The sequence below is a fragment of the Alexandromys fortis genome, unplaced genomic scaffold, assembly GCF_014885135.2.
Source record: "Alexandromys fortis isolate MF-2015 unplaced genomic scaffold, M_Fortis_MF-2015_v1.1 scaffold_28, whole genome shotgun sequence".
In the NCBI taxonomy this organism is placed as follows: Eukaryota; Metazoa; Chordata; class Mammalia; order Rodentia; family Cricetidae; genus Alexandromys; species Alexandromys fortis.
In genome coordinates this window covers 428301-544608 of record NW_026067901.1, presented here as the reverse complement: position 1 = coordinate 544608, position 116308 = coordinate 428301, and the positions used below count along the sequence as shown (strand labels likewise).

Sequence of the window (116308 nt, the reverse complement as noted above, 5' to 3'; positions counted from 1 at the left end):
ACATACTGGCTTACAACTGTCTGTAACTGTTTCAGGGGATTAGACTCCTTCTTCTGGCCTCTGAAGGCACTGTACACACATGGTACATACATGCCAAACATTCATACGTGTAAAATATAAACATTTAAAAAGCCAGCTGGGCACAGTGGCATGCATTTACAGTTCAGCAGTAGGGAGGCAGAGACAAGAGGATCCCTGGGACTCACTGGCCAGCCAGCCTGGCCTAACCAGCCCCAAGTCCTAGTAAGAGACTGTCTCAAAATGACACACCCAAGTTGGCTCTTGCCTCTACACACATGTCCACCCCATACACATGTATACACATATACCATCATGTGTACATACACATGAATACATACACACCTGCAGACAGGGTTTCTCTGTATAGCCTTGGCTATCCTAGAATTCATGCTATAGACCAAGCTGACCTTGAACTCACAGAGATCCACCTGCCTCTGCCTCCTGAGTGCTGGGATTAAAGGCGTGCGCCACCACCGCCCCGCTGAATCAGACCTTTTTAAAACAGTTTCTTGTATTCACCCCCCATCCTTTTAAAACTTTATAGTCTTGGCTCTGATCTGCTTCTTGCTCAGATTTATTCACAGCCTAGGGGACAGACAGTGGGCTCTTAAATGAAGCCTATGAGGCAAGTGAGGGTCCCTCGCATTAAGGACCTTGGCTAGGAGGTCAGGTGGGGAGAGCCAGCTACATGACAACATCTGGTAGAGTTTCACCTGCTCCATCTGCGATCAAAAGGAAGGCCAGCTGTGGTCGGTCTTACACCATCACAGCTGCCCATTATTCCCGTCTGCTCCGTACCTGGAAGAGCCCCCATCCTGGCACTAACAAATCGGTATCTTATCCCAGTGCACCCTTCCTCTTCAACCACAAGCATTTGCCTTGTACACATCCTCGGCTCCATTCCTTTTCCCTAACCATCCCAACAACAGAGCCTTCCCTTTCCCGTCCACCCAAACTGTTATGAGGGAGCACTAGCTGCTCCATGTGCCTTTCATCTAACTGACCCAGAGCTCATGCGAAGCCCCATGAGGTTACTGCTTTTATCTCTAGTGTAAAGATGGGTAGACTAAGACCCAGCAGCATTAAATATCCTGAGGTTAGGGACTGGAGGAATGGCTCAGGGGTTAAGAGCACTTACTGCTCTCGCAGAGAACCAAGGTTTGGTTCCCAGCACCCACACTGCAGCTCACCACTGTCTGTAACACCAGTTCCAGGGGATCCCATGCCTCTTCTGACCTCCACGGGTTCCTGTACTCACACTGTGCACATACATACACTCAGGCACATTTTGTGTGTGAAAAACACCTGAGGACACATAGCGTGATGACTCTAGAATCCTGCACTCAACACATGCCTTTCAGCTGGCCAGCGCAGGGCAAACATAAGGCAAAGAAAGCTCTCCAGGATGTGCCAGAGGCAATCCCAGCCCTGCGCAGGCCAGAGGCCAGAGGCTGTCTCATTTACCTGTGGGTACCCATGAAGACAGTTCCAAAGAGTCACCTGCAGGAACTGAACTTGGCAGAAGCAATAACAGGACTGTTAGCCACAGGTTTGGGGGCTCAGGGGGAACCCTATCCCATCACATCTCTTCTCTAGAACCATGATTCTCAACCCTCCTAATGCTGCGATCCTCCTCATGTTGTGGTGACCCCCAACCATAAAATAATTTTCATTATTACTTCACAATTGTGATTTTGTTACTGTTGCGAATCATAATGCAGATATCTGTGTCTTCCAATGGTCTTAGGTGACCCCTGTGAAAGGGTCATTCAGACCCCCAGGGGTCGTGACCCATAGGTTGAGAACCACTGCTTTAGGGGCTCCTAAGCCCTCCTATAGCTTCTTACGGGAGGCCCCAAACAAACCTCACAGATCCTTTGAGGACACAGGCTCAGCTGGCAGAGGGGCAGCTTGGGATGGGTGCCTACCCAGATGTAGGTCTGGGGGTAGCTGCAAGGGGACAGGGAGATGGCGATGGCAGAGATCAAGAGGGGCTTGAAATGCAGGGTTCAGGCTGCCTCTGCCCCCGCAGTGCACAGGCCCCTTCCCCTCCATCTCTGGGTGGCTGGGGCTCTAGGGCAGTTATTTTTAGCTCTTGACACCTGGGTATTTTGCAGCCACAGGATGTCCGGTTTGGAGTCTCTTTCTGGGAATCCCACATGAGGCTGTTGTAAACAGCCCCACACAGTGGTAGCCTGAGCCAGGAGCCAGTCGCCCGCCTCCCCCCCACCCCCACCAGCCCCGTTTGAAAATAATCAAATAGGAAGTAGATGTAACCATGTCATTGGCAGCTCAAGCATCCCAGGAGTGGCAGTATCCTTCCCTCCCCCACCCCCACCCCCCCAGCTCTAGGTCATCTACCCAGCTCTTCATCCCAACTCTGGTGGCCTCTCTCACAAATCCTGAGGCAGCGGTCCAGGGTCATTTCTGTGAAGGATGGCTCTCTTTAGAGCCTTGCTGCTCCCTGCTAATGAAGAGGAAGATCCTGCAGCCTCTGCCACCTCCCAGGGCCCCCTGGACCACTCCTTAGCCTTCCTGAACTCCCTCTGTGGAGCAAGAGCACACACCTCCGCAGGGTGGCTCTCCAGCCTTGCCACCACTCCCTATTTTCAGGGCCTGTCTTGCAGCCTGGCCTGCTCTGAAATGACCTGTCCACCTAGGGAATTCCTGAGCAGACAGGTTGCCCAGTCCAGACTGCCTTGCCATTTCTAGGCACTGAAAGCCCTTAGGCATGTAAGTTCTATGTTCACCCACAACTCCCTTGATCCAGTAGCTCTAATCTTATTGGCAGTTCACCATAAAGTCTATCACTACTTATTTTTTTCTATCTAAGCAGGCAAGACCTGAGGCCCTGTCTGTGGGGCTCCACGTTTAGGATTTGTCAACCTCTGCCTTGCCCTCCCCCAACACCCCCACCCTGTGCCCACTTCACCCAGCAGCCAGTCCCAGCCAACCTTTCTCAACTGCTTGCCCCAACAGGAAGCACAGTCACCACCCCAGTGCTGCCTCTGGGGGCGGTGACTTTTCCCCCTTGAGGGTTGCTGTTGGGTTGGGTCTATCTGTGCACCGCACTCCTGTTTGCTCCTAAGTCCTGCTTTTCCTTGCTGTTCCTGTGCCTGGAGAAGTATTTCCTTAGAACCCCCACCTGTGCCACCCAAAGGTCTCCCAGCCTCATCTGAGAGGGCAGGGGAAAAGTCCAAGCTATTTGATATATTATTCTAACCATTAATATTAATCATTTTAACCACTGATATTAGTAATGGTCAGCAGGCTCCTACTACAATTAATGCTGACAATGCATTTCCTACCACAGCCTTATAAAGTCGGCGCTATTACAAAAGAAACAGAGGCTTCCAGAAGTGAAGAGACATGCAAAGGGCAGTGTGGCTTAGCCATAGAGAGCTTGTCTACCAGGGAAGAGGCCCTGGACTTATCTCCAACTCCACAAAAGACAGAAGAGAAAGGAGAGAGAGCAAAAGAGAGGGGAAGGGGAGAAGGGGAGGGAAGGAAGAGGGGAGAAAAGAAACTCGCCTGCGCTTGCAAAACCTAAGCTCATGATCAGCACACAGGCATGGACACCTCCTAATAGGTGGTGAAGGGAGGCCACCAAGGGACACACAGGACAGTAGAGCGGCTCCTAGCATTGGCATGCTTCCACAAAGCATGAGATGCTTTATCCAAAACATACCAAATAACAAACACCATCTCTGCCAAGTCCCTCCCGCGCCTTGTCTCTAGGAGGCTCATCTTCACTTCCTTGTTCATCTGCTATTTCCCCAGTTCCTTGAATGTGCATTTTACCATTGTATTGGCTTCCTGTAAGCGGCCTCCAGCGGGGTATAACTCAACAAGCAGACCTCTCAGGGTGCCCTGGAGGATCACATGCCGTGAGAGCACTCTGGAAACTGTCAAGTCCTGTAGAAAATTCCAGTTGCATAACCAGAGCAAGTCATCCTAAGACTGGTACTCAGAAGAAATTCTTTTGGAAGGATACAGCCTCTTCCGCAATCCCAAGCCTCTGCCCTGGGGAGACCTCGGCAGGTGGAAGGGTGGAGGCACCCACTAGTGCAGAGAGGAGCACCCTCACACAGGACAGCCAGATTAACCCCAGCTTTGGGCAAGGTGGAGGACACTGGTCACCGACCCTGTCCTCCCACTGGCCTGGGGGTGGGCTCTTAGTACAAACCAAGCAAATGGGAGGCATCTGGAGTCTGTGAATAGCAACAAGCTATGAATGCTGGCACTCACTGAGATGCCACATTAATATTAATGACTGTAAATACCCCAGACATCCCCAAATCCAGTCATGTCGTAGTAGTCTCTTTTTGCCTGTTATTTTTAGAAAATGGCAGAAGTCTATCAGGCAGATTCTCCTGGTGATTCCCATTCCCTTCTGTGGTCAGGACTGCCCTTGACACTTATCAAAGATCTTTCCGGACCACAAATCCAGCTAGGGTGCTTACACAGCCTTCACAGAGTTCAGCAGCCAGCTGTACGGTCCTGAGCACCTGCTGTGAACAAAGTCACTTCAAGGGCAACTTCTAGCTAAATGGGGACTGGATGAGATGAGGATAGCTCACAGGGAGGTAGAGATGGCTGGCCGAAAAATCCAGCATGCACAGTGCCATGTCGTGTTAGAAAAAAAAAAAAAAAAGACAGGGCTGGAAAGATGGCTCAGTGGTTAAGAACATTGCCTGCTCTCCCAAAGGTCCTGAGTTCAATTCCCAGCAACCACATGGTGGCTCACAACCATCTGTAATGAGATCTGGTGCCCTCTTCTGGCCTGCAGACATACACACAGACAGAATATTGTATATATAACAAATAAATATTTTTTTAAAAAAAATGACAGCTTTAAGGGGCACACGAGAAAGAGAGAAGGCATGTGCTGAGGGCCCAGGGCCACCTCATGTAGAGCTTACACCATGTGCTACTGTCCTTTAATGCCGCCGTCCTGTATCGTGTTTCTGCAGAAGTACCTTTGTGGTAACAATGCATGCATACACACATACAAGTGCACACCCTGGAAGCAAAGTCTACACATGACCCAGGGCCCCCTGGGAACTAGGCTACAGGGTTTTCAAGAATACCACATATTCTCGGGCCCCATATCCTCAGGGAATCCATGGGATCTACACGCTCTGGGCATCTGCCTCTTGTGAATCACGCCGAGGGCCTAGCCCAGGCTAGGCAAAGTCAGGCCTTGCTTAACAAATGCCTGTTGGCTGAATAATGATATTTCCTGAAAGCAATGCCTCATGTCTCCTCCAGGCCCAGCGCGCTGGGAATACTGCTGATGTCACTGACCTGCCCACCCCTCCTCTGCTTCACCCTCCTCCTAAGGGCTGCCAGGGAGGAGCTAAAGGAAAGGTCACCAACAGCAGATGTTGGCAAGGTACTCACAGAGGAGGTGATTAAAGGGCCATGCTATGGCTATGAAGCCTGGGGTCCCTTCTCACCCTGCTTCTCTGGGAAGGGAGTGAAGAGAGAAGCCGGGGTCCACCCTATGACTGTTGGCTATAGACGCCTGCTGTTCCAGGCCCACAAGGGTGGGGGAATCTAGAGCAGGGAATTTGGCCTGGTTTTTCATGTGAATTGGGGCCGGGCCCCGCTCTGTCATGTCTCCAACATTCTCTATTTCTGACCTTCAAAAATATGAACAATATCAACAATAAGGATGAGTATTCAGCGTGCACTGGTTTCCTACCAGACATGGCATAAGTCACGTACACTATCTCCTTTAATCTCTATAGCAACTCTGTGAGACTGAAAACATAATTATCTTCACATAGCAATAAAGAAACTGAGTCTCAGAGAAGGAGGTGCCGGAGAAAGAGTCAGCCCAGATCAGCCGTTCTTTCCTCTTGTCCCTCCTGGAAGCACCTCTTGCTGGGTTTTGCCACTGACACAGGGCGGTAGGAACTGACATCTGGGGGATGCTTTAGACTCGGAGAGTTTACACCCCAGGTGAGGACGACTCCGGAACAGACAGGAGGAAACCGACTTGGTCACATTAGCCCTCACAGCTACCCTATTAGCACTCAAACCCAGATCTTGGGCCTCAGTTTTTCTCCATTTCATACAACCCTCTGGCCCAGAGCCTTATCTCCTCTGAGCTCTGGGCTCCCTGCGTGCAACCCTGTGCTGAGCGCCGGGTGAGGGTGCTCAGTCTGCTGCCTCACCAGCTCTGAGCGGTGACTCACTTCGGGACCCAGGGGAAGCACAGCCCGGTTTGCCGCGCCTCCAGTTCCCCGCCTCCACATTTGCTAACCGAAACCCGACTGCTGCTATTTTTAACCCTCCAGCTCCCCCTTGCCTGGGGCTCCCCCCGTTACCCCCACCCCTTTGCCCCAACCCGGTGGCACCAGTCTGTCATTCTGAGAGCACTTCTACAACCTGAAGGCCCCGGAGGGCGCAGCGGATGCCCCGGACGTGCAGGTTTGTGGGGCCAGCAAAACAAGTCGGTTACAGCCCAGTCTCCGAATTCCCCCACCCCGACTCTTTCCGAACCTGTACCTCCCAGCCTGCCCTACTCCTCCCTACCATCCATCCAGAGGGCTGCAGAAGGGGAACCGGACTTCTGGGTTGAGGGTTACTGTAGGAAAAAGGATGGGATCCAGCTCGGCAGGGAGCAGAGCTGAAGGCAAGAGCAATGGGAGTTCTTTGGTTAGTCCCGGCTTTTGAAGCTGAGGGTTTCGGACCGCCAGAGTTTCCCATCTCAGTGTGGCAATGTAAGGACAAGGAAAGTGGCCTGGGGATAGGGTAGGGACACTGAGTCCAATCTGCCTCCTCCACTCCCCCACCCCCAACAGGAGCCTGCTGCCGGGGCAGGCAACGGCTGGAAGGCAAGGGCCAAGGAACGAAGGCACTTGAGGCGCCTGAAGAGAGGACTAAGCCAAAGGGGGAGGGAAGCAGACCTCTTCTCTTTCTTCTAGGCTCCTCCAATCCCTCGGGGGCTGCACTTTCTTGTGCCAGCTGCCAGTGGGAAGCTCTGGGTCTCTCAGGGAAAACCCTCTACTGAGGAGACAGAAGAGATCGGAAGGCTACCAGCCGACAGCAGGAAGGTGAAAACGAACCTCCTGAGATGGGTGCAGGGGCCCGCCTGCAGGTGGACCCAAGAGGGTACTTCCTTCTGGCGGAAGTAGAGCAGGTGGCTTGAACCAGACCCCTCTGCCCCTCTGGTCCGAAGAGTCATCCAGCTTAGGGTGCAGATGTGAGGGCACAGGTCTTCCTACACACTCTTCTGGACTGAGTGTTGCTGGGCAGCTTTTTCCTGAGTGTCTCCTAAGTGTCTTCCCCGCACATGCCCCCTCCCCTTATCCCCTCCCCTTATTTCTAGTTCTGTTATCTCCCAGGACCCAGGTTGCCTCTGAGCGTTGACCGCCCCCCCCCCCTTGGTGACCCTGAACTAGATAAATAAATCCCAGTGGCCACAGAGGCAGCCAGCTACACCCCGAGGGGAGGGACCTGGCACAGTGGTTCCCCAGGTTGGGGAGGTAGGAAGAGAAGGAGGTGGGAGGAAAGTGAAGCAGGAGGGTCAGGAATGGACCGTGCTGGGGAGCTCCTGACAGTCTGCCAGGTTTCTTAACCTTAACCTGAGCCCTATTTGGCTGCTCCTGCTTCTCTGCCCCTCCGTCAGCCTATGGGGGGCTGCATGAAGAAAGAGTCCGTTAGTCCGGTTCCAGCCCTCAGCGAGAGCTCAGGCCAGATGCCTCGCCTGGCTCCAGGGAGCTTCCATGTATGGTTTAGCAGTCGGTGGACTCACTTCTAGTCTGGGGAGAAAGGTGTCAATGTCCGCTCAGGGCTCCCAAGGCCACCTTGTCTGAGGAAGTCCCACCTTGTTGTTTGTTATGGCTTCACCCAGTTCATTTCCTTCACAGGACTTATCGGCACAAGCATTTTCGCTCTCCAGCGGAGTGGCGGTGCCCTGAGGTCAGACGTGCTCACCTTTGTGCACACTCACCGCACATCTGTGTCCAGTGCATGTCCCAGAGCTCTGCAAGTCTGTGACAAATGGATGCACTGTTGAGTGACCGACCGGCTTGGCCAATGAGCGTCCCTGGCTGTCAGTGTGATTCTTGAGGGTTTCATGGTAACAAGAACAAGGCCAGAAAGGCTGGAACCCCAAAAGAAAATCCAGTGCCCCTCTGAGGCAGCATCGACACCAGACGGCACTGCCTGGTTCCCTTCACCATGCCAGGCATGAGTGTATGCTCAGGTACCCACATTAAACCATGGACCAGTCTTAGGAGGCTTGCACTGTGTCTGAGTTCTTCCTCTAAATATCCCCGTGACCTCAGACATGCCACACACCTGCACGTCTGTCTCCTCCACAGAAATAACTGAAGAGAGCACAGCTTGGCACCTGAATCACCCAGCACATAAACAGAAATGCAGGTTCCTCACCCCACTCCTGCAGACTCTGACAGATGGTGGGAATGGGCCAGAGGATGTTCCTAACATATTCATCACATGATCCTGACGCACCTGGTCCAGTAACCAGCACGTAATGACCGACCATGGATGGACGGGAGACCAGACATGGTGGCTCATGCCTTTAATCCCAGCACTCAGGAAGCAGAGGCAGGCGGATCTCTGTGGGTTCGAGGCGAGCCTGGTTTACAAGAGCTAGCTCCTCCAGGAATGCCAGGGTTAAAGAGAACAACCCTGTCTGGAAGGAAGGAAGGAAGGAAGGAAGGAAGGAAGGAAGGAAGGAAAGAAGGAAGGAAGGAAGGAAAAGACACAGAGAGAAAAGAGAAAAACCATGGACAGTGCTTTATAGGCTAACATCTGGACACCTGTGGAAAAGCAGCTCCTACATAGGTCCTCATCCCCTAAAACCTGCCCATAGGCCCCATATACCCCACACAGTGCCATAACTCACAAAGGTGCACAAAACACAGAAGACACACATCTGTGCCACATGTGTGCATACCCCCAAACAGCCAGCGGAGCCAGCACATGGATCACAGATTGCTACAGAACCACCACATCGACATCTACAGCCCTTGGGCAAACACAGACACCCACCACACACCCAGTGCATACACACATATCACATGGAGACTCACACTAAACAGATGCCATCCTGAACTTATTTTGCCTCTGGGAACAAGTCCAGAACCAAAGGAGCTATGCTCTGCTGATGAAAACATCCCCCCTGCCTCTGCCACCCCCACCCCTTGCCCCAGGCAGCTTGCTGTCCACCACCCCTTGAATGACTGGAGGTGGACATGGAGAGAAAGAGCCCCATGAGAGGAGGCAGCCACTGAAGTCAGTGTTTTCAAACTGCTTGGAGCCCTCCCCAAGTCCACCCTACTTCTCTTTCCTTGCCTGCCGATAGATACTGTGGGACCTCTACTCAGCCCCCCAGTTAGCACTTGGTCAGGCCCCTTGTCTGAATTCCCAGGCCCTGGTCCTACAAAGCCAAAAGGATTAGGGAGTAACTAGACCAGGGGACTCCCAGTACTTGGGCCACTAAGGAAAAGGGCTGTCTTGAGCGCCTTCCTGAAGCCCTAAGGCCTAAGGCCCTCATGGAACGTTACCACAGAAACAGGGAAAATATTATAAGGAACACAATACCCGGCAGGGTCACCTGCTGACCATGCTTCCTGCTGGGCTGCCCACCCCCATCTCATGGCACTCAGAGCCTTCTCCAGCCTCAGTCTGGGCCTCCTAGCCAGACCTCTCCTTCCTGCTGCCCCTGGATGAGGGAAACAGCCTCAAGCAAAAGCTCTGCTGTCCTGTGCTTCCAAACAACATCAGGGATGGTTCGGTGGGCCCCCCACTCCTAGTCCCTACTCCCCCAACACAGGAAATCAAGGCTTCCTGCCCCAGAGGAAGTGCCCCATCTAGTGAACAAATCCAACATATACAAATTTGCAGTCCTGGAGCTGGTGCCTCCAGGGGACATGCCCTGGAGCCTTGCAATACCCCATACTCCTCTGGAGGCTCCAGACCACATCTGACTAAGGAAGAGCTTGGGCAAGAATAGTCACTAGCAGGGGCAGAAGGTCTGGTTTGTGCCATTCCTTGGCTGGGTGACCCTGGGTCTTGCTCATCTTTCTCTCAGACCTCTGCCAGCTTCAAACTACTGGTTCTCAAAGAAAGGCCACAGGGAAGGAGGCAGAAGGGATGATGGGTTTCAGAGGGTTCGTCTCCCCAGTCCTGGGATGTATGCCTATAAAAGGTTCCTCATTCTCTGTCCCATTGGAACCAAGCCACCAGTCACTATAGGTGACAACCATTATTCCTGAGGCAAGGACATAATACTCCCCACCTGTCCCCCTACTCCCTAAAGGACACTGACTGGTTATATGGGGTTTGTCCCTCTGGTTCTGAGCTCTGGAAAGGGGACTCAGGATTCTCTCCACCCCCATGATGTGAATTGTGGGGGACAGTGAGCTTAAGTGGGGTGACCAGCTTAGGTGCAAAACCTTCTTCAGTTCAAAACCTCAGCTTATCCCGATATGTAGACAGTGCCCATCCAAGCCTGAATGAGCGACAGAGGGTGCAGGTACACAGTTCCCAACCTTTCCAAAGCACAGCTCTGAGCTCCTAGCTTGGGAGGGACATCAGAGAACTAAAGGCAGGGAGACAAGCCCCAGTGGGTCCAATACTTGGTCCAATCTCACTTATCTGGGTACCACACAGTGGAAAAGCTCTGAGCCTCAGTTTCCCTCAGAAGTGAGCGTAAAGAAAATGAGTTACAGAGGGGAGTGGGCAGGGGGATGAGAGAGCAAGGGGTACGAGTGAAGGCATGATTTGCAAGCAGTTGAAGAAGCTGGGAAGGTGTGAGAGGGTTGCCATAAAGGGGGGGCATGGATGGCATTCTACTGGGGTCCTCTTGGGAAGAAATGGGTCACTTAAATACAAGTTAGAGGGTAGGAACCAACCAGAGTTATAGTCTCCGATGGTTGGGCAAGGAATTTGAGCAAAGTCCCATAAGTCTACGTAAAAGTCTGGGGGACTAGCTCCTGATTCCAGATGTTGTGCTCCCATCAGGGCCACGGAGGGCCAATGTCCTATTATCACCCTAAAATTTGGCAGGCAGAGCTGGGCCTCAAGCAGATGCTGAGCTGGGATATGGGAAGGGATAGTTAGCAGCAAGCCAGCCAATTCCAGATGCAGGAGGCTTTTGGGAATGTTGGACAGCCAGCAAGAACAGTTAAGGGCCACAGTGGCCGGCCCGGGGTCGATCCTAAACTGGCAGCCATTGGGAAGGAAGTGGGACACAGTAGGTGACCTGTAGGACCCAGGTTTTCTTCCAACTTACTGGCTGAGAAATTGTGGCAGTGGAAAGACAGCTCAGATTTGCCCGAGTTCTCATACTTCTGGGCACTAACAGACCTGGGGGGGAGGGGGGCACACACATTCAACTTCCCACCTCCCTACGGCTCAGTACACAGCCTGCAGCCCCCATTTTCCCACACCTTAAGGGCACTTTCCTCACAGCTCAGTTGGGCACAGGTGTCTCTTCACTCCAATGGGTGATCAAGGATAAGGGTTGATGCTCAGAGAAATCTCCCAGCCCAATACCCCTTCAGGGGTCATTTTCTCTGGTCACTGGATCTGAGGAGAGCCCTGACCGGCTATGCGAGATGGGAGCGATGATGTCCAGCCTCACAAACACGGCCCAAGTTCAGTGGGTCCTACCATTTGCCCTCCCGCTTCCAAACCTTCCGCCACGGAGCACCGCCTCCTGTCCGGGCCTCGGCGGCCGTCCGTGCCTCCCGGATCCCCGGGAGGAGGGTTACGGGACGCCCGGCCCATGCACAGGCGGCCCCAGGCCTCCCACTGCCTCCCCAAGGCCTGTCGCTGCCCCGAAGCAGGCGGATGTGGGCACCCCGCAGGAGGCCGGAGTTCTGTGGCCCCGGAACCAGCTCGGGGCTCCCGAGCGGGCCAGAGCCCCGCCGAGCGGACGCGGTGGAGCGCGCACGGAGGACCCGGGCAACCGGACCAGCCGGAGACCCAGCCGTAGCCGCTGCCGGAGCTAGGGCAGGCGGTGCAGGGTGCCGCGCGCAGGGCGGGGCGGGCGGGGCGGGGGCGGCCGCCCGATACTCACCCGCGCCGGGGCTGTGCATCCAGGGGCCGGGGCCCTCAGAGCCGGGGGCTCATGGCGGGCGGGGGGCCGGGGCGCCAGCCTCACATCCCCCCGGTCGCCGGAGGCTGCAGAGCGACTGTGAGACGGCGAGAGGAAGGGAGGGGGCCGGGAGGGGGAGGGCCCTGGCAGCCAGGCCGGCCGGGTAGGATGACAATGGAAGGAAATGCTTTATCTGAGTCTGAGAGCGGGCCAAGGGGGAGGGGAGGGAGGGGGCCGGCGCTCGCGGCCCTGGGACACACCACCCCGGCAGGCTTTGCTCAGCGGCACATAGGCTGGCTGCAGACACCGATCGCGGTGGGGCGCGGCACACCGCCCCGGGAGGCAGCGCCGAACCCGGAACGCGGGACGCTGCCGGACCCGCGCGCGGCCGCCGAGCCCCAGCCACCGCGCGGCGCTGCGCCCAGCGCACAATTCCCGGAAACCCAGATACCTGAGTGCACGCACCCGTGCATACACAGCGTACACGAGCGTGCATCCATGTTTACACAGGCCAGGGTGATTTACACTTCAGGGAAGGACTCCTGTGCACACATCTACACAATAAGAAGTCCTCGAGAAGAGAGCTACACATAGAAGAACAGGACACGCTTAGAGTCCCAAGCAAGGAATCCCAGACGACCCCCCCCCCCCTGCGCCCCGCGCCGCCTCATTCCACCCCTCACACACACACACACAAGCAGGACTCGCCTCAGGAAAGCTTCAGGATCTGATTTGAATCACTGCCCAGTCCAACCCCAGTGGCACCCCCCCCCAATGCCTGCTGAGGGGAGCAGAAGGGTCCAGCCTGTTCCTATTAAAAGAAAAAAGGGGGTGGGGTGGTGCAATTTTTGAAAGTTTTCTTTTTTCGAAGACATTTCTCAAGGGATTTCCTTCCTTCCTCTCCTCTTCCTCTCTTCCATTCCTCTTCCTCCACAATAACTCCCCTTGCTCCCCCCCCCCCCGTCCCTATGAGTCAAACTTCAGCAATGTGCCCAGTGTCCCCCAGTGCATTACAGTGGATCACAGAAATGTTCCAGTCTGTGAGTCGGAATGCAGACGCCTCCAGCCCTCCCTCAGCTAATAAACTTGGCTGAGGACTGGCTTTGCAGCCCTCCCTGCATCTCCCCCAATCTCTTAGACGAAGACGATGATGGAGGTCAGATTCAAGGGTCAGGGGCTGAGGACCTTCCCCCCTGGGCTGCCTGCCTTGACCTATCAGTTCGTTGCCTCCAGCAATCTGTTGGGTCAGAACACTGGGGCGGTAGAGGTCATCCACCAGGAACACTGGGCTCCCCTTCCTCTGAGGTACCCAGCCTTTGACAAGCAGCTTCCTTCTGATCACATTCTACTCACCGAGTCCTAGGAACTTGCAGAATCTTTAGAAACAGAGACAGCGCTAGAGCTGTTTTGTCATGGAAGACAGAATCGTGAGTGGTCTAGAGGGTCTTCTTTCACCACGCTGCTGCTAAACACCCTCAGTGACAGGTCAGGTCTCACTACCTGTCGCTCCCTTGATTTCAGCCGCTGACTTTAGCCGCTTTATACCTGTTAATGTGTATCACAAACGCTTTCTCTAGCATCGATGGCCTTTTGCGTGGTACCACATGCATCCCTGCCCGGTGCTTCCCACTATTTTCCTCCCCAGCAGTTACTATTAGTACTGCTTCAGCCAGTTCTGGCTGCTGGCTGTTCCCCATCATGTCCTCCGACTTACCCACTTCCTAGCCTTGGCCTAAGATGCTCCCTACAGAGCAAATGCCCTCAGCACCCTTTCTCCCGTGCTGAGAATCCCTACGAGAAACGTTTCGTGGTTCCCATAGCCAGAAAGATTTTGCTATTCCTTGAAGGACCCCAACACTGTAGGTTTTTCTCTACACACTGATCTTCACCCATCTAGTCTACTAGTCATGACCTCATCTTCCTTACAAAGCACTCAAGCTAGAAAGCACTACCTCAGCCACGGCTGCATTTCTCATAGCACTTTGCACAGAATTCAAACTCAGTGTGTGCTTTGTTGAATTATGACAGATATTCATGGACTTCAAGGATCCTTCTCCTGCTGGACATCTCGAATACACCCTTCAGTCCATTACCCATGTGGGCTCTGAAAGACATTCTTGCCCTTCTACGGAGCCCTCTTTCCAAAGCAGATCTCCCTCCTTCCATATCCTGCCTTGAGGCCTGTAGCCCTTCAGAAAAGCCACGGGTGGTCACAGCAGACCACTAGGCTCCTTGTTGTACCCATACATCGACCCATGTGCCTGTTTTCCTTTCCTGTAGCTGTGGCAATGCTGAATTTGAGCCCTAGTTTGATGATTTCTACAGATGCAGCATTCGTGTATTTGTTTGTGAATCTGCCTTTTTCTTTTTAATCTAACCACTCATTATTTCTGGGTGATTGGAATAAAGATGTGTGGCTGCCTGGCAATGCACACACCAGGACTCGCTGCCTTCTGCCTGTAGGCAGAGAAGAAAACAACATGTACAGCATGTGTCCGGGATGCTGAACTGAGCCCCTCCTTCTGCTGCCAGATTTACCTGCGGCACCAACAGCCCCTGCCCCACGTGGATTCCCAAGCCAGTTTCTAAGTTCCAGGTTCCCTACTGGTGTATGTTAGCCTCCAGGATCCCTAGAAATATAAGGCAGAAGAATGCAGGCTACCTCCTTCTTGCTGTGCTGGGTGGTTCCCATGGGAGGTTTCTAAAGAACTTGAGTTTAGACTTCTCACAACCTGCTCAATTGGACACCTGACATAAGAGACTGGCCCCATAGGATCTGCCCTGAGTTCTCCCAAGCTCCCCTAGGTCTCTGGACAACATAAAGCCTGCAGGTGCCCATTTCTGCTTTCCCGTGATTTAGGGCCTACTTTATCCCTTCCTTTTCTTCTAGCCTTGGTGAACTATCTTTTACCAAGTGTTTACCAAATATCAGCCCTATTCTAGCCTTTGGACAAATATCAGATCCCTGATTTTTTTTTTTTTTTTTTTTGAGAGAGGGTTTCTCTGTAGCTTTGGTGCCTGTCCTGGAACTAGCTCTTGTAGACCAGGCTGGCCTCGAACTCACAGAGATATGCCTGCCTCTGCCTCTGAGTGCTGGGATTAAAGGCGTGCGCCACCACCGCCCGGCTGATCCCTGATTTTTTTAAGGTTTATTTTATCTTATGTGTATGAGTATTTTGGTGTCCACAGAGGCCAGTAGAGGTTGTCACCTCTCCTGGAGCCATGTGACTTTTCCAGATAACTGGAGTTAACCTACCAATGGTTGTAAACTGCCACGTGTGTACTGGGAACTGAACCCAGGTCCTCTGCAAGAACAGCAAGTGCTCTTAACTACTGAGCCATCTCTCTAGCCTCTAGATCTCTGATTCTTAATAACCTTTGTTATACTCATGAAGGGAGTATGGGCCATAAACCTCAAGAAACCTGACTAAATTTTCTCAACAAGTTCTGGGCTATTTGCCCTTTTAACAAATGCTGCTGGGAGCCTGCTTAAGACAAGGGTTCAAGTATGCAGAAAGGCTACGAGTCTAAGTGTCAGGGCCCACACTATGGACCACAGTGGTCCCAGCCGTCTACACGTGCTGACTGCAGCTGCGTGTCTTCCCCCAGACTGCACTGACTTTCACATGTCTCATAAAGTCAACCAGAGTGTGCTCATTCCCCCAAACTCCCATGAGACCTCGGGACAGCACTGTGTGGAATTGGGATTGAGCCTAGGATCAAATGCCAACTATTTTTGGGCTTTCAGATTAGCAGAGGAGGTTAAGCCCTCAACTCCAAATAAAGGGTTTCCTGAAACTAAAAATAAGAAATAGAAAGAACAGGAAGAGCAATTAAGAAAGACATTTGTGCCAACCTCAGGCCTCCACACGCACCTGCACATGTGTATACCGGCACCTGCATACATATGCACCCAAACAACAAGCACACGTACACACACGTGCCCAAAACAAAATACAAAGAATTAGGGGCCGGCTCACAGCTACCAGGCCCAGGGGCTCAGATGCCTTCCTTTGGCCTCTGAGGGTACTCTACACTTACATAGACACAAATAAAAATAAATCTCAAAGGGAAGGAGCAAAGGAGAGGGAAGGAAAGTGATTTAGGCTTTGTGGAGAACCTTCTGTGTTTCCTGTACTCTTCAGGGCCTTTTCTCTTGCATTTCACTATCACACCATTGTTTAGCGAGCAAACTGAGTTCAGAGAAAGGAAACGATTTTCCTAAATCCATAGAAACAGCAAGTGGCTTATCCTAGTGTACCCGATTTGGAGCTGACGTAATTTCTCCGGTAGAGGAGTTACGCCAGGGTCTTACACTCTGGTCTAGGTTTCTGCTGATCTCTGTATACCACTCCAGATGACCAGTTCCCGGCCTCACCGGACTCAGCCATACGGACTCATCTCTGACCTCCTCTTTTCACATTGCACAGGCAGGATCAGCAGGTGTCTGAGTGTTCTAGGTAAAATTGGGAGTGGCTTTGGGGTGCAAGCACACAGGCAGATTCCACTCTAGGAGTTCAAGAAGTCTGAAACAAGAAATGTTACGTGTTTCTAGACTGGAGTTGAGTGAATGAATTAGGAAGACACGACAGTCATGGCCACCAGTCCAGACAGCCCAGGCTGGGAGGGCTGGTGGTGGTGGGGAATAGGCAGGTTGAGAACTACCCAAGTCTCTTCCCTCATCCCCTTCACCTCCCTCCAGAGTCAACAAAGGTGATGTGGTTTCTCTTGTGGTCTGTTGCCCTAGACACCTGCAGTTCTGACTATACATGTGTGTCTGCGTGCCGGTGGTGTGGTGGGGAGACACAAGGAGAAAGTACTGGGGCAGGATGGGGAGGGGCAGGAAGCCAGGGACAGAGTCTCCTCAACCCAAGATGAAGGTGAACGGAATACCACTGTTGGCAGAGGCCACCCCTTGATTACCCCAACAAAGAGCATAGGAACCTTTATTCCAAGCATCCGGGAGAGAGAGGCAGGTGGACCTCTTTGAGTTCAAGGCCAGTCTGGTCTAAAAATCGAGTTCCAGGACAGCCAGGGCTACACAGAGAAATCATGTCTCAAAAAAACGAAATAAAGACATAAAACTAAAAGTGGAAAGAGCACTGGGGGGAAGCAGTGTAGGTATTGGGATTCTGGGCTGAGAGCAGGGTAACATGTCTAAAACCTAAAGTGAGTTCAGTCACGGACTTCTTAGATGCTGCCTGGGTCTCAGTGTTTCTGCTCTGTAAAACAGAAAAATCTTGGCTACCTGCTTCATACAGATTGTCGGAAATCACAGGAATAAAAGGTTCACACCACCATCTTGCAGTTTATGTCTTGGGTGGCTTGAACAGTACCAGCGTAAGCTTTAGAGTCTTTGTCACCGTAGACCCCATAGTGTATGAGCGACTATGATTGTTTACTGTAGTTCCTGGATAAATCACACACACACACACACACACGCACACTGGAATGTAGAGATAACATTAAAAATAAAACCATCCCTGCGCTTATATTGATTACAACATGTTGCGGAAACCAAACGAACCCGGCGTACTTGAAAGCCTCTTACTTTCAACTATTTGAAATATCTCTTGGTCTGCACGATCTTGGGTCAATCATGGCCTCTTTGGCCTCAGTTTCCTCCTGTATCACACGAGTGGGTTGCTTGGGATCATCGCTCCTGTTCTCTGAGTCTAAGGTTGTTTTCCAATTCTGTTATTCCAAGTGTAAATGAGTACGTGGCAGAGAGGAGAGGCTTGAGGAGGTCAGAGTTAAAAGCAGCGTGGAAAAAAAGAAAGCAGTCCCGAGCTGAGTTGGGTTATGATGGAGGCCAGAAGAGTGAATCAGTGCAGGAGAGCGGGCGGGGTGGAGGGTGGGAGATGTTGGGGGGGTGACATTCCAGGTAGGGAGGATGGCATGTGCAAGGGCGAGGCTAGGAGGCTGAGGGGTGGCAAACAGATTAGCAAGGCTCAAGAATGAGGTTGGCAAGAGCAGGAGGGAGCCTGGGGAGGAAGTCAGGAAGGGGCAGTCCCCAAGTTGAACAGCTAAGCTGGGAAAGTGGAGGAGGAAGGTGGGTGGGGGAAGAGGCTCTCTCAGCCCAGAAATTGGTGCCAAAGCTCATCTAGCCAAACTCCAGTCACCCCTGCCAAGAGGACCCACCCACCAGGGAAGGCCCTTCCCACCCCTCCCTTCTCTGCTCTCGCAGCCCCACCTCCAACCCTGAGGTGAGCCAGGACCCCTGAGGCCAGGGCCGCCTTCACCAAGAAGCAGATGGGGCACCACCCCATCCTCAAGGCAATAACGCAGCAATAAAATAGTAATCGTGGGTAAGAATAATGACGGAATAAATTATCTCCTACCCACCCTCTGATAAAGTTGCTCCCAGAGCAGCAAAACCTCATACTGTGACTCTTGTGTTTACTAGGATCCGCTTCTCTGAGTTACAGGAGATTTATAAGGTCATCTAACCTACAAAGCCCCCTGATTGGACACGACCTTAAAGCTGTGAAATACCCCTAGGCCCCCCTGTATGATCTGAAACTCTCAGGTCACTGTAAGTATGGCTCAGTTTGGGGCTCCCTGAACTAATCCATGACACTTCGTGCAGATGAAGAAACTGAGGTTCAGGGGGAAGAGAGCTTGCCAGTAGTGACCTGCATGCGTGGTTAACTAGTGATGGGGCAGGCCGAGGAATCTTGCTTCTGTCTTCTAGGTCAGTACTCCAGCCCCAGCCACCAGTGCCAGCAGCGATTACGGTCAGAGAGGCAGTCACTGGGCCATACTCTAATCATGAGAAGAAATTTATCTGAGTTGCAAAATGCCTTTCTGCATCCAGTTTGCAATTACTCGCTCCAGTGGCCCCTACAGGGACACTGTGGTCCACCCACTGGCCTGCTTGACATTGGCCTTGCCATATCTCCCAGTGTGACCTCCTGTTGCTAGTGGATGCATCGGCTGGAGATGGGGCCCATCCTGTACAGATCTCTTCTTTGGGGGCCATGGATTTCAAGGCTCAGAAAGTTAGCAGAGAGGAAAGAAGATCCTGACCCAGGCTCCATTCTCTTTTTCCCCTAGGAGAGTCTTCTAAAATGAATTTGAGTTGTGTTCGTGTACGTCAGTGGAGTGGAGACAGCAAAGAGAGCATGAAGTTAAAGTCATGGGTAAATGGGTTGATGATGACCAAGCTAGGATGGAAATAAGGGTGTCCATGCTAAGTTCTTACGATACCTCACCCAAGTAGACACCTCCTGTCTCTCCTCTCACAGGAGCACCCAGTGTGGCACACCCCTCCAGGCTCTTCCACGCAGAGGCAGGATGACTGCCATCCACCATGGAGGAAGCCATCCTCACCAGAGGAGAGTGCAGTACTGACTAGGAAAAGGGACACCAACAACATGGGTGACTTATAGAGACCCCAGAGTTCCCTGTTGGAAAGGGCTCTACCAGGTTATTATGCTATTATGGGCTGGATCAGGGAGGGGTTTCTGTTTCCACCAAGCTCCTGGGCCTGGTTATTGGAGGGAGGCTTTAATAATGAAGCTAGCAGTCTCTGCCCTGCTAGATCTCTCTCTCCTGCTGGGCCTAGGGGGTCAGGGTAAGAGGGCTTGGGAAGGCTGGGTATAGACAACACCTCTTCCCTTCAGGGGCCCGTAGTCAGGACTCTAGAGTCACCCCCCAACTAGAGTGTTTTAAGACATAGAGGGCTAGAAAGACCTGGAGGTGTTGCCCTGTGGCTAAGAGTAAAAGATCTGGAGTCCTGGGCTAGAGCCAGTCTCTTCCCTAGTATGTAAGCCATATTGTTTAACTGGAGGAGGCTTAGCTCCCTCTCTGAAGCCCAGGGCCAGTGGTGCTGCCATATTAGGGCTGCTGGGAGGCTGCGAGATCAGGACGTGCAGTGCTCACTCAGCACAGTGCCTGACGCAGGCCCTGCTCTGCTAGGGCTGGAGCATGGAACAGAAGAGAGCCTCTTGTCCCCTCATCTCCCTCAGCTGTGTTTCCCTGCAGACCCAGTCTCCGACGGGTACTGACCTAAGTTTTGCAAGTGAATCCAGTTGGGTATGTAGGGTCTGTGCTCCCAACACCCTCCTGGGGGACACAGGGTAGCCTAGCAAGGCTAGGGGAACAGAAAAAAAAGGTAAAGCACTTTTCACCTCCCTGAGATACACAGGGCTTTGCTTGGCCTTTAGGGGAGCCTGGTCCAGACTCAGGGGACACCACATGAACTGCAGAAGGGGCCTGGCCTCTTCTCCAAAATGTGGTACTGCACATCTGCAGTGATCTTCCCATTTGGCTGCATCCCTGGGGCGACGGCCACAGCTGCTGACATTTGAGGGAGGAGAGAGCCAGTTCCTCAGTGGGGCCTGGGGGGGCTATAAATAACCAGCTAAGAGGGCCAAGGGAACCAGGTTGACCTTTGGGGGGCAGGAGCTACAGGCCATGTCCCCCTCCCCCTTGGGTCCAGAGCCAGAGTTTTAGCAAAACAGGAAGAGGCAGTGGCAGTTGCTGGGAAAGTAGGAGTGGCTCCCCTTCCCCCCACTTGCCTGGAGCCTTAGGATCCCAGCCAGGACCTGAGAAAGGTGGAGTCAGCTAGGCTGGAGAGGGGCAGGCAGGGCAGGCAGAAGGGCCTAGTCTCTGCCCTCCTGTGGCTCAGCTGGGCACAGGCAAAGGGAGAGCTGACCGAGAAGGGCAGCCTGGTGGGGTGCGCCCATGAACTTCCCTGCCTCCTCCTCCTCCCTTTCTATTCCCCATCAGAGGATGAGAAGGTTAGGCGTGGAGCACACAATGTGCTTAAGAAGTAAGTAGTGTATTTGGAGGCTGAAGGTCAAGGTGAGACCACCTCCATCTCTCATCCTCAAGCAGCCTGTAGGTAGGCTGAGACTAGAGAACAGAGACAGGAGGAAAGACGCCGCCTGCCTTCTGGAGAGGAGGCTAGAGGAGAGCCAGGACCTGGCCCAAGAGGAATGGCAGAGAACTGACCTGTGAGCTGTGAGGAGGCCAGAAGCCGGGTGGACCTTAGAGCTGTGCACAGGACAGACTCCTGTGCCAACTCTGAAGCAAGTCAGGCTTGGAGGAATTCTCCAGCAAATATGGTGCTCTGCCTGTAGGAGGCTGGCCACGGAGAGCCTACAGACATCTATCTACAGGTGCTTCGGCCCCTAGTTCCAGGGAGCTTGGTATCCATATCCACTGGGTCATCACTAGCTCCTCAGCCTACAGCTTGGGTGTTGTGGAATATTTAACCACATAAAGATGTGTTACGTTTGTTTATGTTGCAGAATGTTACTTAAACTGGGTGAAGGTGTGTTACATTTGTTTATGCGGCATGTGTTTAGTTATGAAAAGATATCTTGCTATTTCACCTTGCCTGCCTAAGGCACTTGATTGGTCTAATAAAAAGCTTAATGGCCAACAGCTAGGCAGGAGAGGGATAGGCAGGGCTGTTGGGCAGAGAGAATAATAGAGAAGACGAACTAGACGAGGGAGAAAGAGAAGATGCCCAGGACCAGCTAGCTAGACAGACATGGAAGAGGAAGGAAAAGTAGGTCATACAGAAAGAAAAGACAGATAAACAGGTTAATTTAAGTTAGAAGAGTTAACCAGAAACAAGCCCAAGCTAAGCCAAGCATTCAAAACTAAGAAGTCTCCATGTCATGATTTGGGAGTTGGTTGGTGGCCCAAAAGAAAAAGCCTGCTGTACCTGTGTTTCCCTGCTGGACAGTCTAGACCAGAACAGTCCAGTAGACACAGAGTGAGGGCAGCACTTTCAACCTTACATATTCTGGTTGCCATAACCGACAACTTCAGAAAATAGATGATTAAATAGTATATTAGTATCTTGAAAATATTTCATATGTAATCAAAATATAAAATTATTGTCTTTCTTTTTCATATCAAGTCCTTGGAATCCAAGGTGTATGTTCCACCTACAGGATATTTCAGTTCTGCCTGGCTGCTATGGCTGGGGTTATGTCTGCTATGGCTGGGGTTATGTCTGCTATGGCTGAGGCTATGGCGCTGTGGCTGAGGCTATGGTGCTGTGGCTGAGGCTATGGTGCTGTGGCTGAGGCTATGGCGCTGTGGCTGAGGCTATGGCACTATGGTTGGGGCTCTGGTGCTATGGCTGGGGTTATGTCTGCTATGGTTGGAGCTATGGTGCTATGGTTGGGGCCATGGTGCCATGTTTGGGGCTATGACGCTGTGGCTGAAGCTATGGCGCTATGACTGAGGCTATGTCTGCCATGGCTGGGGCTCCTGTGGGGACAGCAACAGGTTTATAATTTTGATCTTAAGCCCTTTGTCTCTTCTTAGTAAGAACCCAGGAGGAAGCCAGCAAGGTCAGCGTCATGGGGTGGGTTTACTTTAGGGTAATGGTTGCTCATCTGGAGTTCAAGCATGTCTTCTCTCTAGACCTGAAATCAGTTCTAATACACATGTAAGCCAGGAAACTGAGTCAGTCAGCAGTGGAGATTCCCATTCCCTTCCTAGGCCTCTTCCTGGGCTGAAGGTAGGTAGGATCTTACTTCCTCTTTAAGAACACCAGCCTGGGGTTGGAGAGAAGACTCATTGGTTAAGAACTCTTGCAGCTTTTCCAGAGGACCCTCGCTTGGCTCCCAGCACCCACAGGGCAGCTAACAAACACCTATAAAACTCCGGTTCCAGGGCATGCAACATCCTCAACATTCCCCCCCACCCCCCCACCGCCCCGGTGTGTTTCTCAAGACAGGGATTCTGTGTAGCCCTGGCTGTCCTGGATTTCATTGTGTAGATCAGGCTGGCCTCGAACTCACAGAGATACGCCTGCTTCTGCCTCCTGAGTGCTGGGACCAAAGGTGTGTGCCACCACTGCCCAGCCGAATGTCCTCATCATAACCTCACAGGTGCCAGGCATACATATGTTGCACTTACACAGGCAAGCTAATACAAAACAAAACAAATCTTTAAAGAACAATACTATCCTCTCCTTCCTCTTTATCTCCTCCAAACAATCTAAAACCAAGGGCACTCAGGTGGAGTTAGAAACTTTGGGGATGGGGAGACACATTTGCAGAGAAATCAAGCCAGGTACAGGTACTAGGAAGACAACCAGAAGACATGGAGAGGACAGTTGTTCTGGAACTCAGAAGAGGAGGGGAGACTAAACCAACGGTCAAAGAATGGAAGCAGGAGGAGGTTGAGAGGAGTGGGCAGAAACTGAAAGAGAGCAAGTAGTACTGGGTCAGCATCTTGGGAGGGATGCAAAGGAGAGATTCTCAGGTCAGTATCTGAGGGGGGTGTATAGGAGAGATTCTCAGGTCAGCATGGGGGGTGCACAGGAGAGATTCACAGGTCAGCATCTGGGGGGGATGCACAGGAGAGATCCACAGGTCAGTATCTGAGAGGGGTACATAGGAGAGATTCACAGGTCAGCATCGGGAGGGGGTGCACAGGAGACATTTGCAGGTCGGTATTGGAGGGGTGCACAGGAGAGATTCTCAGGTCAGCATGGGGGGTGCACAAGAGAGATTTGCAGGTCAGCATCTGGGGGGGGGGATGCACAGGAGAGATCGCAGCTCAGCTGACATCTCTTAAAGCCTTTCCCACAGCGAGAGCACACAAACTGACAGGCAGCCCCAAAGCATCAGTAGAGTGAAGTTCAAAGCATAGAAAAAGACTCTCCAGGGAAAGAGGAAACACAAAGTTAGGGGGATGCTCAGCCTGAAGGCTCTCTCTCTCTCACACACACACACACAGAAAAAAAAAAAAAAAACAAATGCCAATCAAACAAAGAGAAGACAGGTGCCATTTCAAACAGCAGGGAGAATGGTGACAAGTGCATGCTGCTGGCGGTGGCAGACCGCTTTTGAAGTCAGCTTGGCAGTAGAAGGTGAGAGCTCTGAATGTTTTCCCCCACTGCTGTTACCCCACCCAGTGTACTCTGATGCAAACAGCTATGGTCAGAAGTCAGGCATGGAGGTAAAATATGTGTATAATGGTGTTCACCATCAAGCCACTCGTAATACGGAAAATTAGACATAATTTGAATACCTACAATTGGAAAATGATGAGGTAGAGTATGGTCTTTCCACTTAGTAGAAAACGATCAAGCAGTTAAAAAGATGTTTATGAATGTAATACAGCATCATGGGAGAAGACAGTTCGAGTCCAGCCTGGTCTACAGAGCAAGTTCCAGGACAGACTCCAAAGCTACAGAGAAACCCTGTCTTAAAAAATAAAATAAAATAAAGCAACAACAAAAAGAGGTTATGAAATCATCCATCCAGAAAATCTATTTCTTTAGCTCAGTTCTCATGTCCTAGCACATGGATATGAGCTTCACCCTTTCTTTCTTTCTTTCTTTCTTTCTTTCTTTCTTTCTTTCTTTCTTTTCCTTCCTTCTTTCTCCTTCCTTCCTTCCTTTCTTTCTTTCTTTCTTTCTTTCTTTCTTTCTTTCTTTCTTTCTTTCTTTCTTTCTTTCTTTCTTTCTTTCTTTCTTGAGACAGGGTTTCTCTGTGTATAACCCTGGCTCTCCTGAAACTCTCTCTATAAACCAGATTGGCCTTGAACTCACAGAGATCCACCTGCCTCTGCCTCCTGAGTGCTGGGATTAAAGGTGTGCACCACCTCCGCCTGGCTGAACTTCACTCTCTTGATGGCAGAAAGCCCACAAGCAGGGGAATGGCCTAGACTCACCTAGACTCCCTGCCTGGTGCTAGGATGCTCTGATCATAGGCAGGAAATGGAACTTCATTGTCCCTTCTGCCACTGCTGAGGACAATGCCATGGCCTGAGCTTCGAGGGACAGGGCAGAGGATTCTCTAGAGGAGGTACTGAGGACCGGTGTCTCGTGTCTGTAGTCATGGCCACAGCAAGACCAGGGAAGGACTGGGGGACTCACCGAGGAGCTGAGTGGCTAGGAGGGCTACGGTGCTCTGGGGGAAGGGTGGATGGTTGTGGTTGACCACCTGCTGTTTCACATCGCCCTGAAGGTGACAAGAGATGTGTATGAACCATCACCTCACTGTTCCCCACAGGAACTCTACCTGGGCCCCCACCTACAGACGCCATCCGGCCTGAGAAGCCTCGGGTTCCTCCCTGCTCACCCGCCTCCTTATGACAGAGAGATGGGGCCTTGAAATAACACATCTTTATTTTCACCATCATTTCCACATCATTTGCCTATGATTCATTTGTTGTTAAGAGGCATTAAAACCTCCAACCCCCAGCTCCCGGGCACCCACTAGTCCCTGTCCCTTTTTCCTGTGCCCAGCACTCTCCTTCCCATAATGCCTTGCAAACGCCAACACACCTTAGAGAAGAGAAGCCCCTCTTCTTACAGATATGGCCTCCACTGGGAGTTAGGGGGAGGGGGCTGAGGCTACTCCAGGTTGCCTTCACCTACTTCCCTGACCAAAATTCTGGCCTTAACCTTGGTCTCAGGTAGCTCTGATGGGAAGTTTGGGCTCGAGACTAGTCATGAATGCAAATAGCCCTGGGAAAGATAGAAACAAATTGTCTACCTCATGTAGACACCCCCCCCACCTCCCCAGCTCCAGAGACAGTGCTTTTCCGAGAGTCCCCACCCCCTCACTTTATCTGACTGGGTTTCCTTCATACCTTAAGGCTTGGGCTGGGGTCCCTTCCCCATCATTGTTTCCAACTGGCCCAGAGTACATTTCCACCCTCGCTGCGCCGCCTGCACATGCTGAGGAGGACCAAGGTTGACTCTCACACTGCCCCTTCCCATTTGGGGCTTTAGTCTCCTGGACCTTCTCTAGGAGCTATCTAGGTGCACCAGAAGGTAGAAGAGCCAGGGGAGGAAGAGGGTGAGGGGTGAGGAGAGGGTGGGAGTAGGTCGGGTGAGGGGAGCTACTGTGGTTGGGTTATCTGATGTGGGAGCCAGGTGTGCAGCTTCAGGGCTACAGGGTGGGGGAAGAGCAGTCTGAGACAGGCGACATTGCAGAAGCAACAGCAGCAGTAGCAGCAGCAAGGCAGAGCAGAGAAGACTGGGGGGAATGAGAGCAAGACACCCTCCTGTCAGACCCCCTGCCATTCTGGTCCTCGGTCTCCAAGACACTGGGGTGTCCCCTTCCTTCCTGTCTTCCTCAGTCCCAGAGAGACAGTTAGCACATTCTCAGTACATGTGGCAGAGGGAGGGGTGGCCATGAAATGTGTGGCAGTGGGGCCAGGGTCTAACCTTATCCTGAATCAGAGCAGTTGGAGACAGTTGCTGGGCTGTCAGCTCGGTTGGGGGTTATGGGTGGAGAGGCCTTTGCAGGAGGAGATAATGACTCTGAGATAATAGTGCCCAGGGCTAGATACCCCTCAGCAAGTTCCCTGCTGCCAGGTCCTCCAGCCTCTGCAGGGGCTGCCCTGGCTTCACCCTGATTCCGGGACACATGGCGTGGCACTGGGTGTGCCCAGCTTCCAGGCCTGGTTGAGTATCCACTTAGCCCTTGACAGGAGTGTCCTGGAGAGTGGACCTTGTGAGTGGCAGCTCCTGCCCCCTCTAACCCTGGTTTGGGGAGGAGCTTGTGAGAGGTGGTTGGAAGGAAGACATTACTGGTAGAGGAGAACATCCCTGGAGGATGAGGCAAGCATCACAATAAAGGCCGACATTTCTCAGGCGCTTGTGACGGATCAGGCGTGATCTTAGAGCTCTAGTTTTGCCGTCGCAGCGCCTTCCTTCAGAGAACAATGACGCTCTTTACAGAAGTCAGGGAACATGTCCTGAGTGCAGGTGGGGCTGGGTCCCATCCTGCCCCTGGATGCTGTTTCTGCTGCCTTAGACAAAGCCCTACCAGGCACCATGCCACAATCCTTCCTTACGCTGTCTTTCTATTTTTAGAAAGACTCTGTGTTGCCATTCATAGGTAAGGAAAATTAGGCTCAGACAGCCTAAGCCATTTCCCCTGAGGTTACTTGGACACTACCAAGATGACCCACCTCTTTTCATCATCATCACCACCACCACCACCACCACCACCATCATCATCATCATCATCATCATCATCATCATCTAGTTTTTATGAACCGGTCTCACTGTAGCCTTGGCTGGCCTAGAGCTCCATATATAGACAGTTTGATCTGGAACTCACAATGATCCCGCTGCCTGACAAGTGCTGGGATTTATTTGTGTGGGGGTGGAAGGGGGTTGTGTGTGTGTGTTTGTGGTGGTCGCGGTGGGGTAACAGGCAAACATGCTACAATGCAGGGTGTGGCAGAGAACAACCTTTGAGAGTCTGTTCTCGCCTTCTTCCATGTAGGTCCCAGGGACTGACCTCGTCAGGCTTGATGGCCATCTCACAAGTCTAGAAGACCAGCCCTTGAAGCCCATGCCCTGCTTCACTAATTGTTTTTTCTGCCAAAGACAAGAGGAGGAGGGGGTGAGAAGAGCCCAGAGCTCATCTGCCTAAGTGGTCCTCATGGCCTGGTGCCATATTCAGTCTCCTGTAGGAAGAGCTATAGTGAGCATTTACCAAGTAAACCAGCAAATAGCCATGTGACCAATGACCGGTGGTTTCCAGGAAAGAACTCTGCAGGTGTTACCTATCAATCTCCTCTAAGATGAGAACATTCCAGCCTGAAGGCGAGCAAGGGCTTTAAGCAGAGAGGTAAACAACAACAACCGAATAGTTTCAGCAAGTCCCTGAAACTGACCAGCTTCACTATGCCCCGCCCTGCCAGAGCAAACAGAACCCAGCTACAAAGAGTAGTCTCAGCAAGAAAGGCTTCCAGGAAGAGGCCCAAGCACAGAACTGCTTGCAGGAGATTGAGACCATTTGAGGCACCTGGCAAGGACACTCCTTTGACCTGTTGAGCTGCCTGCAGGCTGCACAGTGTACACCAGGTTCCTGGCTTTGTGAGCTGTCACCTATACCGGGGTGGGCTTACATGATGCAGCTGTAAGTGATCCCTCACCCACACCCCTATAAACTAACTCCAATCCAGTTGGACTTTGGTGTACTTTGGTGTACTTTGGTCTGTCGTGGGTTCCCTATCTGGGGTGTGGGTGCGTGTATTGCATCTCCCCAGGAGAAGATTTGTCTCACATAAGCAAGTGCCACCGATATCCCATCTTCCACCCCTTTGTTCTCTGCTCCAGCACCTCAAGCCCTTTCTGTAAACACAGCAGAAAGCAAGGAGTCCCTGAGGGTGGGGTTTCTATCAGAGAGGAAATGGAGTTGGCTTCCCCCTCTCTCTCTCTCTCTCTCTCTCTCTCTCTCTCTCTCTCTCTCTCTCTCTCTCTTATCGTTTCCCCCCATCCCCTTTCTATCACCCAGGGCTGATTCAGAATCCACTCCCTTGTGCCTCCACAGCTCCTGGGTGGGAGAAAGCTCCGCACTGAAGTCAGCTCGACTGGGCAGGACCAGCTTCTCATGCCTGGCCCAGTTGCTGTCAGTTCTTAGACCTCATTAGGACAGGCTTGCCCGGGGTCCACTCTCAGGATCGCTGGATCTATCGGGTCATGTGAGAAGGCAGTGGGGGAAATGGTGGTCAGGAGCTGACTGAGGGGACCACTTGCCCTGTCAGCTGCCCAGTTGCCACAGGTGTTCACAGATGGCTGCAAGGATTTTAATTAAACGGGTTTGCATGAGGGTGGGGTGGGCCTTTGCAGAGTCCCGGGACTGAATACCAGTGGAAAAGGAAGAAGGGAGAACTCTCTCCTCTTCCAAAGCAAAATATGAACTGTCAAGTTGGTCACTCCCCCTCCAGGTTCTGGAGTACTAAAAAGAGCTCTGCCAGGAGCCTCAGGGCTGCTTGGGATTCCCTCCAGCATCCTTTGATCGGCAGTGAGGACCTCGCAGGCTGTTCCTTTCTTTCTAGACCTGCTCCAAGGAGATTTGCAGCTTGGGATTTGATAGTTGATTTTTCCCTTCTTGAGTGTCTTACATCTCAGATTTGATCTAGTTAGGTATCTGTATAGACTTGGGGTATCATGGCTCGGCCCCGAGAGCATGAACAAGCTCCCCACATTCCTGTAGAGGATCTAATCTTTCCAAACATTCTCTTTACCTGAGAAGCCACCTCTCTTTACCCACTCTTCCATCACCAGCGCTGTCTTCAGCACTGAACCGAAGAGTTTCCAACTAATGCACAAAGGCTGGCTTTCAGCCTTCAACACTGACCTAAGTTTTGGAAGATTCAAGGCCCAGAGAAGTGTCACGAGCTTTAGATGGGGCTAGAGAAATAGATTAGTGGTTAAGAGCACTTTTTGTTGCAGAGGACCCATGTTTGATTTCTAGGACCCACATGGTGGCTTCAGAGTAATTTGTAACTCCAGTCGCAGAGGATCTAATGCCCACATCTGATTTCCCTGGGCACTAGGCAAGCACATGGTACACATGGGTACATGCAGATAAAATACATATACACACAAAAATAAGAAAAAAAACAACAGAGATGGCAAAAGGAGGAGTCAGGAGATTCAAGCAGCCTAACATGGGATACATTGTCAGACTGATATGAATATCTGAATGCTGAGTCCTCAGTTGGTACTAAACCCAATCAGGCCAAATAGGTAAGGAGAGAGAAACAATGGGGTTTTATAGTGAGGTAGCTGGCGTATGGGTTTTGAAGCCACATGGACTTAACCGTTCAGTTTCCCAAGTTCAAGGGAAGGGTTTGCATTTGCATAAGCATTTCCATTTCATTTTTTTTTTCAGGGACCCCAGCAAAATGGTTGGTTGGTTGTTTTGAAAAAGTTTCCTGATACAAAGCTCCGGTTGGCCTGGTCCTTGAAATCCTCCTGTCCCTGCCTCTGGAGCACTGGAATTACCAGACCTGTGACACTCTGGCTTTCAGAAGAACTCTTTAAACATGATGATTATTGTGAAAAACAGATCTTTCCAAGGCTCATGGAAGCGGGTGGCACATTGTGTTATGCTCATCCATCCGCATGCTCAGCTGGCTCTATGGAAGCTTCACTTTGTTCCAGTCTGGTAAACATGCTGGAAATACATGCCACACTTCCTTCTATGGCACAGCGAAAGTGTGATTTTGCACAAATGGGGCAACCGGGATGGGAGTATGGATGGCGAGGGGCAGGGATGGGGGTATGGATGGTGAGGGGCAGGGATGGGAGTATGGATGGTGAGGGGCAGGGATGATCTGGGGAAGCCATGAAGTCTGAGCTGGAGATTTAAGGAGCACAAGGAACTTGTCTTATTGGGGAACTATGAGGGTAAACACAAGGGGATTCTGTGGGGGGCAGCGTGCAGAAGGCATATTGCAGGGGCCTCAAAGTGTAGTCTGGGGTCTCTGTGAGTCTTGGAGACCCTGCAAAAGCAAATGTTGCAACGCTTTTCATAAGAGCACTACCAAGGCACTATTTACCTTTTTTTATTCCTGTTCCCAAATTTTCAGTGCCTCCCTTTTCCCCAAAGTGGCTGCCATGATGATGATACCACACCAGGCTGAACGCAGAACCCGATAAAGAACGAAGCTGGCTTCTGTTAAGGCCAGCATTAAAGAACTTTGAGAAACAGTGTCTTTGCTATTAAAATAGTGCTGCTCAGAAGAAGGCCATCTTAAATAATAATTGCTTAATATTAATGTCTAAGATTCAATTACTATATTTAAAACTTAATAAATATGTACTTTAAATTTCTCAGTTTTGATTTCTAACATCATAAATATTGCCAGATTTTTTATTTATTTATTTATTTATTTATTTATTTATTTATTTATTTATTATAAAACAGCATCTCATGCAGTTCTCCTTGGTCTCAAACTCTCACTGTAGCTTAGGTTAGACTTAAACTCTTGATCCTTTTGCTTCCTTCTTACAAGTGCCCTGATTACAGCTATATACCATCATACCTAGCAGCTAGGTATAATTTACATAAGTAAAAGTTCCCAGGGTTCCTTGTTTTTAAGAGGCAAGGGAGTGCTGAGAACAGCCATGAGCTTCTGGACTGGCAGGCTCTGAGACCACATGTTGGATACAGCAGTGGCTCAAGTTCCAGCATCTGGCGCAGGGACCCAAGGACCCCGGAGAGGTAGAGGTGGGGGTTGCACTGCACCCTGGGATACGTGAGTGAGAGAAAATGGCATAAGTAAAGACGACAGATCAAATCTGATTCCTGACCCTTGTGCAGTCTTCTCTAAGCACGTGTCCCTGTTCCCCTGGGGTTATGGGTGTAATCCACACTTCACAAAATCAGGAGATAAGGGTACTGGTTTTGGTTTTGATTCTCCTTCGTTTGTTGGTTTGTGGGGATGAAGTTGTAAAAGAAAGGATATAACTGAAAGAAGTTGGCGGTGGCAGTAACCATAATTCTTTGTATCCCAATTTAGATTCCACCCCTCCAGCCCCGACAATCCCCTCCAGCCCCGACAATCTGGTTCGGTTGGGTCCAATTTGGCTCATTAAATGACTCGCTGCCCCCTGGTGGTCAGATGGCCTAATGACACCTTTTTTAGATGCTGATAATCAGGGGACAGAAGCCCCTAGCAAGAGGCTGAAGAAGAGGCTATAGACAGAAGGCTAGGGACAATCAAGCGGCCCAGAAAGAATCAGTGGACAGAACATGGCAACAGTATCACCTTCTTAGTACACATTTATTTGACCACCCTGCAGCCCAACTATGATGCTGGCAGGCCTTTCTGATTGATGGCTATGTGCCAGATACTGTGACGAATTCTTTACACAGGGTGACCTATAGCAACAGTAACCTATCAAGGTGGCTACTGTTACAGCCGCCATTTTATAGAGGAAGAAACCAAGGCTCAAAAACATCATGTGACAACCTCAGGACAGGGTGTAGTTTCTACCCTTAAGTGTTACTCTGTGGCTTTCGCTGCTACTCTGTCTCCAATGGCCTGTTTGTGGGCCTATACTTAGAAACTTTGGAAAGAACATACAATCGGGCTTGTGGACAACTCCAGGCTTCTCACTCTCAGCACAGATGGGGCTCAGAGGCAGCAAGTACAAGATCTGGACCTTAGGAGACCCCTGTTTGAGGTGTCCAATGTACTGGTGTAGGAGGGAAACACCATCAGGTGACTTCAGCAGCAGGACCCAGGACCTTGCTGTAGGGTAGTAACTCCCCCTAGTGGTGAGGCTCAAGATGAGCCTCCAGCTGAGATTTCACTGCTGGAAGAGGCTCAAAAAATCATAGGTGGTCAGGCCTGGGGAAGGGGAGTGGGGGATGGTGGTGGTGTAGGGGGAGTTGAGGAGATGGGAGGGATGGGGGTGGGGGGTGTTTCCTTCCCCAAGAACTGCAAGGAGGACACTGAAATACTTCTAGCTTCTCCCCAAGCTAGACCAGTCCTCTGAAAAAGGTCTGCCTGGTTTAGATAGAATGAGAAGAAATATGCTGTGCTCCTACCAGCCCTTGGCATATCTCAAGGTCACATCAAGGTCACCCTTGATTCTGGGGACAACCGCACCTAATGGCTCTCTAATGTAAAAGTAGAAAATCGGGGGGTGGGGGTGAGGAGACGGGGAGCAGTGGCGGGAGGAAGGGAAACCTACATTTGGAATGTAAAATAAATGAATACATTTAATTAATTTTGAGAAAAAACCATTTTCCTCAACAGGAGGCCATCCAAAGTCCAGCCCAGCTCCAGGCCCCCCTTAAGCAGCATTAAGACTTTCATTGGGATTGTTATGCTCAGACCACGGAGTTCGCCCACCAACAAGGAGACTGAGTCCTGTATGTAAAAGCAATGAACCGTATTCTTACACAGGTTTGTAAACTCAGACTCTCCATGTGTCCATTGTATTGGGGAGATCAGAGAATCTTGAGTTCGGTTGGGGTTGGGTTTTTATAGTAGCAAAGGTAGGGGTGAGGGACTTCTAACATTCAGGACCCCTGATTGACTGACATTTGTGTAGGGGTGTCCTGGTGAAAAACGATGGGTGTGTGCTGGCAGTGATCCTATCTACAATGGTTGGAACATTAGAAATTTCCTTTGTATGGTCTGGTCCTAGCTGGTGCCTGGATAGTCTCAGTTTGTGGTCTTTCTTGGAGCCAGGTATTGTCTTAGGGTGAACTATTGACACTTGGTCTCTGTTGAGCTTGTCATGGCGGGGTCCTGTAGGGATATTTCTCAGTCCAGCTCCTCTGTCTCATGCTATTTCACACAACCTCTCTCCAGTAAAACTCTGGCCTTCAAATTCCATTTTAGGGTCTGCTTCCTTTGAACCGCCCTCACAACACTGGCCAGCATATGATGTGTGTGTACTGCCACTCAGAGTATATGACGCATGTATATGGCCACTCACTCAGAGCATATGACGTGTGTATACGGCTACTCAGAGCATATGATGTGTGTACGGCCACTCAGAGTATATGACATGTGTATACGGCCACTCAGAACACATGACATGTGTGTACAGCCATTCAGAACATATGATGTGTGTGTACAGCCATTTAGAACATATGATTTGTGTATACAGCCACTCAGAGCATATGACGTGTGTCTATGGTGACTCCGAGAAGTTGTCTGCAGCTGTGAGCCCTGCCCCACAACATCCCTTCTCTCATCCTACCAGAAGCATTGAGTTTGGAGTTAGTCCATAATATATAGTAAGTTCCAGGCCAGCCTGTGCTATATGGTAAGAGTCTATCTCCAAAACAAAAGCACCAGGGCCGGCTGCCTGGGGTAGACCACCCCGTGACCATAAAAATGTTCCGATGCACGCTGTCCCTAATGGTAGTTCTGAGGCCGCTGAGCACTGGAAACTCTGGGACCTGGCTTGTTCAGTTGCAGAACTGAATGCTTATTTTGGTCTTTTTTTTTTTTTTTTTTTTTTTTGAGACAGGCTCTTTCTACCTGGTCATTGCCATTCTGGAACTCCCTCTGTAGATCAGGCTGGCCTTGAACCCACAGAGCTCTGCTTGTTTCTGCCTCTCAAATGCTGGAATTAAAAGTGTGCACCACCATGCTCCACTGTTGGTTTGATTTTAGTGATTTTAAATTTAAGAGGTTCAGCGTGGCATGGTGACACATGTCTTTAATCACAGCACTCAGGAGGCAGGGGCAGGTCGATTTCTGAGTTCAAAACCAGCCTGGTCTATAAGGATGGCTAGGGATACAGAGGGAAAACCTTTCTTTCTTCCTTCCTTTCTTCCTTCCTTCCTTCCTTCCTTCCTTCCTTCCTTCCTTCCTTCCTTTCTTTTCTTCTTTCTTTTTTATGAGATAGGGTTTCTCTGTAAGTTTGGAGCCTGTCCTGGAACTAGCTCTTGTAGATCGGGTTGGCCTCAAACTCACAGAGATCCACCTGCCTCTGCCTCCCAAATGCTGGGATTAATGGTGTGTGCCACCACTGCCCAGCTGAGAAAATTTATCTTGAAAAACCAATAAATAAAATAAAATAAAACTAAGTGTTTCAACAATGAGGTATAAACCAAAAGCTTGGCGTGTAAGAATGCATCACTCTGGTCTGATTTTTGTGTTCCCTGGATCGAGTCCTCATCTGGGCCGTCTCTGAGAACACTGAGGATCTGTGGAGCTGTGGCTCAGTTTCACACTCCCACAGGTATCTACCCTCCAACCTCTGTCCAGTTCCTCTCTCCGCTTCACTCTCTGGGACATCTTAGCTTGTGGCTTGAGATCTTTTCAGATGTTTCTGTAAATTAAGGTAAATCATGCCCCAGGTTTCTGAACCCACTTAAAAAAAAGTGTGTGGGGCTTAACAGTGCCGTCCGCAATTCCCAGAGCTGAGTCCTTGGCTGGACATTCTTGTTCGCTATGTCTGTCTTCCTCTTCTAGGCCCCTAAGGAGTCATATTTATGCACAGGGCTACTTGTACACTTTGAGGCGCTGGCCTAACAGATGTCCCCAGTGCAAGGACTTTCGTTACCAGTAGTCCCTTGGTTTCCCAGTGATGTTCTTTGGCAAGTGCCACACCTGACTGCGGCCAACACATTAGGCCCAATGCTCAGATGCTTCTTGGGGAGTGAGCACTCTGTGACCCAGCACCTCCAGTTTCACCATCTCTGAATGGAAACCTCCCTCATGTCCTCCCTAGGGTGGCAGCAGGTCTACCCATCATCTGTCACTCCGTCGGGGGCGGTAGAACATGGCAATTAATTAAAGGCTCCCAGAGATGGCTGCCCAGGTCTGAACCTCACCTCTCCCTCACCACCAGTGTAGCTGTGGGCAGTCGACCCCCTCCGCCATGTGAGGGCAACCTTCATTGGTCCTTATGAAGAGCAAACAAGTTGGTTTTCACGAGGCCTTTATTTACAGCGGTGCTTGTCACAGAGGGAGCGCTCACTGCGCAAGCGTGAGCTGTCTGGTACCCTCGGCAAAGCTTCTCATGGTTTATTTGACAAGATCTCAGAAAACATTTTTTTCTCTATGGGAATCTCTTTGGAGGCTCTTTAGATGGCTAATGTCCACCAGATTTGTCATTTATGTCCACCATCACTGTTGACCCGGCTTGGACTCCCCGACTTCCCTCCTCTTAGGCAGCAGGAAGATTCTCCTATCTTGAGAAATCTTGCTGCTTTTCCATTGTGGTGTCTGTATTTCCCTTCGTGTCTAGTAATACCTCTCAGAAGTGCGAGCTCTTTCAACGCCTACCTTCATGTGTTCAGAATAAACAAACTAGACATGCTTCTCAACCTTTCTTGGCCGGTTTGGTTTCCTCCTGCTCCTAGGATTCCCTTTGGGCGCTGCCTCAGTGGTGGGTCCTTGGGCTGATTAACTGGCCTGCTCTGGAGGCCTGTGGAGTTTCGTGGAGAGGGCAGGAAAGGAAGAGGACAGAGGGGGAAGTTTTCCAAAGACCGACACATGTTATTGACAAGACAACAGCAGCACACAGGGCTGAAGTGGAGAGTCCAAAAGCCAGGCCTTTGCACGGATGGGTGGGTGGGTTATTCTCTGGGGGAAGAAGGAAGTCCCAGATGGAGGTTTGCTCTAAAATCCAGGGCTTCCCCAAATCCTGGGCCATCTACCAGAGAAGTGGAAACAGGCTCGATATAAAACGGCCCAGGGCCATAGTTCAGAGTTTCTCCAGGCCTGGGGACGTTTCTGAGTATGAGAGCCCCAGTAAACCCTGCTGTTCTCTAATGGCAAGTTCTTGTTATAAAGGCGCTGAAGTCCTTAACAAGTTTCAGACTTTCCCTCCCAATGAACAGTGAGCTGGATCAGTGTGTTCTGCAGCTAAAATCAAAAGTCTCTCTGTAGTTTTTTAAGCAGTAACAATAATCATCAGTGTACAATCTTTACACACACACACACACACACACACACACACACACACATTGCTGATTCAGGTGCTGCCACCTCGGTGTTAGGACACAGTCTAGGTGGGGTCTAATTCCGAAAACAACCCTGATCTAAGAAATTTAAAACGAAACCTTCTGTCTGCAGCATGAGAATGTGGCCCCAGATGCTTTCCACTTGAATTCTGGGACACGCAGGGCAAGGTGGATACTAATGGTTCTTGCAGTGTTAAATCTGTCTTGTCCCAGGGTTTCTGGGGAATACAAAAAAATGTAACTATGTTTTCACTGACCTTAGCACTGTACTGCTGCTTTCAATGGGGCCGTGTTCCCTAAATCAAGCATTCACCTAAGGACCTTCTATGAGTCCCCCTATGAGAACCTCTTCTGTATGGGTTCCACACACCCATGATCAGAAAGGGGTGTACTTGGGGTGAGTGAGAACAGGGTTCCAAGCTCCTGGGCTGGGCTGCTACAGAAAAGTGGAGTTTGAAGATGTGCACCTAGCCCATCGCCCGTCCATTTCATAGGCCTCCCTTGACTTAGGGTTGTGGGTGGAAATCAGGGAACTGGTCCCATATCTTTGCACGCCACACGTTCTGATCATCCCTCTCTGTCTCCGGAGGTGAGGAGTGATCCTGTCTGGTTTTCTATCTGGATAGCAGGCTTGGAGCTCCATTCGGGGAGCTCTTGGCTTTCCCCCATCTCCTTCTAACAGGAAGAAAAGGTAGCTCCCCTAGGCAAATGAGGGGAGACACTGCTGCTCCAAGTAGGGGTGACGGGGAAGCTGAGATAACTTCTGGGACATTCTTGGTGAGCTCCCTGGAAGCCAGAGAAAAAGGGTCTTTTCTAGGTAGGTGGTAAGGCACTGGTAGGGTAAGGGGTGAAGACAGGGCTGGGGATCTTCTGAAAGTTGGGGACATTTGGTCCTGACACACGTGTAGGTAAGAGGAGCGGTCCCACTATCTCCAGGCTGAGGGACCCTTGACTTGATGACAAGGACAGAGGGGTCTCATTCATTGTCCTGTGGGAAGAACAGGCTGGCTCTGTGCCTCTTTACTTGGCCTGTGCCCCATCCCCTGGGGCATATCCTTAGGTTCTTTCTAGGTCAGTGGTTCTGGGATGGGGAAGAAGCCCCCTGGTCCAGAGGTCCTGGCCCCAGGGAATTCCCATGGCAAAACTTCAAAGGTGGGAACTCTGGAGCTAGGTGAGTACTCAATGGTTAGTGTGGTAGTGTATTTGGTCATCTTGGCAGTGAACAAGTCCATGAGTATCATGGCAGAGGAAGGAGGCCCCACATTGGGCCCTGGGATGGAATAGCACACAATGGCGGCAGCATGAGATGGGATGCAGGGGATGTATGTGGGTACCCTTTTTTTGGCAGGGGTAGGGGATTTCCCATTAGGCTCTGGGTTGGTGGGGCTGGAGTTGGGGGGAGGTACAGGTACCTGTCCCTGAGACATGGGCACATTTCTCCTGCCTGCCTCCCTTGACACAAGCAGTAGCCCCTTATAATGTGAGCATCCCCAGGCAGGGCTCTGCCTTCGGCCTCTGCCCTCTATGCCCGCTTGAGTTTCTTTGTCAAATGAGTAGCAGTCTCTCCTTAACTGAAGTCTCAAGGGACAGGGCCAACCTGTGATCTGCAGGAAAGGGAGACAGGCTGGGCAGGGGAAAGGATGGGCCAGACAAACGTGGGCAATGGCAGAGGAAGGACTGAACTCCAGAAGGGGGCAGGAGGCACTGCTGGACTGCAACCTGCCCAGAGCCTGGGCACGGGGCCCTGGAGGAACAGCCCCACCCAGGCACCGCTGCAGGCTACCCTGGTCAGGAGATCTCATTGCCAAACACCTCCAGCACAAGGGGTGTGAGCTTCATGCTATTCTCGGGCTGGAAGGAGATGGAGCGATACTGCTTGGAGTGTTCCTCATTGAGGCTTCTCAGGTCAGCCAGCTTCTGGATCATCTTAGCGTAGAGCTGGTGGCTGCCTGGCGGTGGGTGGCGGCAGCGGATATAGGTCTGCAGCGTGTTGGAGAGGCGGTCCTGAATGGCTTCAACCAGCTTGGCGTCTTGTACCCCAGGTCGGTCTGTGTCACAGGGATGGAGGAAGACACAGGGACACTCAGCTGCATTCCTTGCCTCTCACTTTCACAGTCATCTATCCACATAGATACCCTTGTCAGTGTTCACCCAATGACATCCCACTGTATTTGGGACCAAGTCCTTCCATGGAATCCTCTGGTCCTGCCCCACATCACCTCACTCCTTTTGTCTCTAGGTTCAGTCTTTGGTATTCAGATCTTCCACACTGGCCTCTTCCCTCTTCCTGGAAGTCAGCTCTCCACTCTGTCTGCCTGACTGCTCGTCAGGACTCAAAGCCCTTCCTGAAGAAGGCTGTCCTGATACCCCCTACCTCCCTGCCCCAGATCTACCTCAGGATCTCTCTTGTAGTATCACATCATCCTCATATTCAAAACTCTCACCATAGTGAAAATGAGCAGATACTAGCATTCATTTCCCCGCTAACCTTCTTGAGGGAAAAGTCTATCTTGTTTGCTGCGACGCCCTGAGCCTTGCCTAGTGCCTAGCCATAGCAAGTGCTCAGTAAATCATGACTGAGCATGTGAATGAGTGAGTACATGCCAGCTGGGCACCAGGAGGGAAACCTATGCCTCTTCCCTGGACCTTCAGCCTGGGAAGTATTCCTGGGCACAGACCACTAGTTTTCCCCTGTGCACACGTGGTCCAGGCTGAGCCGGCACTGTATTCCTTGGACTTTATCACCAATATAACATCTCTAAGACCACAACAACCCCCTTCTTAGTCTTTTACCACCTTGGGTCACGGCTCACAGCCTCCAAAGTCAACTCAGGCAGAAGCATCCATTGCTCCACAAGGGTTTGTGCCCTGCCTCTGAAGAACCTTGGGTAATGGGAAAGTTCATCCCAGTTCAGACAAGAACAGAACCTGAGTACTGGCAACACCCAAGCCCTATGTGTGGCCTGTGGAACCCTGTTCATCTGGTTCCTCAAAGTCCTCTGAATCACCCTGGCTTCCACGGGACAAAGTCACATGTGTTGAAGGACCCCTCCACATGCCAAATGGGCTATGCAAACTCAGCAAAGTGAGCGTTTCCTTATTTAACTTTCTTGTTCCCTGCTCTCTCAGACTGCCCCACTGACTCTGAGCGGGGCTTTACCACGTCCCCACCATGCCCCAGGTCTCTCCGTGCCTCCCTGCTCGGCTCCATACCTGGGGAGACGATACAAATGGCCATGAGCAGGACATGTTCCTCCTCGTGTAAGTTCAGCTTCTTCAGCCCCACCTGGAACTTTATGAGGGGCTCAATCAGCTCCAGGGTGTGCCCAGCTGTGAGAGAGAGAGAGAGAGCGCGTGAGCAGCCAGCGTGAGAGCAGAAGCATCCACCCTGCCCGTCTCTCCCCGCTGCTGCCCCCTCTTCTTCCAGGTGCCTGGTCACAACCCCCAGAGTTCAGAGACTATAGAGCCAGAGTCTGGGAACTGGGGAAAATAGAGGAGGAGTCTAACCGCACCTTTGGTGACGTCAGTGATATCATACTTGTAGTCCTGGGCGCCACAGTCCCAAGTCATGTCATCCATGGTGAAAGACTGGTTGGAGCGCAGCATGATAACCTCAATGGCGCTTGACTTGAGCAGGACAATCTGGTCGTCAGAGGTGAGATCCCTGTGGGGGAAGGCGGGAAGGGAGAAGTCAGGCAACCAGTAAAAATCTGCAAGTCACAGGCACCTGTTTAGTGTTTCGACAGGGATCTCCTGGAAGGTAAGAGTGTGTCTGGGAGGCAAGAAGAGACCAAGACTTTCCCAGAAGCTCAGTGACCGATGGCAGAGGCTACTATGGTCAGGAGGAAGGGACAGCCACAGAAAGCCCCCTGTGTTTTGGTATGTACCACAGGTTTGCAGAAGGCATTGGCAGAGTCACCATCAACACCTCTGCGTTTTTTCCCAGTTGTCCATCTCTGTAGCAAGCTTAGCCACCTCTGTCTCCAGGATACATGTTGGGCCGTGACTTTATTCTTGCTCTCTCTAGGACAGCTCTGGCTCAGAACGCCACTGTGTTTGTTTTTGGTCTGGGTGTCTGTGGTGGCCAGAGGCTGATGTCCAATGTCTTCTGTTGAATGCTGTGTCTGGAGATCGGACCACTTGCTGAACCCAGAACTTGCTGCTTCAGATTGACTGCCCAGTTAGTGAGCCACAGGGAACCCCTCTCCTCCCTTCCCTAGCACTGGGGTTACAGATGCATACTGCACATCTGGCTTTCATGTGCATGTTGAGGATCCTAACTCAGGCCCTTAAGCTTGCACAGCAGTCGGCTGATCTCCTGAGCCGTCTCCTTTGTGGGGTGGTTTGAACGAGAACGGCCCTCATAGGCTCATATATTTGAATGTTTAGTTACTAAAGAGTGGAGTTGTTTGGGAAGGATTAGGGGGTTTGACCTTGCTGGAGTAAGTGTGCTCATGTTGGAGAAAGTGTGTCACTAGGGGTGGGTGGGTTTTGAGGTTTAAAGAGCCCAAACCAGGCTCAGTGGTCCTCTCTCTGCCTATTGCCTGTGGATCAGCATGGAAAAATCTGTTACTGCTTGCTGCAGCGCCATGCCTGTCTGCTTTCTGCCATGGTGATCATGGACTAACCCTCCGAAACTATAAGCCAGGCCCCAGTTAAAATGCAAGTGTTACGTTGGTCATTGAGTCTCTTCACAGCAATATAACACTAAGACAATGGCTCTCTCCATGGTTTGTGCAAGGGCCTCCTACTAGAATCCCAGAGTCTCACGGCTCTCATTCATCTTTCCCATTGCTGCTACAGGGCAATGTCATTCCTTTGCACGAGATCCTCCCTAGGATCAAGCCCAGACTCCACAGCTTGGCTCCCCTTTCCAGGCCTCTTTCCCATAACAAATGCCACCACCCATCCGTTCTTGCGACATGACACCACTCTGCATTCAATTGTGATGCTCCCCTACACAGCGTGCCTTTGAGGATGCTCAGTTTCAGCTAGGAGTCACTCTTCCTTTCAATTTTTTTTAAATTGCATTAATTTATCTTGTGTGCATAAGCCACAGTGCATGGGTGGAGGTCAAAAAAGGTAACTTCAGAGAGTGTCTACTCTCCTTTTAGCAAGTGGGTCCCGTGGATGGAACTTGACAGCAAGAGCCTCTGCTTTTTGTATCATCTTGCCAGGTTCAGAAACACCTTCCTTTAAGGTTCCATCACACCTTCTGGTCTCAAAACCAAGTGTGATCTTGCATGGAGTCTGGCCAGATCAGCAGAGTCGGTTCTTTCTCTGCCACCAGGGCATACTGATGGTGCTCACTTTCCCCCTTTCCTTCTTGTGCTTGCCTCTGCCTCTTTTGTTTTGTGTTCTGGACTCTGGGGTTCTGCGTAGCCCAGGCTGGCATTCTCTCTGCCTCCTGAGAGCTGGAATCACCACTCCCAGCTCTAAGCTTTGTTTATACTTGAGAGCCAACACCATCTCTTAATTGCGCTATTGTTTCCCACAGAATCATCACTGAACCCTGAGTACAAGAGGATCAATAAACACGTTGATGTGACAGGAGGCCAATCATTGCAGGCTTCTGAGTCAAGAACTGGGCTTGTCTGAGCAGCGGCAGAGAAAGGCAGTTGATAGGCCAACTCACTTCTGGCTTTCCCTGCTTTCTTTTCCTGACCGTCTAGACGCCTCTGTAGGAGTCTTCTGTAGACAGGCTAAAATGCTTTCTGCAACACTTAGTGTGTAAGTGCAGGACACGGACAATAGATGATGGGAAGTGGAAGGCTTCCACGGTTAGGCGGCAGGCCAAGGATCGGGACTGAGAAACTCCAGTCTAGGTGGGAGGGTCCCACTGGAGACTGCGTGGCCAGCTCCTCTCCAGCACACTTGATGAATGGTGGTGACATGGCGGCTGCAGATTTCTCCAAGAGCGGAGCTCACAGCCTCTGGTTCCAGCTGTGAGGATCCAGCTCCTACATCAATTGCCTCTTCTTCTATTGAGCTATAACCAATAGGGCCATATACATGTGCAATGTCCTAATGGCACACAGAACTGGCAAACTTCTCTATTAGCTGTGAGGACCCCTAACCAGAGCTAATTGAATGCTTTTATTTTAAATTTTTAATTATTATTATTATTATATTGTGTGTTGGGGGTGCATGTGTGCTATGACATACTTGTGGAGGCCAGGGAACAATTCTGGAGAATCAGTTTTCTCTCCTCTTCCTCCACCATGGATTCTGGGAAATTTGAACTCAGGGCATCAGGCTTATGCTGACAAGTACTTTCATCTGCTGAGCCATTTCACCAGTCCTGGCTTTTTGCTTTTTAAAGGGAACTACTGTGTCCTTCTTTTGTAAATAGATTAACAACGTGGTGTCTAAATGCTCCTAAGTATAAATAATCAATGCATGTCAAAACAGCAAAAACCAACCAGGTGTAGTGATTCATGTCTATGATAACATTTAGCAGACTGTAGCTGGGGAGGTGATTGTGCATTTGAATCCAGCCTGGGCTACATAGTGAGTTCCTGACCTCCCTGAGCTTCTAAGTTGAGACCCGGTGTCAGAAACAAACAATCAAACGCTAACACTGCCTCCATCTGAGTTTTAGCTCACTATTAAATCTTTGGAAATTACAGAATAAGTATAAGAGAAAATAAAAATTATTTTTTAAAAAAAGAAGAAAAGAAAACTCAGCTTAGTTCTCAATAGGCTGTGTCATACTGCACCCCAGCTATATACGAGGCGTCTGGTCACTTCTCACTCCGGGTACTCCCTGTGGCTGTGAGGGGGGTCTGTGCTCTACTCAGCACAGGTCTCTGGAGGTGAGCAGTCATGCCTGCTGCTTTGAGGATCGGTGTTTACTGTGGTCCAGACGTCCACCTACCTTGAGGAAAGCTACAGTGGCCGCGCACTCTATCCATAGCGGAGAAATGCGGAGCCTTCTGAGATGGTTCCCAGCAAGTACCAGCCCAGGGCCTGGCCAAGTGTCATCTCTCCCAGCCTAGTCAGTCACTATTCACATCTATGATCACGTCTATGCACTCAGAGGTGTGCCTTGCCTTGGAACTAAGCTGCTGTCTGGCAGCCCCTCCCTGCCTGTCTTCCCACGGTGTCTCCAGCAGGTTTCCAGCAGAGTTCTTATCTCTGGGCAGCTGTAGCTTACATGCTTATCTCTTCTATCTGACACCGAGTCCCTGGAGGCCAGAGATGGTGTCCTAATCAACTTCCATCCCTCACGGTTTAGACAAGGAAGCTGCTGGTAGGAAAGATACCAGGTTGTGAGGGAGAGGGTGAAGGAAGCCTCTAGGGCCTGTGACTGGAGGGCCCTGGATATGGAAGAGACAGCAAGGCTGCAGGCGGTTAGCTCCTGAAGCTGGGTTTGGGCAGCTGTGGCCTTGTAGCCTCTTCCCTGGGACTGCAGTCTGCGTGCAGTCAGCCTTGGTAGCCACCACTGCTCCCGGCCATTTAGAAGCTGCTCCTGACACTACCTCCTCCAGGTACTTCTGCAGTGCAGAGAGAGGTTTGTGGGTGAGCTGCAGCAGAGGAGGGAGAGGAGGTAGAAGGAAGGAGCAGAGCCAAGGGAGCACCGCTGTGCTGTGCATGCCCAGAAGAGCCCAGGAACTGCCGCCCTGGGCTGGTTCTGTGCCCATGCTGGAGTCTCATCCCAACCCTGGTCCCCTCACCCTCTCAGACATCTCATAGTGCCTTCCCCACCTGTCTCCCTCGCCTTCGGGCAGCAAGATCAAAGCTGCCAGGGACATAACTACTGTTCTCAGGAAAACACAGCCCCTTGGTGTGGAAATCACAGACCCAGAGAGCTACTGGGCTGGCTCTCATCCAGGTATGGCACCCCTTCTGTCTAGTCAGGGTATCCATATTAGCATACTTCCAGAGCTCTGGCAAAGGCCTGGCCCATTTTTCTTATAAAACAATCTGCCACCTGGCAGTGCTGGCACACGCCTTTAATCCCAACACTCGGGAGGCAGAGGTAGGCAGATCTTTGTGAGTTCAAGGCCAGCCTGATCTACAAGAGCTAGTTCCAGGACAGGCTCTAAAACCAAAAACAAAAACATAAAAAAAGAAAGAAAGAAAGAAAGGAAGGAAAAACAAAACTAAAAAACCAAAACAAAACAAAATAAACAACAACAACCCCCCCCCAAAAAAAACAAAAACCACTCTGCTGAGCTGTCTCAGGTCATGCTGAAGAAAGAAGAGCCGACCTGAGGGTGTTCATCATCAATGTAACCCATTTTGCAGCAATACCTGGGTGGTTCTTGTGTTTGCTCATGCGTATCTCACTTTAGCCATGACTACAGGGCTAGGCTAGTGAATCCCGTGGGGAAATGGACCCCCAAAGGAAAGGAAGGAATAGGTCATCTCAGCCGTGGAGAGAGAAATGGAGGAGAGAAAGTAATAATAAGAGCTAAATAATAAATAATGAGATATGGGGGCAGGGGACAGAAGCTGAGGTACTCAAGAGGGGGGAGTGTTAGGTGGTCTGGATGCATGATGGTTGCCTCTGCCTCCTCCAAACACCAAACTTCAGCACATAGAGGGGGCTCAGGGGCAACCTGTTCAACCTTGCCCCTACTAGAGTGAGGAAAAATGAGATTGCTTCTCAGATTCAGGTGGAGGCCAGCTGCTGCCAGGACTTGGGTTCCTTGGGGTGTTTTGTTTTGTCTTGTTTCTAGTTGTTTACACAAAACAAGACTTTGGAAGGCACGGAGCTACCAAACAGCAGCGTGCAGCACGGTAGAAGGAGTTGGAACTTGTACTAAACAAAATGTGTTGCCAGTTCCATGACCAATCTCTGAGGGTGAAGCGGGCCTCATTCCATACAGGAGACCGGTGTGCCCACCTGGCTGACAGAAAAGTCCCTGGCCCTCTCAGCCACAGCTGAAGGTGCAGCGCGGTGGGGCGGGGAGGGGGTTCTCAACACGGCCTGTCATGTTGCTCTTCTACGTTAGCCACACTGACTCCGTCAGAGCTGGTGAGAGCTATAGGGCAACACGCAGGCGGCTGTCTCCTGGCCGAAACCAGCCTGGAGGTGCTGCGTTAGGTCCGTGGACTACCCCTGTTGAGAGGATGGTGTGGTAATTTCAACAATAACTAATTGCTTTCCTTCACAGGGAAAGGCTGACAAATCCACGAAAAAACCCTCATGTTAGCTTCTGTCCAAAGGCGGCCAATGTTAAAGTCACTTGCAGCTCCCAGGACTCAGCACCGGACCCTAGTTCAGCACCTGCAAGCAATCTGGCCTCAGTTATTGCTAGCTTGGGAAGGGATGACAACATTGTTTTGTACTGACTGACTTCTTCCTATTTCTTGACCATGTTATATACAGGCTATATGGAAATGTACCCAGTGAACTTTGGGAAACAATGAAGAGATTGAATACAGATCTAACCATATATATAGTGACAATACTGTATTGTTTTAAGAATATTTAAGGTGTGGTGACACCCGCCTTTAATCCCAGTACTTGGGAGGAAGATGCAGGCAGATCTCTGTGAGTTCGAGGCCAGCCTGGTCTACAAAGTTAGTTCCAGGATAGCTAGGGCTGTTACACAGAGAAACCCTGTCTCAAAAAACAAAACAAAACAAAAAAGAATATTTAATACTGCATGGATATTCAGATGTAAGTATTATATATGCCTATATATATACACACGCACACACACGTGAGTGTATGTGTGTGCATGTTCAAATGTGCACATATGTATGTGTGTGGAGGCCAGAGATTGTCAATGGGCAACCTGCTTGATCTCTCATTACTTAATATATTGAGGCAAGGTCTCCCTGAGTCCTAGAGCTGGCTGATGTGACTAGTCTATGTAGCCAACTTGCCCTGGGGATCCCCTCTCCCTCTAAATGCTGGGGTTACAGGACTACTAGTTACGCTAGCCTGAATTTTTTTTTTACCTTTATTTTTATTTAACGTGTATGGGTGTTTTGCCTGTGTATGTTTGCATAGCATATGAATGCAGTACTTGTGGAGGCCAGAAGAGGGTATTAGATGCCCTGGAACTAGAGTTACAGACAACTGTGGGCTACCATGTAGATACTGGAAATAGACTTGGGTCCTATGGACAAACAGGCTTTTAACTGCCGAGCCAGCTCTCCGGTCCTGGCCTGACTGCCTTATGTGAGCACTAAGGATCTGAACTCTGCTCTTCACGCTTGTACAGTGCTGTTAACCCCGCAGTTATCTCCCCAACTGCACATGTAATTATTATTAAAATAAATCTGACATGAGGGAGCAAAATCTGTATGAAGGAGTCTATAAGGCAGGACACTTACTCTAGTAGAACTCTCTGTCTCCATCCTATTTGGTCATGTATGCCAGTGAACCTGTCTCCAGTTTTCTAGGATTCCTGGATTATTTCACAAGTCCGGAAGTCCTGACATTGTCCTCGCTGTCACTTCATCCTGGCCTCGGAACTGGATGTGCAGGAACTTTCTAGGCTTAATCTAAGGGGTTTATGTGAGGACTAGTTTCGAGCCAGCAGGGCTCTAGTGGGAGACAGCGGTAGGGAACTAGAGCTCCTTGGCCTGCTTCTGACACCCTAAAAGGACCCTAGCTGGTCACGAAAGCTGGGTGGGAAGTCATTTCATCATCCAGAAAGCTAGCACTGGAGTTGCTCTCAGAACCATCTCTCCATGCAGTGCTAGGCAACTACACATGCTAAAGGGCTGTCCTGCCCTGGTCCTGAGGTCCTGCGGGGGGGGGGGCAGGCGCTCTGGGATGGGGGAAGCAGTAGAAGATTGCTAAGTATCATCTAGTTCCACCCAGAATTCTGTCAGTCTCCCACACATTTCAAGAACTTCTTACTTGAATCCGGGGATCATCTTGGCAAAGCCGATGACCTTTTGGATGCTGTAGCTGACCAGGTCCGCCAGGTGAGGCAGCATGGAGAGCTGTGAGAGATCCAGGCTCACAGAGGGGTCATCAGAGTCCTCTTCATTCAGATCCAGGTTGGAAAAGTTGGACGGTTCCATCATGTCTGGGGGAGATGATGAAAAAGAGGGAGTTACTTAAGGACATCCCGGCCAGGCATTTCTGTGAGGACCTCATTGCGTGACCCTATCGTGACTGCCTTTCCCAGGGTTGCTCTCCCTCCCTAGGCTCTCTCTGGGTCTCTCCCCATCTCTTATTTCAGCTTTTTGAGACAGTAAATCCAAGAAGCCAGAGACACTCGATGGGGGGGGGGTAGTCCTTCTTAGCTATAATTTTGCAAAGCATGAAGTCTTCCTAAGAACTCAATTAAAACTGTAGGGCAAAAGCTCACTTCCTCAACCCATGGGGCAAAAAGCTCATTTCTGTTATGATCAAAGAATTACAAGGTAGAGAATATTTACATTTTCCAACTATACGTTGGAGACAAACAAAGTCAATGCTGGTATTTGTAAAGTCTGAAGCATTGAGGACGCTCTTATGCAGTGATGGGTGCAGCAGGACAGGTGAGGTTGTTCAGGGATTCTAAACTATCTGAAACTAGGAGCAAAAAGCCTTCAGTTGCCGAGTGTGGCCATGTGCACCTGTAATACCAGCTCTCAAGAGGTGGAGACAAGAGAAGTGAGACATGGTCTCACTATGTAGCTCTGGCTGGCCTGGAACTCACCACCTGCCTCTACCTCTAGCACCTGAGTAGAGCGATTAAGGGTGTCTCCCCCGCCCTGCAGAGAGACAGAGAGAAAGAGAGAGAGAGAGAGAGAGAGAGAGAGAGTTTATCATTATGTATGTAGTGATCCCACTTGCATGCATTCATTATAAGAAAAAAATTGAAATAAGTATAAATGTTTTTACCCAGAAGAAAAACTAAAAAAACTAGGAACCAATGCAGATATCCAATGGTTGGAGATTTTGATATGTTATATGTTATTATATTTCAGGACACTATTTCGTCTTTAAAAACTTTAGTCTTAAGTTTTTAAAATTTTAGCATTCATGGGTGGTGGTGGTGATGGTGGTGGTGTGTGCGCGCGCGCTGCGGTCGCATGCAGAGGTTAGAGGACAATTTGTGAAGTTGTCTCCTTCCATTTTTACATGAGTTCCAGGGGTTAAACTCAGGCTGTGGGGCGTAGCAAGTGCTTTGCCCACTGAGTCACTCTGTGGTCCTCAAGCCATCGTCTTGATGCATAATATCTAGAAATTTTAGATGTAGTTTTTCTATTTAACTTGTATGACTGTTTTGCCTGTGTGTATATATGTGTACCACATGCATGCCTGGCGCCTGTGGAGGCCAGAAGAGGACACTGGAGCCCCTGAAAGTGGAGTTTTGGGCAGTTGTGAGCACCACGTGGGTGCTGGAAACCAAACTTGGGTTCTCTGCAAGAGCAACTGGTGTTCTGACCCGAGCCAGCTTTCGAGTCTCCATTGATATACGGCTAAGAGAAGAGAAACAAAGCATAAGGCTACACCGCAAAGTTCCACTTCTGGAGGGAAGTAGAAAGACATGTCCAGGTGGGCAGTCTCTTCCTTCGAGCAGCAGGGGTGAAGATCATGCTATGCAACCAAATCATCTCCATTTTCTAAGTATCGATGGTGAATGTGTGTGACTTTCGTATAGTAACTTTGAAATGGTCTCATTCTACCTTTCTTAATTTGTAAATATACTATACTGAACATACCATTGGTGGGTGTAAGGACCTTGGAGCAATGAACTTATGAAAAGTTTAAAATCACCAGCACCCAAGAGGCATAGGCAAGTGATTTTTCTCTGAGTTCCAGACCAGCCTGGTCTACATAGCAAGCTCCAAGACAGCCAATGTTACATAGTAAGACCCTGTTTCAAAGTAAAATAAAAAAAATAAATAATAAAACTACCTAAAGGACATATGTGATTATTAAAAGCTGAACTACTTGTCCCTAACTGGGACAATGACTGTGTTGTCAGATGGAAACAGAATGAGTACTTGGGGTGGGGGTGGGGAATCCCAATGAGGGGAGGGGAGGGAGCGCCAGTCACAAGTCACGCCCAGTGCTTTTCTCTGAAGTCTGACCACCTCTCTCCTTTCACTTCCGGTGGGTAGGCACTAGCACCCCGTCTCAGTCTGTGCACGGGGGTGTGGAAGAGTCTGGAGCTCTCATGTCTGAAGGCTAGAGTTACCCAGGAGGTGTGTGCGCGTGGTGGTGGGGGTTCCATCCCCACCTTCTTCCAGGCCCTGAGAGGAGAACACCAGAACTGGGTGAGAGATAGAGGCAGAGAGGACAGGGCACCATGAGGTAGGGACGGATGGGGCAGGAATGTATATGGGAGCCCAAAGAGAGAAGTACAGCATCCCAGACTCTGAGGAGTTGAAGGCGACGGGTTGTCGGAGGTCACAGCGCTCAGGCTTGCGCCCTTCCCGCCTCATACCTCATCTTCCTAACTCAGTTCCACCTTTCAAAGAGTCCAGGACTAAGACATTGGGTAGTGACCTCCAGGTCATTCCAGGGAGGAAGTCAAGGATAGAGCTTGGCTCAGAGGCTGAGCTTGGACCCAGATTTGTACAGCCAGAACCCCAGCTTGGCTCTTCCCAGCATGCATCTTGCACAAGACAGCCCTCTTTCTGTGAAAGAAGGGCTGTGTCCCACTCACAGTATGAAAATGGAAGATTTCTGTCCCTTCCCCCTATAGCCTAAGAGCCACGAGGTGGATGCTTTCCCCCAGTTTGCTTGGTGGAAGGGCTTCTTACCTAGTGAGGTGGTTTACAGATCGGAGCTGGAGGAGGAGGAGGACACCCCGGAGAAGCTGAATGTGGGCCTTTCAGGATAACTCTCCTCACTCCCATCCGCACGAACCGGAGGCTGGAAGGCAAAGATGAATTCTCAGAGATCCCTATTTGGGGGGTCACCTTCCTGCCTCTGAGAGCAACAGCTTCAGGGAAAGTCTGCAAGGGAAAGGGTTCACGGGGGCAGCAGGTCTCCATCCTTTCCCAGCTCCCTGACCCCCCAATTCCTGCTCCCCACACCTAGGCTATATCTGATTCTCCACTACCCCAGCTCAAGCCCTGGACCAGCAGACGAACCCGGAAATCCTTGAAGTAAGCATAGGTGGGGTCATAGGTCTTGTGGTGGGCCTCCAGCAGAATGGCTATGATGCGTTGCTGTTCCTCCGATAACTTCGGCCTTAGACTGTCCTTCAAGGCTTCTTCCTCTTTCCTCTTCATGATCATCTCCCGTTTTCGCTGCACCTCCTCGTCTGTTAGGATGACTGTGGGGGCGAGAAAAGGAACCTAAGGGATGGCCCAAAATTCCTCCCGGAACCCTTCCTCCACAGCTAAAGGGCTGGCACGGGAGGGGCTAGTTTGTGGGACCCAGCCATCATGTTAGCTCCAATGCCGTGACGTGGTGGAAACTGGATTTTCTAAGGTGAAAAGGCAGATGCGTGTGGGAGGAGTGGAGGTTTGTCTGGCAACGGGAAGTCCGTATTCTCAAGGACAAGATGTGGGACCTCGGGAAAACAGCAGGCTTTCTGGCTTCATAAAAAAAGAGCAGTTTGAAGCCTATGGTCTCGAGAGCACCACCCGCTCCAAGCTCCCTGCTTTGAGAACCGGATGTGACTGGCACAGTTACACGCTAGTCCTTGCTCATGCCTCACGCTCCACAGCTGTGTGGGCCTTTCCTTTCCTGCTGCGTGGAAGCTAGGGAAGCTGAGAAGAACCCCTTGAAGAGGCCATTTCCACATTCTCATTTCCTGACGTGGAACTCAGCCGCCCGCTTCACTCCAAACAATGCGAGAGTCTCTGTTCTTTTGCCCCTCTGCATAACAACATCTCAGTCTTTGAACCTGGTTACGCTTGGGACTTCTGCTCAAGGAATGTTTTGAGATCTCTTGGTGATCTCTGAAGACTGGAGCCTGATGGCCGGGGCCTGGGGCGCTCCTTCCAGTTGGCAGTAAATGGCTGGTCATGGGGAAGACTTTGTCACCTGCAGGCTGGTACAGGGGCATCTGCAGTGACCCCTGCCACCCTGTGTTGGGGCAGCTGCCTGCAAGGACAGCTTGGGAGCAGGGATGCCTGGCACAACAGCTGGGCAAACAGACTGCCTGGCCAGGGCTTGCAGAGCTCTGATGGTAGGAGTGGGCACTAGGGCCTCAGCCTGTACCTACTTGTTCTATGCTCAAGCTGCCAGGGCTGCCAGGGCATCTGCCCACAGAAGTGTGGAGTTTCACAAGAGCTGGGGAAGGAACCAGAACCAGAGAGTAAATGGGTTCTGGGCTTCAAGAGAAGTCCATTGATCTGAGCCTGTCTTGAAGGGAAGGGATGAGAGAAGTCAGTGGGGGTGAGGAAGTACCGATGGGAGGCAGGAATGGAGAATCAGAGCCACAGGCATAGCAGGAAAGGGAAATCTTAGAGAAAGATGGTGCCTTCTTCCCACAACCAAGGTGCACAGCCCAAAGAACAGTGCTGGAAGGAAGCCACGCCCAGGTGGCTGACTCATTCGCCCAAAGAGCTGCCAAGCCTCCTCTCACAGAGGGTGTCTTTCTGCTCAGCCCTTAGGAGGTCAGGCGGGGTGGGGGACAAAGGAGCTAGGAGCATCCCAAGGAAAGGAAGGGCCAAGGAAAGGCCTGTGGAGCCATGGCCAGGTGCCCCGTCTCTCCTGTCCGTGTGAAGGGTGGGCAGAGTGAGAGATGGGAGCTCAGGAGGCAGGGCTCTTCCTGCCTCACTGTGGGCGTCCACAGGCATGTTGATCAGCCTGGCAGATTTTGGTAGCCCTCCCAGGATTCCTGCTTAGGAGCTTCTGCATCTTTCCTGCTTGCCAGGACCAAATCAAAGGCAAGGCCTTTCATGATCTGGCTCAACTCTTTCCAACCTCATTCCTCAGCATCCTTGGACGCGGTTTCTGTTCTAGGCACGTCAGCGATGCCGAGCCGTAAACACAACCTGCTTACACTTGTGCTGGATGTCCGTCCCTGCATCTTCTCTACCTGACACCTACACACAGTCTCGTCTTCCCTCAGTGGCTAGCTTCTGATCTCTTTTCCATGAAGCCTTTTTTGATTGCCCTGATCTGCTCTGAGCTCTTGTTCTCATTCTTCATGCATAATTCGTGTTTTCCACACACACTGAGTCTCCCACTCTTTGAGACTCATAGCTGACACAGGTTTTAATAACTGTTGACCGAGAAACTTGAGAGATTCAAGGCCTGTTTTCCTAGTACACAGGATACCTACCCAAGGACAGGGGCTATGGCTTACAATTCTGTGTTCCCTCACAGGGGTCAGTCGGGGGATTCCTGCCACGGAGTATGACACCAGCTATCAAGAACATCAGCACAGAGTGTGTCTTCTCTGTAAGTCATTTTCTTGGGCACCGAGAGGCCTGTACTGGGCTGTCTGCAGTCTACTGTCAGGAATAGCTCTCAAAGCACACAGGTGAGTAACCCACCGAAGCTGACCTCTTTGATTTAAATTTAATTCTGATTGAAACGTTTCTAAGACAGACTGATCTGTCAGAGACCACGCGAACAATACAAGATTTTCTGATGCCTTCAGACTCTGCAAGCTCATGGAAGACTCCAGAACTGTACACTTTGGGGGTCTTTGTGTGATTTGGCACAGCTTCTGTCAATACCTCTGCCAAGTTATGTGTTGTCTGTGGTTTTGGTGCTTGTCTCTAGAGGCATGGCTTTCTTGCCCTTTGAAATTTATTTATTTATTTTTTAATTTTAGGAGTGTTTTGCCTGCATTGTGTACCATATGAATGCCTGGTGTGTGCAAAGGCCAGAAGAGGGCATCGGATCCCCTGGGACTGGAGCTACGCATGTTTCTGGTGCTGGGAATCAAATCCAGATCTTCTGGAAGAGCATATAGTGCTCTTACCCCTGAGCCATGGCTCCAGCCCTACCTGCCATTTGTTTGGTTCTCTCTCTCTCTCTCTCTCTCTCTCTCTCTCTCTCTCTCTCTCCCTTTCTTCTTTCCTTCCTTCCTTTCTTTTCTTTTTCTTTTTTGACAGGGCCTCACTATGCATCTCTGGATGTTCCAGTACTTGCTATGTAGACCAGCCTGATCTCAAACTCAAAGATACATTGGCTTCTACCTCCAAAGTGCTAGGTAAGTACCACCACATCCAGCCTTAAGATTACTTTTGAATTACTCGGGAGGCAGAGGCAGGCAGATCTCTGTGAGTTCGAGACCAGCCTGGTCTACAAGAGCTAGTTCCAGGACAGGCTCCAAAGCCACAGAGAAACCCTGTCTCGAAAAACCAAAAAAAAAAAAAAGATTACTTTTTAACTTTTGGGTCCTAGAATTTCTGGTGATCAAGTTTGGCATCATAAGATTAATGGGTGACTTAATTGGTTTTTTAAATGTACGAAGCATTATTATAACTACTTTTTGGGCATGGCAGTGGTGGCACATGCCTTTGATTCCAGCACTTGGGAAGCAGAGGCGGGAGGATCTCTGTGAGTTTGAGGCCAGCCTGGTCAACAAAGCAGGTTCTAGAGCAGTTAGAGCTGTTACACAGAGAAACCTGTCTCAAAAAACTGAAAATAAAGAGGTCCTCTTGCACATTGGTTCACTAAAACAACCTTTTAATGTAAATATCATCATTATTCCCATTTTGTAGAAGAGGAAACTGAGGCCCAAAGAGGTTGTGTGGCTTGCTCAGGGTAACACAGCTAACAACAGTAGAGCCAGCATTCAGACTTGAGCAGTCTGGTTCTGGGATGAATGGCCATGCCCACAAGTCCATCTGTCTCTGATTGTATTGAGCTGTAACTGATTAGTGGGACGCTATCTCTTAGACATGGAGTCCGGACATAAACTGTCCCAAGTAAAGCTAGAGTGTGAACAACTAAACGAACAAAATTCATCAGTAATTTACTTGAAAAAGACAAAGAAGATTCAGAATTAACTTCAGAGACAAGCAGCATAGTTCAGTAGGAAAAGTGACAGTCGGTAGAGTGCTTGCTTGCCAAGCTTACAACTTGGGGCCCGCCTTGTGGAAGGAGAGAACTCCCCCATAAGCTGTCTTCTGACCTCCACATGTGAGCTATGACACACGCCCCAGCCTAAATAAATAAACAAATAATTTAAAGTTCAGCGTCAACCTTTACCACTTCTCTTCCCAACTGCTTACATTGAATAGCAGCCATGGCCTCTCTGCTCAGTACTGGTGAAATCAAACTCGCTGGTCGCTGTCCAGAGCTTCCAGGAAGCAACACTAACTAGGGACAACCATACCTCATTCACATATTCACATACACTGTTGTGATTTGTGAAATAATTAGCTCAAAGGGCTTATTAACCTCTTAGGAATTTTAAAAATAATTTTCTTGGTGAATCGATACTTAGATGCTACTACTACAGGTCAGAGGTTATGAGATGCAGCCAGCGGTCTGGTAACTGGGGTCTGGGGAACTCTGCAATGGATGAGATTGAACGTCAGTAGTTGGCTTTGGTAGCCTGTACAGTCCCAGAGTCACTTTCCCCACTTCCTTGCAAATCTCTTGCGGGGAAACATGAAGTAGTTTGGCGTAAGTTATTTGCATGTAAAATATGTTTCCTGTCCAACAAAGCCTAGACTCGAGTTGGAAAGCCAAGATCTGCAAACATGAACAGTTTTCAAATGTGAAGGTGTCACTAGTGACCTCAGAACACCAAGGGAGAGGATGTAACTCTTCCCCCCAAATGAATGACTCAGACAATATCAGATTTAGGCTAAGCTTACTGGTCTCTATAGATCGATGAAGATCTAGAAGAAGTATGTGGAGAGCTGATATTCACTTAACACATTTACTGAGCGCCTTCTATGGCCCAGGTGCCGTGCAAACGTAAGGAAACTGGGGAGGAAAGATTTATCACTATGGAAACATTGAAGTTATCACACGGGGTGGTTCTGTGCAGGACAGATGTAGCGCAATGTAAGAACTCAACTCCATAGTCAAGACCTTGGAGCAGAGCGTTGAGGACAGCCTGGGCTTGCAAAGCAAGACCCTACATCAAAAACAAGAATAAGAAACAAACTTCAAATATGAACCACCCAGGACTTGAGGACAGAGGAAAGGACTCTTTAGAGGGACAAAGCTCTCATCAGTCTATTTATTCCTTCGGGCTCCAGGCAGAGTGTGGGGATGGAATAAGCGCCGACTCACTGAGAGTACCTATGGGGTTTCCCTCTATGGAGCCCGTAGGCCAGACCTAGGGCAGAATAGATGCAGATAGTATGCTAAGTCAGAGGCATAACAGGTTCATTCTCTTTGACTTATTTTAGCTGCTAAAAAAAGTAATATTCACATGCTTAGGGGTTGTTGTGAGAATTTAGGAAGAAAACACGGATTCTCTGTGCAGAATTTGGCACCAGGAGGTTGTCAACAGACACTGGTTCCTGCCTTTGTCACCTTTCCATAAGCCTCCCCTCCCCGGCTTTCCTATGAAGGCCAGCTCCCTGCTCCGACTAGAAGGAAGACTGAGTAGTTCCTAGTCTCTTCCTAGTAGTCTGAAAATAGTGAGATACTTGATTGTCTCTGAGAGGTGAGGCGAGGCCACTGGGGACAAAAGCCACTGCAAGGGTCAGCTCTGGAGGGTTCTAAGGCAGGAACTTAAGCCTGGACGTGCAAAGCTCAGTGACCCAAGACAGGAATTGCATCTCTTGGGACCAAGTTTCCCTTCAGAGCAGTGAGAGGTGGTGGCTGCTCCCCCTTCCCATTTCTCAACTCTGCACAGTTTCCCGCTGGGAGAAGCAGGATGAGAGCAAGACAAGGCTTGTGAGACTCCACAGAGGACCAAGATGAAACCCAAAGCTGCTTTGGAGGAGACCAGCTCCTGGATGGATAGATATTGCACCATCGTGTGATATCATGTATGAGGGTGATCTTAATTCAACACCTCATTGAGGGCTGGTGCGCTCCGTGTGGGGCTCCTGTGGGTTCTAGAATGGGATCTGAGCTGAGTTGTAGCCCCAGATCACCAACCATCTTGCTTTTGGATTTCAACCCTGATGTTTTGTCCTTTCTGGGTCTGAGAGGGTCTCTAAGTGTAAGCAATTGTGTCTTATTGAATCCCAGCAATGGAACTCACAGCCGTTCTTGGATGGCAGAAACCTTAGGACCCTAAGGAACCTTAACAAAGAGGCATCCTGTTCCACAGAGGCAGGGCACTCCTGTGTACTCACAGAACAGGCCCCATTAAGAATGTCTGAGAACACCTCACCAGCCTTGGGCCTCCACTTCTCACTCTCCAGTACAAACACAGGAGGCGGGGTGGGGGCGGCGACTAGGTTGCACCACGGCATGCCCAGACCTGCACATTCCTGTGGTGTGAGCAGCAACCAAGTCTGGAAACTCCTTCCAGGGCTGCCCGTGTTGGCTGGGATCAGGATCGAGGAGCCTTGGTGAAGGCCCTAGAAGGAGGCCAAGGTGACTCTCTGACTCTGCTTTGACCACCAGTGCATTTTCTGTCCCTCATGAAAGACCCTTGCTTCCCAAGACCTCCTGTTCTAGGACTTGTGTCCATTCCTGATTTGTCTTCCTGGTTCCTCTCCTTTGCCCCCTTCCTCACATTCCCCATAGCCTAGGCTTCCCAGGGTGACTGCAAACCCTCAGTTTGGCAGGGCAAGGGCTCTGTTCTAGAGCCAGGGTTTGGGCTCTGGGTGTAAATGCCGTCGGTACTGTGCGAAGGGAGCGGGTTGGGGGGGGGGCTTCTGTGAGGACCCAGTGCCCACGCTCCAGCCTAGGAGGCCCAGATGAGCCCTTCCCAGCATCTGCTGAATTATATGGGTTCCTTCTTTAAGCACACCCCCTTGATATACTCCAAACTGTAGTCTCAATAGCTTTTCTTCACCCACACCCTCATCCCTGGTCCAGGATCCGGTAGAAGAAGACCTCGGTGGAGGAGCCTGCGTGACAGTGACCGCAGCCATTGTGTGACGGCAGCTTAGCCCTCACTCCCACCTGTCCCCGGTCACTCACATTCCTTCATCATGCCGATGTCCACACAGCGTTTGAGCCGGCAGGCCTGGCAGTGGCGGCGGTTGTCCCTGGTGATTCGGCAGTCTCCACTGAAGGGACAGGTGAACAGGGCCTTCCTCTTCATGCTCCGCCTGCCGAGAGAGCACAGCTCTGCACTGAGTCACTGGCCTGGCTCCTTCGCCCTGCCTGAGAACAGACTTCAGGGGCTGTCACTATGAAGACCTGGCCACAAGGCCCTCAGATGCCTGTTTTCTATTCCCTTGGGCTACTCTCAGTGACCCTGAGCCCTGCCCTGAGCTGGGTATACCAACCAAAGGCTCGCAGTTCACATTCATTGGAACATGGGGATTGGGACAATGACAATCTTCAGACAACCAGACCGACTTGGCCCAAGGATGGGGAAAAGACGCCAGAGTGAGACTCCGCAGCCACCACAAACAGTCACAGACTGTTGGGTCTACCTCACTTAATAGATGGGGTCACCGAGGTTAAGAACCGTTCGGTAAGAAACTGAGACTTCAGATCTGAGAGCCGTAGGGATCCTAGGCTCAGCTTCCAGCCCCTAGGACGGCTCTCAATCCTAGAACTCAAAAGTGTTCAATAAAGCTGAGCCCTCAACTAAATAGACCCGGACAGTTGGCCTTTGAGTTTGGCTCAGTACCAGGTGGGTCCAGGATGAAGGGCCATCTGTTGCCTCTGGACTTTGGCTCTGGTACCCTTCACTGATGACACCTCATACCCAAGGGGGCAACAACAGACCTAGGGCTGTAATGACAGTAGGCAGTGCCAGGCTGTTAGGGGCAGTGTGGCCCTAAGGTTAGGCCATCCTATCTGTCCTGTAAATCCTCAGGAAGAGACTGGGTGGTGGACCAATGTCCAGCTCTGTGGGGACAAAGAGCTTTCAACTTTTGCCTTTATACCTCTACTGCAGGGACAGTCTTTTCTTAGGGGACAGAAAATACAAAAGCAGTTTGGGAGCCGTCAGGGTTACCCAGGAATGATGAGATCATCATTGCCGCAGTGGTCTATTCTAGGCTGTGAGCCATGTGTCCCTCCTTTCTCCTTCCTCTCTTTCCTGTCATGGTTCTTGAGGCTTCACCTGTTACCACAAATGACCACGGCTCTCTAAACCTACTCGAAGACCGGATGTTTCTAATTCAGAGCAAATTCTCATTTCCTTTTTGTTCACAACTAGGCATTTTGTCTTAGGTCTTAGTGGGGACGCTTCCTTTTCCACCCACTGTCTTGTCTCGCTTAGGAATCCGTGCTGTGACTCCACCATCTGTACCTTGGGTACCCAAAAAGTTCATCAGAACAGGAAGTCACAGCGGCAGGAGCTGAAAGAACAGGTCACACCGCCTCGATCCCTGAGTGTTGACACAGTTTACAAAATGCAAGAAGTGGCCTATAAATGTGTAAGTCTTTTAAATTATAGTTATTATTTTAAAGTATGATACCCAGCTCTTCCCGAGTTTCTCTAAATACAGAACTGGGGGGAAAGGAATGGTGTCTGGGAAGACAAAATTTGGACTTTATGCTCTAGGAGCGGCAGAAAACTCACTAGCTGGTCACTGGCTGGCTCATTCTCAGAACCAGAACCGATGTGGAGCTGGATGTTTGCTGGACCACAGCCTGTGTTAGCTGGGGGGCCAATTTATTCTCTGTCCTGCTGCCTTCTAAGGGTACCTCCACATGTGACTGTCATCTAGCGTCTGCCAGCCCACCAGCCCTGGCCACGTGATTTGTCCTGAAGACCCACACCCTCCCCTGCCTTCCTCCCAAAACTTATTGCCTAGGCACTAGTTTGGTTTTGAGAAACAAGAGCCTTTCCGTTCCATGGGAGCCCAGTGTCTCTCTCTGCTGCTTCTGAGTCTGAACCCTGTCATTCTCGGCTGGCTGGCAATTATACCCTAGTTCAGGAAGGGGAACGGGGTGGTGCAACTCGGCTAAATAAAGAGGCAGTTTCTAGAAAGCCAGGGGTTATAGAGGACATTGAGCAGTTCTCATGCCAGAGACCAATTCATCAAAACATGGAAAAGACAAGGAGTTCACAAAAGTTTCAAGTGCCAGGGGCTAGGGCCTCAGGCTGGCACGTGGGTGGCTTCTGTCAGCAGCATGGTGTCAAATGCCTTCTGAGTTTCATCTGTGACCGAGTCTTAGAGAACTCAGTGCCTGCGCAGGACACAGGGGCTGCATGGAGTCCTAGACGGGGGAGATCCGTGGGAGATCTGTGGGAGATCTGTGGGAGACCCGTGTGAGATCAGGGACTCATTATCTAGGCCAATTGTTTTGATCACCCCAGAGTATGGTGTGTGTGTGTGTGTGTGTGTGTGTGTGTGTGTGAGAGAGAGAGAGAGAGAGAGAGAGAGAGAGAGAGAGAGAGAGAGAGAGAGAGAGAGAGATTGCATTGTGTGCCTTAAATATAGACCAGCTCTCCTTATCAAATAGAGCCCAGTAAACTGGAGCAAAGGTGGCATGTCAATGTCACTGACATGGACGTTCTCAGAACTCTGAGGAAGGTTAACAATGGTCAAGACTGCAGTGCTGCTTTCTGGAGGACATGGACCCTTAAATGCCTGCACTATGCATCTATCCTGTGGGTAGGTCGGGAGTGTGAAAACCAAGCCTGACGTCCATGACAGAGGGTAGGTTCATATGTCAGGACTGCCACACGATCTATGACCCGGAAAGTCAGGGGGCAGTCAGAAAGGGAATGGGCTCTTACAGATAAAGATACAGAATCACCATGGTAGTGTCATCCATTCACATGTGCACTCATGTGCATGCACATACACCAACACGTGAACACACACATATGGACACAGACTTTCATACACGTACACAGAAGAGAGAAGAAGAGCTAGTACGTGCAGTAGGATCAAAACCCAGTACCATTGTTCTTGAGTTCTCAGTAGTCCTCATTGTCCGCAGAACACCATTTCTTAAAGACATACAAACCGCGACCAAAAGGAAATGGAAGCATCTTTTTATATCTTTGCAGCTGTCTTTCTTGAAGTCCTACTGCCCTTCCCTTCCATGTTCTGGCCTCTCTAGCACATGACTCTTGGGCCATCTATCAACAACCACACTGATGTTCTTCCTTCCACACCCTATGGCATGGGTAGGGACAGCTGCCCTGGACGAAGCTTTCTTCAGCAGCACTATCGAGTAAGCCATCTCCTTGTGTCCATAGAAGACCCACGAGTTCTTTCCACTCATATTTTCTATTCTTTGGCTTCCTTTAAGTACGTGGTGTTTGGATCAGCTGGACGTTTCCCCATTTCTCTGCTTCCTTCACAGCGAATTCTTAGAAGAACTATAAACGTCAGACGAGCTAACTTCCTGAAAGCAGAATGTTTCTCTTGTTCCTGGACTCTCACTAGCCTGCTTTTCACCCCTGTACGCTGGAAGACCCATAATTAACAAGGCCACTGAGGACCTTGGGGCTAGCAAGTGAAAACACAGTTCTCCATGTTGTTTTTTTCTGTCTTGGAACTGACAGCACTTGGCTTTACAGTGTTTATTTGATTACAGAATCAGGGTTCAATCTAGGGCCTCAGACAAGGCATGCAAGCACTCTACCACTGAGCTCCACCCTCCAGTCCACAAGGCTTTAGTTAACAGGTATTAATATGGTAGGAGGAGGCAAAAAAGAGATAAACAATGAACTGTTTCTCAATCTAGTTTCCAGAACCTCTGTTAGATTTCCTTGTCAACCTTGATCTCTTCATCAGTGGGCCCCTGGGTCATTCTTCTCTGTCTTTACACCTTTCTTTTTAGATCAGACCTTAGACAGAGCCATTCATGATAAAAAAAAAATCCATCCACATCCATCTATATGTCATCCACGTTACGTATGTCCTATAAAGTATCTATATGTTTTCTCCTTCTGGCCCTTCTTACTAGGGCTCTGCTTGTTGATACATAGGCAAGTGGATTTGGACATTCACAAACTTAGCTTTGCGGGTCTTTAATCTACACCGTATATCATCTTTGGTGTTCATGTGCTTCAGAAGGGCAGGAAGCACATAGAACATGGGACAGACTACAGGAGGACCTGGCCAGCACTGGACTCTAACTCCTGACTCCAGAGCAACTAACCCATTTCAAACATCAAAATCACCCTTGGACTTGAGTCTTGGCCCCCCTGGGCTCCTCAAAACTACTATCTCCTCAGTTAGAAACCAAACCACTAGTGGCTGAAGAGGACAACCAGTTCCTTGGCTTAGGGGGCATCCTGTGAGCCAAGACCAGGGCAAAGGTCTTCCCTGTAACTGCCATGATGGGGCAGGGGAAGCTTCTGAAGAGCTGCAACTTGGTCACATCATCTCTGTAGACCCAGTGAGACAGTGTCTGAGGAGGGGACAGTACTAGTCGCTGCTTAGCGTGTAAACAGATGTGTGACTATGGGCTGCTCAAGCAGCCTCTGAACTGGATTGTACTGGAAAAATTTCAAAGGAAATTTAGGTGAGTCAAAGAAAGCAAAGAAGGTGGCGGGAGACCAAGGAGAGGAGAAAGGCTGTAGATGCATACGATTCTTGTTACTGCAGGACACGTGATTTATCTCTGATGTCACCGTGAACACTGGAGTCCTGAATGCTATACTGTCTTCTGGGGGAATTCCAGGGTCAGGTTCCTGTGAACCTTGAATTGCAGTATTTTTCATCACTCTGACTCATGTATGCTTGTTCTTTAAAGTCTTCTTGTTTAAAATATAGTGTTGGTGCATTAGCATTGAGCCACCAACAACCGGCATTGAGCCACCAACAACCGGCATTGAGCCACCAACAACCGGCATTGAGCCACCAACAACCGGCATTAAGCCACCAACAACCGGCATTAAGCCACCAACAACCTGCATTGCTCATAGAGGGAACCGCGCTATCGCACACCTTTAGTCTCTCCAGAAGGCACACCATAGCTTCTTGAATTTAACAGCACACAACACTTCAGTACTAAACTTAAGAACCATTTTAAGTAACAAAACCACCTATAACTATAACCCCCCAAACCCCTCAACAATAACAACAACAGACAACCTAGAAGAAAGTCAGCAGATTGCTAATGGAACACTGCCCACCACGGCTGGAGGTGCAGCTTAGCGGTAGAGCGCTTGCCTAGCATGCCCTCCAAGTGGAAGGTTCAGCACCACAGAGGGGCAGCAAAGATACAAAGACATTGTTGAGAGTGACAGCTGGAAGCAGAGGCAGCATGGGGTCCTTGCTCAGCCTTTTCTCAGTGTGTGCATCAGGATGACTCGGCTTAGCACAGCTCCGCATCATCCACAGAGGACAACCAAGGTAAACTTTAGCAGCTGGGGACAACTTCAAATACGGGACTCACACACAATGCGTTTCAACTGTATGGATATGAATTCATTTACAGATCAAGCATAAGCCAAGGACAACCACAGTTGGTGTCTCTGGGAGCATCGACCACAAACACATCAGATTCGGGTTCCGCGAGTGAGAAACCGATCTTCACTATCTCATGATCAATCAAGCAGCCATCTAAGGGCCCATTTTGCACAGCTGGGTCCCAGGGGGAAAGACAGATAGGGAGAGCAGGGTGATTTGCTGTATGGGCTCCATCACTGAATGAAACAGTTTCAAGAGCTGATGGAACATTGTGGTTACAGATGACCTTTAGTGAGAATACCAACTTTAGCATCTCCTGGCTTTACATTCATTCAAATTTGGTGAGTGGGTGAGCAAAAGAAAACGCACCAGGAGGGGTATTGGGAGATGGCTACGGAAACTTCTACTAGGGCCGAATTCCACCAAGGGCATCAGCATTGGCCTGTGTGACCAGAAAGTAATATGTCACACTGTACTCCATGCCTTCCAAATCTCTCTTTTGATACATTGTCTCGTTAAATCTCAGATTAACACTACATAGCATTGGGGTGAGATCTAGCTGACACTCAGGGATGCTCAGGATGAAGTGAGGCTGCAGAGTAAATTGAGGCCATGGACAACACTTCAGACCACGGACTTCTGAGCAGTTTTATGACAGGGTTGGGTCCCTTGTGCACCAAGACTCTCTTTATCTCCCTGAAGATGGCAGCCCCACCTGCCCTGGCAGAAGAGTCCAGGTAGCACTTGGCACAAAGGATTTGAGATCTGGAAGGCCCATTCTCCCGCAGTATAGACCTCATGTAGCCATGGGTACTGATCGATGGGACTACAAGACTATAGCCAGGGACATTGTTGGTCTTGTTCATTAGGGAGCAGTTTGGTAATACACCAAGAGGGCAGCCTGTGCCAGGCCAAATAGGCAATTAGCACCAACAGAAACCCTAACGTCCAGAGATCAAAATTGCTCCAGACCATGACAGTGGCCTGTGGCTCCTGAGTAAAGGGTCAGTGAGCCAAAAGTCTCTGAGATTGAGAAGTGTCCCACACCAGGGACCTGCCTACAGGTTCACTTATTCCCTAGGCCAGGTGAGCTTGCCACTTCCCACCACTTCCGACTGCCAAGCTGACCATATCGCCTGGTTCTGAACTCGATTTGCGGTTGTATTTCTGTTCTTCCGTCTACCACCTGCAGCCACTAGTTACCTCCAGGCTACTCTCTTTCCAATATATGTCAAATGCTTATTTTTCAAACTTCCTGCTTCCCAGATCCTCTCTTCTCATCTACCCCTTTCTAATCCTCCATCTCTGATTTGGATACGATCATCCTTGGACCCTCTCAGTGGTTCCCCTGCTGTCTGTGCCTGCAATCTTAGCCTCACTGAAGAGAACTGGAGGAGACACTGGCCCTGAGTGACCTAACAGGATTGGTGCAACCCCCTGACAATGACTGGCAAGCTCCTGCTGATTCACCCGGGGAAAGCAGGCTATGGGTGAAGAACCAAGCACAGGATCAGGTTTGGTAACCCATTGAGGTGTCCTATCTCTTTTGTTCCATGTAAGCTTTTAGATCGGATGAAGAGGCAAGCAGAAAGACATGCTTCCCCAAAGATATGCCTAACTTTTAAATGAGGAAGCTGCAATCCCTAGTGAGGAGGAGGTTCCCGCTCAAGGGCAGACATGACACTCAGTTCAGCAGGTCAAGAGCTAATGAAAAGAAAAATCCACCTCAGGAAAGCAGTTTCTGAGGGTCAGAGGTTACAGTTGGAGTTGAGAGGGTGCAGGGAGGAAAAGAAAAACCTCACCAAGCCCCTATTGCTTGCAGGAGTTGGGAGAGCTGCAACGTTCCCCAGAAAGCATAGGGGTCTTCTTGAGGGAAAGGCTTGTTACTCTCTTTCCTGTCCTTCTGGAGAGGAGACTCACCTGAAGAAGCCTTTGCAGCCTTCACAGGTCATGGCATTGAAGTGGAAGCCTGTGGCTCGGTCTCCGCACACTCCACAGATCCGAGGCACATTCCGGTCAAAGTCACCTGGGTCAGGCAGGGAGGTGCTGGCTGCCATCGCCTCCATCCCTGTAGGAACAGCAGGCAGGTCACAGCCAGGGTGAGAGTCAGTGCCAGATAGGGTTGGCACCTGTAGCATAGCCACCGGCCTAGGAGAGCCCTTCCTGGAGACAGAACATAGAGGAAATTCCTTAGAGCCCTTGCTACATGACTGTCTTCACCAAGACAACACGAACAAGGCTCAGGATCACACTACATTCAGATCCTACACCTTCCAGCTCTTTTGCAGGAGGTAGTGGGCCTCTCTGTACCCCACTTCCTCATCAGAAGAGATGGCCTACTTTTGGAGGTGATCTGAACAAATGTGTGCACACACCCCTGGCACAGGCTCCAGTCCAGCTGACTTAAACAGGTCAGTGCTACTGTCCAAGAAGAAAATGGGGGATACAATGGCATGTAAACCCATGCTCTTGCTACTCTAGAGGCTGGCCCTTGCAGCCATGTCTTCAGCCGTACCATTTCTATTTCTGTCCCTGACGCACTTTGTGTGATTTTGGATGTCCTTCTGAGTAAAGTGAGTCATAGGCAATCAGCTGATTTTGTTTTTGGAGATAGTTTTCATAAGTAGGCATTGTCATATGGCCATGGACTTCACACCTGAGGAAAAGGGAGAGACAGGGAACAAAGTGTGGTGGTACTGGTACGCCCTTCTCCAGAAATGGCTGGCCTTTCTCTTCCATGAGATAAATTCGGCCATGGGCTTTGCTTGCTGCCTCTAACTGTTGTCAGGCCCAGAGTTTACTCCGGGACACCTCAGGTCTCCCTAAATTGTTCTTGGACTCAATATCCTCATTCTTGTGTACCCTGCCAAAGCCTTTGCATGTCTGAGTGGCCTCTTTGACCCAAGACAAGTGGGTTGCCGGGGTCAGGAGGAAAACAGCAGAGAGACAGAGATGAGGGGTGTGCACCTGCTTCTGCCTCAGACTCAGGTACAGTGGGTGAGAGAGCTAGGTTTGGGCACACGGAACCTCAAAGCCCATTAATCAATTTTGGGGTGTGGGTTTCCAGACGGTTTCTCTGAGTAGCCTTGTCTACCCTGGAACTTGGTCCAGGCTGGCCTCGAACTCAGATTCATCTGCCTCTGCCTCTGCCTCTGGCTCTCAAGGACTGGGGTTAAAGGTGTGCACCACCACCACCCGGAGCTTTAGTTGGATTTTACTGTATCCCCACACCAGCCCCTCCAGTGTGGATGTGACACTGCTCACAAGGGAAGCCTAGGGAAGCCCCAGCCTTGAGGAACTCTCACAGCCACTACTGGCAAATGGATGGCACAAATACTTTTTCTTAAATATCTTATAAAGAGCTCCACGGCAAAGAAAGAATGGGGAGCAGGTAAGCAAGGGCATGTCATTGTCAGCCCCCAAAGACAAGGAGCCCATGTCTGGCAACACTATCTCTACACAGATGGGTCCAACCTCTTGCCCACGCACCACATGTGGCCAAAGATAGTTATAAATGTAGCTTAACACAAAAGTGTAAACTTACTTAAAATACAAAGTGTGAGTGTAGATGTCTAATTTTTTTATTTTTGATTTTTTTTGGTTTGTTTCCTAATTGTGTGGCTCTCAATCATGAACTTGGCAGCTGGTAATGTCATGTTGCAATGTCAAAAGGCTGAACACGCCTGTGGGATGGATCCCAAGTCCAAGGTGACTCCTATGAGTTTCTAGAACATATCCCGCATCCAAGATGTGGGCATGGATCCCAGGGCCCAGTATCATGACAGGGTATTAGGAGAAGCTGTTTAGGATTCATCTGGCTTCACCCCAGGTCCTCAGAGCCGCTGCTGCTCTGAGTCATCAGGTTGCTACAGAGCTGGGGTCAGTCAGGCTCCTAGCATCTTGTGGGTCTGCTGAACAAAGAAAATTCTACTGAGAGATGGGGAAGAATACTAGTCAGTTCAGTCCAGCAAGATGAGCCCCGCATCACATGACCTCACTGAAGAGGCTGTGATGCAGGTCAGTTTGAGCTGTGGAGCAACAGCACGAAATAGTGCAGGTGAGACACTGCCTTCATGTCAGGGGTCTCCTGGCTTGGGGCTGGGGGCCATTGCACCAGGCTGGACAGGAAGGCTAGATCTGGCTGCAAGAGACGCAGAGCGAATAGGATCCTCGCAGGAGAGCAGAGAGCACGCCCAGCTCCACTTGGGGTTTTTAGGTGCCACTAAAAAGCCAGCCCTTCAGCAGGATCCAGATGGAGAGAGGAGGCTCAGGACTCAAGGGCCTGGAAACAAAAAGTTCCAGGAGGCACTGACAGAGAACAAGGTGGGCAGAAGGAAGAAAGAGAAGGCAGGACACACGTCTGGGGAAGAGCAAGCTCGCTGGAGTACCCCACTGACCAGCACTAACTCCCACCCTACCCCACGCAGCAGAGTCTCAGTCACAGATTTTGTAGTTGTGAGCCTCACCTGTGCAAAGGCAGGGCAGCATTTGGGCCCTTCCTCGGCTGTTTTGCAATTGCCCCTGCTTGCCCCTCAAACCCAGAGAGCAGTTTGTGGCATCTGAGGACACACCCACCTGAAGGAGCAGGGGTGAACAGGGTCCAAGAATGCTCTCCTGGGAAGTCTTGCAGGTATGTCCGACCAGCAGAACTCTGAAGTGAGCAAGGAGAGACATTTTATCTAGAGAGTCTTCGATCTCCTAGCCAATCCTTTAGGGAGCCCAATATGTCATATAAGACTTGCCAGGGGAATTAGGTCCTGAGACAAAACCAGGAAAGAAGTGTCTGTGGGGGCATGAGGGTTGTTGCTGGCGTGGAGGAGGAGGGAACTGGGCAGCAGTCAGAATGGCTGTCTCTCAAGGCAGAGGGCCAGCATCCTCAACAGTGAGAAGTGAAGGTCACAGCTAGAACAGGGTAGGCGCAAACAGCTTCCTTCTGTAAGGCCCCTCTTTCTTGTGTCCCTTTGTCTGAGGGAGCCCTGGTTCTCTGCTGACCTCCCTCCAGATTTGGGGCATACTCTGGGAAGTGGAACACAAGGCAGCAAAAAATGTGGCTCAGAGCTGTAGGGGACCGCAGCCTGGGGCCCTGGCCTCTCAGGTGCCATCATGGGCAGGCGTCTGTGATCTGTCTATGGAGAGTGAGAGTAGTTATAAGGTGCTGAGGGGGTTAAATACAGCAGCACACAGCTCTCAAACCGGATGTTTCCTGCCATGTTTAGCTCTTTTCCAGACATGCAAAACCTGAGTAGGTCCGACCCAGGGGCTAGACTCTGGGTCTTAGTGGTATGACTGGTTACCAAGGTGGGGCTGGCAAAATTTCACTCTTCCTACATCTGTCCACATGACAGATAGGCAGATAGACAGACAGACAGACACACATACACATGCATGTGTCCTCCCTGATACCAATTGGAGGTAAATGTGGACATACATAGATGTGAGAGTATGGGAACCTGACAAAAGCCAATAAGGCAAACCCCAAGGGGAGAGTGTCCCCCCCCCCATTATTGATGCTCTCCAGAGAGCTCTGTTCCATTGTGGCCTGACTAGGTGGGAAAGGGAACCGCTAAGGAGCCTCTAAGACCTGAGCCCGACACTAGAGTTGCCAACCCCCGAGCCCTTTGCCACCCTTGGGTACCACCAGGTCCTAGGAATAACAGAGGAAAGGCGGTGAGTGTGGAGCTAGGCTCGCCCACCGCAGGCTGTGAGTGGCGGGAGCCAGGCCGCTTGCCTCCAGGCAGGCGCTCCCTCTGTTCCCACCGGCTCATGGCCTGCTGACCACACTGCCCAGCAATATATGGATTTCCTAGGCTTCCTCCCTGCTTCTTAGGAAGGCTGGGATGAGAACGCGGGTAAGAAGAGGCCATTGCTTTCTTGTCTTCAACTCAGGGGTCATCCAGGTAGCCCATCACCCTTGAAAAGTCTGGAGACTATCTAACATTTCCTAGGCCTGCTAAGTGATACACAATTTAATTTAATCCTCACAGTTGTCTGCGAGGCAGGGAGCACCCCCAATTTACAGACACCAAAACCAAAGTTCGGAGCTTCCTGAGTGACTTGCCAGGCGGTGGGTGGTACCCAAGCGAGGGCAAATGAGGGCAAGCTGCTTCCGGTGCCCAGGTTGCCTTCTGCAGACTCCGCCCATCCCCAGTGACGTCATCAGAGCAGACACCTATCGCTCTGTACTGGGCTGCGCTCCAGGACCCTCATAGTGCTCACTCATTTAAGTCTCGCCACACCCTCATTAGTCAGGCATTGTCGTTATTCCCGCTTAGGGATGGGAAAACCGAGGGACGCTGATTGTGTTTGGAGCTTAAGCGGAGTCTCCATTCAGCTTGCCACACTCCCTGTGGGAAATCTCTCCATCATTTCCCCAACCATAACCGTGTCTACTAAGCCAGAAGGTGATGCAGAAAACAACAACAAACAAACAAACTAACTAACTAAAAAAACAAAACCCAGGGTCATAAAGAGATGATGCTGATGCCAAAGCCCTCATCCGGGCAACTCTGTCCAGCACGCAGACCTTTGCCACCCGTTCAACCACAGGGTGGTCCTTTCCGGAGAAATTAGGCTCGAGTCAGCCACCATGTCCAAGTGCAAGTTGGTAGGAAACTGGGCCAAAGACATGGGCTTAAAATGGGGAGCAGTGGAAAAACTGCTTCATGTCTCCACACACCCACCAGCAATTGTGTTCTGAGCACAGAGAATGTCCTACCGCTTCTGCTGGGGCTGTCCCCAGAGCAACCTACTCCTGACCCTGACCTAGCCCTGACCTTGTCTTAGCAAGAAATGAGATCACGCAGTTCCTGCCCGACACCAGTGTCACAATCATTGCTCCCCTCCACCCCCACTTGCCCAGTTCCCATATTCCAGCAGCAAATACCCTGAGCTCAGACTAAGTCCAAGACACAGCACACACCCCTAGGTTCAATCGGTGTCTGCTCTGATGACTTCACTGGGGATAGGAGGAGTCTCGGAACCCCTAGATCCTCCTAGGGTTCTGAGAGCGACTGAGCTGAGAGGGTGCAGATGGACGGCCTGGAACGGGGAAGAGACTGGCCATGGCTGTCTTCTCCAGTTCTGAGAAAGTCTCATCCTCATGAGGATGTCACTGAAATTGACCCCTGACCTCATAGATAAGCCCCGACATACGTGCGTTAGATGACACACAGGAAGAACATAATGCCCTGTGAACTAGGACCCCCAAACACCCCCAAATGTTGGATGAGTACTCAGGAGAGGTGCCTTCAGCCAGTGTGGGAACCACCGTGATTAAACTTGGCTTTTTAGTGATTGACACTGGCTGAGAACCCCTGCTCTTTTCTAGAAGAAAATGGGAAACCAAGGCATTCCCCATGGGGGAGAGAGAGAATTCTTCCTAACACACACCCACATAGAACCTCACATCGGGCTCTTCTGGGGTGAGTAGGCCTATGTGACTGCCAAAGCTCTGCATGCCGACTTGTGTGTACATGCCCACTTCTTGCTGTTTCTTTTATGTTTACCATCTTCCCGTGCCCAGGATGAGCTCTGCATGACCCTTCTGACTTTTCCCTTGTCGTCTTGTGTCAGTTGGGCTGGCCACAGCGACACCCGTCCTTCCGTCAGCACCGTTCCGGTCTATACCCACTTTCTTAGTCCAGAGCAGCCTTGGTGGCGGCGTTATCTCCCAGAAGAAGCTGGGGCAGGAGGGGGCGGTGTGCAGAGTGAGCATGAGGGAGGGGACAAGGTGAGCTACATAACCAGATTGCATCTAAATTTCCCCTGGCCTCACTGTTCGCTGTGTGCAGCTCAGCATTGAAAGGTGACCTATCACGACCTGACCCAACCGCCTTCGTTCCTGTCTAGAATATTCTGATCAGTTTTCCTGATAGAGAGCCATTGCTCATGGCAATCCACTCTCTTTGGATGAATCCCTGCTTGGAAAGTTCTTTATGCAAAGAAGCCATGTAGCTTCCGATTGCCCTGCTGGGCCAGATCCTTTCAGAAGAGCCCAGTAAGCCAGTCCCTCCGGGTCTTTTTTAGGGGAGGGTTTGGAGAGGTTGCTACATGGGATCATTGTGCAATTTAAAGAGATTTTTTTCTGCCACCAGTCAGCAAATTGTCATAAAATACCCAAGAGATGCCCTATCATACAACAAAAGTATATGCTCAACTATGTTTATAGCAGCATTGTTTGTAATAGCCAGAACCTGGAAACAACCTAGATGCCCTTCAATGGAGAATGGATGAAGAAAGTATGGAATATATACATATTAGAGTACTACTCAGCAGTAAAAAACAATGACTTTTTGAATTTTGCATGCAAATGGACGGAAATAGAAAACACTATCCTGAGTGAGGTAAGCCAGACCCAAAAAGAGGAGCATGGGATGTACTCACTCATATTTGGTTTCTAGCCTTTGACATTGAGCCTATAATTCATGATCCTAGAGAAGCTAAATAAGAAGGTGAACCCAAAGAAAGACATATAGTCATCCTCCTGGATATTAACCTTCATCAGGCGATGATAGGAGACAGAGACAGAGTCCCACATTGGAGCACCGGACTGAAATCCCAAGGTCCAAATCAGGAGCAGAAGGAGAGAGAGCACAAGCAAGGAACTCAGGACCGCGAGGGGTGCACCCACACACTGAGACATTAAGAATGATCTATCGGGAACTCAACAAGGCCAGCTGGACTGGGTCTGAAAAAGCATGGGATAAAACCGAACTCGCTGAACATAGCGGACAATGAGGACTGCTGAGAACTCAAGAACAATGACACTGGGTTTTGATCCTACTGCACGTACTGGCTTTGTAGGAGCCTAGGCAGTTTGGATGCTCACCTTACTAGACCTGGAAGGAGGTGGGAGGTCCTTGGACTTCCCACAAGGCAGGGAACTCGGACTGCTCTTCCGGGCTGATGAGGGAGGGGGACTTGACGGGGGGGGGAGGGAAATGGGAGGTGGTGGAGGGGAGGAGGCAGAAATCTGAAAGAAAGAAAGAGAGAGAGAGTGAAAGAGAGAAAGAAAGAATGAAAAAATAAAAAGACCTACAATATTATGGTGTGAATGGGGCAGGAGGGGTGGAGAAAGGAAACTCGAGGTGCATTTAATTTCTGATTGATCCCAGGTATGCTCCTGATTTATACAAGGGCCTTCCCAAGGGAGGAAAGGACTGGTGGAACCCTGATGTGCTCCAGCCAGGACTATCTGCTGTCCCCGTGCCTGGCACTACAGCTCTGTGCCCAGTCATTATGCTTACCAAACATATTTAGCCACTCGCTGAATAATAATAAATTCTGTGACTGATGGGCCTGGCAGTTGACAGGAAGGGGTTTACGCTTTGGGGTGGTTCTTAATCAGCCATTTGGGAAATACACATCTCTGAGAACCTGTAAAAGTCATAGACTGGTACCCCATAGCATCAGGGGTTGAGAGTCATGCCATAAAAACTGGGCTACAAATTCCCATTTTTTTTTTTCAAGAATCTCTTGGCTGACGGTCCTATCATCTTTGGGTGTCTTAATGCTGGGAAAAATTCAGAGTTAGGAGCCTCAGGCAATGGGAAGGACACGTGGCTGGCTCAGATGGATCCCCACTTCTTATCAGCAACAATAATTCCTGCAAGCTGCTTTTTTTCCAGTGGAAACGCTGGCCTCAGCTTTGTCAACAAGATTTCTGGGCTGATTACTGCTCTCCAGGTAACAGGCAGGAGGCCCCATCATTGCTGGAAAGCGTGGGCTGCCATGGTGGCTGGCATAGCACACAGGGAACCAGCCCTGTCATAAGACACAAAGCCAGTCTCTCAGGTTCAACAGCCGAGGAAACCGAGACCCTCAGGAAAGTCACTTATCTGAGGCTACCTAGCAAGAAAGTGTGTTTCCTCTCCACCACCCTTGCCAAGTCCTCAGAAATCTAACTGCCAGCCTGAGCATCCAGAGGAGACTGTGCAGTATTGAGAAATGAGCCCTAAGATGGGTTCAGCTTTGAAGGCGGTTGTGGGGTGGCTACTGTAAAAGCCCTGATGGGATGCAGTGATCAATGAAAGTCAATCCCTCTTCTACAGCAAATACAGAGAAACAGAAGGGTGGGTGATGTCTACTCTTTTGCTACATGTCCACTTCTTGGATTTAGCCTTCATAGCCAACAAGCAAGGAGTCGATGCGACTAGAAGGCATTTAGATGGATGTCAGGTTCATCTGGCCTGATCTTTTGATACTCTAGCTGGGCTTTCCTAGGATATTAAGATGGGACATTGCTTAGGGGTGTCAGGTATATATAAAAGTTGGTAGGACAAGGATTATTTGCCCAGTGACTTAGAGACCAAGAAATAAAAATTGGGGTAAACCCAAAAATATAGGGAAATTGAGACTTCTGTGAGGATCCAACCCCAATATTGCTGATAGCTAAATGGAGCTTTGTTTTTTGAAAAGTCCCAGTAGACACAATGTGCTTCTTCTTGTAATATACCCCCAAGTGCAGCTTTGGGTGCCCTCCACACCTCTCTCTGGGTAGAATCATCTGGTGCTGGTACACTTGCAGGAGTTCTGGAGGCTGGTTCACTGGAGCTCAGAGAATGCTCGGAGGCCCACCTCTCCCTGCCCTAGCTGACCCTGGTTAGGTTTCTTTCCCTTCTTTTCCTCCTGAGACTGATGGTCATCTCAGTCACTCAGATCCTACCTGCATCAGGGGACAGGTCAACACTCCATATCCTGTGATCTCTAAGACATTGGTGGTCGTGGTGGTCCTTGGCATAAGATCTCTTGTTTGCATCCGGCCTCTAAAGCCAGCTGGATGGCTACCCAATCACTGTCCCTGGTTCTGCATCCACAAATAGTGACATGGATTGAACGTTGGGGCTGCTGTGATGACAAAAGAGACCCCTAAGAAGCGATCATCACAGAACTGTGTGTGTTAGATCAGCCAGAAGAGTGAGAAGAGCTGCAGGTTCTAGGCTGGGGAGGGCAGGAAGTCTGTGTTCCATCTTAAACTCTCCGTGCCATATATCGTTCAGGGTGTCATGCATCTGCAGGGCTGAGAAAATAACTAGCTAGTCTATCCATTCACACAGCTTGCAAAACACTGGCTGCTCTGAGTGGAAGAAAATGAATCATCCTACTCTCTCCATGTAAGCAGAGAAATTGGCCTACACATCTAGACTCCCTCCATAAGGAAGATAAAGCCTGTGGCTTCCCAGTTTTCACTACTTACTGCCCCTTGATCTATCATCTAACATGTGTCCCTTTTTGTGCCTTTGCCCTAACTATAGAGGGACTGAAATCACTGCAATCTCCCCATTGCCCCCTCTCTATTATCAGGACACAGACAGCCCACTACCATGTATAGGAGCACAGGAGAAGGCAGGTGTCGGAGGTTGGAGCTGGGAGGTGGCAGTGAGAGGCACCCTGAGACCCTGGCTACCTCTGCTCCTGGGACATCCTGTAAGAGGACTTGATCCAGGCTGTGGTGGAACCTTCACTGGCTTTTCCATTCATTCTGGGGATCAGTGAAGGGCTCTGGCTTCTCTGAGATAAGCAGGTTTGGCAAGGTCCAGTTCTATGAGTAACCAATTTACCGTACGGTGTCCTCTGTATCTCCTGGGTCCTTAGTGAGGTGAGATGGCCCCGTGTGTTCATGGTGCTCCTAAAGGCTTAGGCCTTTAGGAATCTCAGTTTAGAGGGTACCAACAGTTACCCCAGTGGGAGTCTCAGTCTTAGAGGGTACCAACCAACAGTTACCCCAGTAGGAGAGTCTCAGTCTTAGAGGGTACCAAGAGTTATGCCAGTGGGAGAGTCTTTGTCTTAGAGGGTACCAAGAGTTAGGCCAATGGGAGAGCCTCAGTCTTAGAGGGTACCAACAATCACCCCAAATGGGAGAATCTCAGTCTTAGAGGGTACCACAGTCATCCCAAGCGAGACTGGCTGCTCCCCAGCTTTTGATTAGCGTGATCTCTCTCTAGAGGTCTTCCCCATACCTTTGATTTGCTCAGGCGTTTGTCATCCCTCTGTGCAGATCTGTGCAGATCCCTCTGGGGGATCCATCAGAGGGCAAGCAGGCAATAGCATTTTCTCTCGGTCTCACAGTGGTGGGCATTGGTGTTGGTTTCTGCTACCTAATGTTTGTACCGAGGACTGAATCTCGATCCTTGAGCATGCGAGGCAAGCACTCTACCACTGAGCCATCTCCCCAGCTGCTACCTGAGCTTCGGTGGTGACCTCTGCCTTGCCCTAAGCACCGACTCCAAGGCGAAGCTGGAACTAGAAGCTGGAGGCATATGGTGAGAGAGATGTAGCTCTGGCCTTCTTGAAGCTTACAGTACACAGGAGATGACAAACAGGACCCCTTGATTCTGCGTGACACGTGTTAGGATGCAGGCAAGCACAAGAAAGGACAAAAACATGTAGGGGAGCTCCTGTTTGCATCCCCATGGGATGTGGTGTAGACCCTGAGTCATAGGGGAATTCTCATAGAGCTGTTAGTCACTGGGCTACAAGAGTGAGGCAGAGGAGAGAGGGTTCTAGAACACTTCAGCCCAGTTTAAGTGACCAACACACACACACACACACACACACACACACACACACACACACCCCAAAGCTTTCACTGGAGAAGATGGATGAACAAATGATTTAACCAGGGCGGAAGGAAGCTGATGAACAAGGCAGCTCTCACGTCACCGGTCAGTCCTCCTCCTATTCATCAAGTTTCCTAGGGCGGTGAGATATGGTTGCTGGGCACAGGAAGAGCAGATACCACCCAGTTTCCAGATCTCCAAATCTTCCTTTGCCAGGCCATTCAGTCTACCCTGGCCCTCCTGGGAACAAGTCACTTCCTGGTTGCCAGGAGTCACTTTAAGGAAGGAGACTGGGTGCAAAAATACGGGCCTCACAAACAGCTTACATCGTGGATGGAGTGGTGAGCACTGTCTTTGAAGAGGCATATGCCAAAAACACATCGAGGCCAGATGTCCACATTCACTAGTGCCCATACGTGAGCCTCACCTAACCCGAAATCTCTAATGGACAGTAATGCTTGAATTCAATGTATCAGGCCAACACTGTTGGAGGGTTCTTCCCCAGGACCACAGAGGCGTAGGGAAGGTCGGCCTATCCAAGCCATTGCCCACATTGCCCAGCTCGTGCCCACTGGTGATCATTCTCCTTTGTTTTCTTTAGGTACCCCGGGCAGAGGGAAATGGAGCAGATTTAAATCCTAGCACAGCTTTTGATAAAGGCCACCTCAGGTCAAAGGAGTTAATCTGTAGGTCTCTAGAGGGATGGATTCTCTCTCCTGGTAGACAGCAACTGTGGCCCACAAGCAGGGACCTAAACAGAAGGTGGCCCATGACCATCTTCCTCCCGGATTCCTAGACCCCCCTGTACTACACAGAACTCCTCTTTGTCTTCCAGCTTGCCAGCAAAGGCAGATATCCTGGCGAAGGGGTTGAAGAGGCAGTTCAAAGCTTGACTCTATAAAGACTTTCAGAAAGAGCCTTCTGTGTTTAAGGCCCTCCCTATGCCTGTTGTCCGGTGGAGCCAGGCTTTGCAGAGAGGTGGGGACCGTGATCAATGGTGCTCACTCATTACTGGCTTTCCTACCTGGGCTGGCTTTACTGAATCAGCTGGTGCCGCTGCAGCCGCTGCCAGCTGAGCAGGCAGTGTGTAGCTCTCTAGGAGAGGCCAGTGGGCCATGGTCCTTCCTGCCGCCGTACTTCCTGGGAGTAGAGGTGGTGACCCCTCCACCCACTGTTTCCCCTTCTGTCCCAGAACTCCTCCTGACCTGAAAAACATCTCTGTAGCCAGTTCTTCAGGAGCTCTGGATTGAAGTTTAACAGAGACAAAAATAATTCTCTTGAGCGAGCTATTTTCTGCTTCACTTTTGGAATAATAGCTCCTGGTGACAGGCAGTGGGGGTGGAAACTGGCCACGGGCCACCATCCTCTTAAGTCCTTCCACATGCCCACTGCCTACCCTCCCCCCCCAACCAGGCTTTGAAGAGACAGTCACTGCTGTCTATCACCACCTGTGGACTGGGGTGGGCAGTGAAGGTCAGCCCTTGGGGGAGCCAGGGGTGGGAAGTCTTCATGCATAGCTCTCTTTGAATGGGAAGAGGAAAAACAAGGCCCCTTCATTGAGCCTCAAGTTAAACTATAAACATCTCACAAGACTGTTGAATCAGCTGAGATGAAACATTTCCAAACGTGTTATAAAAATTGTCCCACTCCATAGAAGCGTTAGCTGTTACGTTACTATGATTCTCTCGGGTATTGAAGAGGGGGAGAAGGACTAAATTCAGGAAGAAGGCAGAAGCTAAGAAAGGCATATTTAAGGATTTGAGGCATGTAATAGGCTCTCTGCTGGCACGTCGAAGCACCAAGTCCAGCCTGGCAGGACCGAGTGTAGAGCAGGGGTTGGAATGTAGCTCAGTGGTAGATCACTAAGGCACAGGTTCAATTCCCAGCACTGCACACAGGCACAGAGGTCGTTTGTAGTATATGCTGAGCTTTTAACAAAGCTCCACTGTTTTCATGGTATTGTTTTGTTTTGCCTAGCGATCCTTTTTCTAACTGTTAGCTCCTTGTGGTTTTATTTGCTTGTTTTGTTTGGTTGAGACAGTGTCTTATGTTGCCCCTCCTGGCCTCAAAGTCTCTACTTAACCAAGGAAGATCTTGAACTTCTGATCCTCCTGATTTTGTTTCCCAAGTGTTGGGATTGCAGATACAGATCACCAAGCCCAGTTTATGCCATGTTGGGGAGTCAAACCCAGGGCTTTGAGGCCACTAGGCAATTGCTCTGCCAACTGAACCACACCCCCTAGCCTTAGTAGCTTCTTTCTTATTTTCTTTTCGTGACTTTCCCTCTAACGCTCATGGGAGAATCACTGACTGGAGAGACAATGTTTGGGAAGTTGAAAGAGAGGGAGGGGGAAACTGGAGAAAAGGAGGGACCTCAGGGGTCAGCCGAACACTTTCTGGATCTCTCACCACAGTGAGTTCTGTGGAAGGGCCAAGGAAAAACTGTCCTAGTGGGAGGCTTTCCCGTCTCCTATGCAGTACTCACCCACTAAAATGAAGTAGTGGAGGATTCCTTAGAGAGCTGAAAGCCTCAGAAGGGCACGCGTTCTGTTGCCTACCCCATCTCCAACAGAGAGTACACACCTTTGTTTGTTTTTGTTTTTTTGAGACAGGGTTTCTTTGTGTAGCCTTGGCTACCCTAGAACTCTCTCCGTTGACCAGGCTGACCTCAAACTCACAGAGATCTGCCTGCAGTCACTGCCACCCGACAAGAGTACAAGTCTTAAAATTTCATTATCAGGGCTGGTGAGATGGCTCAGTGGTTAAGAGCACTAACTGCTCTTCCAGAGGACCCAGGTTCATTTCCCAGCACCCACATGATGGCTAACGACTGTCTATAGCTCCAGTTCCAGAGGATATGACACTGTCACACCAATGTATATAAAGTAAAGTTAAATAAATTAAAAAATTCATTATCAGTATTGAACAACAGAGCGATTTAATCTGATATAAAGTGCTCGTCATGCCTAAGGACCCGGTTTGGATTCTCAGCACCCACGTAAAAGCCAGCATGATAAATTGGATCCATAATCCCATCGCTGGAGATGAGACATGAGGATCCCTGGGGCTTTCTGGTCTGGCTAAATTGATGAGCTCCACGTTCAGTAAGAGATAATGTCTCATCAGAACAGGTGTAGGGAGCAGGGCCACGCTGGAGTACACCCTTAATCCTGGTCTGGTCTACAGGGAGAGTTCCAGCATAGCCAGGAATATACAGAGAAACCCTGTCTCAAAAAACAAAAACAAACAAACAAAAAAGCCCAAACAAACAAAAGGCATAGAAACAACAGAGAAAGACACCCGAGACTGACTTCTGGCTGGCAGGTGCTTACACAGCCCCATCCCTCTCACACACAACCCCATCCCTCACACACAAACCCATCCCTCTCACACACAAACCCATCCCTCCACCACCACCCCCACAACCTTATCCCTCACACACAAACCCATCCCTCACACACAAACCCATCCCTCACACACAAACCCATCCCTCCATCCCTCACACACTGCCCCATCCCTTACACGCACTGTAGAGAAAAAGAGAGAGGAGAGGCAGGAAGGTGTGTGTGGGGGGGGGTTGTACCACATAGAAACAAAAACCAAAACCACCCAGAATGCATGTCTAGCATATCTAGCTTGCTTGCTATAAAAACATAATTGGATCATGAGGCCACACTGGGCTGTAGCACCAACAGCATTCTTGCTGGCTTGAAGTGAGTCCCATCTTTATATCAGCCTGATGTCCTCTGGTCCATCTCATTCCATCTCTCCAGCTGTACTCTCTGGCTTTGGCCCCTGCACTAGACCACTGTGACAGAAGAGCCCTGTGGTCAGAAGACACAGCTGGAAGGGGAGCTCTGGAGCCAGCCTGCATAGCTGGAAGGGGAGCTCTGGAGCCAGCCTGCACAGCTGGAAGGGGAGCTCTGGGGCCAGCTTGCACAGCTGGAAAGGGAGCTCTGGGGCCAGCCTGCATAGCTGGAAGGGGAGCTCTGGAGTCAGCTGACCTGGCCGGCTCAGGCTCTGGTTCTTTCCTTGTCCTTGCTGTGCTCGTAATTGCCTACACTCTCTCAGCTACTGTTCCCTTATCTGTGAAAGGAGAAAAATAAGAGTACACACCTCCTCAGCCTGGCACACACCACCTGCTCCATCAGTTTTGGTGCTGGTGACTGTGCCTGAATGGTGTAATCACTGGGAAAATTCACCCAAACTTCAGTCTGGCTTTTAAAGATAATTTAACCTTGCAAACACTGCCCCTCACCATTTCTTTTTACTTCAACCTGCTCAATCTATCCACATACAAAGGAATTTCTATTTAATAAGAGACTTCTGAAGGACTCCGTGATGTATTTGGAGTCCGTTGTCGAGCTGGGACTTTTTGATTGCGGGATTCTGTTCTCAGGGCTCAGATGGAGCGGGGATAGTGGTCAACTGAACACATAGTCATGGCACTGTCTGGTCCAAGATCTCCACCCCAAGCCGGCCCTCAACTCTTCAGGCATTTGGTATTCAAAGAGGTCCTGCTACAGATTTGACCTCCCAGGTCAGAAAATTCTAGGTCCTCCTTGGGAGATCCCATATTTAAATGCTCTCCCTTCATCTCCAGTTTCTCAGGCTGCACATGGGATCATAACAAAGGCGTCGGATCTTAAATGGAGTTCACTAGGATGGAATTTTACCCGAGGCAGCCCCTCCTCCACTTCTTAACATCATGGCACCCAAGATGTGCGTGTGCTTGCCAAATAGGCTGGGCAGAGGTAACTTCCCATCCCTGGCACAAGGCCGGAAATTCAGAACCATTTGGAACAAAGAACTCTGCCCTGAAGGTGTTTTCCAGCACCTCCGGGCCAGCTTGGAGCTGCCCTGCTCCCCCTGGCCAGGCCTCACTGGCCATCTCATTTCCAGCCCTCATGAACAAGAAGGGGAGGGGGCACTGGGCTGAAAGACGACCTCCACTAAAGAGGAGAGAGCCACCACGTGACGAGGGCTCCTCTCTGTCCTGGAAAGACCATAACTGAGTACTGGTTCTTCCCTGGTAACTTAATGACTTTGAGCAGGAGAACCAACCTCTTAATCCCTTTGAACCTCCGTTTCCTCTTCATAAATCAGGGAGAGGCTTAAGTGAGAAAACATATAAGAAACATTTAATAGAGTGCCTGGAACATGGTAAGTCTTAAAACCTTTGGTTAATATGACTTTCAGCTATGATATAATATGGTAACCCTCCTAAGGGTCAAAGGTTGCTGTAGGGAGAGACACTGGAGGGAGCTGGCAGTGTGGGCGGCATGGGGGAGAAGATAGGCAGGGCTTGTCTATTAAGCCCTGCTTGGACCTGGCAGCCAAGGTGAGTGAGGCTTGAGGCAGAGGTACTTGCCTGCCCTTGGAGCTGACAGGCACAGACTGGCTGGGGTAATTATAGAGTTGATGGCTAGGGTGGCCCATGCAACTGCCCAGCCAGCCACATTCTTTAGTCGGGTGGGTGGGCAGCTGAGTGTTTATGTGGCTACCAGGGTGCTGAGCAGATAGCAAACCCTTTTCCTGGCATCCCCAGGCGGGCTCCTCTCTGTATCCCATCTCAAGCCCGCAGCTGCTCCCTGCTTCCCAGACAAGACAAGTCAGAAAGCTAAAGAGACAAGGTCAGACTGAACAATTGACCAAGTGTCCTAGAAGGATCCTAGAAGCCCTGTAAGAATCTCATCACAGCCCAGCTGTGATGAACTAATGGTCATGGCTCACATATTCCAATCCTTTTTGAAAAATGTACGTCCAAGGAAAATGTGTATTTCTCCCGAACCATTTGACAAAAATGCAACCCAGGAGGTGTTAATTGAGCATCTAAGCATATATGCTCGGGGGAGAGGTGAAGGGCTTTGAAATTTTGGCAAGCTTGTAGACTTGGGTCCCTCGTGCACTGCTGGTAGGAAGCTAGAAAGATAAAACGACAGCCACACCCAGAGGTCGGGCACAGAGGTCACAGAACCAGGGTCCTCCTGTCCACTGTGCCTCAGACTAGCACACCCACCGGCCAGAAACCAGGTCCCTGGGCCCTGACAACACCATGTTAGCTAAAAGGGGCTGCAGAAGCATGTCTAGCATGACTCTAACATTGTAGAGATGAAGTCAGTATTAAGTTAAAAAAACATGAGAAAGAATGGAACTTCCATGCACAGCCAAAGAGAGAATATTGGACTTTAAAAAAATTATCAACGCCAAACATGGAATTCTGTGTGTATCAGCAATGATGAGCTAGGAAGCAAGCATACTATCATTTTATAGGAGCCCCAAACTGGAAACAACCCAGATGACTGACCACAAGAGGGAGGACATACAATGCAAGGCATTTTCAGGTTGGAATACTCGATCACGCCGTTAGCTAGTATGTCCGTGTGGAGGAGCTCAGAAATTGAGCTCCAGCGAAGGAACGTGTGGCAGACAGTGATGCGGGCAAACCTCAATGCCATGTAATCCCGCACCGCACACCGCTTCGGAAACACTCTGAGATGAGCACTTAGAAAGAAAACAAGGAATGATAAGCCCAAATTTCCCTTGCGCTGGGGAGTGAGAGGGGGGCCAGGAAGCAGGGCAAGGCCAAGGGTCTGGAGAGAAGGCACAGTGGGTCAAGTGTTTGCCCCCAACGCATGAGGACTTCAGTTTGATCTCTGAGTGGCAGGGAGTTTGTAATCCCAAACTGGGAGGCAAATTTCCGGACAGGCAAATCCCAAGACTCACTGTCTGCCATTCTAGCCTTATTGATGCACTCCAGCCAGTGAGAGGTGGCCATGTTCCACAAGTTGACACCTGAGGTTGTCATCTTTTGACCTGCATGCCTGCCTGTGTGCACGCGCGCGCACACAGAGAGAGAGAGAGAGAGAGACAGAGACAGAGACAGAGACAGAGACAGAGAGACAGAGACAGAGACAGAGAGAGATGAACACCCACACGCACATGGACACAGTAAGATTTTTTTACATTTATTCATTTATCATGTGCGCATGTGTGTGTTCGCATGTGCGGGCACCACAGTATGGACGCGGGTGTCGGAGGACAGCTTGTAGGAATCAACTCTCCCCTTCTGCCATGTGGCTTCTGAGGACTGAACACATCTTGTCAGTGCTGGCAACAAGGGCCTTTCCCCACTGAGACCTTCTGTCAGCCAGACACACATATACTCTAAAAAGCTTAATTAATTACTGTAAATGCTCTACTCCTAACGGGTGATTAGCTCCTAACAGTTGCATAGCATCTGTAAGCATGGTATATATTCTTGTATGCTATGTTATTTCTCAGTTAAAAAACAGCTAAAGAGCCTGGATCACACAGAACGCTCCCTCAGACTCGCACCCAGCAATGCTCCCGGGCTCCTTGTCTAACACATGGCAGGATGAGATATTCAGTTTTCCAAATCTGTGTTCAGCCAGGCACTAGGACGGCCATTTCTGAGTTCCCACAGAAGCTTTCTCAATGCCTGAGTCTCTGTGCTATCAATTTGGAAATGGCTTGATAATCTTTCTTTTTGCTGTTAAACTCCTGCTGTCTTAGCTCATGTCCGCCAAATGACTGCGAGCCTTTAAGAGCCTACGCTGTGCCAGGTGCTTGACTCTGCTCAGCTAATCCTCAACAATCACGCATCTACCATCACCCCCAATTTAAGAGAGGGAGACAGGAATTTGGAGGGATTAAGGAATCTGCCTAAGGTTTCTAACTAAAAAGTGTCAAATCCAGAAACCCTGACTCTATCTCCCCTGCTCCTTCCAGCTGCTTGCCCAGCCTCGAACCCTCTAGCCACACACTAGAGAACATTGTAGCATGTACTGCCCAGGGGAAGCATGTACAGGAAAGGGTTTAGGTGTTCAGCCAGAGCCTGATTGGAGGCCATCAGAACAGACGAGAGTCCATTTCTCCATGTAAGAAAGCTGGGGTCAGGAGCCTAAAAGGGACAGTTGGGGCAGGGGCAGGGTAGTTAAAGGAGAAGAACTCAGATGGCCGGCGGGACGGTGGCCTCTAATCTGCTCACTTGGCATGCCCCGGAGATTTGTTTCAAAATGAAACAAGATTTCTGACTTCATTGCCTTCTAGGCCATCCAAGTCTTGCTGGATTCTGTGCAACTTCTGCGCAATGTTACATCTCTCAGGTTCTTTGAAGCCTCTGAAATATGGTGTGTATCTCAGACCACAACAGAGGCGTAGTTTTAAAGGAGCCTTTTGAGACACCACCATCCCCAGAGCAACCTTTGGCCAAAGAGAATTTACTCTCAGGTCAGCTTGTTCAAACTAGTTAGTAAATCTAACCCTACAGCTCACAAACATGTATTACGGGCCTATAACACGCCAGCCACAGCTCTAAGTGTCTGCGACTGCCCTGGGAACACAGACGTGTAGAGCTCCTGGGGGCTGCTAACGTGGTTTCAGCATCCTACAGACTCGAGTATCAGTCCTGACTCTCCTTCACATGTTGCAACCTCACCAAGCCTCAGTTTCCCCCATTACAGAGTGGGCACAGGAGTCGCTCCTTCTTAACAAGGTAGAGTAGCGGGGCCAGGAGGCTGTGTTTATTAAGAACACAGAATAGCATCTGGTGTCTAGTGCTCAGCCAGCCACTGCTCCTGGAGTTAGGACTCGGGCGCCAGCAGGTGGCACACACTAGACCTGTCACCAGCAAAGGCTGGAGAGCTCCACAGTGCCTGGATTGTCACACCGCACAGAACACTTCAAAGCTTCAGCTTGGCATCAGAAGGCCAGTGAGAGGCGGTAGCTTCCCAGGAACTGGTACTAGGTCCTGCCCAAACTCCACTTTCCCGCTGGTACAGCTGCCCACACCCTGCTAAGGACCAGGACTCTCCCCTGTGCAGAATGAGGACTTTGTGTGGCATCTGGTTCTGGGAACATTGCTTAGTCTATTCTTTGGCACGAGACCTGCAGGGCAGGTTTGAAGAAGCACGGCACACACTCTGCCTCTCACAGTTCCCTCTGCTACTGCCTGCAGCCTCTGCCGTTTGCCCGCCAGCCACCCTGTTCTCCCTCAGCCAGGCTGGGGGAGGTCTCACCCCCTACACACGAGCAGGTAGGATTTCCAAAGAGGTCCTACTCGCTCTTTACATTTGCGTGGATGAGAAAGGATGACTTTCTGTTTGCCCGAGTAGACAGTCATCCCACAGTCACGGAGGCTCCGCTCCCCCATGGCTTTCGCCCTAACCACTCAGATACTCAGCCTCTGGGGATCTCCAGAGAGGCTGCCCAGAGTATTTGGACCACAAGGCCCAGGACTAAGCACAGAGGGCAGTTTCTCTTCCACATGTCACTACCACAGGATGCTGTTACTGCCGCCAACGCCTGTCGCTTAGGTTGAGCAAGAAGCTTCTGCCCCCACCCTGGACCATTTCTCCAACTGTCAGAGACAGGATACACAAATGCTAGCATCCAAGGGCATCAGTTCCGTGCCTTGCTCAGCGGCTTCTCCTGGGCTCTTCTTTCTATCTTGGTTGTCATTTCCCTAGATCTTGATTCCAAGTGACCTGTGTCCTTTACCTACATGGACAAGGTCTGACTGCCGTTGCCTTCCTGGTTGTGCGCTCACTTCAGAGCGGGACTTCTGTGTGGGACATGAGAGTCCCCAGAGGTCTGGGAAACTGGAAGGACAGGGAAGAGTCTAAAGGAAAGGGAAGAGACGCAGCACAAGGCATAGTCTTTGTTTCACTAACTTCAACACCCCCCCCCCCAGTTCCCCTGGGGAAGCCGAAGAGTTCACAGGTCTTCGCATCCCTGTCTGGGGTGGGGTAGCATGGGACAATCCAAAGGCAAGGCCAGCCACAAGTGAAAGATGAAAGAATGTCACTTCAGTGGTGGGCTGCATCTCAGGACAGTGTGACTAGGAGCAATTCTATCCTTGAGGAAAGGACCGGAATTGGCTGACTAGGCCAGAGGGCAGGCTGGGGTGTAGGGGTTGCCTGAGAATTATGTGGCCTCACCCTCTCACCTCAGCATTAAGTCTCTCCCACCCTCCTGTCCCTTAATCACTCTGTGTGATCTCTCCTTGGTTTGGATTGTGAGATGCTCAGCTCGCCCTGGTTTGGGTTTATGTCTCTACATGGCCATGCACAAAACCCCCCTTTAACTCATGAGCATCCCAGTTTGGACATTAGATCATACAGTCACTAAGGAAGGTTAAGAACACATCAGAAAGAACCAGCTAGAAGTGAGGTCCTGGTGGTCTAGAGCAGCTGCTGGGCTGGCTTCTGTCCCGTCAGAGCCTTCGGACAGGACAGCAGTGGAGATAGCGCCAGGCTGCTCTTTTGGAGGCTGAAGCCTGGTTTGCTGGGATCTGCTTGCTGGCATCCCTTGGCAGCCTGGCACCACGCTGGGGCACACACGAGGCTCTGAATCAAATCCGGTCATGTCTTTATTCCCTCTACCTGCATCCCGAATGGACTCCCAGCAGTGACAAGCGGAAGCTTGAACCCTCTAATCCACTATCCAGCTACAAATTAGAAGGTACCCCAGGTACCTTGGCCTTGCCATTCTGAGAGACAGCAGCAGCCCAGAGACTGGTCTTAGCCAATTCCTAGGATATGGGCTGGAAAACTGAACAACAAAATTATCCTATCTTGGATAACTTCTTGGTCTAGCCCACCAGACCCTAGGCCAGTGGTTCTCAACCTATGGGTCATGACCCCCACAGGGGTCACATATCAGATATTCTGCATATCAGATATTTGTACTACAAGTCATAACAACATCACAATGATAGTTATGCAGTAGCAATAAAATAACTTCATGGTTGGGGGTCACCACAACATGAGAAATTATATTAAAGGGTCACAACATTAAGAAATTTAAGAACTACTCCCAGGCCTTCCTCTATTGGGGGCCCAGGCTTTGGATACCTGCAATCCGTGCTGAAGGCAGAGGTCTTTGTGGGCTTCCTAAGTGACTCAGTCCATCAGAGAGATCAGGTCAGAGACAGATGGGGAGGGAGGCTTAGAAACCACATTACGGGTAAGTGGAGCATCCCAAAGCACAGGCACGTTCAGGGCCTCCAGAATATCCAGTCTTATGAGTGTATCTGGAGAAGCATGAGGGGTCAGCCGGGGTGCCTGGCTCTCTTCCTTTCTCTCCTTTCCTAGTCCTTCCTCTGTCTTGGTCAGGAACCAAGTCACAGTTGCTCAAGAACAGCCAAACCTAAAGCCATGAGACTCTGCCAGAACACAGAATGTGGACTTCCACTTTTTGCAGTTTGAGGCAATGTCACAGTGTTGGCCTCCCTGGATTATTCTCAAACAAGCTAGAAGATGCTACCATGTGGGCCCAGGTCACCTATTTCTTCCCAAGGGTCTCTTGTATCCAAAACAAAGCCAGCAGAGACTCACTCTTACTACCTGCTCTGGCTGCTTGTCGGTACCAAAAATTATTCCAGAGGGACCCACAGAGTTCTCTCCAGTCTTCAGCTGGGGAAAGAATAGAGACAGTCCCCCAAATGGAAAATACCCTTAGCTCACTGAGTTCAGGATCCTGGGTCCAGACAACCCCTCTCTGCCTCTCGGAAATCCATTCTTACTCCCTAACCTGGGGAAAGCAGTCCTTGCCTTTTCTGTTCGCAAAACCTTCTGATTGCTCCTGTATGCCTGCCTTACTAGGCAACACAGGTAGCTTACACAGTAGAAAAGGAACCAGTAGCCGGTATGTCCACAGTATTGGGATGTGCCTCCCATTCCAGAGACTAGTCAAAGTCTCTTCATGGCCATCTATAATCATCCTATGGCCATCAAACAACCATTGCTGACACTCCCACACCCCCGATGTCCAGGAATAAGACAGCCTTCCACAGGGCAATAGGGCAGAGCTGAACCCTGTCCAAGGGAACTTCTAGAATGCTCAGAAAATGCTTGCCCAACTGCTTGCCTGGGCTCTGGCCCCTCTGCTGCTCCTGAGCCCAGACAGGAGGCTGACTCACTCACCACAAGGAGGAGCAGGAGGAGGAGCAGGAGGAGGAAGAGGAGTGTGGCCTAGGATCAGAGAACCAAGGCTTCCCCAGCACAAGAAGACAACCTCAGGTAGGTGACAGAGGTAGTGGAGACCGGGACCTGGAGATCACAGGCAGTTCCCTCTGGTTCTCACTCACCACGGAATTCAAGGTCCCTCACTCTCCAAAGAGAACCTATTTCTTAAAACCCATCCCTCAATTTCCACGTCGGTCCCTGAGTTCCTCGGGACATCTGTGGACAGGCTCTTCTGAAAAAGAAATCCAGTCCACTACGTCTCAAAGCACTGGCGGTTTTAGAAAGTCAAGAAAGGAAAACTCCGTTTAAAAGATTTCACTTCGTTCTCACAGGTGATCACACAGGAGCCCTACGTGGGAATAAACAGGCTACACACACTCCACCCCCAGAGACCTTAGCTCCATTGACAGTCAATCACTCCCTTTCTTACTCCTCCACTCCGCGCCAAAGCGCCGGTCCGAGGAAGGAAACAAACGCTTGTTGTCCAGTGCAGAGAACCGTCTTAGCGAAGGACTCCTGTGCTGAGCCGCCCGAGCATCGCGGAGGTGGCTGCCTCCTCGCCAGGCTCGCATGAATTTCAGCTTTCTTAGACCTGGGTGCCCTCTCAGAGTCCCAACCTCATGGCACCATAGTCCGGATCTCAGACACCAACTTTGCTCCCGAGACTTTGACTCTAGTGCTTACGCCCGGGCACTCAGACCTCTGGATCCCAGACGACCGCCCCCGAGTTTATCCCTTACCCAGGACCCACTTCCCAATGCTCTCCGATCCTCACCTGGTCCGGCGGGTGGACACGCTGCTTGGCGCTCCCGGCGTTTGGGGTTCGGCAGCCGCCTTTTGACAAGCAGAGACGGCTCAGCACCTGGCCCCGCCCCTATAAGGGACCGCCCCATAAGGCCCCGCCCCGGGCCTTGCCTTAGCCACGCCCGCCAGATCCAGCCCTCTCCTGCCTTGAAACCTTCTTGACTTGGAATCAACCACTGTACTGTCGCCTAGGTGACCCTACCTTATGAAAGGGTCCACGACCTGCGGCCACAGCGAGGCGCAGGCTTCTGACTTCCGTGGGGCAGTCTTCCACGATCTCGTGTGTGCAGATCCACATTTCTGCCTGCGGTGATCCGTGTTGTATCCGCCACCCCTGCCGCCGCTGTGGTTCTACCCAGTCGGCTGCAGACGCCTCCGCCAGGTGCGTCACCCGCACCTGAGTTGACCCGGGACCCCGACGCCCGCGGCGCGCTGCGGGGAGCCGTTCTCGGTGCGCCGCTGGGAAATCGCCGGCAAGTTTCTGCTGCAGCCGGGCTGTGCTCAGCCGGACTCCACCAGTTAGGATAAGCACAGGGGGACCGGAGTGGAGGCTGAAATCGCGTCCTCTCTCCTACCTCGTGTTCCGCTTAACCACCGCAAAGGAGCACGTTCCTGGCTAATTGCGATCTCATTCCAGCTGGCTTCGCCTTAGCTTCTGTAGTCTCTGCACCCCCAGACCCTCCCTTGCCAGCGAGACTCTGATGTGAAGGAATGAAAGCACAAAGTTCACCCCAAGAACTGAAACTGTGGATAGCTACTGAGAACTCACTCTAGAAAAATGTGAATAAAAATTACTCTCTACCATAACACATGCTCCACACTGCACCAGATGCTGGAAGACGATGGGGTCGATAGGGCTTCCTCCTTTGAATGGGAGGATGTTTGAATCAATAAACCTAAGAGTGTTCTAGAATACAAATACCCACAACATCACCCAACAGTAGTCAGGGAAAGTAAGGTTGAGGAAGTTCGGGAAGGGACAGGGAGGTCAGGCGCCAAGGCTCAGGGAGGATGAGAACTAGTGATTTGCCCATAAAGATCCAGACAGAAGATCAATGAAGGACGAGAGCCCAAATAGTGCGTTAGAGCGGGAGAAATTCAGTCCCTTTCTTCCTGACGACTGACCCTAAGAAACCGACAGGGGCTAAACAGAAAGCTTCCCGATAGTGGGACTCTGAGGGCAAGCTGTGAAGGGTCTATCATGGGAACGTTCTGGATAGGCTTTACATTCTAGAAAATGGGAGATACCCGTTGTTTGAGTTCGGGGATGGACAATCTATGTCAAATGAATGGTCTTTTGAAAGCCCTATCAGTTAGGTGGAGGGGTTTTTCTATTCTAAATGAATCACTTTCCAGAGCACTATGGAAAAGCTGACTCTCATGAGAAAAAAAAAAAAAAAACTAAGAGGAAATCTCAACACCCAGCACCTTAGGGCATTCTGAAGTCCCATGAGCCTCTGGAACAGCTTAGGAAGATGAAAGCCTACATACTCCATAGTGATCACCTGTGGCTTTTCTCACAACAGTGAAGTTGGAAGTTAACACATGTGACATATTGTATAAAAAGAATTCTCTGGAGCCAGATGGTGGTGGCACAAACCTTTAATTCCAGCACTCAGGAGGCAGAGCCTGGTCTACAGAGTGAACTCCAGGACAGCCAGAGCTGTTACACAGAGAAACCCTGTCTCAAAAAACAAAACAAAAATTTCCTGGAATGCTTTTATTCTATCTACAAATCAACCTTTTAAGACAGAGTAACAAAACTTGTGGACATCTNTTTTTTTTTTTTTTTTTTTTTTTTTTTTTTTTACTTGTTGACATCTTATAGCTGGGGAATGACAGTTACTTGAACACCTACCTAGTCTTCTCTCTGAACAAGCCCATTGCTCATGCTGTCCCACAAAAAAAAAAATTCCATGCCCCCATTTCCTTTTCACCCATTGGATCACAGTCTAGAAAAACCAGCCACGAAGAACTCAAAGGTTCTAGATTTGGCAAATTTGCCCGGTTATAGATGTCATGGCTGTGTTTAACACACTGTGATTGACCCCATCAATGTATGTCCTCCTCATCCTCCCCCAATTCCTGGACCACCACCTCCCATCTGGCCCTCCAGACTCTGTTCCCTCCCTCATTTCTCTGGTCATCTCATCAAACCTCTGCCACCATCTCCAGGCAACAATGATCCACCATAGTGTGTACTACTCTATCATATGGCTTGTTAACTTATAACAAGACATTTTAAGTTTATATTGAACAAGGATTTTTTCCACCCCAGCTTTATTTCCAGAACAGTCATTTTATAACAGTGACAAAAGCAAGATTCCTTTCTCCTCTTGTTCTTCTAGAACCTCTTCTCTCCTGACTCCACATCTCCCTGGGTAGGTCCTCGAATAGAGGTGACTTTCTTATACTCCCTTTGCCAGAAACCTTGAGGCCAGGAAGCAGTGTTTGGTAACTCTACTTCAGAGCGAATAGCCTTAAACTCATCTAGACTAGCTATGTGATGGAGCTCACCTTTAATCCTTGCACTCAGGAAGAAGAGGTAGGTGGATTTCTGTGTGTTCAAGGCCAGCCTGGTCTTGCAGAGTAAGTCATGGCTGCATAGAGAAACCCTGTCTTGAAAAACAGTAGGCTGATGCAGAAGCTACACACCAGAACCTCTGCATGCATAAGGTGTGAATTTCCCTTTCCTTTTCTCTAAAGATAGCATTTCTTGAATTTTCTGCTGTCCCCCTGACACTTGGTCACTTGGTCAGACTGCCTCTGCTCATTGTTTTTCTCTGATCAGTTTTCCCAGGGAATATCTGTGCATTTCCCCCCACACAAGATGCTACCTTAAAGCTGTTACGCAGCCATTTGTACACTAACAAAAGATTCCTGCCAAGTGCATATTCCGCCAAGGATTCCAGGGCCCGGATGCATTCCATAAGGCCAAGCCTGGTCTCTAGGCATCTCTCCCAGGCCCTGGGTGCCTGTGGGATGCTTGGGCAAATGTGGCCTGTCCTCGGTCTTTTCTGTATTGTTACTGGCATAGGAAAACTGGCAGCAAACCTCTCACTCAACAGATGCCTGAAGAAAAATGCCCCGAGCCCCAAGAGCCATGGTGGGTCATGGAGGCCCAAGAGACCAGAGCATCTTCTCACTTGGTTCCTCTTGTAAATGCTTTTAAGAAATTAAGTTCTGGAAGGTTAACCCATCCATCTTTTAGGACAAAAAGGACCTGGGACTACTCTTGTTTGTGTTCGGGTAGAGGAAGCTGCAAGCGATGAAAACAAATCAATTGAAAAAGGCCTTCCAGGACAATGGTTTCCGAGCTCTTGCCTGCTGTCCAGCAAAAATGACTATTCACCACGACCAAGAATACATGCATAAGTTCTCGTGAAACAAGAGATGCCCCGAAATAGCTAGCTCTCTCTCTCTCTCTCTCTCTCTCTCTCTCTCTCTCTCTCTCTCTCCCTCTCCCTCTCTCTCCCTCTCTCTCCTTCCTCCTCCTCTTCCTCCTCCTCCTCCTCCTCTTCCTCCTCCCTATCCCAGCTTCTGTGACCTTAAGTCAGGTGTTATCTTATAACTCTCCTGCCTTTTCTAGTTTTGGGTCTGCCAGCCACAGGCAGCCCCAGCATCTTGACTTGCCCAACACAGGACAGCTTTGGGGAGCCATGAGTGAGAGCTGAAGACTTAGCCTGGTCTAGAAAGAGTTGGGTACTGCCAGGTGTCTACTAGAAATCTTCCTGGCTCCACTTCTCCATTCCCAGCATGTCTCTCTCCTTGGGGTTTGGGGTACCTGTTTCTCGTCTGCTCCCACATCCTCAAGCCCAAATTGCCATGCACTGGCCCGCGCACAGTGTCAGCTGGCACGGTGTTGAAGAGCCTGGGGCCAGATGGAGAGATGTAGACTTCCACCTACAACTCCAAGCAGAGGCAGCCCAGAGCTCTCCCAACTCGCAGGTATTTACTAGGCTCCTGTCCAAAAACGCAGCAGACAGTGATGACTGCTCTCCAACCCCCATATCCAGCCATGACTACCATCGGAACAAAGCAGAGGCTCAGACGGCTCTCCCATCCTGTCCTGTCTGAGGGTTTTGCACGGATCATGAATAGTCTTGCAGGAGACAACGAGACTCTCATTTACAATCCACTTGGGAAAATTGTAGTTTGTTCCTCTAAGGAAGAGAGTCTTGTGGAAGAGCCTAGAGTTGGGGAGGCTGTGTGGTTTAGGACTGAGCCACTTGGAAGCAGGTGACAGTGGAGTTACTGTCATAGTGCTGCTGGAAAAGTCAGTAGGGATAGCTGGCTGCTTTCAAATCCCCCCTTTTGAGGAGGAGAGTCTCCAGGGAAGGTGGTTAGGCAACCATCTCCCTTCCTTCATTCCAGTGAGCAAAAGCCCCAGAACCCAGGTCCTGGGCACGCCTCGCGTTTCTCCAGAACAGGAAGGACATGCCGTCAGCAGCCCAGGAATGCTTTAACCATCTCTCCCCTGGGGCCCCCAACTCCAGAAAGATGTAGCAGTTGACAGTTCTTCTCTTTCTCCTTTGGCCTTTAGCCTGGGACAAGCACACCACAAATCCTGGCTGCCACAGTCTGTAGCATTCACTTTATTGTTCTCGGTCGTCCAAGACGTCAGTGTGGTTCACGCTTGTCTTTCTGCTGCCTACCTCCCCTTCCAACTGTACTTAACATGGACAGGATGGCTGTGGCGTCTCGTGCTGTGCACTGTCCAAATGTCCTACAACCGAGAAGTGATCTTGAGATGCTTTAGTTGTGAAAACCTACTGGCAGAAGAGAAACTGTCGTGCCTGAGTGAAAAACAGAAATAAAAATCAAAGGGCATAACTGGTCCTGGGTTTCAGTACCAGATGAATGAAGAAAAAGACAGACAGACAGACAGACAGACAGACAGAGAAAAAGGGAAGGTCATGATTGCTAGGTATGATAGAGGAAGAAAGTTTATTGTAGGTATATGAGAGAGTATAACCAGAGAGACATCTGGGAGACCCCAGAGTGGACATGACTCTGAGCCATGTGAGGGGAAGGGGCAGGGAGAGAGGAACCAGATGCATCAGCCAGGAGGTCCAAAAGAAGAGTAGACGAAGAGCCAGGTAACCAAAATGGTTGCATCATACAGGGAAGGGCAGCCCAGCCCCTGGGCTGGAGAATTTGGGGTAGGGGTGGGTATATCAGCCAGGAGGTCCCTGTAACAGGGAAGGACTGGGGGATGCAGGGAGAAGCTAGCCACCAGGTCCACTTCGATATGCTAAATATGGCACCTCAGCTGCTTGGTGGAAAGCTATTACCAGTAGCCATAACTCTGGGTGGACTCATCCTCATCTAACAAATACCAGCTCTCAGTTCGAATGGTATACTTCTCAGCTATTACTTCGAATTGGTACGCCTTGAGCCTTTTGTCCTGACTGCCCTGGTATCTGTTTTTTTGCGCTCAGATATTTCACAGAACAGATCTAATACTTGGCTCTTGGGAAGAAGAGGTCAGAAGATGGTATTGATGTCCCTCTAATGTAATCAACATATTAAAACTTCATTTTTTTTGGTGATTTAAAAACAAAATTAAAGCCAGGCTTGGTGGTACAAACCTCTAATTCCAGGAACTCAGAATGTGGAAGCAGGTGCCTTGGGAGTTCAAGGCCATATTCAGCTACCTGGAGAGTTTCCGGCCAGCTACACGAACCCCGTCTTAAACAAACCAGCAGGCAAAACTCAAAAACAGTTCAAATAAGTAGGCAGAATATTGCCTCCCTGTGCCCAGAGGACCACACAGAACATCTCTTCTTAGAGGTAACAACTTTTGAGAAGAAGGAGCAGCATTGAGAGCCAGAAGCCTCCTGTGAGATGTGCGGTCATCAGTCATGGTAGGTGACGTGCTTTCAAAGCTTGTTCTTCGTGAGTGACCAAGCGGGAACTCACAGGCTGAGCCTGCTGTCCATCTGTTGTTTGTTTGTTTCTGCACTGCTCTGTCCCTCCTCTTCCTGCTGCTGTTGGGAGCAACGGAAACCTGGTTTCAGGAGAGGGACCTAGATGCACAGCCTTCAATTCTCTTCCTGTTTGGACAGTCTCTCTCTCTCTCTCTCTCTCTCTCTCTCTCTGGAAGTTAAGTTTCTACATGTAGGATGATCTTGCTGGAGTCTTAATTTGGGCCATTTTCAGGCAAGTCTGAAATGGTCTTACCTTTGTAAAATACAGGAATTTAGATTTGTGATGTCTACAATGCTGAGGGATCTCTGCGACACACCCCTATAAGGTCCTAAGGACTGGGAGTGAAGGGAGAGTCAAGGAGGCACAGGTGTGGGTGACACCTCTCCCATTGGCTGAGCCACTTGGGGCAATTGCCAAGGCTTTCTGAGCATCTGATTGCCATCATCAGAATGAGACTAGATCCCAGTCCCTGGGCTGTTGACTGCAGGGGGCTGCAGGTGGGCACGTGGAATATTAATCTAGTAGCTAACTGCAGTCATTAGCAGAACTGCTTAAAATTGTGATGGCCTCTGGAGATTTAGCTATATATTTCCTTGATCTTTGTTTTTAGACAGAATCAAGGCTGGTCTGGAACTATCTAGGCCAGACTGGCCTCAGACTCAAGATCCTCCACCTTAAACTCCCAAATGCTAGGATTACGTGCTTTCTTGAACAACAACAACAACATGATATTAATAATTATCATTATTATTGTTGTATTATTTTGAGCCAGGCATTCTCCATGCAGTCCTAGCTGTCATGGAACTCGCTATGTATATGAAGCTGGCCTCAAACTCACAGAGATCTGCCTGCCTCTGCCTCCCAAGTGCTTGAATTATTTTTTTAACTTAATTTTACTTATTACGACTGTGTCTGTGGTGGGAGCGGGACTGCAGGCCACAGCTCATATGTAGAGGTCTCGGGATAGTTTGCAGAATGAGTTCTTTCTTGTACAATACATAAGCTTTGGGGATCAAACACTGGTTACCATTTTGTGGGGCAAGACTATGACCTCCTGAGGCATCTTGCCAGCCCTTTGATCTTTCTTATCTCATAGATTAAAAATAAAGGGAGGGAGGAAAGAAAGGAAACATAATCTGGAGAAGAAATCGGAGCGCTTGATCTTACATAATTAAAAAAAAATGTAACTGTATTATCAACACTGCTCCCCAATCTTAAAGCCAAGGCTATAGTAAGTACTGGTTAACGAGGCATCATGTTACCAGACACAGGGTTCTAGTTTATTTTTACCTTTTACCTAATATGCTCTAAAGTTAGGCCAACTTAGAGATCTTTGGCTTGAAGCAGTCAGCTGTGATCAACAAGGAACTAGCAGACCCCAGATGGATGGTTTGAGGGGGGGGACAATGATCTGAAGAATCCTTTACTGATCACCTCCAACAGGTTGCTTCTACCTTGTGACACATGGGGAATGAGCCCAGAGAACCAGCTGGAGAGAACTGCCCTGAGTGCTGTCTGTGTGCGTCTTCGGAGGAGTGCACACTGATCCAGCACACTTTGGCTGCAGGAATGACAAGCTCAGAAATAAGAGCTGCTTGTACCAGTGCAGGAACAAGAACATTTAGGATCATTGAGTAAATCACGTAAGTCATAGTTGCTTTTGCTTTACACCAACTGTCTAAAAAGATTCGGCACTTTGGAGGAATTTGTCTCTTGGTCTCAAGAAGTAAATGGCATTTTGTAGTCTGCTTCTCACAGATGAAGGGGAAGCTAATGCTGAAGATGAAGATGGAACTGGAGAAAACTTTTCTGACCCATGAATGACTGCTGGGCTTGCTTTGTGTATGCGGTTTGTGAGTGCCCACTGGGGCTTTATGAGGCATGTTCTCAGGCTGCCAGGCTCTAGCAGTTAGCATCGAGCCTTAGACTACCTTATCCCCAAGAATGGCCCTCTTTATGCAGTGGGAGATACCAGGGCTAGTTTGTCAAAGCCTGGATGTATCATAGTGCAGACTGTAAGCTTTGATTTCCCAGCCCCACAAGAAGATATATTGACTCTCTAAACAACAATAGGCAGCAAGCTAATGGGCTCACCAGGCTCAAAAGGAGTCCCTAGTGATGTGCTGCGTGGGCCCAGGCCATGTGGATTGTAGTGGAAGGCACGATGTTGACATCCATGATGCTGTAGACACAGCAGGTCTCTCCATCCCGTATCATAGCCCTCGGGGACTTAAGATATTTGGAAGGATGCCTAACAAATTCCCAAAGTACTCTAGAAGCATCTGTTTGGACCTTTAACCCCAGAAAAGAGATCTCAGCAGGTTAGGCCTCTGTGCCTTGTATGGTTCGTCAAACTGCCTTGTAGGTTCATCTGGAAGCCTGGGTGTGCCCCACTGGGTCAAAGCTAGAACAGGAGATACGCCAGGAAAGAGGTGGGAGGTCATGACCAGGACAAGCTATTAGGGGGCTTCTATGGTATAGGTCCTGGCTATTTATTGGCCTGGGTACCAATTTTTTGCATGTGTTGCCTTTATGGGAACTCACCTCATTCTTCACTTGAGATCTGTGGTCTTTCCTGTGTGCATGCTATACAGCTCGATAGAAAGCTCATCTGAAGCCGAGTTCCCATGGTGTTCGTGAGAGACCATCTCTGCAGTGTCCTTCATTGCTCTCCTTTTGCAGGTGGGGACTTGATGCTCAGAGTGACTCTGTGCCCAGCCACGGTATGAAGACCTGAGATCCTTCCCATAAATGCAACCGGAAGGTAACTGACCGTATTCTACACTGGGACCAGGAGTTGTTTTTGGGCAAAGCACCCCGTGCTTGTGTGCTCTAGGGCCTGGAGCAGTGGCGACAGTCTAGAACCAAAGGGCCTGATGGGACTGAACCAGAGACAACAGATAGGATCCCAGGAGATGGTGTGGTGGCCTCCTGAGGACCATCAGAGCAGGGGAGGAGCCATTCCATTTTTAGCTTGGCCACCTACATCCTGGAGGGTGAATGTCACTTCATTGGGGTTGCTGATCTCAGAAGAGGGGGTGTCCATCTTGTCTGGCCTCTGAGTGGTAGCTACTACGTTAGGAAAGAATTCGGCGATGAGGGGTTTGCAATCCTTCATGGGCTCCTGACATGTAAACTCTTTCCCCACCCTCTTCTCCTTCCCATTTGCTGACCTGCTCTCCCTCCACTCTGGGTTTATCTCGTGCACGGCTCCTCATCAGTCAAGTGGTAGCCCAGGCACCGTCAGAGTCAATGGGCAGTGAGTCTAGGACTCAGACCTACCTGTGTAGGAAAATAACATCCCGGTCACCATATTCTCCTGCCTTTTCCTGCAGAGGGCTCTAAACCACAGGTGGAGAGGGGTGACAGAGCACATTTATACAACCTGCTCAGGTTTCTAGAAGAATAGAGCCTGTAGGTTTCCTAAAGAGCTGGGATGGAGGGCCCTGAGGGGTGGCTCAGGGATTAAGAACGTTGGCTGTTCTTGCAGAGGACATGAGTTTGGCTCCCAGTACCCACACAGCAGTTCTTAACTGCCTGTAAGTCTAGTTTCACCCAGTTTCAGGGATCTGGAGTCCTCTGCCTACCTCTATGACCCCTTTTTGTGGTACATTTCCATACACGCAGGCAAAACACCCATTCACATAAAATAAAATAAGTAAACCTTTTAAAAGAGCTGACATGGAGGTTCTGAATAGGACACCCGAACAAGAACAATGAACCCCCATAGCCGAATCCTTCATGTGATTTTTCTCGGTCTCCACAGTAATTAGAAGTGAAACTCAAAGGGGGAAGAAAGCAAAGGACCCCTGTGCTTTCTAGAGATGATTGAATTAACGCTTTCGTCTGTGCTGGGTGCTGAGACTCGATGGAACCCAGTATATTTCTGTCACCTTTCCCCTGATTCCTTGGATCTTAGACTTTGGAGTGATCCGGTAAGTTCTGCAGCTGCCCCAGTCACTCTGGCCCAATAGTCAGGCTCCTCCTGTGTTTACAGTGAGTTTATCTCCTTTTCAGAACTCTTCAGGCCAGAGATACAATCCCTGCTTTGTGCTTAGTAACAGTCTCCCCTGTCATCATTTGTTATCTTACTTCATTGGATGATTGCTTGACATTTGATCCTCAGCAATTAAGGATTTATTGCTGTGTTTCTTTCTTCCAAACAGTACCTTCCCTTAAAGGACAGAGCATCTGGGAGGAAGCAGCCACAAACAATTGCACGTGTCAAGAATGAAAAGGTTCATTTCTCATAGCAGAATGAGTTGGGCATCCTAGATGGTTGTCCTGATTGAGAAACAACAATCTTCTAAAACGCTAGTGTCACCAAACTGACACTAAAACCAGATGTCTGTGGAGCTCAAAATGAAGCGAGCCCGTGGTCCCAGAGCTCAAAAGGAGCCTGACTATTGGGCCAGAGTGCCCTGGAGCGGCTGCAGGTCGTACCGGATCACTCCAAAGTCTAAGATCCAAGGAATCAGGGGAAAGGTGACAGAAACACACTGGTTACCATCGAGTCTCGGCACCCAGCACAGATGAAAGAATTAATTCAATTATCTTTAGAAAGCACAGGGGTTCTTTGGTTTCTTTACTTTCCCCTTTGAGATTCACTTCTAATTCCTGTGGAGACCAAGAAAAAAAATCACAGATGGGCACTAAAGGAAGACATCTGTGGAGTTCAGAATAAAGTGAGCCTGTGGTCCCAGGTATTCAGGAGGCTGAGGCAGGAAGGTGAGAGGATCAAGGGCAACCCAGATAATTTAGCAAGAGCCTACTTCAAAATAGATTAAATAAATAAATTAAAAGGGCTAGAGGTGTAACTCATTACTTATTAGTGCCCCCCCAAAAAGAATTAATGAAAGGACTGGTGGTGTACACCTTTTATTGCAACACTCGCGAGGCAGACGCAGGCAGATCTCTGAGTTCAAGGCTAGCCTGGTTTACTGAGTGAGTTTCAGGAAAGCCAGGGAGGCACAGAGAAACCCTGTTTTCAAAAAAATGAAATGAATATAAACACAGTGATCCTGTGTTGCTACCGGCATGACCCAACAGAACCAGCCTCTGAAGAATCTCAGTCTGATGCCAACTCACAAATACTGGCTACTGGTGAATTCCAGGATGTTATCATTCACTGTCAAAGACACAAAACCCACGGACACAAATCACAGTAAAACGAGCTTCAGGAGCTTCCAGTGTTACAACTGTCATAGTACAAAGTAAGTTTAATTGGCTTAAACAAATAAAAAAGAAATAAAAAAATCAGGTAGAAATAAAGTATAAATAAGAAAACTTGGGAAAGAACCAAGATAAATTTCTAGAAAGAGAAAAAAATACTGTGTTGAATCTTAAAATTTTGGGGGTAAATTAAGTAGCAGTTTGGATATAACTGCAGGAGCAGACTGGAAGTTGTAGTCCCAAAAATGACCTGGAATACAAAATAGAACGACACAGACACGGCAACGTGGGACGTTAAAAGATGAGGAGAGAACGAGGAAACTGAATTGTGCTCAGTCAGGACCGGGGTTCTAGAAATGAGGGGTGATATTAAAAGAGACAATGGCTAAGGTGGCTCCAGAACCAGGGAAAGGCAGAGCTCAGTGGATGTCAAGAGGAGAGCTGCATTTTAAAGTTCATGGCTGGGAAAACCACGAGGCACAGAGGAGTCTGAAAACTGTGGGAGAAAGGGCCCCTAACTCGGTATACCGGGACAAAGGCAGGAGAACGCACTTAATAAGGTGGTAGCAGCGAGTCCAGATACGCCAACGACCACAGTGACTGGTCATCCAATAAACACTCGAATGAAGGATGAAGATTGAGTTAAAATTCTATATGTGTATGAAGAGTCTCAAACCTATGCAGAGATCTCAAATGATTCCACACGTGTGTACATTCTGACAGGGCCACAGATATAGGACAACAAAAGGATGGGTTTTTGTCTTTTCAGACGAGACATTCACTGCCACTGAGAAGTGTGTTACTCAATGCCAGGGAGATTGAGGGGGCAGAAGAATTAGAAAGGAGGCCACAGAGATGCCTCAGTGGCTAAGAATGCTTCTGCTCAATCATGAGGATGGTAGTTCAGGCCCAGGACTGACATTGGGCAGTTCACACCCACCGTAACTCCAGATCCAAGGTCCCACACCGCCTTCTGGTCTCTGTGCATACAAACGCTCACTCTGTCATGTAAATAAAACAAAATAAAAATAAATTTTAAAATAAGCGAAGTTAAAGAAGACAGTTGACAAACAAGTTAAGCCACAAGTACAGAATGTTCCATCCAGGAGTTAAGAGACGAGACGAGTTTTTTTTTTTTTTTTTTTTAAGCACTGGTAGGATGTTTGTGAAAACTGGCCATGTTAGGGCATAAATGTAGTCCTAAGATTTAAGGGATCGCTTTCATTTTAATTGCATTTTCTGACCACAATCCAACTAAGAAGAAACAAGACCAAGCAGGATAGGATAGGTTGCTCTGGGAACACGCAATGACTAATTAAACTGGGAATAGTGGGGGGTGCTTGCAGCAGCCCTTGGGAGATGGAGACGGGAGGGTCAAGGTCGAGGCTGCGAGGACGTCTTAGTGAGTCAAAGTGCTTGCACGGGACCTGATTGACATCTCCTCCCCTGGCAGCGTCCATAGCCCTTAGTGCTGTGGGAAGTAGAGGCAGGAGGATGACCAGGACTTACCAGCTGCGAACCTAGCTCCAGGTTTAGTGAGGAACAGGAATAAGACAGAACACTTGGTGATCTCCTCTGGCATTGGCGAAGGCACACGACACACATATCCGTATCCCACCCCCATCCCAAGTTCAAAGTCAACCATAGCTCCATAAGGAGTTACAAGAGGCATGCGCACAACAACAGCAACAAGCAAACAGGAGAGGTGACTCAGTGTTTAGGAGAATGGATAGACTTGAATTTGGTCCTCAGCATTTACGTCTGGTGGCTCACAACCACTGGTAACTCTGGCTTCAGGCGGTCTGACACCTCTGGCCTCTGTGGTACCTGCATACATGTGCGCATGCCCAATCCCTTCACCATACATCATATAACTAAAAATTAATCTCAAAAACCCCAAACACCTAAGAGTAACAACAAAAAACTCTAAACTACCTTGGATCATTTGACCCATCCAAAGTTTCTTCTTTTGTTTTATATTTTTGTTCCCATGTTTGCAGATACCCTCTGCAGACCACCATTGTCTGTCCAGCCCAAGGTTCTGGATTGTCTTGATTTGTATTTTGACTGTTTTGGGGCAAGGATCAAATACTATTTTATTCGTACTTATTTATTTTTATTTTATGTGTATACTCTGCATACATGTACACATGTGCAATGCATGCGTGTCTGGTGCCCTGGGGAGGTCAGAAGAAGTCATCAGATCCCCTGGAATTAGAATAACAGACAGTTTGTAAGTTGCCAGGTGAGTGCCAGTAGCTGAACCTGAGCCCTCTGCAAGAGCAGCAACTGCTCTTAACTGCTGGGCCATCTCTTCAGTCCTGTAAGCTATATTTTAAAAGTTTGCTATACTTACTGGTCAAAACAAGTCACATGACCATGACCAACTTCTGGCCTCTTTACAATACAATCCTCCCCAGGGCCCAGGAAAGAGGGAGGATGGAAACAGCCATGACCACACCAGGCAACACCAAAGGTGGAAACAGCCCGAACACCACACTAAGCGATTCTGTGCAAAAAGAGTACAAGAGAAATGCTGTACAGTGTAAAGTTCTTTTGAAAAATAAACCACCATGCAAAAGAGAAAATATTTAAATCAACATGTGCGTTATCATACATTGAAATCTGTGAATGCAGCTAACATAGGACTCGCATGAAAACATATAAGACCAACAGGTGCTTGGCACGTGCTATGTGGTGGGCACTATTTTATGGATTTTATGTATTGTACTCTTGTTACAACCCATGAAGCCGGTACAAATAGTATGCAGGCTACTTTTATATCAGCTTGGCACAAGTTGGGCTTGTTTTGAAGAGGGAACCTCAAGTGAAAAAATAGCCCCACAGATGGGCCTGTGGGCAAGCCTGTAGAACATTTTCTTGACTGATGGGGGATGGGGGAGGGGCCAGCCCTTTGCTGATAGGGCCTTCCCTGGGCTGCGGTCCTGGGACCTATAAGAAAGCAGGCTTGGCAAGTCATGAGGAGCAAGTCAGTAAAGAGTGCTCCTCCATGGTCTCTGCATCAACTCCTGTCTCCAGGTTCCTGCCCCAAGTTCCTTTCACAAAGACAGTGTTTGGGATGTGGAAGATGGAAATAAACCCTTTCCTCCCCAAGTTGCTATGGTCACGGTGTTTTATCACAGCAATGGGAGCCCTGACAGAGAGGCAGGCTGAATTTAAAGCAGTTGGCTCCAGTCTCGTAGACGGTGATGGCCGAGCTAGGAAATGGTTTCTCGCACCAGTTCTGCAGTCCAGGGGCTACAGCTGAAACAGTTGGATTAACATATTTCTAAATTTCAAAATTAATGATGAGTGTCCTGTATAAAAAGTGTGGATGTTGGGGGTGGGAGTAACGGATCACAAATTTAAAAAATTTAAGCTATGTAACACAGAAATTTAAAAATTGGATCTTAAAAAAATAATATAGGTAAGCCTACAGCAAGATTAACTGATGTAGGAAGAAAGAAGAAACCATTATTTTAGGGGTTTGACGGGATCTAATTGAAGATGTTATAGAAATTAAATGGTTGAAAAACTAGAATAAACTTGATGCCAATACATTCTAAAAATGGATGCATTCTAGGGAATGGAATTGATTAATGCCGACTAAGACAACAGTCTGAAGGGTCTTATGTCTAGACTGGAGAAAGAAACAGAATTGCCTCTTCAACTTCTCAAACAGCTCAATAAAGGGTAAAAGATTGTAGCCAGGTGCTCCTGGGAACAGAACCTTAGTCAAAGGCTTGGGTGCAGGTGATCTATTTGGGAAAGTAAACTGTTTTATATGGGGACAGGAGGAACCAGGAAAAAGTGAAAAAATACAGACAACACAATAATTCTGAGCAACCTGGGTAGAGTGTGCCTCTGAATCCTGTGTGCAACGGGTGAGAGAGGAGAACGCAAGCCACATTTCGGTTCTTTCTTGGCCAAGAGTTACCCTGTGGGCTATTAACTGTCTTGAACTTTTAGCTTTCCAAACCCGTGAGCACCAGGCCTCGAAACTGGGGCTGAGAGAGGCAGATGTGGGAGCTGAGGAACATGTGTTCAGGTTATACCTGTGCAAAGCTGGTGGACACAGCGATGGCTCCAGTAAATGAGAGGACAAGAGGGTAGGAGCTCACCTCCCAAAGGAGCACAGGAATTGATAATTATGTGTATATATATATATATATATATCAGCAAATATCCAAGACCTCCTTCACTTTACTTTTAATTAATAAAAATCTTTAGCAAAAATATTAGCAAACTAAATTCAGTAGCAAAAAATATTAACAAATTCAAGAGGAAAGAGGGCCACATAATTATCTTAAACAGGTGCCATTTGTTTGTGTTTTGTTTTTAAGATGGGGGTCTCACCAACCTGGCTTGGAACTCACTATGCAGACCAGGCTGGCCTTGAACTTGTAGAGTTCAGCCTGCCTCTGCCTTTTGAGTGCTGGGATTACAGATGGCTGCCACAGCTGCTTGGCATTTACAGGGGTTCTAGGTTCTGAGCTCATATCGTCAAGCTTGTGTTGCAAGTGCTTAACCCGCAGAAACATCTCCCCAGTCCAGGTAGCGTAAGAGAAAAATAATGTATTTAAGGAAGCTGAGGTAGTAGGATTTGTGTTTGAGGTCAGCCTTAGATACACATTGTGAGAGCCACCATAATATATAATAGTAATCAACACATAGTGCACAGAAAGGACTAGAAGGTTGTGGAAATGTAGGACACACTTGTGAACACCAGTCATTATTTTCTTCTTTCTCTTACACTGGCTCTGATGGTTGAGCTTGCCATGAGGTGAAACTATTTCTTCGCTTTCCTAGACTCGGAAATGGCCCTTTCCCCAAATGTCTTACTCACCGACTTTCACTTCCACTTCCTTGAATGAAAATGAGATTCCAGGGCTGGAGAGATGGCTCAGAGGTTAGGAGCACTGACTGCTCTTCCAGAGGTCCTGAGTTCAGTTCCCTGCACCCACTTGGTGGCTCACAACCATCTTTATTGAGATCTGATGCCTTCTTCTGGTGTGCATGAAGACAGAACTCTGTACACATAAAATGAATAAACAAGTCTTTAAAGAAAATGAGATTCCAGGAATTAACTGAAGATCTCCTAAGAGAGAGGAAGACTTGCCCACATCTTGAGTGGCCAGAACATTCTTTTTTATTTAATTTAAAATGTTTATTCATTTTACATAGCAATCACAGTTTCCCCTCATCTCACTTTCCCCCACCTCCTCCCCAACCCACTCCTCATCCACCCCTCAGAAAGGGTAAGGCCTCCTATGGGGAGTCAACAAAGAACATTCTATACCATTTTTTCCCACACTCACTCACAAAGCAGCATTCCTCTGATAGTCTTAAGGCTTTTTCCTGCTTTATGATTTCGGTTTCTTTTACGAGGACCCTGCCCATTCACTCATGCAAATAAAGACTAACCTTTAGTTGTTGAGCAGTTGCTGAAAACGCTCACCCTGTATAAACTGAGGATAAGATAGCCCCAAGGTACGGTTAAGGGGGAGGTTTTCATTGTAGAGACGAAGGGGCATCTAAGAGAGTCCAGAGCAGGGCGATAAAGGAGTTGGCTGGATGAGGACAGCAGACGGGACCTGGCCATGAGAAGAGGGAGGTGGAGAGTGAGAGAGAGGACCAGAAAAGAATGCCTAGCCAAAATAGCAGGGTTGTAAGAAAAATGAGAAGCTAGGGGAGTGGGAGGTGGAGGAGCCAGGCAGGAAGGGCCAGGATACCAGCATGGACTCTGAAACGTACAACAGAGAATCCTGGAGGCTGGCATGCACTTGGCTGTGCTCATAGCCACCATCATAGCCCTTTGTCCCTTCTGCCAGTGCTAAGTGAGAAATGGTTCCCTTGGGTTGGACACACCCCTCTTATCCCTTTAGCGATATAGAAGGATCTTCGTTTTATGGACCATTCTATCACTCAATCCCACCGATTTTCAAACTTTCTAGGAAGTAATAAAAAAAAAAAATCTAACAGTCAAAAAGCAGTTGGGCAATAAAATACTTAGAACTTTCAAAAATAATCTATGTGAATAACTTTTATAAACATTGGAAATAACCGTTGACTGCCAGCACATATTTTATAATTAAAAATAAAAATCTGTGGCAGAAGGGAAGTACTTTCCCACTTGCTAGCGATGCCTACATCTCTCTGTTAGAGTTCCAATCCACTGAACCACTATCAGGACACAAAATCCTCCCAAAGGGAGCCCATATCTTGAGGAGGGAAACACTTAGGGTGCAGGGTTTTTGTTTAGTTATTTCTGTTATTTTATGTGTGTGGGTATTCTGTCTTTCTGTATGTCAGTGTACCACGTGCTTCCCTGGCACCCACGAAGGCTAGAAGAGGGTATCGGATCCCCTGGAACTAGAGTTGTAACTATAAGACAGTTGTGAGCTGCCATGTGGGTGCTGAGAATTGAACCCAGGTCCTCCAGAAGAGCAGCCAGTGCTCTTAACCACTGAGGCATCTCTCCAGTCCCAGGGTCTGTGTTTTGCAAACCAAGTGGCATTGCATTCTCCTAACAAGGAGCACATGGCAAATGTCCTACCCTGAGCCTTACTCTTCCTTCTACTTTTTTTGTGATTCTAGATTGACCGTGCTGGCCTTGAACTCACTAGGTGGCCCAGGAAAGTCATGAACTTGGCACCCTCCTGCCACAGCCTCTGCGTAGCTGGGATTATAGGCATGCATAACCAGGTCTGGTTAAGAGAGTTTTATGCTGGAGAAAATGCCTATGATCAGTTAAGGCTGGGGGAGGCTGGAGAAAGTAAACATCTCGCACTAGCCAACAAAGTCTTGAGCGAGCCTGCACCTTCTCCCTTTTCAGATCTCAACGACATGCACACACACACACACACACACACACACACACACACACACACGCCTTCTCTAGCCTCGGCCCTTTGGCATTTTCTAATTTCTCAGGTGGGATGCCCTTGCCAGAGCCTCGCATAGCTTCCTTCTTCTCTTTGTCGTTCAGCCTTCATATCAGATGTCTTATTCCAGAGAGGACCTCTCCAGTCTACCTCATCTAAAGTGTGTCCCCACCGTATTGCTCTCTCGTTTTTAATTTTATGTGCTTGGGTGTTTTACATGCAGGTAGTCAGTGCACCATATGCCTACATGGCCTTCAGATGTCAAAAGAGGACTTCAGATTCCTGGAACTGGAGTTACAGATGCTTGTGAGCTACCTTGTGGGTGCTGAGAATCTACCCAGGGCACTTAACCACTGAACCGTCTCTCCATTCCACCATCACTCTTTATGCCAATCATTATATTTGTGGATTCTCTTCTCTTCTCATTACGACTGAACAACAGGTATCTATCCTACTCATTGACATCACTCTGGTACTTATATGCGGTAAGTGGTAGAAACTCAATAACCATGCCAGTAACAGAAATCGCGCTAATCAGAGGATTTTTAGGACCTTTAACGCGTGGCTCTACTAAAACTCTACAACTGAAAGAAATAGTACATAGTGTTTTCCAAACCCATTGGAAGTATACCCTGAATCATCTTGTGGGAAAATTTTGTAGTTCTCATGCTTCTAGAGACACGATCTTAGGCTGCACAGCGAAGTGAATCTTAGATGCTGTCTGGAACCCAGTGTGGCGAATCGGAGAGTCGGGAGTGTAGGTGCAGATGTGTGGCTCACAGCAGTGGGCACGGAAACGATCCTAGGAGTGCACAGTAGTCAGTAGACGAAGACCTCTGCCCAAGGTTGTCCCTAATTCAGAAGAGTCACTTACAGGATGTCTCTGAATTACTTACGGTCTTTCTCAGGCCGCCTATTCCGCACACTGGACTTACGCCCTCTGTTGAGGCTTCCTTATAAACAGAAAAGTTATTGTCATCAATACACACACACACACACACAGCATACAATTTCAATAAATGCTTCAAAGTTCATTCTAACAGGTAAATTACAATGTAACTACTCAGAATGTTATTTTGTAACTAGCAAAGGTCCTGGACCTGGACACTGTGGCTGTCCCATATCTAAATGACTCAGTAATTGTCATCTTGCTGTATCCATTAAGGACCAAAGCTGGGGCAGGTTGGAAGAGTGCCAAGGAGACTGTTTTGTCCACTCACTATCTTCTCAGGGGAGATAGGGACAGGCCTTTGCAGGAGTCTTCTGGAACCTCTGGACTGCTTTCATCAGGGCAGAATGGTGAACTGGGAAGGCAGGAGAACAGGTGGGGGGAGGAAGAAAGGGAGCCACTGTTTGGGGGGTGGCAGTGGGGAGGGGAGAAGAGGGGGAGTTCAAATAACTAACTCCTCATCTTCTTGGATGCACTGCAAACAAGTTCAACAATTTACTTGAAGATAGTTTTTCTAAATGCTCCTAAACTGGCTTGATAGTTCATAGGAAAGTGAAACAATCTTTACAGAAATAAGGCCCCAATTAAACTGTGTTCGAGCTGCAGAAGTACTGTGATTGTGCTCAAAATTCAGGCTCGGTAAAAAACTGTGCTCTGTAAAGAGGGATAAGAAACTGTCAGCAGTGAGAACTTTGCAAAAGGACTTTCCCTTTTCATCTCTGGCAAAATGGTGGGGTGCAGGCTTGGGGCCACTTGCTTTCCCAGAGGTACACAGGTTAACATGTCTTCCTGCTAAAGAAGAAGGATGAGGGGCGCCCACTCTTCGGCTAGAGGAATCAAAGCAAACCATCAGGAACTGTGCAGAATCAGCTGGTTTCCCAGCGATGAAGAGATGGGACTTCCCTCCGTCCTCTCGAAGCCTGATGCTGCACGGACAGCACCCAGTCCCTATTCCCACACTCTCCAGAACTGATCCTTCCTGGCCTTTCCTTCTGGTACCTGCCCTGTGGGTGAGGGGATGACTTCTAATTTTGCACTCTTAAGGCTGGGTGTCCTCGATGGGTTCTTTCCATGCCTAGATCATGCATTTTGCTAGGGACTGAAGGTGTGGAGCAGAAACTCTTGCTCCTAGGCTGGTGAACAGGGCTGAGTCGGAAAATGTTCCAAACGAACCTCGAAGAAGGAAAGAACGAGCAGAGTGAGAAAAAGGAGGAGGAAGAGGAGGAAAGGAATAAGGATTTATAAAAGCACCAAGGACTCTGAGTATCTCTGTAGCCATGTGGGCCTTCATACCAGGCTAAGGTGTTAGAGTCGGGCCCCCGGGAAGGTGCATCAATCTGGGAAGTGCCTTCTGGGCAAGCACGAGGACTTGAGTTCAAATCCCTAGGACCCATGTGAAAATCTGGGTGCAGCAGGGGCCTCTGTACCCCCAGCCCTGGGGGAGGAGATGGTGGATCCTGGTGACTCATACAGTAAACTCCAGCTCAGGTTCAGGGAGAGATCCTGTCTCAAAAAAATCAAGGTGGAGAGAGATAGCAGAAGACACTAGATGCTGACCTCTGGCCTCTATACATACACACACAGGCAAACATACCCACATAGACATGTGGGAACACACACACATGAGACTGAATTCTCCTCCTCCCTATGTCCCCTCTTCCTGCTTCTGTCCTTCCCCCCCCCCCCCCCCCCCCCCCCCCCCCCCCCCCCCCCCCCCCCCCCCCCCCCCCCCCCCCCCCCCCCCCCCCCCCCCCCCCCCCTCTCTCTCTCTCTCTCTCTCTCTCTCTCTCTCTCTCTCTCTCTCTCTTTCTTCCTTTTTTCTTTCTGTTTGTTTATTAAGTGTGTACAAGTGCAGACCTGGGTAAAACACAGCTTATGCCCCCAGAGCTCATTAATACAAGACAAAACACCGCACAGAGTGTCATCTGCGAGTGAAGAGTGCTCCTACAGCAGTGACTGCTTACAGTGGCCAAGGGACAGAAGGTGTGCTGAGCAAGAGTTCAGGGTGGTCCTCTTAACCTTCATCTCTGATGCTGCCCTCCTGATCACATGGCAAAAGGGAGCACACCCTTTCATCCGATCCCATGGGTGCTTCCAAACACATCCTTTTACCTGGCTGGTGGCAGAAGAAGAAGTCAGAGAGACTGGAGACATGAGAAGAGCCCAATGTGCCCTTCGTTGAAGGGGACACATGAGAAAGAAGGTGTCTAATCTTAAGACCTGGGGACAAAGAGCTGGCAGACAGTCGGGAATGAAGCAGGGACTTCACCTGAATCCTGCCGTCAGCCCAAGTGAGCAGGAAGGCAGATTCCGTCCCCGAACCTTCCGATAAGAGCCTACCTGGTTATTGATTTGGGGGGGGGGACAGGGGGCTTGATGATAACTACACAAAGAGCCCAGGGCAACCTGCCCATTCTCCTGAACTCCAGAGAAGGGACATAGCAAGGGGTGTTGTTTTCTGTTGTCTGTGTGTAGTGACTCGGGGCAGATAACGGAAATCAAGGCAGGAGGGTTCTCTGCTCAGAAGAGCATGAACCTGGTGTTACCGAGAACTCAGAGACTTTGGGGATGACAAGTAGTCTCATGTAACTCAGTTTGGTCTTGAATTCATTGTAACCAAGGACGAACATGAACTCATGATCCTCCTGCCTCCACTTCTCACCCACTGACAAATGTTCATCAAGGATACAGGGATGAAAATGGAGTATGGAACAATATGAAGTCCCTACCATCCTGGCCAGCATGGCCTGAGGGGTGAGAACCTGACAGGTAACCAGAGCCTAGTGGGTGTTAGAAGCAGAGGAAAACATGGTACCAACAGGGGCTGTAGCTGCAGCCTTGGAGACCGGCCACGAAGCAAGAGGAGCAAGACACATGCTTCTTCTGTTCTCGGATCCCAAGGCAAGTGTCTTTGCTCCAAGATCCACTCAGGCAATGCAGCCAGCTCAAAGAGATCCAGCTCAGATGAGAATGCCTGCTACAGCTCAGAAAGGACAGGAAAGGTGTGGTGTGGACCTCTGCAAGGCACAAACGAGGATCAGAATAGCCAGTGTTTAAGCGACACATGCACTTTGTCTGTCCATGTGTGGACTCAACCAGGACTGCGTTTAAGCCTGGAACTGTCACTGTGGCTGTCCCCATGCTGGGGAGTGCCAAAGATGGGACAATCTGATTAGGGACAGCATTCCTTGACAGCAAAGCTCACCTATGACCCCTCAGCGCAAGGACCCTCCTTGTGCACTCTGTCACCTCCTGAGGCAAGAGAAGGACTGGGAAAATGAACTTAGGGCTCTCATGTCATTGTGGAAGCTCATAGTCGGGAACATTAGGGGTTTCCCAGAGATGAGAGCGTGGGCCTACATCAGCACGACGGGAAACCATGCCATGAATTGCGGGCCGCCCAGCCACTTCTGCCAGGGCTGTGAGGCTGGGGTGAAAGGGACAGGAAAGAGACTGTGTAGGGGAAGGATGTGGTTGAGTTTTTCTTTTAGAGAACAGCGTGTTATCTTTTGGGTCGAGAAAATTATAGGGGATTGATAAATTTACTAGAACAGCAAGAATCACGCCGATTTTTTTTTCAGCTTTAAGTAAGGACATTCTTCTCCCAGAATATCCTTCTTAGCTGTAAAGGACCTCAGGGAAGCTTGGGGGCCAACTAGATACATAGAAGTGACTTCTGGCAAGAGTTAACAGCTACTAGGATGGCGGCAGTCCTTGGGTGACTGCAGTGACAGCTCACGAGAACATCTGTCTGCTCTCGGGCCCCAAGAGAGGGTTTCTTTCTCACCTGTAGCCCAGGCCCATAGCTGCTCTAGACCCGGGGGTGGGGGGGCACTAGGATGAGGATTCCCCAGCTTGTGGGACTTTAAGGACCATATCACCATTTGGGGGCAAGGAGGCGGATTAAATTCCAAAGGCTGGGGACCACATCTTTTGGCTCAAGATCAGTCTCCAGATGACTCTGTGGGGCCTGGCCAAGGACATTGGGCCCTCGCCTTCAACCTCACGCCACTGGTAAACATCGTTCTTCCCAGAGATTCTACTTGTTTACTTACCCTGTGGCCTATATGTTCCCTTGACCTAGAGGAACACCCCCCCCCCCAAGAAATCTGTCCCCAAAATTGCACCTTAAGTGTCTCTGGTCTCCACAGGAAGGACCAGGCCACGATGGGGTTAGAGACCCAGGTCAGTGTGGCCATATGGGGGCGAAGGATGTTGAACTCAACACCCCATAGACTCTGCTTGAGCCCGCAGGCTAGAGGAACACAGGAAAGATGGACCCAGGCATCAGGGACCAAGCTGTCCAGTTCCCTCCTGACTTCCTAGGGACTTCTGGAGCCTGTGAGTCTGGCATGAAGCCTTTGGTCAGACCTTTGCTCCACTCGTGTAAGCAGGAGAGGATGGTGACCTTAGGCAGGGGCCTAAGTGCAGATGGGTAGCTACCACCCGGTCCTCCCTAGCTCCATATCCGAGACACTACAAGCTCAGCCTAGAGTTTGTCAGCAATCCCGGTCAGCAGAGAAATCCACAGTAAACAAGTAACCTGAACTTAGAGATTCCGACCCAGTGCCAGCTCCGCCTAGCCCCAGTTCCAGATGTTCCTGTTGCAGACGCTGCTGCCCAGAGGCACCAGGTGCAGAAGAACCTTCGGCTTTCCGTTTCCTAGACTCGCTGGGGTAGATTTAGGTCTGCCTCCCACCCCACCCCGGGTGCAATTACACAGCTCACCTGCCATAGTGGTAATCAGTAATCGGCCCAATTAGTCTAACTGCTGGTGCTGGCAGGAAGGAACCCACCCACACAACACTGCTGAGAGACTTTCTTCCATAGCTGTTTGCCTATCTATACCGAGTGTCACCGCTGCGGCGCACTGGGAGAACTCTGTGCACCCCGCTCCTGGTGACCCTGATCCCCGTTCCTAGCGGAGGAGGTAGATAGAACTGTGGAAAGTCAGGCAGAGTGCACGTGTGGTCTCCGCTAGGCTCCAGGCCCGCCTCAGCGCTGTTCTCAAGCAGCGAGTGACACGGGTAATGGCGATAGGGCAGTGAAAGGTCTAGACTGAGCTCAGCAGCCCCCAGAGATCTGAGGTCCAGTAAAATAAAGGGTCTTGAAATTCAGCCATATGCCTCCGGCGCTGAGGACAGGGTGGGGGTGAGGAGTGAGGGTGGGGGCAGCTCATCATTCCTGATGCCTTGCTCCCCGTGGGGAATGTGCCCCCCTGTAACCAGCAAAGTCCCTCTAGGCTTGCTTCTAAGCAGAACAGGCTGGACGGTTAGCTAACATAAAGGATGGGGTCACCTCAAGGGAAGATGTGCCTGGTTGCTGTTTTAGGAGGCTGAGGCAGGAGGATGTGAGGCCAGCCTGAGTTAGCAGTTAGTTCTAGGCAAGTCTGGTTTATATAACAAGATCTTGTATCAAACACACACACACACACACACACACACACACACTATAAAATTGTAGCTACTATAAAAACTCTTTTTGTTTTTTTGTTTTGTTTTGTTTTGTTTTGGTTTGGTTTTTTTTTTTTTTGTTTTTCAAGACAGGGTTTCTTTATGTAGCCCTGGCTATCTTGGAACTTGCTCTGTAGACCAGATCCACCTGCCTCTGTCTCCCGAGTGCTGGGATTAAAGGCGTGTGCCACCACTACCTGGCTGGAAACTATTTTAAAATATATTTTAAAATGTGTTTATGTTAAGTATAAATAGGAGTAAATTCTAGTGTACATCAACGAGTCAGAAAAGATAATAAATTTCAAAGCTGGTTTCCGAGATAAACTTTAAAAAGCAGCAAGGTTTGTTTAGGAAGGAAAAGAAAGACATGGAGGGAGACACTCAGCCAAGGAGGGAGTCTTAGTCAGGGTTTCCATGGCTGTAATGGAACACTATGACCACATCACTGAAGGAAGTCAAGACAGGAAGAACTCAAGCAGAGCAGGAACCTGGAGGCAGGAGCTGATGCAGAGGCCATGGAGGGGTGTTGCTTACTGGCTTGCTCCCCATGGCTTGCTTTGCCTGCTCTCTTACAGAACCAAGCGCTGCTCACCATGGGCTGGGCCCTCCTCCATGGATCACTAATTGAGAAAACGCCTTACAGCTGGATCTCATGGAGGCATTTCCTCAGCCAAGGCTCCTTCCTCTGATGACTCTAGCTTGTGTCAAGTTGACACACAAAACCAGCCAGTACAGAAGGCTACCACCAGAGGGAGACAGTCAAGGATGGCTGCCATCCGATACCAGCTGCCATCGGATACCGGCTGCCTTTCCTTTTTGCATCAGGACTCTGTCTTCTTAACCTGAGAGCTTCAAGGCTGGCAGCCTGGCACACAACAGGTACTGTGGCAACAACCCTTCATGAGCAGGCAGTCCATGGCCCTAAGACTGGAGCACACAAACTGTGTATTGCTGCTACTCATGTTTGCAAAGGGCCGAAGTTTAAGGACAGTTAAAAATGATAATCAATCTTCTCCTTATAGTAGTTTTTTTCCTTTTACCTGGGTGAGATTTGCTTGAATTAGAGAGAAGAAAGGGGGGCTATTGGGCTGGAGAGGTGGCTCAGAGGTTAAGAACATTGCCTGCGCTTCCAAAGGTCCCGAGTTCAATTCCTAGCATCCACATGGTGGCTCACAACCATCTGTAATGTGGTCTGGTGCCCTCTTCTGGCCTGCACACATACACACAGACAGAATATTGTATACATAATAAATAAATATTTTTTTTAAAAAGAAAGGGGGGCTATAACTGCAGAGGGAGAGTGGTTATTTCCCAGTACATACACGCTTTAGTTTGTATGATATTTAATATGTATAGTAAATTCATTTCCCCTAAGTGTCCCTAGGAATATCTGATGGGCCTGGAGCTTGGCTTGTGTCTCTTCCAGTCACAGCAGGGGTTCTCTGTCCCACACCCGAGTGTCACGATCCACTGTGGTTAGCGACATGAAGGAGATTGGAGATAATGACAGCTGTGCCCAAACTTCTAAATGGTCAACAGAGGCAGAGTTGCCTCATTTTCACCTCAGCCTATGAAAACCAAAAGAACTAGTCCCAGTTTTCACGAACACACCCAAGTAGGTCGAGAACAAGCTCCGAAGTCAGCAGAGCTGGCAGGGGGCCTGCTGAGAAAAGAAGCGACAAGGATGGGGTTTCAGGACAGTGGAGTCTTGGACCTCCAAAAATGCTGCCCTTTGCAGACGAGGAGGCCGCAGCTGTTGGGGCTCCTCTCTTCACCTTGTCCTCTAGGGTGAGATTACTCGAGTTCATACAGGGGTTGTGTTCCTAAAATAAGGAATTACTAAGGGAGGGTTGACCAGGCAGAGGGCATTGGGGCATGAGGGTACTGGACATCCTTGGACACAAACAGAAGAAAAACTATATACCACAAGGTTCCCACTCTGGGCCAGCCCCCCAGCCTGTGGTGAGCAAAAGGGAGAAGCCACAGTTGGGAGAGGGAGGAATGTGTCCTGATGTCCCAGCACAGCTGGGAGCCATGTGGCGTCTCTGGGCCAGGGCCAGCAGCATAGGCAGACTAGCAATCAGAGGGTGGAGGGAGAGACACAGAGCATCTGGCTTCTGCAAATAACAGCTTCCCGGAAACTGCTCCCCACGAGCATCTCTAGAACAAAAGCAAGGACTCAAGCTGGCATCCTTCAATCAGTCCCTTCCATCTGCCAGGTCAGCATCACCTGCCGCGAGCCTTTGAAGGTGAGCCCAGCAACCCCCGGACAAAACTAACAAACACGTATGGGCACTGTACAGTGTCAGGGCTTTCAGATATGCTGCCTCCCGTGAACCTTATGATAACCACTAGGAAGTGTATATTTAAAACTTTCTGTTTTGCAGAAGAATGAAGTGTGGCTCAGAAAAGATAAACAGCGACCGGACTGGGGACTTCTAACCCAGACCCACCTCGCTTCCAGTCTTTGCTTCTTGAGGTGTGGTCCGTGCCTCAGCAACACTGGCCCGCCCTGGGGTCTTGTGAGAAAGACAGAGTCTTAGACCATGTAAACCAGAATCTGTGTTTTAACAAGATCCCCGAGAAGCTGTGTTTTCTACGCATTTTGATGTTTGAGAAGCAGTATTTACCTTGGTATTGCAATTCAGTCTGATAGTAAACATGGCCACCCTTACAGGCACATATTAACAGAGAAGGAAACAATAGTAGATGTGACAACAGCCTTTTCCAGCTGGCCCACCTTTCTATATTCTTCTTCTTCCTCCTCTTCCTCTTCTTCTTCTTCTTCCTTCTTTCTTCTTCTTCCTCTTCTTTTCTTCTTCTTCTTCTGATAGTTTTATTGAGCAATATATTTTTCTCTGCTCCCTCCCTTGACCTTCCCATCTTTTACATCCATGGTGAGATCACATGGTCACCAGCCCGGTATGAGAGATAAAGCATGATAACCTGAGGACAATCACTGAGCTGGTTATAAATATGTATTAGATGTAATAATATGTGGGGTGATATACTTAATAGTAAGGTATGGAGTGAGTGATATCTTCAAATCTGTAAGGAGGTGAACATGATAAAAACATGCCTGTCCAGCACACATCCAGGGCTTCAACCATCTTCAGCTTGATTTTCTAACTATAGGTAGCCAAACCAAGTAATTCAAGCCATGATAGAGTTCTATTCCTACACATTCTGCTTTGGGTGTCTTCATTTACAGAGTTAACCAGACACTTGCCCAACCTCTCTCGTTCATGTCTTACATAGGGGAAATATTTGCTCGTGTGTGAACACATACTTCCGTATGTAGCGTATTTTTTATGTGTAGAAAGTCCCTGCAGCGTCCCTGGAGTGTCTGAGGGGACTGGCACTGGGTCTGTCTCTCTAGTGGTTACTTGTGGATGTAACTTTCTGCTCCCACGAAAACTTCTCTTCTATGTGTCTTGCCTCTCGCGCTAGTTCCTCTCTGCACTTGCTTTGGCTCAAATGTACGATTCATCCATATTTCTTGCTAATATTTTGGAAGCATTATTGACTGGGGTTGATGGATGTCTATTGTCTGTGGAAGCAACTGAGGGCGATTTCTGGCTGCACAGAACAGATCAAAATTCTTTGTTATCAGAATCTTTATCCCTGAAAGTATGAAATCTGTTTTCTCTTTGCATGTTCCCCCACATTCTTCTACCAGTGCTCAAGCCTTCTTCCACAAGGAACTCCTTCCAATCCCTCCCCCAGTTCCTATCCCAATCATCTTGTCATCTCATCCCCCTCAAAGGTCACCTTCTCCAACCAGAATGGCTGTCATAATATCCATTCAACAAGGGTGAACTTTCTCCACCAGAAGGCACTGGATCTTTTTCTGACTGTATTAGGGTTTTCTGAAGGAACAGAAGTGATAGAATGAGTGTGTGTGTGTGTGTATGTGTGTGTGTGTGTTGGTTGGTTGGTTTGAACAAGAATGGTCCCATAGGCTCAAAGAGTCATAGTTACAGTCACCAAGGAATGGCACTATTTGAAAGGACTAGGAGGTGTGGGCTTATTGGAGTGGGTGTGG

General features: G+C 49.6%; 3 protein-coding genes across 10 annotated transcripts in view; 1 reads left to right on the top strand and 2 right to left on the bottom strand.

Moving 5' to 3' along the window:
• Positions 1 to 12254, bottom strand: part of Hdac7 (histone deacetylase 7) — a 35569-nt gene extending 23315 nt beyond the window's left edge. For 6 of the 8 annotated variants that reach the window (XM_050128479.1, XM_050128487.1, XM_050128544.1 and 3 more), the window contains exon 1: positions 12086 to 12254. In XM_050128479.1, the coding sequence (XP_049984436.1) occupies positions 12086 to 12104 (19 nt within the window). In that variant the 5' untranslated portion in view covers positions 12105 to 12254. The remainder of the gene's footprint in view (positions 1 to 12085) is intronic. The other 2 variants (XM_050128497.1, XM_050128506.1) reach the window with 2 other exon arrangements.
• A 22990-nt stretch (positions 12255 to 35244) lies between these two features.
• Positions 35245 to 87919, bottom strand: Vdr (vitamin D receptor). Its single transcript, XM_050130905.1, is given in 10 exon segments — positions 35245 to 38327; positions 39493 to 39609; positions 39792 to 39943; positions 47105 to 47276; positions 49951 to 50062; positions 50284 to 50468; positions 57167 to 57297; positions 64444 to 64686; positions 67099 to 67174; positions 87846 to 87919. Coding segments are annotated over 8 exon segments (1347 nt in total). The 5' UTR covers positions 64662 to 64686; positions 67099 to 67174; positions 87846 to 87919; the 3' UTR covers positions 35245 to 38067.
• A 26066-nt stretch (positions 87920 to 113985) lies between these two features.
• Positions 113986 to 116308, top strand: part of LOC126494045 (uncharacterized) — a 15316-nt gene continuing 12993 nt past the window's right edge. The window contains exons 1-2 of the mRNA XM_050131251.1: positions 113986 to 114051; positions 114318 to 114512. Of these exons, the coding sequence (XP_049987208.1) occupies positions 113986 to 114051; positions 114318 to 114512 (261 nt within the window). The remainder of the gene's footprint in view (positions 114052 to 114317; positions 114513 to 116308) is intronic.